The sequence below is a fragment of the Melozone crissalis genome, unplaced genomic scaffold (assembly GCF_028551555.1).
Source record: "Melozone crissalis strain CALT ecotype California unplaced genomic scaffold, PUWL_Pcris_2 ptg000038l_1, whole genome shotgun sequence".
Lineage (NCBI taxonomy): Eukaryota > Metazoa > Chordata > Aves > Passeriformes > Passerellidae > Melozone > Melozone crissalis.
Genome location: NW_026535816.1, coordinates 8,941,252 through 9,085,430, shown reverse-complemented (window position 1 = coordinate 9,085,430; position 144,179 = coordinate 8,941,252). Strand labels below are relative to the sequence as shown.

The window sequence follows — 144,179 nt, the reverse complement described above, 5'->3', positions numbered from 1 at the left end:
TCAGCAATAGAAAGAACAGTAAGGTCATATTTTTGCTTTCCACAGCAGTTGAGACTTCCCACAACACTTTATGAAATATTTTGTGAAAATCCAGCCTCCAACAATGCAATTAAATATCAGCTCTCTTTCTGCTTTTATTAGATGAAAACATACTGATTAAGATTTAAGCAACTGGTGAAATGAACCCTCTGCCGTGTTTAGAAGTTGCCTCCTTAATCCAAAGAAACTTGGAGAAGCTTTTTAAAGCACATACACCAACACAAAAGTTTATAGGCAATATCTACAGGAAGCACACTTCTTCCCTAAAATAGGAATCCAAAGGAAGCCTCTTATATTTGTGGGGTTCCCAGATCAAGGAATGAATGATGAATCTGACTCCATGTTCTCAGAAGGCTAATTTATTATGATATGAGAGTATATTAAAGAATGCTATACTAAAACTATACTAAAGAATACAGGAAGGATACAGACAGAAGGGTAAAAGATAATAGTGAAAACTCGTGACTCTCAACAGAGCCCCAACACAGCTTGGCACTGATTGGCCACTGAGTGAAAACAATTCACATGAAACCAATGAAACAATCACCTGCAGGTAAACAATCTCCAAACACATTCCAAAGGAGCAAAACACAGGAGAAGCAAATGAGATAATTATTGTTTTCCTTTTTTCCTGAGGCTTCTCAGCTTCCCAGGAGAAGAAATCCTGGGCAAGGTGATTTTTCAGACAATGTGACGGTGACAGAAGCCCACAGCAGCACGGGCTGTGTGTACAGTTCAGACCATGCCGAACCAGCTGATGTCTTAGAACTGACTGCACATTAATTGTTGCACCCCTCCCTTACACTGGCCTTGTGACAAAAGGAGAAAAGTCCTTTTATTTCCCTGCCTTCCTGTACCCTGCCTGTGCTAACAAGGCCTACCTGGAAGGGGAGAAACAGGAGATAAAAAAAATATTATTAGGGGGTTCAGAAGAACTCCAGGAGGGAAGAGCTGTATGAGGTGTGCCAAAGATGAAACATTTGCATTCCAAAGCACTTGAGGAGAATGAACTTCCAGCAATAAGAGAACTTAGAGATGTCTCAGGGCCCAAAATTTAACTAAACAGAAAAAAAATCCCATTCATTGCTATTATAATTTTCATCTAAACAGAATAGATTGAAAATGTCTTAAGAGCCAAACTCCTTGCCATTTGCCTAATGCACCAATTAAGTGATATTTTCTTTTAATTACTTGCTTCACAATCTTTTTATTACTTAAATCAAGTTGAACAATTCCATATTGTAAGAAACTAAGGCTAATGGGAACAGCAACATTATTTTCTACTGAGTCAATAACTGGACAAATATCACAGACCTTTAATTGATGCTAGGATTGTTTTTCTTGACAGAATTGTTTTCAGATCCAAAAGTGCCCATCCCTTCTCAAAAGGCAAAATTAGTGCTATGGGGTACAATTATATATTACAAGGAATGTACATTTTAGGTACCTAAATCCAGAGAAGGTTCTCAAATGCAGGGGTGGAGGAACGGGAGGTTTGCCAATTATGATTTCAGAAATATTGAAGAACCCAGTAATGTCACGTCTCCAGCTCTTTTCCAAGACTGAGTGTACCAAGGACCACACCATGTCCACGGTTTTACAGAGCACTAAGACATCTAGTGAGGGAAAAATATACTGCAAGTGGAATTACTGAATGTTATGTAAACTAAGCAGAGTTGGTTCAGCTATGAGATGTAGGCAGTCTGTGGGATCACTGCTGCAGGTCAATTATTGCCTCATGATTTTTCACTGTACATTTCAAGTTTTTACAAGTCTCATGGAAAGAAATGACTGCACCAAAACCCAACTCACTGCAGTGCTCTGGACTTTTATAAAGTTCTTGCTTTATTGTCACAGAGCTCGTGTCACACCAGCTCAGAGAAATTATGTCACTGCTTTTGCCAACATGCAGGTCTGGCAGTGAGTCCCACCCATTAAACACACGCCTGGCACACTTATTATTTATATTGTATTTAAATTGCAATTTAAATTGTATTTAAATTACAATTCAGAAACTGGTATGAATCCCATGGCACAGGACGTCTAAACCATCCTTTCTAAAGGAAACCCAAGCTTTCCATAACTTTGTTGACATGGAGTATAACAAAAACCTGGAATGATTTAATTCCTGATTCAATAAAAAGATCAAACTAACTATTTTCCCTATGGCCCTGGCAAACACAGTTTAAACAAAATTGCCATTGTCAGCTTCAAATACATCAGAACAGCTTCTTGGGGCTCACAAAATAAAGAACATTAGTTCAGAGCAGATCCTTTCATGTTCTGCCAGGAAAACGTGTGTGGAAAATGACATAGAAAAGATGTAACACCAACACATGAATAAGGCTCGAGAAACTAAAGGGTACTCCTGCAAACTGAAGCTGAAATTATCAAATGATCACAACAGAAAAAGTGGAGGGTAAAAAGAAACTTATCAAAGTATTGTAACAGGTTCACTGTAAGTTGCAAGGTTTGGAAATTATAAGAAATGTTCAAACACCTTGAAATTGAAAATTTAGGTCAGATTCCCTGATTTATGTAATTTTCTTTATCAATTTCTCTTTTTTCAACCTAAAATAAACAGTATTCACTTTTGTACACAATAAAAAGCATATACTGTTTATACACCACATCTATATTTCTTTCCCTATCCTTCACCTAGAAAAATAAATTCTTTACAATAGGAGCAATAGTACAAGGATTTATTTTTTCCTTCAATGGCTTCAGGGGAAAAACATATTTTCTCTGTCTGCTGACAGGTAGGCAGACCTTGCATTACCCACTAGCTGGATGTTACACTGGGCCAACATTCTTGGATTAGGACTCTGCTTAGGTTTTAATTACTTATGTTTGACCTGGTATTTTCAGATTTCTTGGTATTTAAACTTTGCTTTTTGCAACGTTGGGAGAAAATTTTGGATTGAAAAGCATAGGAATCCCATAAATCTTGAGTTTAGACTGACTTCAGTTATCTAAGAGAGTTTTCTGCCTCCCATCAATTAGGATTCCATCATTAGTTATTTTCACATACCAAATTACTTTTTTACAAATGTCTTGTATTGCAGTCCAGCCAGAAACTCCTCAGCAAGAATTTCTCAGAAATTTCTAAACATTTCACTCATTGCAAAATGTCTGTATTTAAAAATGTGTTTGCAGAGCTTCTGGAAAGCAGGAGAAAACAGAGTTAGGTGAGCTAGGAGCATGAGTGAGTCACAGGCTAGTGACAGTGAACACAAAATCAAAGTTTATATACTGGATAGTCCACTCTCATGAAAGAACATATTTTAAAGTACATTAATCAGATTTCATTTAGAAGATCCTGTTTTTTTCACATACCACAATCTCCAATGTTGCAATATCATTACTACTCTGCACTCCAAAAATTTATGCATCTCCTCAGCTCCCTACCTCACCATGTCTCAACTGCACAGGCTCCAGAAGTCTCCTACAGGTTTCTTCACCAAAATCATCTTCCAGACAATTTGCAGGGAATTTAATTTAACAAAGTAAAATTTTGGGAGCATCATTTGTTGCTTTTGTTTGTTTCATTGCAGCAGGCAATGATGCAGAGGACTGTCACTGTCATATTTTCTGGAAAAATCCCTTCACCAGGATTTCTTCTCCTGGGAAGCTGAGGAGCCTCAGAGAAAAATGAAAACAATAATTATCTGATTGCTTCTCCTGTGTTTTTCTGCTTTGGAATGTGGTTTGGAGATTGCTTACCCAACATGTGAATTGTTTTAACTTAATGACCAATCACAGCCAGGCTGTGTTAGGACTCTGGAAGAGGTCACAAGTTTTTAATTAGTATCTTGTTAAGCCTTCTGTAAGGATCCTTTCTCTATTCTTTAGTATAGTTTAGTATACCATTCTTTAATATAATATATTAATATATTATATTATAATATGTTATATTTTAATATAATAGATATAATATCCATCACATGATATCCATTATATCATATATAATACCATAAAATAATAAATTAGGCTTCTGAGAACATGGAGTCAGATTCATCATTTCCTTCCGAAAATACCACAGGGGACCAGATGCACCACCCACACTGGCCATTGCTCTATGACCCATTTTGGTCCTGCTCAAGTCACACTGGAAACTCCTCAAGGACTCAGGATACTCTGTCCTACCCAAAACCCACACAGCCACACAGACAAAATTTGTCTTTCTAACTTCTGAGACTGCTTCTCAGTTTTCTCCACCTGACTGAGAGTTAAATTAACACATTTTTATGAGACACTAAAAATGAAATCTGACAGACAGGGACAACTTATGTCTGGGAGGAACTGGAACCCAAACAAATAGAAACTGAATTTTGATTGGCCGGTAGCATCGTTTACCAAAAAACACAACATGCATTAGTTGATTATCAGTAGATTGCTGGAACATTAGCTTACAAATCACAACAATAAACCTCCTTGATTTTCACAGCAGCTTTAGATTTTGTTCTTTGCTTGTTTTTAATCAAAGTGGGATTCAATCCGGGATTGTAAGGGAAGAATGCCACAGGTAAGGCTCAGAACGAAGCTGTGACAGTGACTGGAACAGACACAGCAGGTGCTAGAGGAGCCACGGGTTGCAGAGGCACAGGTTGGACACGTGGCTCTGTGAAGCTGCAGACCCCACAGCAATGCCCCCAGAAGAGCAGTGGCACACCCTGGAAAATCCACACACCTCTGGAATCACCTGCCTTTCTCAAAGAGCACTGCTGCACCCTGAGCACGCCAATCAGGGCTGAAGTTAGGTGAGATGAAAGCCAACCCAAGTAACTTTAATTTTCCCTTTGCCTCCCATTACTTGAGAGAAATTTTAGGAAAGGCTTATCAGATTTACACTGCTGAGCAACTTCTCAAAAATCTACCCACTTAGACACATACCATAACTTATTACCTGAGGAAAAAACAGCTTTTAAAGGCACTCTTGCAAGTACAGAGCACTGGAACCAGTGATGTTACAAATCAAGCTACATTTGAAATCTGTGAGAGGCTCTCATCCCGACCCCTCCTTTTCCAGCAACAGGGAGAACTCGTTTATCCAGAAAACTGGATTACAAACTCTGCCTCAAGCTGCTGTGAGTCAAGCTTTTATATTAGACTGTTGTTTTTTTGTCTTATGGTTTTTGCTTTTGATTCCCCTAAAAAAAACTACAGAGGGAATTTGGTGTGGACTTAAAGTGCAGAAAAGTAATCTACAAGTTATCTTTTGCAACTGGGAATAGAAAGGGAAACTTTAAGTAATAACTTTTCTGTACATAGCATTTATTTGTGTGGTACTGCACACACATAAATTAGTTATAATTTACTTTACTGCCAAGGTTTTTCTGAGGCTGTGTTTTTGAAAGGGCAATCACTTCTGGCTTTTAATATTAGTTCCAGACATTGTTTGAACTTGGTTTATGCTCTACCAGTAAGTCTTTAGTATATTATTTTTAAAAGTTCACATTTCCAATTGGATTTAGTTGCCTAGCAGAGCGTGCCTTTAATCATAACCAACAACAACAGCATGGCAGCAAAGTAAGAAACAAAATTAAACCAAAATCATGGAAAACACATCATGATCTGGTTCCTAGATAATATTTAATTACATTTGCTCAAGACAGTACCTTTCACAGAGATGTGTCACTGGAGCAGTCAAGCACTCCTTCACATGCCAGCCACTACTAAAAAGCCAGATTGCTTTAGACAATTGAAACAGTTGTTTGAAAACAATGGAATTCAATGGAAAACAAAGAAATCTCCCCTCACTTGGCTGCGCAGGGCAACCCAGGCTCCCACACCCTGGAAAAGCACACATGTGCTTTGCACCTGGCAAGCCAAATGGCCATTTATGAAAGCCAGCACCTTTCAGACATGCCGTAACTTTGGCAGAGAGAAGTTACTTAACATGTCCTTGATCTAGCAAAGATTCAGATATATAACTCGTGAAATTTAAATCAAGTTCTTTGATTTCATGACAAGGCAGCATTTTTCACCCATTATATATTGTCTCAATGTTAATTAAAGAGCACACTGTGTAATTTTATTAACTATACACACCTAGACAAGAATTCTTTTTTAAGAACACGATAATTCAATTTACTTTGCTTTTGTGTTAAGAAACTGAAGTAATACTAAAACTTGGCCCAATGTTTTTCATACATTTAAATATACACATATATTAAGACTATGAGTGAAGTATGTATGAAATCTTTATGCAAATAAAAAAGTAATTTCATATATGTTTCTACTCATGAACAAGTCCCAAGATAAAACAGAACAAAAATGCTTCAGAGTATTAAGCAGAAAGGAGAAAACAAAGCAATCCCCAGACAAGCTTTGTAGATCATATCAGCAGCTTCTGAGGTGTGTCTTTTGCTTCCCAGTGATTTGGTCTAGAAAGCCTAGACTGCAAATCCTTTTTGTACACGACGTGCACAAAATTTACAATTGAAAATGTGCAAAACTGAAAGCAAACAGTAGCACAGTGTTGCAATACTTGTGAAGTCAAAATGCCAATTCAATGTTTCTCTTCCCAGCCAGCCTCTCTGTGGAGCACACAGGAAACACAAGCAGTGCAGAAATGAGAGTTACCATCCACACATCCATGTCCTGCCAACCAGCTGTGTGCAGCAAAAGCTTAACTCAGATACCAAGGGACACAGGTGTAAAAGCAATCAGGATTTTAGCATCAGTAGAAGATCATCATTTTCATGAGAAGCATCATTCTCCCACCTCAGGTATTTCCACTGAAATATCACTTCCCTGAAATAACATTCAAACTGCATCCAAACCCAACCTAAAACTTCCCACAGACAGCCAAAGACTAAAATATTGTCCACTCAGTATTTAACACACAATTTAAAAAAAAATCATAAATATGATTCAAAGATTTTTCACAGAACTTCTGGGAAAAAACAAACAAACAAACAAAAAAAAACCAACAGAACAGTATCTCTCAATAGCCGCCTTGCTATTTTCATTCATTTCATCCATGGTACTCAGGTGAGAGAATAAATTACCTTGAGCTGTTTAACCCTTCTGCTGAAAGTACTTTATTTTGCATGTGTAAGTAAAAGTTCTTGGATCAGAGACTGAAACTGACATATCTTATTTTCTAGGCCACTGGCTCTGGAATTACTGTTATCTGTAAGCTATCTCAGAAAAAACCACAACCATTGCAAGAGGAATGTCAAAAGTTTCAAGAGGAGAGATGTTAAATTCTGTAAATCTATTGACAAGGACAGTAAATGAACAACAAATCACTGGTCCAGCTTAACTAGGCATGAAGCAGATGAACATTTTAAGTGACTGTACCAACCATTTAAACTGCTTTACAAGATGATTATGCTTTAAAAGTCGCAAAGGCTTAAAGGTAATAGGCAATGACACTTTTCAATAATTTTAAAAGGCACAAAGTTGAAGCTCATTGTCCTTAATCCTGTTTAAGCATTTTAATCCTGAAATTTTACACCTCTGAAGCAGTCTTAGAAGAACCCTAACAATTTCATGTCAGAGCAACACACCCACACCACCTGAAATAACAAAAAAGGAGATTTTTTTTCAAAGATCTGTTTGTGTTGGAATCTTGTGAAATGTAATCAGCACATCCACTTCACTCAGGAAATTGCATAAAATATTTTCAATTTTTAAAGCTGGAAGCAAAACCAGTTGCCTGGTCAGCATTTAAGCATGGACTGTACAAATAAATCAATAATAACATCAGCCTAAAAAACTCAGTTAAGAAAAAAAAAAAAAAAGAGGAAAAAAAAAGAGAGAAAAATATCAGCAACAGTACCTAAACCCTAGGGTTTCTTCAAATTACATTCTCTGTAACATTTTGTATTAGTAGCTAATTAAACCAGTATGAAAATACATTCCTTGCTAAATTCATTTGGGTTATATTACCCACTTTCTCTCCACCAAGAACGTCGTTAGTTTTACCCTCCCATTTTCCTTCCTGAGAAGGAGAAGAATTTGGATATGAAACAGAACTAAGGTCTGAAAGCCACGTGTGAGTTTGAAGTAGGTACAAGGAAGTTCCACACAGGTCATGTCAGCTGCAATGGGCCAGAACATCACAAACAAGAAGCCGCCAGAAACTTCAGTGTTCATCCCTGGATCAGTGCAGCAGCTTTGGCCCTTTATTAATAAACATCCCTGTCCAGATTCTGCTGCTGAGGGCACCTCAAGCTGCTGCCATGCACATTTGGCTTGAGACACCTGTGACAAACTGTGCACATATAGAGTGGCATAGGAGAAAGTGCTGGATGGGCACAGGAACTCACTTTTCCCAGTGCAAGACTGCACAAACTTCGATATTATGTGAAATAAATAATGCAGCAGAGGCATCATATTGTGCCCAGTCACAGCTGCAGCCTCACCTGCCATCCATCCACCTTTCATGTTTGTTCCCTGCATCCTGGCATGGAAATTGGTTTTGCAATTTTGTTATCAGCACCTTTCTAGCCAGCAAAGCAAGGCACAGCACTTTGAGATTGCTGTGGGGAAATGAACTCCAGCTCAGCCAGACCCCAGACACATCCTATAGATCTGCCCTGCCTCCCTCAGTGCACTGTGAGCTGTACTCAGCCCAGCACAGATATCCCAACAGAGAGAGAAATCCCTTCTGAGCAGAGGAAATCAAACCATTGCTACCAACCCTTTAAGCCAGTTGCTCCAGTGTCATGATTTTATCTTCTAACATCTGAGAAAGAATGGTGTAAGTTATTTACCACAACAGCATAAAATTATAGCCTTCTGTGGCACACAATCTGAAATTATGCTGCAAGGCCAGCCCATTTTATTGTGCAGTTGATATCTCATTGGAAAAAATCCAAACATCATTTCTCTTCTTTAGTAAAATCATTATGTAGATTAAACTTAGGCAAATATGTGCATTCAGCAGCTATCTTGCCTTAACCTTGTGCTGTAATTTAGTTAGGACAGAAATGTCTTTACAATGCTATGAATAAGCTGCAGCAAGGGCCTCATTCTATTTTAGGGTCTCTAAGTCCACTAGTTAATTTTATTTCAGTACAAGCAAATAAATCCAAAAAGAAATACAAAGCCATCAGCATACACTCAGATAATCATGTCAACACACATTCAGAGAACGTGTCAGAGCAGAGAAAACAGTAAAATAGTATATGACTCTTCAACTAAATCAGTCCAAAAAATCTCTGCAAGCTAATCCAAAATTAATCATTTGCATTACAATAAAATACTGTCCCTTTATCTTAAACACTCACAAGCTTTACACAGCTTACCCAATATTGGGGCAAAGACAATGCCACGAGGACACCAAAGGAGGCTTCAAGCACCTGCTGCTCCTTATTGCCCTTCAGCCCAGCCTTTTATGCCCTCCTGTCGATGCCCTGCCCCTGTGTGCCCTCTGCTCCCTGTGTGATTGCTCAGCACCCCTGGGCACTCCATGGCTCCTCACCTTCAATAGCATTCACCTGTCCTGCACAGCTGCAGCCACTGGGGATCAGCCACAGCCCCACTCCAATCACCACAAACTCTGTGCCCACAACACTTCCCCCCCTTTTATTTTCTTTTAAATAAATGCCATATCTGCCATCCTTCTAGAGGGCCCTTGCAGAAGAAACAGCAAATATGGTACAAGTATCCCTTGTGCAGGCTCCACTGACTCTGGATCCTGTCCTGACCTTGGTTCAATCCCCAAACTCACATTTCCTATCACCAAAATCCTCATATCTACACTTCTACAATACTGACAATATCAATAGCAGCACAAATTTATAAAGCAACACACAAGAATTACAGAATTCCATCCACAGCCACACAACTTCATAAATTAACACACAAGAAGACGATAGAATCTGCATGTTCCCATCCTAAGAACTGCAATCCACAAGCACAGTACACAGATTTTACCAGCAAATGAACACGTGGCACTGAACAACAGAGCCACTCTGTCTGTAGCTCCTACTGCTGGTCTAACAACTTCTCTTGCTCCTTTCACAGCTTTTGTTGCATTAGATGGTCTGAAGTTGTCAGGACCCAGGACATCCCTCTGGCTGCCCTGGGTAGTTGGAGACCCTGGCAGGGGGCTCAGAGACCTTGGCACAGAGTCACAAACACCTGTGCCTTTTATTTTAGCCCATGGAAACAATTACCAACTTTGTGTGAAGAGTTGCAAGCCACAAGAGTTTGGATAGAATGATAGTGAATTTGTCACAGGGTAAAAAGTAGAAATTTGGGGATTTAGAATGGGGGTTCAAGAGGCAAGACAGAGGAATCTGGGCATGTCCTGCCTTTCTCCTTCTAGTCCTCCATCTTTTGCTGTGGTGGTGGCACTTTTGGATTGGTTTAGAGTAGAGACAGACTGTCTAACATAGGTGACAGGTATTGGAAAACTATTTTAAATAAAGTACATGTGGTTCTTAGTATCAAAAAATAACACCACCCCAAGGGCAGGGATTGTGCCACAAACCAACCTGCTGGGCAGACCTCAGCGGGTCAGAGAAAGAATGTAACAGATAAGAGCAAATAACCTTGAAAACCAGAGCTGAGGAATCTCAACTTCTTCGGTCACAGGGCTGGAAAAAGACTTCCTAACACCTTGGGGTCATCTTACCCACAGAAACCCGAGATGAAGTTACTTCCCGTGGTGTTCCCAGCAACTCACCTGTGCCCCAGGTGCCAAATCCAGCCTGGTCCATCGGGCAGTGTCCCCCCACTGCTCTCAAGGCTACGCTGCTGCGTCTGCAGCTCACCCTACAGCAAAACCCCAAATCCTGCTGGGGTCACCATGATATGTGAGCCATGGTGGAGCCACCACCAACACCAAAGAGGGCTTTGAGCATCTGCTCACAACCTTTTATCCCCTCCTGTTGATGCCCTGCCCCTGTGTGCCCTCTGCTCCCTGTGTGACTGCTCAGCACCCCATGGCTTCTTACCTTCAATAGCATTCACCTGTCCTGCACAGCTGCAGCCAATTAGGGATCAGCCACAGCCCCACTCCCACAAACTCTGTGCCTACAAGAACAGAATTACAGACAAAGATGGACACAGAGTTCTACATCCTGAAGATAATGTGCAGCCTTCTGTGTGCTGCTACTTACCAGAAACACAGTTTGATGTTCCATGTGTTGTACAGACACCAGACTTCTCCTAAATGCACACAGTAACATTAAGACTTTGTGAAAGTCTAAATGCAAACACAAACCAAATAATCTCTAAGTCCGACTGTAAGGTGTTGCAGTCTTGTTAGCATTTGCCACTATTTAGAAAGAACAGAGACAGGCATATTGTATAAATTGATTCACTCAAAGTCATGGTACAAGTAATGTATTAGGTATAAACTTGATATGAGATAGTTTAATATTTTTTACAACTTGCTCTGAAGAAATTAAAATATATTAAGCCTAGAACTAGAATCAATAGAAATTCCAGAATGTGACTTGGTGTGTTTTCTTACCACATAAATTTTATAATGTGCAATATACTTTTTAATACTCTAACTTTCTAAGGATAACAAGGTATTTCTCATAGTGATACAACTACAATAGGAAAAATAAGTCTTCTTTATTTCTGCTTTTTCCTTTTCACCATTAATAACAGAATTGTTGAGACTGGAATGGACCTCTAGAAATGATCTAGTCCAACTGTGTTGTTCAAAAGAGGGCCAACTGGAGGTGGTTTCTCAGGGCTATGTCAAGCCAAGTTCTGAGTATATCCAAGAATGGAAACTCCACAACATCCCTGGGCAATTTGTTCCAGCGTTCGATGACTCTTCCTCTTAACATTTTTGCCCTCTGTTTAAATGGAATTTCCTGTACTTTGATTTCCACTCCCTGGGCACTAGTGAGGAGGGTCTGCTCTCTCTCTCCAGCCACCAGGTATTTACAGACATTGCTCAGACATTATTGAAGTTTCTCTCCTTCATGCTGAACAGTCACAGCTCTGTCAGCTTCTGAAAGAGATGCATTCTTGTCAGATGCTGCAATCCTTTAATCATCTTTGTGGCCCTTCACTGAGCTTGCTCCAGAACATCAGTGTCACTCTTTTCCTGGCACACTGCTGCCCAGGAATGGGCCCAGCACTCCAGTGTGGTCTCACATAGTTATGGCACAAGGGACAGGCTCTTCGTCTGCAGCCCAGGAGGCTGCTGGCTGCACTCACCACATCCATCATCAGCTGTCCAGGTGACTGATGTGAGGCTGTGCTGGCCTGCAGCTCTGCATCCACACTCCTCCTGAAGGCTGGCCTGACATTCACTTCCTTCTAGCTCTCAGCAACCTCCCCTTATCATCAGACTTCTCAAAGATAATTGAGAGCATCCTTACAGTGACATGTGCCACTTCCTCAGCATTCTCAGGTGCACCTGACCAAATCTCACAGATTGAGGCATGTCATCACTGGCCCCAAACTTCACACCCCTGAGCAGCTCTCCCTGGTTTGTGCATATCAGGGCCAGCAAAGAGCCCATGCTTCCTCAACAGCCTGCAGCCATTCCTTGCAGCACTCCAGCCATCCCACTAGATCTCTGTAATCCCAGTGACATGATAACCCTGTAACTGAGGCAGGCCAATTCCTTCTGCATTAAGCCAAGAACTGTTTTAAAATTTGTTACAAATTAAAACAAAACAATTTGTTACAAATTAAATTTATCTTTAAAATAACCTAGTCAATACTGTTGCCCAAAAGAATAATTACATATACAAAAGAACTCCTTCAACAACAAGAGAGGAAAAGAAGAAACAACCCTGTGCATTTTATTGGCATTGAGGTACAGTCCCATTACAATTAATCTTTTCCTTTTTCTTAAACTAAAATGCAATATAGAAAAAGCATTAAAAGCCTGATTGGTCAACTAGCAGTAAACACAAAACTTGCTCCAAAAAAAGGGAGGGAAAAAAAAGGTGGGGGGGAAGGCAGGCACAAAGCAATCTGCACTGGACATATAACTACACAGAACTTCACATTTATGGCCCCATTTGGTCAAGGTTGTAAGAACATTTTTTCTTCCATCTATAGCTTCTTTCTGCACAGGGATCCACTACAAGGGTTACTCCTGGGCTTAGAAATCACCCCTGGTAAAGCTGCACATGGCTGACAAGATGCAGGTCTCTGACTCCTCTTCCTGCTGAGAACTGTGTCTTCCTTTGGGGGAGACACATGTACTGGCTTCCAAGGAATGGGGTTACAATATGCTGGAGCTGGATACAGATTTCTATCAGCACTCCCTAGAATATTTAGAAAATACACATAATTTAGAAGGAATATTTACACCACAAGCTTGCCAATACAAGCAGTTACAATAATTATACAACACAATAACATCTTCAGAGAAAGCACAGGCACATCACATAATTAAAGTGACTCAAAATGATAACCAGTCCACCTTTTTGCTTTTTAAACAGTAACTGGTATCTTCTTCACTTCTACTTAAATAATAAGCAGGTTGAATGCTCAGTCCTTTGTGTTCTTAAGAACTGTAAATGTCTACAAATTGGCTACTTTGTTTTACCCAACCACGTGATGGAAGGATACACTTCAAAGTTTGTAACACATTACACTGAATCACAGGAGTGAGTAGACAAATATTCTTCAAAAATGATTGAAATAAATGATTGCAGCTGTCAGTCTGTAATGCAGGTCCAACCAAAACAGTAAGGCAAGGTATATCACTATTTAAAAATAAATGTAAGCAGAAGAGTAAAGGCTGTTCAGCTGCTTTATACCCGTCTCTTGAACATTCAAAAATCAGAATTTTGGTCTCAAAACTATTTCTGTTGCAAAGTCAAATAGAAGCAATTATTTCAGTTGCACAGAAAAATAAGATGTTTTCAAACAAAAATGGAACAGGATTACAGAAGCCAAGGAGGTGCAATGCAGGTGAAAAGCAAAATTTTAGCTCAGAACACAGGTTGGTGCCCCTGTCTCCTTTTTCAGACAGGACTTCTGTCAGCTTCTAATAGTTCTTGTGTCTCTAAACCCCACCTCTTTTCTAAGGTGGATTCAGGTGTGCTGACACACACCTTCTGTAACACAAAACTAACTTGACAATGACACAACTAATTTGCTTCACAGGACCCAAGACTTTGCTCTAGTGATTCCTATGCCTGGTAAGAAAAATCAGATAAAATTATCCTTTGGTACACCACATAATTATCTCAAATAATGTCATTTTCCTCCCAAATAAGAAAAAATAAAGGCTAAGAAAAATACACAAAAGGTCTCAATCTGTTTCCCTGACTTATAGCATAGTTAAAGTAACTATTCCTATGTGACAAATATTAGATCAGTGTCTTAATTAGATAGTATTAGATGAGTGTCTTAAACAGCCTTCATTTCACACTAAAATACAAGAAGGAAGGAACCACAAGCCCAAGTCACTTCCTATTTGTGTACTGTACATACAAACCTGTAGACCTCCCATTTGGGAAACCATTTAAAGCAGGTTGTGGTTTATTTCTAGCATTTTGCAGCCATTCCTTAAAGATTTTCTCTGATCTTGTTCTCTTCTCCTGTAGCTCAGCCATCCGTTCTTTTTCTTTTTCCTAGAAATAAAAAAAGAAAAGGTACTACTAGACAAAGCCCTGTACAACATACACAAAATAGTAAATAATATTCTGCAGATTTCCAGACTGCTGAATACAATTCAAGTATTTCTTCAAATACAAGCACCTTCTCCTAACAATGGAAAAGATGCACTTTTTTTGGTTTAAGACTGAGAAAAACCCCAACCCCCAATTTCCATGTTAATCTAGTGTTTCCCTAAGAAAAAAACCAAAGGCTATTAGCAAAAATGCATTAATATGCATCTTACTTTGCTGACCATACCACAGTGTCTTTAATGCACTAACATAGTAACTCTTGAAAGATTTTTCTTCATGTGCAACACTGCCATTTGATGTCCATATATTCAATGTAAGATTTGAATATATCAAATCTGAATCTGCAATAAATTGCAGATTAAGTAACTCCATCCAAATAAATTGTGAATTCATTAACACCTTCTCTTTCTTCTTCTTTTCTGCCTCTTCAGCTCTCTTCTTCTCTAACCATTCTTTATATTTTATGTCAGCCTTTTCTTTTAGCTGCATTTTTTCCAGTTCCCTTGTGGCCTTTTCTGCCATTTCTTTGCTCAGCTTTCGTTTCCTTTCTCTTCTTTCCTATGTGAAACATATCAAAGAAACAGAAGAGACATTTTTTTAGTATATTTCCATGAGTGATTCTTTTGAAGAATATAGTAAATTTTATTACACATTTACAAAGAAAATTATCATAAACATTAAAAAATATGTGATACTGTAAGCTCTTTGAAGTCAGAACCAATCAAATGGTATGACAGACATAGAAACTTGTCAAAAAAATACTATAAAAAATTTACTTTCAGATCTCCTCAGTTTTACTACTCTGTTTTATTTATTCTGAGATTTTTTTTAGACACTTTAGACGCATCTCAATATTTCTGGGAATGAAATACATGTTGCAATTCTCAACAATGCTGTGTTAGCTTTACTTGTCAGTGAATCTAGAGCAAACTGCAGTTCCAAATGCAAGTCAGGTAAACTTCCCCCTTCTATTGAGATATGCAGATTGTTCAGCATACTTCAGCATCAATTAAACAGTAAAAAAAGTTCACATAAAAATACAGTTCATCAGTTCATGTTTTGTGGTATTCTCTTAAGTATTTTATACCCTTTAGTTAATCCACATAGACTACTTCAATAAACCAATCCACACATTCCTCCTGCTCAAATTATGAAAGGGAAAATGAGAAAACACATTCTAGGGTAAGCAAAATGGTAACTTGAGGGTGAAGTGAAATTGCTGCCTGTATGATTTGGAAGACAGAACACACCAGTGGTGTCATTCACTTCTGCATCTTTGCAGTGTGTGTGTATCCAACAACAGTGTTCTGAGGAGCTTTCTCTAAGCAAACAACCACAGACCCACTGGCCTTTGCCTGATCTGGACAGGGAGGTATTTTCACTTAAAGAGTGACAATAGCTCTCATTTCTGTTCCTTGTAACCTTTATGAAGTGTCTGGAATCTACTGATTGATTCTCTTTCTGCTTAACTCAGCTCTGAAGCAACTGCATCCACGTGCAGAAACAAAAATCTACCAGACAAGCTGTGCACATGACTTGGAAGAGAGGCACAAGGCTAAAGACCAGTTTCCTCTTAATAGAAAAGAGCTGTTGTTTTTCTTTTAAGAAATCTACTTTTACACTTCCCTGCACACTCCTCTTGAACGAAGGAGATGGTAACTTAGCAGAAAGTCATCCTGACTCAGAATTATTACAGCTGGCAGTGTGGATATAAATGCCTAGAACTACAGCTGCAAACCATAATAAATAAATGCAATATGGGAAAAAGACATTCACAAGAAAACCAGAAATTCCCATTTTACCATTATATATTACCATTTTTCCCATTAAAAGAACAAAAAGGCAGAAATCTAGAGCTCTCCCTGTCCCTCCCACACCTTTTTCCCAGGTTTCCTGCAGTTATGGAAACTCCAGTTATGCATAATGAAGCAGAAGCCATAATACTGCACTGGGGACCAGCACAACTCCCAGTCTGGCCTGAACAGGATGGTCTAAACTTGCTGGCCCAGTGCTTGTGCCCCCACACCAAAACCACCAGGAACCCAATAAAGCAGCACAGAGAATAAAAACCTCAGCTCATGTTGCTCTGCAGCACACTTACCTGATTTCTGCCAGCTCATAGAATCACTGGAGTTAGTGTGTCCTTTTCTGTTTGCCAGCAGCAGGAGCATCACTACAGCTGTACCATCAGCAGCTGCCCTGGGCACTGTAGGATTTCCCCCCACCCACCTCCTTTTGCAAGCCAGGCTTTAGCAGCTCTATTTACCATCATCTCCAAGGGGGATGCTGTTTCACCTAAAATCATTAGGATATTTTCAGTAGTACTGGCATACTCTTGTTCTGGCATACTCTTGTCAAATACTCTTATGTGACAACAAAGACTTCTCTGTGGACACAATTTCACAGAACAATTGCAATTTGTGTTCTAGCTCTATTTTCCCCTTGATTTTTTGTTGTTTGGTGGGTTTTTTTCCATTCCACTTCTAATACATTCTAGCAATTATCAGCTTAATCTGTTTGGTGGTGTAGGGAAAATGGTCAAATATTAATACATTTCAATTACAATGCATATTCTGGAATGTAAAACTACACAGAATTATAAATCAGTTGGTCCTATTAAAACGACTTCCCAACAGTGAGGCCTGTACATGTGATAAAACAATTTACAACCAAGACTAATGAAAAAATACATTTCATTGTGGGAACTAAAAAAAATTCAGATTCTGACGTGTTTTTATGCTAATGAAGCATGGAAACAAGATCTTTCCTAACATGAAACAAATGTTTCCATATTTTAAAATGCTGAAAAGAAAAAACAACGGATTTTTGGCAAATTATTTAAACACCACCTTCCTGAAAATAAACCAAATAACCAATTGTTTAGGCTTTCCCTCCTTCTTCACCTACAATTCATCTCAATCCCTTTTATTCAGAGCTGCTTCTCTGTCTCTTCATTACTAAATACTCCCTAAATGCAGGAACAATGGTTGTCCAGGACACATAGGAAGCATTAATGTAGATGAGAGATATCTGTGAAATCACTGAGTTAAACTATGGGAGAAGGTGACTTACAAAGATTTTACACGTTTTGTTTTTTGTTGACTTACCTCTGATACACATGAAAGTCACAAAACTAAGAATCATCCAAAACTACAGTCTTTAGCTAAGGGTCCTATTATATAAAAGACATTAAAATTAACATAGGAGAAAACTGATAACAAAAGGGCTACTTCCATACCTAGGGGAATGGTTCCATAATGGAAAACCATTATAAGCAGAAAGAAGACTAAAAATCTTTCTAAATACTATAAAAGAAAGACAGGGAAGTTCTTAACTTATGTGTCTTAAATCATAGTATTTAGATGAGTTTAGCTGCTCTCTAGGCTGACTCAAAGTTCAATTAGGTCCTATGTAAACAATAACATGCCATACACACTAAAGCCACAACTATTGCTGAGTTTTACTTCCACTGAGACATCCCTAAGACGGGGATTCCCTGCAGAATTGCAGACTTGACACTGCCTAGAAATTTTTCTGCAGACAAATCAGAAATGTTTCCTCTTTCTCTCACAATCAGAACAGATTTTCCTTCATAAAGTTACTGTAGATCACATTCCCAGCTTTAGTAACCTGTTCCATGTCAAGCTTGTCACCCTGACTGTCCCCAGCTTTTTTCCCATCCTCACTATAAAAGCCTATCAAAAATCCTGTCCTTGTGCATATTAATGTCCATGTTCTTCACTCCTTTTCCTTTCTTTCCATGTATATGAGAAGGAAGAAATTACTTGTTTATGCTTGGTGTTGTTTAGATTGGGTTTTAAAAATTCTCTTTGATCTTGTGTTCAAAACAGTCACAACCTATTCACTAAACCCCCAGTAAATTTACACACACCACTATATGGTTGTGGGTATGACCTAAATTAAGGTATTGATTGTAAAACATCCAAGAAAGGCTTGTTCTCCTCCACCCTGGCCAAGCACATGACCAAGGAGAAAGGATACAAATCTACCCTGAAGGTTCAGTGCTCTGTGCTGTGATTTCATCAGCTCTCAGAACCCACTGAAGCCTGGCTCAGGTGAGGGCTTGGAAATCCCCCAGCCCACACAAATCACCTGTGCCACAAAGCTGTCATGGTGACTGTCCACAGCTTGTGTCTTACTGAGTCAGTGCTAACTACTAACTTCTCCAGAAAAATCACACCTACATGCATGTGGTGAATGCTCAAAGGATTTTAAAATCTGCAGAAGTGTCCCACTTCCTTCTTGACAGAAGGTAGAAACAGTAAATAATTTTCCATGCAGGGAAAAAACCCCTAATTGCTTTTGAAACAGAGGCACTATATCAAGCTAGAAGAAAACTACTAGAATATGTATTTCTGTATTTTTACATCAGTGAGCAATTGAGAGGCTGGAATGTGTAAAGTGCAGAGGTGCTTTCTGTTCTGCATTTTCTATGTAGACACTGAGTTGAAGTACTTCAAGAAAATAATGATGTGATTGATATTTTTAACATAGTTCTCAAAGCAATCCTTTCCATTTTAGGATCTGCAGAATGTGACATTCTTCTTTTCACAGGTAAGTGTTCTACTTCACAGCTGTTTGCTGACATCTTAGCTAGCATATTCTAGCATCAGTTAATGCTGACTGATGGCAAAATACAGGAAAAGCCCACATGGCCAACATCAGAACATACATCCTAATTTACCTGTTTATCCTCATAGTAATTGTGAACATCAACCACTTCTGGCAGTCTTGGAAATCTGGGTCCTTCAAACAACTGTAATTATCTTTTCAACTTTGCCCCATAACATCATTCAGTGACCAGGCCTAGCCCACACCAATACTTCTTAATCTCTCTAGAATTTCCATGTGAAAACAACAAGAGGCTAGAAAGCAGATCAGCAACAGTCTGAGCTGCAGATGGCTCTTGACAAGCTGGTTTACACCAATTTACTGCTCAAGTTCCCAGAGTCAGGGCAGACCCCACTGCAGTCGGGGAACTGGAGAATTACTGCATCTTTCTCCCAAAATGTGTTCATGTGGGGACTCATGTATGGGACAAGCACAAAGTTTCAGTGTATTTATTCCTGGAACACTCTTGGGATCTTCAGAAGAATGTGGATTCTATGACTGCTGCTGAAATACATGAGCACTCATTCACCTGTCACACTGAATTCCTCTTCTAAAACTCTGTCTAAAACTCATTCTAACACTCACCATGAGAAATTAGTTCATTCTACTTACAGAAATCTAAAGGTAATTAAGATTCAGGTAAAACCTAAAATTATAACCATGGCATTGGTCATGCATGATACCACAGAAAAGTTCTGTGTAAAGATTTTCAGGTCCAGAGAGCAAAAGACCCACAATGTGGGGGGAAAAAAAAATCCTTAAGAAATTAGGCCCAGACTCAGAAAAAAAAATTAGATACATAAAGACAGACTTAGGTATGTAAACAGAAAATTTTCATTCTTAAATGCAGCTGGTTCTCATGACTGGAGAGCATTTCTACTAGAAGCTTCCCTCACAAACACACTTCTTGAAAGGTTTCAGTCTTAAACAAGTGGACATCTTAGCATCTCTTTCAAGTCCAAACTGCCAGCAAAAACCACGTCACATCATCAGGCTCTCCATTAGCAACCAGAGCTTTGACTCAACAACAGTTCAGCTGTAAGAACATGAACCTAGACAGGGAAGATCTGGATTTCATCACATTTCTGCCAGAGGAGATTGCAATTAATGTGTCCCTAAGCTGCAGGCTGGCATGACAGGATTCTACACCCCTTCTGTGGGAGTGCTGTCTTTCCTCACAAAATCATTAACAACCCACTGGATGAAAGAAAGAGAGCATGAGCAAGTCCAGCTTTTGAACTTGAAAGTCATGCTCAAGCTGTGGAACAATGTGTGCTCTGCATTAAGCATGCTGAGATAAAACACACATTAAACAAAAAGCCTTTGGTGTAAGAGTTGGCACCTAGGTGTCTCTTCTGGAGGAACCAGCACACCAAAAAGGGAATTCTACTCCAAGAACACTGTCATTCATTGCTGCACACTGGGTTGGTTCTAGGCTTTCATATACTCCTTAATGCAAATCTTCAATGAAAAAACATTCCAACAGAACTTTTCCATCCTGTACCTAACTTCAATTAAAAATTGTATTTTTCAGTAAGTAAAGGGGACTTATAGAAAAGAATAATAAAAACTGTTGAACATCCAAATTCCATTTTTACTACCTGCTTGGTAATATTTACTTTTATGGAAAAAAACATAAAAAATTGTTGCCTTACTCTCTATTCAACCATGCACGAAGTATTAGAAATGCTACAGTCAATTTTAGATTGGCATTAGAATAATTGGTTTTTCCAATGGAAAATTCTAACTTCACTACTTGTGCTCTTACAACTTTGCTAGTGTCCTAGGTTGACTATATGATGCTTTTATCCTTAATTGTCTTGTTCTGTTTATGCTGAGTAATAAGTTTTGTACCTTTAAAATCCAGCTAGGTATCACATTATTACAGGATAAAGAATTACATGCAAAGACTAAATACAGGGATGTTACCAAAATGAGTTTCAGAATCATTCAGTTATTTTGGAATGTAAGTATTCCTCTTTGGGGATTTCCATCACTGCTGCAAACACATGCACAACACATGTAGGGGGTTTTTGTTTGGATGGAGTTAATTTTCTTCATAGCAGCTCCTGCTGTGCTATGTTTGCATTTGTGAACAAAATAGTGTTTGTGATGACAGGTTATCAGTAAGCAGTGTTTACAAAGCTTCAAGATCTTTTCTGCCTCTCCCCCCATGGCACCAGGGCACAGTCTGGGGGTGCACAGCCAGAACTGACACCCACCAAGCCAAGGGAAACCCCAGACCATCCTGCTCAGCAAGAAAAGCTGGGGCAGCAAGGGGGGTCTCAGCTGCCTCCTGGGGCTAACCCACAACAACAATAATATAAATATTTATATGTATACGTGTATATATTTGAATTGGATACTCCAGATCTTTCTAACTTCATGCTCTATTGACATTGCAAAAATGAAGCAGCTTTGCAGAGCCAGTAAAGGTGGATTAAATATGATTTGAAGATGTTATATTAGATTGCAGAAGATAGAGTGCACTGCATCAGAGTTGTTTTTTTAATATGCAATCAAAAAGCTGCTGTCATCAGGCCTCAGCTTTAATCCTAACATTTTATTCAGCATTAATTCCTAAGAGGTTCTGACTGTGATGACAATGATAAAGAATTAAACTGTCATGGCAGTTTACAGGCTCTCCACACTTTATGCATTCACAATGCATTTCTCAAAAGCTTTTCATACTTTGATTTTCAATCAGCAATTCCACAATAACAGGTACCTTACTAAAGTGTTCAGTCCCACAGCTGATGATAGAAATGAAAGAGATTTCACATCAGAAGTTCACATAAAACAGGAAATGAACACCAAACTTACTTGCTCAGCATTTATAACAATATCCACTTCATTTTTATCAATAAATCTAACAGTAACTCAGAAAAAAACATTTTAGTTACATAAAAAATCATGTTATGTTCATTTTCCTTCTGGAATCAAAAGCATGCTAAGCATTATTTTACAGTTAAAAGATTTCAATTGATACTTGCTAAAAAGTCAACAGACAATTTACTGTCCGCCCACAAATGGCTCAACTTTAAGAGTGAGACAAAGTAAGACTATTTTTGTCCAGGAGGAATCCAGTATCTTGCTGAAAATTGTAAAGGCATTATTAGGTCCAAGATAGTGCCTAAAATTTTGTTTTATAAAGCTTTTAATTCCTAGTGAGCTGAAAAAATTTGCCATGAACAAATATTTGTATAAACATATTTCATGGCTTGGAATGTTCTTTGATGACTCATATTTCAAAATATTACTTCTAGTTCATTTACCACCTTTAAGAGCCACAAAAGCTATTTACACAGAAGAATACTAAATAGCTAGGATTCCTTTACTTTCAAAATAGCTTCTGTAAAATTATTAGAGGCATAAGAAAACCGTAACAGCATATGATTTTTAATCTATATTAAATAATTAAAACACCAGTAGTGGACAAAAACAGTGTTCAAGCTTTGCTTCCTAAGCTCACCCCAAAGGACTGTATTTAACATCACAACTAAAATTGCCATGCAAAGATACTGGGTTGACATACAGAAAACCAGAATTGTTTTATGCAATACAAACATCCCTCACACTTCCAGCACAATGACTGTTCCAGCAGTGTCTCCTGGTGCTAGATGCTCAAGATGAAGGAAGAAGCTTGGTGTGTGCTCACTGTGCTTTCCTTTCTTTATCACTGCTGTACTGAGCAATGGGAAAGGACACAGACTCGAGGGGATTACAGAGCTGAGGTCCCTAAAGCACTGCCTCTTCCAAATAAAGCATTTTCTGCTCTCTGCACACAGGGCCCAGAATCAGTAACTCAGCTTGAAAAACGTCAGTGCTTAATGCAAATTTCAGTGAAAAGTACTGCAAGATTTGCCCCAGGAAGCATCTTTGGATACTTCTATGAGGAAATGAAGTGTTTTCCAAACAGGAGATATGTACACACTCTCCAGGAGAATTATATCAACTGTCAGTGCTCCTGACTCACACCTCAACTACAGCTGAAATCTTGATGCACCTTTAAAAATCTTAGTCACTGAATTGACCTATTTGTTCTTCAGTCTGTATCCAAATCCACAAATAATCTTGCAGAAACTTGAATTGGGAAGTCTACACAGCACAAATGTTCATATCCTATGGACAGCTAAGCTTTTAAATTCAGTTGACCCTTGAGTGTGGTTTATAGGAAAGACTAACCAATGAATCATCTGATTTAAATGAAAATCAGCTTACTGTTTTCTAAACACTTGCTCTAAGGATGACCCTATGCTTCCAAAACATAATTTGATGAAATCCAGACACAAGCATGTTTTTTCTCCTGTCCTCTGGGCTGCTGTGATTACCATAAAAAAGACTTCCTAATCCCATTGAGAACAGAAGACAGTTGTTAACCAGTAAAACCACAAAGTTCCAAGGAAAACCCAAATCAGTAGAAATTTATGGAAACTGAAGGAGGTGGTAGGGGTAGTGAGGAGGAGACAGAAGGAAAACTTGTGGTTCTGAACTTGAACTATTTTAAGAGGCAGACCAACTCTTTCAAGCCAAGAATAGTCACAGACACACAGAATTTAATTTTCATTTAAATTTCATTTTGGAAGAGGAAAATGGAATTGTGTGTGCTGAATAATAAATCTACTTTTTCCTGTGTACTTTAATTAGTAATATAAACCATAAGAAATTAATAGAGCAGGATAGGTTCTGCAGTGGGCTTCTGCCAGTTACCCAACCAGCATTAAGACTAAGATTAATTAGGTTAGATCCAAATATATGTTATTCTAGTGGTTCTAGGCTGAACTTGAAGGAGTTCTAAAATCATGGAAACAAATGTAGGAGGTCTGCCCACCCAACCCAGCTAGTGCTGTTGTGATATTTTGGGTGAATGTTCATCTGCTTTTGCTCAGAAGCAGAAGTCAATGCAGTGAGCAGCTGGAATTGCTGCAGACCATGGGACTATGAACACAGGAACTGCCAGGGCTGGACACACCCTGGGCTCCCAAGGGCTCCCACTGTCACTGGCATATTGTCTGAAAAATCCCCTTGCCCAAAATTCTTCTCCTGGGAATCTGAGAAGCCTCAGAGAAAAAGGAAAACAATAATTATCTTGTTTGCTTCTCCTATGTTTTGCTACTTTGGAATGTGGTTGGAGATTGTTTATCCAACATGTGAATTGTTTTGACTTAATGACCAATCACAGTCCAGCTGGGTCAGGACTCTAGGAGGAGTCACAAGTTTTTCATTATCATTCTTTGTAGCCTTCTGTCTGTATCCTTTCTCTATTCCTCAGTATAGTTTTAGTATAGCATTCTTTAATATAATATAGATCATGAAATGATAATTTTGCCTTCTAGAAACATAGAGTCAGATTCATCATTTCCTTCCTGCCACAGGGAACCCCAAAAACACCACACTCCCTTTGCTGCCACCCAGGGCACGTGCTCACCTGCTGTGACACAGCCCCATGGAGATCACCAATCTGTTTCTGACCCTGGACCCAGGCACTCTTTCAAGAGAACTTAAAGGCCTTTGATCCCACCCAGAAATTAATTACCAACTGAAGGAATTCCCAATTGCTAACTGTGCTCCACTGAGAATTCCCTCCATCTGGCCCCATACCTCAAAATTTCCCCTCCTAAACCATATCCTCTGGTAAATACTCCTTGCCTGCCCCTGCTGATATTTAACTAAATCCTCCTTCTGGCTCTACCTGGTGTACAAAGCATTGCACACAGTCAAGATGTACACTTACCCAAAAACGTTTGGGCACTGAACCTGGGAAATCTGAGTGCACTGAAGACCAAAACCCCAGCTACCATCAGCAGAAGGCTACTGCACAAGATGCACACCCACTGTCAGCTTTGTGACTACTCAGAAAACAAATGCCTTTGTACCCTACAGAAAAGAAAAATCACTCTTGAAAAAAATGTTCAGCTGCTTTGGCATGTTTTTATAATTTTCAATTAAAGCAGCCATTTATTTAGCAAACTGAAAACATGGATGGCCAAACAGACTGAGTAAATTTTACACAGGCTTACTTAAGCATGGCATGCACTAGATTATTTCCAGCCAAAGCAATATTTACCTCTTCTCTCTTTTTTAGGACCCATTCCTTGTGTTTCTCTTCAGCTATCCTTTTTCTTCTTTCCCATTCTTGATTTTGCTTCATTTCCTCAAGCTGTTTATTCACTTCCTAATTAGAAAAAGAGTATATATTTCAAAGCTGTGGTGACCACTTACAGCAATACTGGCAGTAGTGCTGCAGTGAAAACAATGTTAGCATTAGATTTTGGTATATTTTTCTTCATTAAGATTCTGGAAAAGAAGAATGGCAGTCAACACAGAAATACTATGAAATACAATTAATGAAAATCCATAATTTTTAGGGTATTAACTGGAAATACATATTTTAATTAGGCTTTGGAAGCAATTAAATGCATCAAATCATTCCTCAGTTTATTGAAATGCTTTTTTAGTCAGTAGACTCTTAATTTGCAGCAGTACTTTCCTACAATATTCAAAATTTAGCCTGTGTACTGCTCTGCACTGTGGATGGTATGAAAAGCAAAGCAAAATATTATCCACCTGTGATTTTTAGTACCGGAACTACTAGAACTTTAGGGCTTAACCTAAGGCTTACTAAAGCCAAAATTATTGTAGATTCTAGCAAATTTTCAAACAGGAGTTTTAATTTGAGAGAAGAAATTTTCCAAGTATATTTATATGACATACAGTATATATGCAACCATTTGTATCTCTCCAGTGAAATTAATAAAGACAAAACATAACTAAGGAGACAATTGAGATGTCCACCTTCTCCAACAGTAACATTAACACAAAGTATTAATTTTCAATGAAAATTCATACCTTCAAACACAGAGAGATGGAATTATTTCCATGAAATTGATTTTTATGGTGCCTACATTGCAGTCAGAGACAGCCCCCTTTCTTATGACATAGAATTTCAGTTTAGTAGGACATCAACAGAAGCTTACAGAAAACTCAAACACCCACAATAGAGACACAATTTCAAAATACAGTTATTGTTGTATTCAGGCAAAGTTACCCCAAACAACATCTCTTTTGAGTTCCAAGACACCTGTATTGCAGTGATCCTGGTTGCTGTAAAAGCTGATTGCCACTGTCATATTTTCTGAAAAATTCCTTCACCAGGAGTTCTTCTCCTGGGAAGCTGAGAAGCCTCAGAGAAAAAGGAAAATAATATCATCTCATTTGCTTCTCCTGTTTTGCTGCTTTGGAATGTGGTTTGGAGACTGTTTATCCAACATGTGAATTGTTTTTACTTAATGACCAAGTGCTGGGACTTGGGAAGAGTTCACGGGTTTTTCATTAGTATCTTGTTAAACCTTCTGTAAGTATCCTTTCTGTATTCTTCAGTATAGTTTCAGTATAGCATTCTGTCATATATAATACCATAAAATAATAAATTAGCCTTCTAAGAACATGGAGTCACATACTCAATTCTTCCCTCATCCTTGGGACCCTGAAAATACCACAGCTGATGACACTCTGAGCACCTTACAAGACTCAACCTAATTGCACTCCAAATGTTTATCCACCTTTTTGACATGCAGGGCAGACTTAGTACTAATGTCAGCAAAAGATCCGAAACCTCACTGTTGTTTCTCAGGATATCAGTTTAGAATACTTTTATAATGCAAACAGAGCAATATTTTTTGGTATAAACATCACACATTTAATTCTCTTCTGGCATCTTACAAAAATGTTGATTATATCACACTGTCTTGCTGCAGTTTAACATCTAATGTTTTCAAAATCTTACAAATGATATGGCTGTTTTCTACATTGCCTTAAGTAATGCTTGTTCTACGGCTGTTCTTAATACTGAGTTGAGAGACATCTGCTAGCTTACATTTCCATTGCCAATCCAGGATATAAATGGGAAGTCATGAAACGTTTGGTGCATGTGGATTAACAGATCAAAGCATATTCCTCAAGCTTAACAAACTCCTTTGGAGTACTGCTGGCCTGTAAAATTCTGTTCCTGAACCTTCCAGTGGTAGGTGTTCTATAAACAACATGAGGTAGCCAACATAAAACTTTACAGAGAATCCCAGAAAGGCTAGGAAAAAATTCAAGTTCAAATAGTTACTCAGTAACTGAAGTGAGAAATTATCTAATTTTGATGTGATTGTTCTAATTACTACCCAATACTTCCCATTTGATTTTCTACAACGGTATCATTTAATCAACTGCAACTACAAACAGAGTAATCAGGAAAAGACAGGGTACTCTCACTTAGTTGTGTCCCAGCCCTGGTTCTCAAGAACTGTTCATCTACAAGGGGGAAAAAGATAGAATGAGGGAAAAAAATGCAGCAACAGGGATCCCTTTCCTGGGAAAGGACACCAAAGAGTTGTAAAGTTACGTGCTGAGTGGGTAACAACATTGTTCCTCAAAACTAACTGAGTAGCTGGGCATTCTTACAATCAGCACACACCTCATTTTCTTCTACAACCTACATGCAAGCCTATGTACCCATGATGCAAATTAAGGCAGTAATTATATAAATGTTTTAATCTTCTAACATGGAACCATTACCTGACAACTGGATAAACAAAATATTATACAGCACCAGTTCAATGAAGTACAACATGCAGCAAAAGAAAATGCACATGACATGACTCACACCAGCACTGACAAACACAAACACTATGGAGGCCTAAAACACTGCAAAAAACAAAAGGAAAAAAAACAACTACTTGTGTTTCTACAACCAAGGAAAAGAAAATCCTGTGTCTGCTCTCTTCTGCTGGACTCAGACTCAGAAGAGCTGGATGTCATCACCTCTGCAGCCTGAGCCTGCAGGCGGGCACGCAGCTCCTTCTCTTTGCCAATGAACCACTCTTCCCATGGTGAAAGGTTATCTTTCCAAGGTGACACTTTTCTCTCCTCTGCTGTTTCAGAGTGTTCAGCCCTCCTGAATTAAAAACAAGAAACAGAAGAGAGTATTATCTATAATGTATTTGATTGAAAAGTTAAAGTGCTACTGTCTTGAAAAAGTACTTTTCTTTCATGGCATAATGTGACAACAATGACAATTTTTCTACTTGTTTAGTAATCTCCCTAATGGATAAATGGCATTTATAATGCACCTCTGACCACCCTCCTTACAGTCTACATTCCTCCTGCTAAACTCTAAACTGTGGAACAGATTCAAACATTACCTTTTAGGAACTAAACTAAAAGAATACCCGTAACATCAAAGTGTCACTTTGCTTCTCACAGATGGAAGCCAAGGAAAAACAGAGATTTAACATTAAAATCCTGTCTGTGGTCACAAGATGCTCCATGCATCCAGTGGTCTTTAGCAGAAGCAAAGCAAAAGCAGAGAATGTTATTTTCTTTGTTCAACTCTTACACCAGTGAATTTATGGTATCAAGCAACCTCAGCATTTAGAGTCCATTCATTATGAATCCATCTGTTCAATCCAGGAAGTTTTCCACATTAAAACACTTTCACAGGAAATGTGCTTAAGAAATACAGCCAGCATACAACACTTGATGGTATTATACAAGGTTCAATTAGACTTTTAATAGGATACCTTATGCAAGTCACTCATGAATAACACAGCATTCCTAGCCCCAGGTCACAAGTATCTTTTATAAGATTCTATACATGTACTATTTCATAAGTAACACAGTATATTAGGGTCCAAGTCAGCAAAATTTGAAAACAGGTAAAGAAATTTCTTTAAAAGATTGCTTCTACCTGCCACAGTGTGGAAGGGGTTAGCAGCAGGCCTGTTAGCTAAAGGAGCAAGAAGTAAGAAGAAGAAGCTGATAAGGAGCTTTCTCCAAGGCCGTAACCAAGGAGATCGAGAGAAGAAAGATAAGAGCATTCTGCAGCTGGATGAAGCATTTTTAGTAAGTTAGGTGGAGTCATTATAACTTTTCACCAATAGCATGGTATTGATTTATTGTGGCCAATAGTTAAGGTAAAAGAAGGGTAAACAACTGGAAAGTGTATAGAAGATCAGCCATTTTCACTAATAAAGTGTTGCCAACTGAGACTGCTTGCGGTCTCTGCTTTGTGTCGTGACTGCCTCGACTGCGACACCACAGAATTTTTTTCTTGAGAACAAAGCAATGAAACTAGACTTTACTATTTCCTATGGGTGTACAGGCTCTGGAAATACCTACCTACATACATATTCCACTACAGTGAGGAATTCTGTTTGCTGAACCTAAGCTACACAAGAAGCATCCAACAAGCATATTAGGCTAATGCTGCAGAAATAAAATTTGTAAATGTAAGGCATCTGTATTTTATCAATCTAAAAGTACAATATATTGATGACACAGCTGTACTCCAACACTCAACTGCACAACATTTTCTGTCCCACTCATCTTCAGAGTACATTTCTGTGCTAGAAAGCATCTGGGGACAAAGTCAGTGTTACAGAGTGTGTCCTACTGTTCCCTGTTGTTTTACCCATGTATGTTTGCACTAACAGGATTTTGCTGGTCAGCTCAGGGTGACTGATTCACACTGAAACTACCTGGAGCAGATTTATTTCCCCAGACAAACCCACTTTTATGGTGTGAAATGCAAAATAACACTGACAACCCTGTCAGTGCAAGGACAGAAGCAGCACAGACCAAATACTCATCAGCCCCACACACTCTGCTGCACTCCAGGGCTTTTATGCTGCATCATTAATAAAGACCAAAAATTTAACAGAGGCAGCTCTTACACACATACATATAATAAGAGATGCCACTTAAGAATGCCTAATAACGCATTTTGTAAGAAAATAAATCTCTGAAAGTTCATTAAAGAACAAAAGTATTATACATTCACATACAGGAAAAAGCCCCATAACTTTGTACAGACTTGACATTTTGGGCAGGGACATTTCCTCAATACATTCTTTTGCTTTGTGTGATTTGCATTATGGCACCTAGTGGAACACAACTGACAAATTAAACCATCTGTAGAAAAGGTACAAATAGGAGAACAAATAAATTAGGAAAAATAAGATTTATTATGTCTTTTCTTGTATCAGTACTCATGAAATTCAGGCTGTCAACTTCTCAAAAAAAGTTATTCACAGTAACAGATTAAAAACTTACTGCAGACAAGTAAGAAATAACACAAAATGGAACTTAAACAGAGGAAAACACAAGCTCAGTATTAAGACCTGTTAGGAGAAACACTTCTCCAATACTGTGTCTAAAGCTCTCCAATTGCACCAGAACCCAGAACACCTTCCTTGGTGCGCATTGCAGCCACCAGTCACACTCACCTGGCACATCAACTATGCATTTTAAACCTCACACACCTTGAATTTCACAGGACCATTTTCTGAAATTCTAGCAGTTATGAACTTCTTCAAAATAATCAAAGTAATAAACTTCTTAAAATAACCCATGCTCAAGTGCTTACTTACATTTACCTGTAAGTAAGTATCTTAAATCAAACTAGACACATTTGGCATTAGACCTAAGTCTGATTAACAGTGAACAATGATTATCAGTTGCTGTATATTCACTAAGGTGACACATCAAACATAACACTGGATCCACAAACGAAAGCATGAAAATGCCTAACAGCATTAACAAGGCCTTGCTTTTACCCTTTCTTTTTTGCAAATATTGCATTTCCCACATGGAGTAGCTGCTTCCAGCTAATTTTTGTGTTGTTTTTAGAGGAAACAGCAACAACATTCAGAGTGCATGAATACATGGGGAACTGAATAAGAAAGAGTTTTTCATTATTATAATTCTGGTACCTTGGTAGCTACAGACAGAAGCTGCCATATGAACACAAGGTAGGCACTTGGTGCAGCACAGCAGTAGTGTTACCCAGCAGCACAGGGTATATTTAGCCCACTGTTTAGTCATGTGAAAAATGCCTATTTTATGATTGGCTTTTTGCAAATATTAAAATGAATATTATATGTGTTATGTTAGAAAGTTATGCTGTACTAATTTTCTTAACTAGTGTGTAAATACAGTTTTAGGTTACAACATAATGGCAAAATAGAAACTATGCTATGTAAGATACTTTTCTTAAAGAAAGGACTCTCACCAAGCTAGCAGCCACAGGACACCCAAATCTTCTAGAGAAAAAGAATTCATTGCTCCATTATCAGAAGAAATTAACTTCTTCCTGCCTTGCTCAGCCCTGAAGAGCTGTCAGGATTAAGAAAGAGTTGACACTGACCAGACAGAATCATGTATGAGGGGTATGAATATGCAACAGGCTATTGTTTTTAAGGGTTAATCCTCTGTTAACGTGGGTCCTTTTTCGGGCTTATTTTGCCCAGAAAAAGGTACCCAGGCTGTCCGTAACTCTTTGTTCTTATTGTCTTGTATTGTCCTATTCTCAATTGTTCAAGTTTTTATTACTCTAATTATAGTACTATTTTATAACCATTTTATTACTATTAAACTCTTAAAATTTTAAAAACAAGTGATTGGCGTTTTTCACAGTCAGACTGCCAGCTCAGGCCCTACAAGTGGCCGTGTTCAGCTGCACCTCAGTGCTGCCAGACAACACTGCAGCGACAGGCCCGAGTTGGGAGCTGTTCCCAACAGCCCCTGAAGCTGCAAAGACGTGCTACAGCTTGAACAAACTGCAACAAACTCCAAAGGACACGAATAAAATTGCTCATTGGGAATAGTATAGAGAGAGCTAACAGAAAAACTGAAAGAAGGGACCATAAACCAGCTGGTTTCTTCACTCAGAAGCTTCTGGCTACACTTGAACACTCTTTCCCTGGACTTTTACCACCTTTTTCAAGAAATGCTTTTAAGTAAAGTGCAGTGTGGTCCATATTCCTTCACTGCTCTCCATGGAAATTTGAGAACCCTGCTGGAAATCTGCACCCCGTGAAGCTCTGCTGCCCTTCCTTTACTTCACCGGCACTTTTAGCTCAGCTCAGCCTCGCTAGCTACATTCACCCCCAGTTAATGCACAAATCTGTGAAGTTTCTATCATGAAGCTGTTTTCCAGATTAGGATCGGCTCTCCCTGCTCTTCCCCCTTCTATTTTAAAGGAAAGAGGAATTATTCTCCTGTCAAGCCAGCGAGATCCCAAGTAAAAAGAATGCATTTTATGTTTGCATATAATTAAAATGGAGTAAGATTAAGCCGCCGGAGCAGGAGCTGTGCAACGCTTACAATACAAAACTGACCATGGACCCAGCTACAAACACTATGCAAAACAACCCTAGTCTGCAAGCACTTTTAAATTAAGGCAGGAAATACTGTAGCCTATAAAAACACTCATGTGTCCACTGAGAAGACTTTCCAAGACAATAAAAAGGAACAAAGCTCTTAAAGCGCTCATCTCCAAACAAGACTATATTTATGTAAAATAATCTCCTGCCTCCGGCGGAGGGAAGCGAGTACAAGGGCAGAGCCCGGTCCCTGCCGCGGGGGTTACCTATGGCCCGGCGGGCTCCGGGAGGCTCCGGGAGGCTCCGCCCGCTCCGGGGAGCTGCAGCGGGACGGGAGCGAGAGCGGCGAGCCCTCCGAGGGGCTGGGGGAGAGCCGGCCCTCAGCGGGCGAAGGGCTCGGGCCGATGGCCCCGCCGCTCATGGCGGGGGCCACGGCGGGCACCGGCAGGGGCGGGCACCGGCGGGAGCGCTCACCGGTTACCGACAAGGGCGGTTACTGACGCCGGCAGGGCGGGCTCCGGCAGGGGCGGGCTCCGGCCGCGCTCCCGACGATCTCCGCGGCTCTGCCATGGGCGCTCCCTCACGGCCCCGCCGTGTGGTGCGGCCCTGAGGCACGGCGTGGGGAGAGCCAGCGGCTGAGAACGGCGGCCCCTGCCCCGCTGGTGGGCAGCGAGCCGAGGCCCCGCAGCGCTGGGATGTGCCGGAGCTGCCCGCCAGGGCGAGCACTGACACGCCTGTGCTGATCCGTAGCAACTCCTCGCAGCTCTTGTTCCTCAACGTTTCTGCGCACGGACCGGTGCAATAAACAGGGACCGGTAACCTCATCTGCGGATGGCAATCCTGACAGATCACAAGGAGGCATCTTAACATTCAAGCACTCTGTAATTATACTGGCATTCAATTGCAAGATCCCATTTCAATCCTCACAGTTACTATCTTGTTTCTGATTCAAAGTTCTAAAGCTTGGTTTTCATACACCTCTGCTAGGAAAATGGTGTCCTTTGCCTTCTCATCAGTTAATTTTCCACTGAGTCTACAACTATATGTAATAGATAGGTCAGATTATTTATCTATATAGATATTCCTATCCTTGTTTTTCACTACATTCTTTGTCAGCCTTCTATTTGGGTTCCAAACCCCAGGAACACTGTTCCCCTTCATTGCTTATGTTGGGCCACCCTTATCCTCCCCCCGCCTTTCAGCCAAATCTTAAGTAGGATCAGCAACAAAGATTTGCACAACCAAAGCTTTCCATTACCTTCAAATTTCATCAACCACGGATATAACTTGGTTATCTTAGCAGTTAGTAAAATTTCCAGCAGTTGGTAAAATGTTATAAAACTTTGAGTAAATTTGCTGTGGCTGACTAAGCAGAAGCATTACTGATATTCACATGAGATACAGAAGTTTGAAAATTAGTGTAAACTTTGGCTGCTGTATTAATTGTTCTTGTGGGAATTCTTCAGGTGAATTTAACAAGAAATGTATTTTTAATTGGACAGGCAAGTTGAAAAATAGGAAATAGTATTGGAAATGCTTTGTCTTAATCAGGAAAATCAATTGTGATACCTGAGGCAATTGACTTGCCATAACAATTGAATTTCAGGAGCTGAATGATACAAAAAGGTTGTCAAATCTATACACCCATTACCACCACCAAAAATGAATGCTGTGAGGGAGGAGACATCTCAATGCCATCATTAACAGTTCTAAAAGATGCCTAGAATTATCGTATTGGAAAATTTTAAGAGGGGATGTTTGGTTGGGCTGCAGACCGACAGGCACCCAAATCTGTAATTTCCTGCCAAACAGGCTGCATCTCTCCTGTCTCTCAGGAGCACTTCTCCCTCCCTCTTGCTCTTTGGAACCCTTCATTGCCACACAAAACCTTACTAAAATGGTAGTAGAAAAACATTTGGCCAAACAATGTGTGGTCTGAGCAAGATAAAGCTCAAGGTGCATAAGACAACTGCTGAGGCCAAAACCAGGAACACAGGGACCAGGAACACAGCCACAGACTCAGAGGGAGAGGCAGAGGTGGAAGGGATTTGGGATTTCCCCCTTCAGCTGTGGAGCTTCTGCATTTGGCTTACCATTTCACAAGGAACTGCACTTTTAACAGGCTGGAGAAATAACATTATGGGTCCTGTAAGAAAAGAACGCAGTTATTGCATTGCTGATAATCATACAGAACTGTTTTCTAGCAAGCTGAAAAACACAAAAAAAGGCCTGAATACATCTCTGATCTAAGCACCCCCAGAATATTGAATACATCACTATGCACCAAACTGATGTGCATGATGCTTAAATAACTCCATCCAGTTGTGGCAGATTGTTGATTGCTATTTTATGATTATCATCAAATAAAGAATTAAGTATGATTAGCCAAAGTATCTCACAAACTAATTATACCCGTTGAAATAATTTGATGATTCAAGTATTGCAGACAACTAGAATCTAAATTTCATGCCAAGTTACAACAAGAATATTTGAAATTGGTCTGAATTCTTAGGATACAAGTTACACAATCCAATGCCTCAGGTTTGTTCAACACAAACCACCTGTGGTTTTACAGGCACTTTTGTATATGTGCTGCATTCAGCTGAGAAATAAAAGCAGCATAAAAGTTGTCCATTCCATGGCTACCCAAGCACTGTGAGCAAAGCTCCATGTCATGGCAAGCAGGAAAACCTCAGCTATTTCAACAGCCTGCAGACCAAGGTAATTTAAAAACATCTCATGAAGGTCTGAAAACCTTCCCTGACGTTAAAGCCCATCTCACAGTGAAGAGTGGCAACAATCATAAATGAACACGAAAAATGAAAAGCCCGCTGTTGTCTCAGTGAATTGAGGAATTGTGGAACTCACTGCACTGGGCATCTCTCACTTCCAATGGAGACCTACATCACCTGGAATGGCCAGAAACTCTGAAATGGATGTCTCAAGGAGAGGCAGCAGCAATTTTGCCAAAAACAAGCATTTCAGCTTGTCAATTCCCTTCCAATCCTGTTATACAGAATATGAGAATTTCTCGGGATGCCAGAGCAGGTATTTGGGAAAATAGCTTATATTAACATAAAAAACCTTAACATTGGGACAAGCTAGTGGAGTTTATGCACTGAGAGTGCCCACAGGGAGGGTGGCAAAAGCCAGTTCACCCTTTGGGGAATTAAAGCATTGCTGCTGGAATGGCAGAAGCACTCCAGCTTTGAAGAGATGGGAAAGCATAATATTGTTACTATCCCACTTACCATTGTGCCCAGCTTGTCAAGCCAGCTCCACAGCCACTGTGCCCTAGTTAACACAGGAAAGGTATGAGCCCAAACAATGCAATTTGGTTAAAAAGCATTGAAACAACAATCCTGCAGGTTCACTACACAACTTCTATGGCCACAGAAGGACTCACAAGATAAATGGCATGCTGCAAAGATGGCAAATCCCCAATTCTGTGAACTGAATGCCAGAAGCAGCTGCCCTGGCAAGAATTACATGCCAACACTGCTAAAACTCACAGGCAAAATCAAACTGCCACAATGAAGCACGGAAGTTGCCACAAACAACTGAATGAAGTGAATAAATACACACACACACCCCTATGGTTGATACCAGTGTGCAAAATCATCGTAATTTTTCACTAAAGAAACTACAAAAACTACATTCAGTCTTTCACTGCTAGCTCACTGTCACAGACTATAGAATAAGCACTTAGAGCTATCTAGCAACAGTGAGAAAATTCAGAGTAAAAATAGCATGATGTGTTCACAGACCTATACTTTCTGTCTGCATGCTCATGCCAATCAGTGTGTCTGAACAACCAAATGCTTGTGACAGATTTCTCAAAGTATTCCCCAATAGCCACCCAAAGTATTTAAAAAAGCATTTTACACATAAAATATCAAGAAAGCAAATTCATATGTAACAGACATAGAAAAGATTTATATTCTAGACACAAATCAACTACTCTGAATCACTAAGCACTTTCATTTGCCAACTCTTGTTTATGAAATTGTTCCATTTTAGAAATTGGACTGTAATCTGATGAAGTCAGTCTCTGAAAACACTAGAGCCAGCAGAAGGAAACTTCTCAGTTCAACTTGATGAACACTAGCCAGGTTTAATGAAAAGAAGGGGATCAGATTGCTTGTAGATGTCATGTCTAATTCCCCACTAGACATTAAGGAACACAGAAGCATAAAAATAATCAAAAGGGAAAAAAAGCTTGAAGAAAATACTTTCACTTGCAACCTTGAAGAGCAGAAAATTTGAACCAAATATAGTTGAATTTAAATCCCCTTAAGTCTTGAGATTTTCCAGCATAAGGAAAAATACTGTGGCAGGCACAGGAGCAAGGGAGAAAGCTACTTGGCTCACCCTCCATGTCAGAGCTCAAGAACACTGCCTGTACTTGTCTGCTGGCTATTTTTGTGCCTGGATGTGTAGTTCTGCTTGATTAGAGGCTGTGAAACCTGAGAGGTCCTGGATTGCTTCACTTTCCTTCATGGTATGATATATTCTCTTCCTTGCAGTGCACTGCACACATGGCCAGTCCCAGCCCAGGTTCTGCTGCCTGCAGATGTGGAAGGCTCTGCTTTAGAGGGACAGGGCCTCCAGACAGGAATTCCTTTTCTCTGGGGGAATGTGCAAGGGCTCTATGCAACACATTTAGGTTAAAATCACATCTTTGTGAATCACCAGCAGGATTCCCACTCAACCCAGCTGTTTTATGCTAGCTGGAGACCACAGCCCTCCTGCTTTTGAACAGCCTTCACTTCTTTAGCTAGAAAATAGTTCTGCATAAAGTCTTTCTCTCTTTTAAAAAGCATCAGCTACTAACAGATTTTCCTGCTGATTTTTGGGCTGGAATTTTCAGAACACAGGTTATGCTTTTGTTACTGGAAACCAGTGAGGCACTTCATATTTTGTTACCCTCCAATCAAAATTAATTCCCTATAGCAAACACCACAGTATTTCTTATGGAAAACCTTCACTGTTACTTTATACTGGAGTATGAAATATGTCCATTCACCTTCCAAGTTCTTACAGAAAACAGCAATCTGTACAGTGATACATTATCCCATTTCACTTCCTCACTTATGGAATCATCTTCAATTGAACTCAAGTGTTAAATCAGACTCTACAGTACAAGATGTGAAAGGTAATATTGAAAAAAAACTCCTAAAAAATTAACTTGTGCTAACAGTAAAAGATCAAAAGCATTTATGTAATTAAAAATTGAGAACACATATAAAACAAACTGTGCATTGTGCTTTTAATTAAAAATATTGCCCTGTAAATTGAAACTGAAGGCCTAAAAATAGTTATCAAAGTGAAAAGAATTACTGAAGTATCTTTTTGTAAGATTGAAATTTCCGAGTAAATTCATAAATAAACAGGAAATTCTACAGGAAAGAAATTTTAAAAGGCAAAAGGCATCTAGGTCAAAAAGTTGCAAAGCAGATGCATTATTTTTATAAGAGAATGAAAAAGCTCAATCTCAAAACAAAGAGCTCTCACCAGCATATTGCCACAGAGCAAGCTAATGGCCATCTCTAAGAAATTACTCTTAAAGGAGGTAAAATAAGGAATACCTTTGGCAATTTTATTTGTGACAATCTCCCTGCAAAAAGGTGTTTCCTCCCAAGAGCAGAAGGAAGAAAAACAACAACAAAATGCTCTCCTTGCCCTGTGTTTTTCATTTAGTCAAGAGCAAAGCCTTTTTGACTGCTAGTCCCAGCACTGGAGCTCAGTATAGCAGCTGTGGAGAGGTCCAGAGGCAAGATGTGTGCCACTGCTGTAAGAACAGTTTCAGCTAGCTTTAGAAAATTCTAGAAAACCACAGGAGTTATTTTCTGTGGGCACTCCAGAAGGGTGTCACGTGTTTCAGTCTGAAAACTGAAATTAGGAAGCTCTACCTACCTGAAGAGACTGCTGAGGCGACAGCTCAGAAAGCCACTGGTAACAAAAATCCCACAGGCTTCTAACACAGAACAGCTTTAAGGCAAGCTGTCCCCATGTGTTTGACATTGCTTTTGGAGCAGCAGCAAGCTCCCAGTGGATGAGAACACCTGAGCACTGTGCCCTGGGCTGGGAGCAGCTTCCCCAGCAAAGACACAAAGAAAGTTGGTGGTTGTTATCTGGATTCTCCTGTGGCCATTGTCCATGGGTGTCACACACGAGGTCACGCTGAGAGAGGCAGGTCTGCAGCACTGCTCCTGAACAGCCTGGCTCCAGGAGCTGCTCTCATATTCCTTCCCCTCCAGCAGCTGCAAGGCACTGGGCTGACTGCATTAAAGAGGTAATTGTAGGGTAACTGAACTCCAAAAACATCCTGAAATACAGCGAAATACCAGAGCTTCAAATGCATCACATCACCTTTGTATACAGCACGGCAGCAAAGGCTCGCTTGCAGAACAGAAGAAATAAATCCACAGGTAAGAACATGGAAAACACAACAGGCTTCACTGATTAGAAATGGTAGCTGACATTTACAGTCCTTTTTGAGAAACATTCTTATTGCCTCTGACACGTTGGCCAACAGAGGGAACGTGGGACGAGCTGTGTCTCTTATACAGTGATGGCTCAAAAAACCCCCACAGTTTTCAACATTAAACAGTATAAATATGAAAATTATAATCTGTATGATTATTCAAAACATACTAAAAACATTTCCACTCAAACACAATACACAACACCTTTAATCAAGAGATTGCTTCATAAGAGGCCTAATAATTCATTTAAGGTTTTTAACCTTTTGCATGCCAAGAGTCATCATTATTCTGAAATCAGATCCACTTGTAAATTGGCAACTTTCTTGCTTTTCTGGCAGTTCTTTCCTGAAACTTTCACTACATGTAGCCAAGAGCAGATGAGACATTATTTATGCTCGGTAACTCTACATGTACACTGTTTTCAGCTTTAACTTTTGAAAAACAGAGATAAATAACCATAGGTATTCATGTACCCTTTATTTGCTTTAGTGTAACATTCCATGCTAATTGAAGACGTAATATTCATGAGTGTAAATATAAGAATTAACAACTCTTGGATGGTTTTCTTCCCTTTTTACACTTGAATATTTTGGCTTAAAAAATTAACAGCATACAGTAAATATTCCTTCCATACTTTGTACAAACTACATGATTTTGATATACAAGGATCCTGTTTTTATTATAGTGACAATATACAACCACATCTATTTACAATGAAAAAAGTACATAAACCACATTTTAAACATTCTGCTACTGGCAGCCACTGTTGTTTAGGAGGTAGCTTTAATTAACAAAATGAACTGAAGCCACATTTCCCATCATGGGTTCTATCAAATAACTTACAATACAAAGATAAAAATTCATTGTATGAACAGTATGTACAGTTTAATTCTCAAAACAGCAATCTAGCTTTAGATCTTAACAATAATTTCTCCAGAGTAACTGGGATGGCAGTGGATTTACTCTTGATCTAATGTATCGTCCAAAAATCTTACATAATTACTTAATCATGCATTATTAAATTTGTATTGATCATATTTTAAACTAAATATAAAAAATTGATCGCTGGTTGTACTTAAATCACTTGGGTCTCAGAACTTTAATGCTTTAAAAAGATTGCACTGATTTAGGTGTAAATCAGTGACTTTGCACAGTGTGCTTCACTGTCAGTAAAGTATATTGGAAAAATGCTTTTTTTTCAGTGCCAAATTGCGTTGCATTTTCCCTCCATTTCCTGAAATCTCAGCCTGTCATAGGTATTCCTGGAGTGCTGTGACACTGAGCAGGCTGCAGAGCACTGGCAGCCTGATGGCATGATGGCACAGACACGAGCTGTGTGCAGGGGCAGCTCTGCTGTCAGCCCGCACCCCTCCCTGCTGCCAATGCTGCCACTCGACTCCTAATACTGAACAAACCTGTGTGGTTCACCTGAAGTGATGCGCCATCACTGGCAAAATGTGTTTAACCCTACTGTTCCTGACAGCTGTTAATATTCTGATTCCAATAAATCTACAGAATATTGGATTACAAGTACTTTACTGCAACAAACTTTTTTTTTTAATTGAACATTAGCTAAAATACAAAACAAACACAGTATTCTGATATTGCTGTCACAGTTACATATGGGAGAATTAATCCCTTTTTTGGCCCTGCAATAAAATGCATCCTGAGATTCAATGCTGAATATACTATACAAAGCTAGCAATAGATTTTTTTTTGCTTAATTATAGAAAAGTCACATTAAAAAATAATTTCTATAATATTAAACAGCTGTCCTTTATATTGTGCTTTGTCGGGGGGGGGGGGGGGGAAGAACTTACCTCACCACCAGAAGAAGCAAAGTATGACTGCAATATGATGTGGAAACACACTATTAGCATGTAAAAACTGTATAAAAGAAACAACTATTTTGTGAAAAGAGTGAAAATATTGGGTAACAATTTTGGTTTACCAATTATTTACAGTCAGGGCAATCGATTTATTTATTTTTTTAAAAAACGTATGGCTCAAAAAGTTACCGCCCACTTCCCTTCTTTACAAATGACACTAAATAACAATTCCAAAAGTGCTTCCTGCTTGAAAGGTCAAAACAGGCGACAGTCTGCCAAACACGATACCTCTTTTATTGGAACAGCTGAGGGCAGAGAGCCTTGTCAGTCTTTGATCCTGGGGATGTTGTAGGCGTAGCGCACCAGGGGGAAGCCCCTGCTTTGGTAGAAGCAGGCGCGGCCGCAGGCCTGCACTTGGTCCGAGCTGTCCGACACGAAGGAGTCGTCCTCGTCCGCGTAGTCCGAGTGCGCCGACTGCGTGCCACAGTCCGACCAGGAGCCCTCCTGCCTGGGGCACGGCGCCACGGCCAGCGCCGGACAGCTCTGTGACTTCATTAAATGTTTGCAGGGCACGGGCTTGGAGAGCAGGAGTGACTCGCAGCACTCACACAGAGCCACGTTGCCGCCCTGCAGGTGCGAGTAAATGCCGCAGTCGTAGTAGAAGTCCTGCGCCACGTCCCCCTGGGCGCCCGCGGCGATGGCCACTGCCCCGCTCCTCCTGCTCAGCTGGCGCCTCAGCACCTTCCAGTCTTCCTTGAACTTGGGGTTGAAGAACACGTAGAGGACCGGGTTCAGGCAAGCAGGCAGCGGGAAAAATATCAAAGTGACAGACTTCATGATTTCGGGGCTGATAGAAATGGCCGTGATCAGCGGTGCGAAGGAGAAGAAGGCAACAGGACAGAAGAAGATGCAGTTGGTGAAGATTAGCCAAGCCACATGCTTAATGGTGCTGGACTGGGAGTTCTCGGAGAGATCCTCCTTCTCCAAGTTGCAGTAGAGTTTAGTGTAGATAACAGCCATCAGCAAAAACGCTAGGGAATTCAGCAGCACCAGAGTTACTGTGAAACCTAACAAAGGTGTTTCTCCAGTGGGGAAGGGCAAGCAAAGGGGTGATGCTGAGTACTCTGCTTTATAAAAAAGCGGTAAGCAGCCCGCTACCAGAGCGCACAGGAAAGCAAAAAATGCTGCAATTTGAAATTGTTTTTGGCGGTTGCTTTTCCCCTTTTTAATAAACTCCTTTGCAGACAAGCTCCGTTCAACAGCTGCCAACATCAGGAAAAAAATGGCGCTTTCTGACGAAAAAACTGCAAGAAACCCAGCAATTCTGCAACCACTGCCAGTCTCCCACCATATGCCAAATTCAGCAAATCTTCCCCAAGATACAGCATCCAAGAAAGTTAGAATACCAGTGTAGACTCCCATAAATAAGTTAGAGACAGAAATCAGGCTTATGAACAGTTTGGAAGATGGCAATGTAGTACAGGATGCAAATATTGTTAACATGACAAGCAGGTTGAAGAACAAAGCGACCAAAAAAATAAACCAGACAGTAAGGCGAATCATCCAGCTGCCCAATAAATATTCACAAGGCTTAAAAGCACCTAGAAGAAAACAAAAAACAAACAGAAGGACAACCAATTTAGGAAAAGATTCTGCCTTAATAAGCAAGATTTTGAGAAGGTCTTAAAAGTGAACTCCTCATTAATTCATGAATAGAATACACAGCTGAACTGCTAAATAGGTCAGCTGAAAGCAAACTATTCTGCTGGAGTTATTTACTAATTAATTATGCCTGAAATAATAATTACTGCAGTGAATGGTCACTTGAGAACATTTTGTATAAACAAGCCAGCTAAACAAACTTAATTACCAATTCAAAATAGCTTTTATTAGTGTGACCTAAATACTTTTTTATTTTATGTAGATTTCATACTTTATGGAAAAGGATGGCAAAAAATACAAAAGTGAATGTCCACAATCCCCTTGTAAGGGAGAAAAATTTTTGAGAAAGAACATGTTCTCTCAAAAAATTATTCACAGACATGCCTTCAGGAGTAACTTTTGGTGACAAGGAAACATCTGTAGAACAGCAGAAAAATTCAATTTAAGCAGCTTTAATAAGGACAGGAATTTACCACAAGCCCTGTCCCCCAGCCCACCACTGAAGGGCACTGTGAGCTTGAAAAGTTATATGAAAAAATTATTTTTTTCTTCTTTTTTGCCACTTTAAAACAGCTTACATAATAAAAAAGTCCAACAAACAAAATAAAGGAGACAAGACAAAGAACAAAGGTCACTATTACTGCATACCCTTCTAATTCCCCTAATTGCCATTTATTCCATAGGAAAATCCTACTGATTTTAAGTAACAATTAGAAGAATTTAAACTCTCCTATATCCCCATTAGGCACCTCTAATAGTCCTAAGAACAGTAGCTCAGGATCTCTCCCTGCAGCTGAGGAGCACTTGGGGAGCAGATGAAAAATGCCAGCCCGCAAAGGCTAGAGCCTCTGAGCTGGAGTCAGCCTGTGACTGAGGGCTGGCTCTGTGCTGCACTGCCTTTCCTCCAGCCAGGGGAAAGGTAAGGACAACCCATCCCTGGTGTGGGCAGGAACAGAACTGCCAAGAATGATTCAACGGCAATGCAAAAATCTCCCAAGGCCTAAAGCAACTTCCAGAAATTAATGAACTGACAAGCCAAAAAAAAAAAAAATCTTTTTGTTTAAATGGTCAAGCTTCATTTTTGGGCAGAAAATAATGAAGCCCACTGGATTATCAGAAAATCAGGAGTAAAACCCCTTTTTAGCAGGTACTCCCAAGTAAAACATCAATTAACCTTACAATACATTTGTGTGACACAACACTACCTGTTAAGCTGATCTACTTAAAAATAAAAACAACTTCCTGCTTATGAAATTTTAAAATATCAATTCTGTGCTTCCAAAAATCAATTTGAAGCCATTTTTCTAGTAGTTGTACTTGAGACAAATAAAATCCACTACCCTTTCCTGCCTTTCTCCCAAATCCTTTGGGTTAAAAAGTTTTACCCTCCTCTCACGCTGATAATCCCAGCCCGTGCTGGGATGCGGCAAAAATTCACTTTTAGAAGGATGTTTCAGCAAACTTGAGCTCCTTGAGCACCACTGCTCAGCAATCCATTCTTTAGGCAAAGGTGCAAAGTGGATCTCCAGGCTGAGCAGTGATTCAGACATGGTGGGTGGAGTATCCTATGAGCAGATGGCAGCATGGCATAGAAACTTGTCAGTACGAGAGGGACGGGTGAAAAACAAGGCAAACAGTGAACTTGTGGAACAAGCTCTTTCTTTTAGACCTACTACAGCATTTCTGGCATGGACAAAAAGAATGAGCTAAAGACTTCCAAAATTTAACGATGTAACACACCATCTTAATTCTCATTCTGTAAACAGGAGATCAAAAGCAAATAAGCACCTTTAACAAATTAACTTTTAGATTATGTACAATTACATCAATATATTTGACTTTCTGACTACAGGTTTTTTTTGGCTGTGATCAAGAAATCCTTATGGTATTCTGGATACTAAAGGCAGAGCTAGCTCAAAAGATAAACAGATTTTCATAACATAAAATAGTAGTTAGGAGAAGAGAAAGAAGTAAGACTTGGAAAGCTCCTGCTCACCCAGGAGTAACTTCATTGGAAGCATAGTGTATCTGCATGTTCCTGTTTATGCAGACAAAAGGGTACAGGAGGTAGGGAAGGAAACCTCTGGAGAGGCAAAGGCAACAAAAGCAAGAAAGCAAGAGGCACAACAGCAAGTGCTTCAGGAGCTGAGGGGAACCGTGTACAGAAATTGGCAGTCTGAGTAAAAGAAACAGAAGGGCAGAAACAAAGCTGCCTAGAATGAAAATATTCATTGCAAGATCAAAGACTTGCAACACTCCTGGACTGTTCAAGCCTGACTTAGAGTAAATCTGGTATGCCAATAAGACTGTTCACTGAACAAGTGTCTTGAGCAGTTTAAGATGCTGCTGCCTGCTCCAGCCCTCTGCTCACAGTTAATGCACCTACAGCAGGGCTGGGGAACAGATCACATGGCTGCTCCTCATTCTCTCTCCTGGAAAGACATCAAGCTTCCTTAAAACCACCAATGATAGACAGCAGTTTGTGTTAAGCTTTTAAAGCACAGGCTGAACTCTCACTGAAACAGATGAGCATTCACACAGTCTGCTCCAGACAGCTCCTTGGAGAAATAAGGCAGAATTAGGAAGCAGGGCATTAGCAGACTCCAAATATAAGCATTACAGTCTTTGATTATTTTGCTTATGGAAAGAAATTTTGGTATTTTTCCTAGCACAGCTCTCCAATGAAGGGCTATGTGTCTAAAGCTGAGTCAGACCTTTGTGACTGCTCGTCCAAAACAACACTGACATCTAATCACTGAAAGCAGTGGAGAATTTAATCTTCTGTGTACAGAATGACTACCAGGAATCAAAGATCTAATTCACACAACTCTCTGCGTAACACCATGCCTGAAGTTCAGTGTGGCTAAAGCACATGAAGAGATTTACCTGTTGCTGGTGTACAGTGAATAATAGTCTGTCCCAATTCCTCATTTTTCTCATTTCTTAGAATATCTGCATTAGCTGTAAAAGTGAAAAACATGTTAGTTTTAGGAAGAAAACTAAGTGAAATGGCAGTGAAGCTGCCTAGGATGGAAGTAGTTCACTGACACCTGAGCCTTGTAATAAGTGAAGTGGTTCTGGTTTGCCACATAAGGTCAAGATGCTCGGTGCAGAAATTTCTGCTCACAAGGCTTTGTAACCAGGCAAAGAAAGGAAGGATCTGTGGAGTCTGAAGTAGTCAGGGTAAGGACAAATCCTATCTGAATAGAAAGGCTGAAACACTGAGAAAAATAAAACCATGACAGAAGCAATATCTGCAGTTTGACTTTTTTAAAAAATTACTATTTTTTCAGACAGGCAAGTCTTGCAGTGTCCAGCATATCTTTCATGTGTTTGGAAGAAACATGGCACTGTTGATTTGCAAGCAATTGCTAAGCACTTTCAGAGACCTCTTCTGTATCCCTAGAAAGACTTATATTTTTCCTATTCCCTTATTCAAAGGTAACATACACTGTTGTTCTAGTCAGGTACAAAACAATACTGCTGGTTAAGTACATGAAACATTTACCCTTCTCGTGATCCATCAAGGCACCTTGATCTTGGTGACTGGAATCTTCAGCATTGGAGTTCAGATAAGAATCACAACCCCAAAATGCACAGCACTGATAAGCATAAGGTACAGAGAGTGACCTGAAATACAGGCAGGACAAGGAAGACCATTAAACTTTGTAACCAAAGTTAAGACTACCACCTATTAAAAATATTTTAGTAGCACACTTCAGTGCTAAACTCAAATCTTCCTTTTTCTCACAGTGGCTGATAAAAGCTGTTTCAAATTGGTATAAGCATTTCTAATGAACTCTTGCACTGAGATAAAGGACAGGTGATGTATACAAGTGAGAAGTACAAAGATGATGATATTTAGCTCTCTACTATTCTTTCTACTCCATATACAAACCAAATTCTGATCAGGGTTAGTTTGTGGCATTGCTGTAAATATTAAAGTGAATCCTAATTAAGTAAGCTAATTAAAGAGTAACTGTTTTGTAAGAAAGTTAATTCCCAGATGACCACAACCTTGTGTTACATCTTTCCTTCTCACTCTTCATTCTGTGATATCAAAAAAAGATTTCTAATTTTTCTGTGTTTGGCAGAAATGGTACATACTGTTATTCTGGCAGAGAAGAAGTACATCTTCACACAGAGTTCTAAAAAAACCACATAAACAATGAGGGAATAGCAGACCAGAATCTAATTTTTTTCACTCAGGACTACAATATCAATTATCCTGAATTATCTTCTTGAAAATATTTAGGAGGAACATCAGACTGCTTCTTCTAAATGTGCAGAAAGATCTTTGTGAGATGGAAAACAGTTCATCACTGTCTGATCCATCTCCCATAGAAATCAATTACAGGTTTCCATTTGAATGGTTATTTTTATTCTTATCATTTGCCTCCTAGAAAATATATATAAAGCATGGTGATTGTGTGATCAGACACCTGCCTGTCTGCTCCTGTTTTCCTCACTGTGAAACACAGGTGTACTCAGTTCAGTAACAAATGGAAATCTACCCAAAGCACTACTCTCAAACCAGATGACATCTTGCCTGAAAAGTGGTGGAGGATATTAAAAAACCCCAGGAAAATTATCTGTAACTGGCTTGTACACCAGAGCAGTCAAATGCTCTGAGAATCTCTGCTGGTCAGAGTGACCCTGAGATGTTTTAGAAAGTCTCTTTTCCCAGCATGGTGGTCGAAGCAGGAGTCAAAACGCTTCCGTTCTCGTTCTCAAGGTTGTTTATTGTTTCTTGCCTATAAAATTATTTCTCCTGTCCTGCCGAGGTCTGCTCAGCAAGTCAGACAGAGGCACGCTGCCCAGCTCAAAAGGCAGTGTTGTCTTTTTATACTAAAAACTACATGTACACTATTTGCAATAACTTCCCAATACCTATCACCTGTGTTAGACAGTGAGCTTCTACCTTAAACCAACCTCAAAATGCCAAGATCACAGCAGAAGGTGGAGGCCAAGAAGAAGAAAGGAGGAGGACAGGGCACGCCCAAATTCCTCCATCTTGGGACCCTGACCCCCATTCTAAAAACCCAAAAAATCTATTTTTCACCCTGTGATAAATTCACTATCATTCTACTTAAACTCTTTTGACTTGTAATTCTTCATATAAAGGTTGGTAATTGTTTTTTCATGGGTCAAGATCAAAGGCACAGGGGTCTCGGGCTCCCTGCCAGGGCCTCTGAGCCCCTTGACAAGGTCTCTAGCCCTCCAGGGCAGACAGAGGAATTTCCTGGGTTGCCACAAGACGCCCTTTCTGCAGAGCAGCACTGACACCCCGCAGGACTCAGCACAGACCATTTGCCATGGGTGCTGCACACCCTGGCTCCATTCAGCACACCCTGCTGGGCACTGCAAGCACCCTGGGCTGTTCTTCACCAACGTACCGCAGCTTGGCGAAGTTCTTGGCTGCCAAAGCTTCCTTCAGCTCAGAATTGCCTGTGAGTTTCAGCTGGTTCAGGCCACTCAATCCTTCAGCTGGAACTGAACTGAGCTCGTTGAAACTCAGGTCTCTGGAATGTGAGTATTAACACCATGTTACAAAGTAAGTTTGAAGACCCTCTGGCCCACATTTCATTAAAGTAGGGAAGGGCTTTATCACACCAGGCTGTGGTCTGGAAATGCCTGTCAGTGCACAGGGCACTCTAAAGAAGTGTGCCCTGCATGTATTCAGCTAGCAGGAGCCTTCTTGATTCACAGATATTAAACAAATGATGAACACCTCATGTGGTGGTTTGCAGGTCCCCAGCATGAGGGAAGAGATGAGAATCTTGACTCCATGTTTCAGAAGGCTGATTTATTATTTTATGACATTTATTATATAAAAAGAAAATTATATATTAAAACTATACTAAAGAAAGAGAAGAAAGGATTTCATCAGAAGGCTAACAAGCAAAGGAATGGAATGATAATAAAATCTTGTGACTGAGTGACTGACCAGAGAGTCCAAGACAGCTGGACTGTGATTGGCCATTAATTAAAAACAACCACATGAGACCAATCACAGATGCACCTGTTGCATTCCACAGCAGCAGATAACCATTGTTTACATTTCATTTCTGAGGCCTCTCAACTTCTAAGGAGAAAAATCTTAATGAAAGCATTTTTCATAAAATATGTCTGACAGCATCACTTTTAAGCTAAAAAGATTTATTAGCTCAGCAGCAGAATGCTAGAGAGGAGGTGACTGCACAGAACAGCCTACTTACAGGTTAAGAAGAGCTCCAAGAGTGATGAAAGCTCCCTTGTGGATCTGATGGATCCGATTCCTACTGAGGTCCCTGCAATGAATGCCAAAGGAGATTATTTGGCAGTTTCACCAACTGTAACAGCCACTGTACTGAGAAAAAAGCTAAGGTGCCAAATACATCATGGCTGTATCAGAAAAGCAGAACATATCCCCTCTCTTCCCATTCAGCCAGGTGCAATAGCAGCCAAATTCCTTGGTAATGCAGCTGTATCCTGCTCCACTTCATCTCCCATTCCTGCTCCCTCTCCCAAGGCAGACGCTGCCTCTGGCATCACCTATTCCCAGCATGAAGGTGCCAGGATGACCACTTTGGTGACAACTGCATCTATAGCAGGGCATGTTGGCAGAGGTAGGGGAAGACAACAAAAAAACAAGCAGAAGAGCATCTGGTTTGCTGCATTTCAAATCCAGCTCCAGCTTCTGCTGGACCACCATGAGTTATAACATTCTTCTTAAAATACTTGTCTATTTCTGGATTGTTTTTGCTGCTAACTTAATACAGCTTGAGTTGTAAGGGGAGAAGATAATTGTTTACTTATATGCTTCTCCTGAGGAAAATAGATAGCATCTCTCCAACAAATACTACATAATGAACTAATACAATTACAATGCAAAATATTGGATCACTGAAAAAAATCTCATTCTTTTAGACTTAATATTTATAAAAATATTTTCATAGGCTAGAATAATATAATGGAGAATAGAAGGAACAGGGCTGAAACTGGCTGCTGGCCTTTTGCCATCAATCAAACTTGTAACACCAAACCCTGACATCAGTTTACATGGGAATCAAAACCAAGATCTTGTTTTACTCAGCATGCAGCAACATCTGCACTCACAGGACACGAAGGGAGGACAGTCCTTGAAAGGTGTCCTCTGCAATTTCATGGATTTGATTATGCTGTAAGGAACTGCAAAGGGAAGAAGCAGAAACAGAACTTTCTTAGCTGATTTCAAAGGGTAGCTTGGTGTCTGCTAATGGATGGCTTTAGCCTTTACCCATTCCCCCTCCCAGACAGACTGTCAAATGTTTTGCATCAGCTATGTTCATACAACCATGGAGCACTTTTTCCTGGCATCTCTGCCCAATCCCAATTCACAGCTCATTTAATTTAGAAGAAACTTTTAAGTGTGGGCTGAATTACTTACAAGCTAAAAGTAACACTGTGAACCCTAAAGAGTCATACTGAAATTTAAAACAACTCTCCATTCTGCATGGAGTCTTTGGGCATATTCTAACCATTCCATTTATGTGCATAGCAATACTACTATGAAATGCAAGATTAAGCTGCGTCTTTCATTACTTTTGTGTCAGAGCAATAATTAAGCATTAGATAATTAAGAAAGGCACAAGTGGTTGAATTCTCTGTCCAGCAGAGAATTCTCACAAGATCTATCTTTTAATGTCCTTAATTTTTAAAAATTTGGATCAAACATGAAGCAAAAACATCTCTAGAGATGTGGTCTCAGAATACTAAAGAGTTTAGAAAAATAAACAACACTTATTTCTACTTACATTTCTTCCAAGGTGTGGCAGCCCTTAAAACTTGGGAGGTCCTTGATATTGTTATAAGACAAGTCCCTTCAAAACAGAAAATGGGAGAAGAGTGCTTAGTTCAACTCCTTTCTATTTGAAATATCTCATCACTTGTAACTATTAAACAGATTGACAGAAAAATCATCCTGTTGGTACCATTCTGCTGAGAAACTAAGGGTAGTTTAGAGAAAAATCACAGAGGATATCAAAAGTATGAACTCTACATCTCACTACACACATATCCTAAAAACATTCAGGATATGTTCCCTGAATTCTGAGAGTCATAATCTAAAAAATTTATTCATAATGTGCTTTTTTAGAATAAACTAAGTAAATTGCATGTAAAGCATACAAATTCAGTGCCAATTTTGTTTAATGTGCTTAAGCAAAGCTAGGAAAGTTCAGAATATTCTGTGAAAGAATGAAGAAAAAAAAAGACTAGAAACAAGCAAACAACTTTAAAATTTCTATTTGCAAGGTAAATGGCTGGTAGAAAATAAATCCCACCTCATCATTTTTTCTCTCCTGTTTTTCTTCTATCAAACAGAATGTATTTTTTCTCCTCCATTTTTCAGGATTTGTTTTTGTTCCACATTTTCCTGCGTGCATCCTTTGCAAACATGGTTTGTTCCCATTCCCTAATGGTTTCTGTTACCAGTTTGGGGTTTTTTGCATTAATTTTTAACACATCCTCACTGGTTTTTATGTCTAGCCTTTGCATTGCTATGTTCTTCCTAACTCTCATCTCCATTTCTTTGGTTCCTGATGCTCTCTCCTCTGCTCCTGAACACCAGAAGTTGAAGCTCTGTAACTAAACTCTTCTTTAACCTCTGAATGTAGCTGAGTACATTTCTGTTAACAATGAGTGATGGCACAAGAAATTTGAAAAATTGGTCTCTGCAGCACCACCTTACATATCTCTCTAACACATGAAAGAAATGCAATATATCCCTAATAAATGGGACTCTGCTTAAGGAATGTAAGGCATTGCATCAAAAAAAAAAAAACAATCAAGAAACCACATTTCCAACTTTGGAAGAACTACTAGGATGAAAAGTTGAAAGCAACACTTTTATTTTAAATTAGATTTAAGTTTCTTTCAAAACATTCTGCTGCATGAAGAGAGGCACAATATTATACTTACAAAGTTCGAAGCACCTTTTGCTCTTGGCATAAATTAACAGGAATACTGTTTATCTTGGTTCCTGTAAGGGTTCTGGGGGGGGGAAATCAACAAACCCACACATTTAAATGCTTGTTTTATTTATGACAGATGGCATAACAAGGATATATAACAACAGAATGCTATTGGGATGCTAGATTCACCCACCAAATTTTGTTAGGTTGGTTTGGGATATTTTTGCTTTTGTTTTGTGGGAGGTTTTTTGGTGGTGGTGGTGGTTTTGGGTTTTTTGTTTTGGGTTGGTTTTTTTTTTTTTGTTATGAGGTTTGGTGTTTTTTGGTTTGTTTTTTTTTTTTTTTTTTGTTATGGTGGGGTGGTTTTCTTTTGTTTTTTTGAAGAGGACAATTTTTCTGTTTTTCATTTCTGGGAGAGGGGGTTAGTATCAATAACCTTTTTCATAGGCTTTTCTAAGCTTCCCCTACTAAAAAAGAACCCACTAAGTGTCACCCAGGTATCACAGTGAGGAAAACTGTACTGTTACATTTATTGACAGGAAGAGAACATACATGCAGTTGCTCTCCAGATCCACTAATCAGATTTCAATTACTTCCCAAGAGGTAAACCCATGAATTTATTTCTGCAGAAGGCACTTACAAGCTCTCCAGATTTACAGTTCCTGTCAAATTAGGAAACCACTGCACCATGCTGGCACCCCGAATGACCCTGGAAAAAATCCCCATGAAAATCAGGTGTGAAGTACTATGAAATTGAACTGTGACATTCAGTCTTATTATCAGGTAGGTATTTACACCAAGGAGACATTCTAACATTCTTACTGCTTTTAAATTTTATACTTGAATAATGTGTGAAAGGCTGTCTTTTCACTGCTTCTTCTGCTACTCATTTGCTTAATAAATTACTCCTCCATGAATAAAGAATTGCAGTTCATCAAGCTGCAAAGAGTGCTATCAATACACATGAAAAGTGCAGCTTGTAGTTCCAAGTCTCACTCCATTTTGCTTATTCATCAGCCCCAGACGTGGTATCTTTTAAGAGCATACATGCACTAACCTGCAAAACATTCTCACCATGTACATCCCTGCTCAAAAAACATATTGCAGATTGTTTAACTAAGAATCTGAGCATTTGGCCTTGGGTTATGTATTTTATGAAAGGTAATTTAATAAACAAGTTGTGGAGCATATTTAATAGAGCTTCTTAAGAAACTAGATATTGCCAACAATAAGAATATTTATTAGAGCCTACTGAAAAAAACCCTCTTATGTAAGAGGGAGCCAGAAAATTTGAGTCCTTAGCCACAACATTTCATATCTATTTATTGTACAGTATTGTCAAAAAGGTACTTACAAGGAATGCAGATCTGACAGATTCTGAAATGCTGAGTTCCCCACAAAAGACAAAGGATTATCATACAAATGTCTGGGAAATGAAAAACACATTTCAGTGTTTGTTCTTACAGTCACTGTCTGCAAAAGGCTAAAAATAGACGGGTGAAAACTACTTACATCGTTCTCAGAAGGGGGTTTCCTGCAAATGCACCATCAGGAATTATGGAAATGTAGTTACTGTGAAATCCCCTAAAGATAATAGCAAAGGAAAACACTTAAACATTAGCATTTAAAACTATACTGCCAGCAGATTCAACCAGTAGTCATTTTCATCATACCTACTCAATTCCCAATCCTGCCTTAACAAGGACTGCAACAGGACTAAGTCCAGCTGCAGGAATAATTTTAATAATTTCTGTCTTCTGCACAGCAGCTAAGCTGAAAATATTTCATTAGAAAGGAATTATTTTGACCCAACATGATGCTGTACTTTCACTTTTCCCACTCATCTCTTAAGGAGGGCACAAGGAAAACGTGCATCATCGAGCACCTAACCTGGAGGCCAAAACCCTGTCCTGATCCAGACCTATGCTAATGCTTCTCCTGCTTATGTAACTCCAAAATCATTTTCAACAATGCCCTCTGCAGATGATGATTATATTTTCTTTTAATTATAACCTCACTTAGCATAACTTAACCTAATTTAGGCTCCTGCACAATGAGTCAAGCATTCTTAAATCCAGGATTTTTTTCCCCTTTTTATTTATGAAAAGGAGAAAGAAAACCAGTAAAAAGGGAGAGTAAGTAATACTCACAACTCCTTTAGACTTGGAAGTGCTTTTATGGCTTCAGGGAACTCTACCATGTTATTATAATTTAAATCCCTAGAAGAAATAAAGCAAGAACATTATAAAATTTTTAACAGTAGCCATGAATTGTCAAAATAATTTTTGTTTAACACAGTCCAACAAAAGAAAAAAGTTCTCAGAACACCTTTAACTAGACCATAGAATAACTTCAATTTAGATTTAATCTTCTGATGTTTTACATACTTTGTAACCAGCTAATAACTCAGGTAAGATATTTAATATTACCCAGAGGATTATTCATATTAAGTCATATAATATTTCCTTACAGCAAAGCTCCGTATTTTTCAATACCTCATAGATTTTTCTTCAGCAGAATTTACACAGAAATGAACTATGATTTCAAAGATTTTTTTTAAAAAAGTAGATACAAATTACTACTCTTTACTATCATCTGACTAAGAATACCTTTTGTTAAGGCTTTATAAAACAAACAGTAAATAAACCATTATGTAAAAGCAGATCTTGCAGCAAAACCAATTATAAATACTGACTATCAGCACAGAAAAACCTCATGACAGACTGGTGATGAGGATCTATTGAATTCTCAGTTAAGCTGTCACCGTTCCAGCAGTAATGTCAGGACCTCTGCAAAAGGGATTCCTTATAATGGAATAAATATGTATATTTATTCCATTATATATATTTATTCCTTATAATGGAATAAATAATGGCAAAGCCATTTTCAGAGTGCTGTGTCAGCTGTATCTATTTACCCAGCACGTCATTGCTCAATTGAGGGTGAGAGAGATGAGGTAAGCAGCATCTCTGGACTCCTCCCAGATCCTCCTGTTAACAGAGCTTGTCACTGGCTTGCCCTTGCCCTCCCTCATTAGTTTCACTAATTTGGCATTCCCCAAAGCATACCAAAAGGCACTGCTGAGGGAGATATCACTTATCAGCCATCCCCTGAGTGAGCTGCAGGGAAATGAGAAATGTGGCCCAAGCAGCTGAAAGCCAGTCCTTGCCACTGAGGCACTTGGGAGGTTCAGGATGAGGAGCAGTGGAGCAGCAGCCCTCTGAGACTCCCTCAGAAAGCTCCATTGTCACACAACAGCTTTGGCCACGTATCCTAGAGATGGTGATTTTTAACCCTACAGGAAACCTGAGAAACAAATATGCGTCCCTTATCATTTATGGGGCCACTCAAACACCTGGGATCTGTCCACCTGGCTCAGCAGAGTGCTGTGCAAAGGTACAGCAGCTAGAGCAGGGCTGGGAACACTGCAGCCACATCAGCCAGCATGACACCTCACCCAGGCTGGTATTTACCTGCTTCTCAATGTAGTTAATTCCTTTTTGGTGGGGCAGTGCACTGATACCAGCCTTCAGCTCCAAAACTGGGCTGGACACAACTGTCAGTGCACACACGCCTGATTTGCAAAACTTTCATCACACCAGCATGGCAACCTTGATTAAGCTGAGACTGAGACAAACACTAGCCACAAGTTCATTTAGGAAACATACTTACAGGGTTTCAAGGTTGTCTAATCCATCAAAACAGTGTTTTCCTATAGTTTTTATTTTATTATTATGAAGATGTCTGAAAAACAAAACCAAAACACAAGTGAATGACTTCATATAGGTTAACAAATTAGCAGGTATTTTTGTGAAATCAAGAGGTTAAACAGTTTAGGAAAAAAACATTGCATGGGATGCATTACACAGAAAAATATCTTTCACTTCCAGAGAGAATATTTCATCCTCATATGGAAAAAGAATAGATTGCTTGCAGTCAGGACAACCTATTTTAAATCTTAAATCACTATCCAGAAATGTGATAAAAAATAGCAAACACAGAAATCAAATATATTTTTCTTATTATTCCACAGAGATTTTTAATATTACAAAGAGACAGGTTTCAGCTAAAATAATTTTTTCTTCTTTTCGTGTCTCTGAAAGCTGTGACAACCATTCTTTTGAAGTATTCATGATATAATGAGATGTCAGAAATCAAATCTCATTACCCACAACCAATGTGGCTTTTTGTTTAAGAGAAAGTCTTTAGCAAACCTTAAGCAGGTTTTCTACCATACATGGTATCACCTCAGGTTGGCAGTGGCCAATTGAGCTAAAACACAGCAAAATATCCATTTTCAGTGCCACCCTGGATGAACTAAAACTGTCACTGCAGAGAAAAGCCAAGTGCCCTGCGAAACACAAACACTCACAGAACAACCAGGCTGGAAAGGTTGGTGAATGCATAGTCAGGAATGTGAGTTATCCTGTTGAGAGCCAGAGTCAAGGCTTGCAGGGAGGGGAGATTGCTGAGTGGAGAGATGGGAACCTCTATCAAGCTGTTGTCATCCAGCCAGAGGTGCCTCAGCTGCAGCAGCCCCTCAAAGCTGTCCTCTGGGATGGCAGTGATGTGGTTGGCATCTAAACGCCTGCAGGGGAACAAAGAATTTATCAGCAAACTCAAACTGCACAGCAGCAAAGCCCAGCTGAAGTCCTACTATTTATCAACATCTCTGTTCAAGCTTATGTGTGAACTATTTTAAATAATTCAGTACTTCCAAGTTTGAAGTGTTATTAAAAGATCCATGAAAACCTTTTCAAAGGCAAATGAAGAGCCTATAAAATAAAGTTTCATAACGAACTTTTCAGACATTTTTAATAAAACATTTGAACAAATTGATATGCTTATAATGCTAACCAAAATGAATTAATAACTCTATAATATCTCCCACAAAACCCCTAGCTTTAAACACAGCAAAAATTCTTTAAAACAGTAGCTTGACAGCATGGCTAAGACTGCAGAGGCATTGACTCATTTGAATGGATTATCCCTACGTCACCCTTGCTGACAGCATCGTGTACTGTTGTATGCTTTGGTTTGTGGCACTGCTATACAGTAACAAAGCACCTATTTTAGAGAACAAGATTATTAAAAGCTGTTTGTGAACAAAGTTAAGTTACAAATTATCCCAAAAATTAAAACATCTCAACTACAACTGATTGCTGTATTGCCCCTGATCTTTTCTAACATTCTCCAGAACAAAAGGCAAAATAACACATCAGCACTATTACCTACTGTGCACCACTGCATTTGCCATCATATTTTCCCCCTAAATGAATGCAAATTGAAAAATTATCTATAGTAACTGTCCTGGTTCCAGCCATGACAGGGTTAATCATTGCAGTAACTAAGGGTGGACAAGGGGACATATCTAGGACCCAGAGGTTATACAATATGCTGGGAAGAAGCAAAACATTCCTAGTCCGAGGACCTCAGTGGGTCTGAGAAGGCACAGAGCACAGAACACTGAGCAGTATTTGATGGCCCTTCTCCAGGTCACCACACAGCTGCACCAGGGTGACTTCCCTGCAAATACAAGGAAAGAGGATAGAGAACAGAGAGCACAGTTTCAAGCTACATCAGGGAAGGGATAGGTTGGATATTAGGAAGAAACCTCTCACCCAAAGAATAAAAAAGTACTGGAATGCTCTTCCCAGGGAGGTGGTAGAATCACCATCTCTGGATGTGTTTAAAAAAAGACTGGCCATGGCACTGGGTGCTATAGTCTAGGTGAGTTGTTAGGACATAGGTTGGACTCAATGATCTTAGAGGTCTCCTCCAACCTCATTATTCTGTGATTCTGTGACAGCACCTTGCACAGCTGGTGTGAAACAACTGCTGCACCAGCCATGGTGCAGAGACACAGAACACACACCCTCCTCCAGTAACAGCGATGCTCATTAAGATACACATCAGCACAGCTCTGGAATTACTTAGCACTCTCCAGTTTCTAAAGTCATGACCAGATATGCTCTTGAAAGTCTAGCTGGGTTAGTTTCAGAAGTAATTTCCCCCAGCCCTTCATCCTGTCCTTCTCTGGGCAGGCAGTGTGGACCAAGTGACTTCACTGCATTTGTTCCCAGGCATAGTCACAACAGATCCGATCCCAGTATTTAAAGGACATGCAGAATTCAAAGGGAAAATACAACCCTGACTAAGAGTTAATGCAGAAGACAAGCCTGATCACAAATTTAACACACTTCGTCTTTTTCCTTAAAACAGAGGTTTGTTGTCGTGATGCATGCAGTTTGTGTGTTTCAAATTATTATGAAAAAAACCCCACAAGCTGAATTTCCATGCAATAAAAAGTCCAAAAAGGCACCAAATTAAGCAACAAATATGTATTACAAGTGGGAATTTACAAAGTTGTCTGCAGTGGAAGTTCTCTCCTAAGATGAGTGAGGTGTCATTAGCTCTAAAGCCATACATCCAAGAGTGAATTCCTATGGTTCATACACTGGCATCCCCTCATCATTTGCCCATGGTCTGAGAGCTGTGTATGATGTTCTACTTGAACGCTCTTAGGCTGAATGGAGACCAGAACATCTCACAGAAACTCAAGTCTGATGATAATAAAGGAGGAAAACAAAGAGGCTGGGGGAAAGGAAAAAAGCCTGAGGCTCTGCTTCAGAAAAAAAAGCAACTAGAAATTACCTTTCTTCTCTCCTAAATTTACACAGCTCCCTGAAGATCAAAGAATTATTTCCCAATGGAATAAACATATCAGAGTTCTTCTAATTTCTCCCCTCCCTTTTTTTTTTCTGAGGTTTTTTTGGGGTTTTCTTGGGTTTTGTGTTTTGGTGGTCTCGGGTTTTTTCTGTGGGTTTTTTTTTTTTTGGGGGGGGGGGGTTGTTGGAGGGAGGGGTCGGTTTGGGTTTTTTTAAGAGAAGAAGCATACTCAAGAGACAGGCCTCAATCGTTGTCCCTACTCATCTAGTCCATCTGTACTTCCACTGGCACCTTGCTAAATCCCATTTATTCTAGGAGACTTTGGAAAACAAAAGCACACAAGAAAGCCTCCTGTCCTGCCCCTCCTCTCCCAGCCTTAAAGGAGGAAAGGAACAGAGGAATGATGGACACACACAGTGAGGAGCTGAGCTCAGCCAGGAAGAACAGAGACAGTCATGGAGATGATGTCTCACCCTGAGTTTTCAGCTGGCTTTGCCAAGCCCTCTGTCCCCCAGAACAGGAGGACTGAGTACCCAAGTACCCCACTTCAAACTGATGACTCCCCTCAGCCATCCCAGATGTTATATTTATTTTCTACAGCCCACAGCAGCAAAGGTGAGGGGAGAAAGAATACCACCACCCACCAGTGACATTACCAGGGAGGTGTGGAAAGTGAAAGAGGTATTTTTAAGTTATTTGGCCTCATCCACAATTTTTTTGTGTTCCTTCATTTCTCCTAAGAACCTAATATGCCATGATTTTCCTTTCTCTTCCAACAGTCAAAGCTTATCCACATGATACTGAATGCACAAAACACAGCAGAAACACTCCTATTTTGTGTGAAACGCACATAACAAAGCACTTAGTGAAACAACTGAAAAGCAAACCTAAAATATTTGATAACCTTCACAAAACATTAATAATTAAGGACCACAACTTTTCTTTAAGGGGCATATTCTCTAGCTCCAATAATTAACAAAGAATAAGCAATATTCTTTGCTTGGACTGGACTTTGTGCAAAGACTGTCTTTTTCCATTATATTGTTAAAGATACAAGTATATTCTTCAAATTTGACCTTAATCTTTCTGAAGCTACTTCAATTCCAGCTTTCTTATAGACACTGGCTTGTGAGAGACCTTTACATTATAGTCTATAAATTAAGAGTTCAGCTGTGGAGCTGTCATCTTCACTTTCATTCCGCTCATGTTCCCTCCTCACACAAGCCCCAACTCCAGAAGAAGAAAAGAGCAGAAGGATGATAGAAACCTAAACATTCAGCAGCTCTTCCATCAGTATTTGATGTATTGTTAAAACAGGACAAAGCAGGCTCTTCAAACAACTGACTCTGCTTTAAGGAAACCAGAATTAGTAAGAATGCCTACCCCAATTCAAACGAATAGGAGTTCCAAATGTAACACACACATATAAGTGAAATTTTACACACAAATGTACACACACTGCTTAGGGTAACTGCCCTACAGCCTGCATCCCCCATAGGTAACACCTGGGAGGCCTCCAGGACCAGCCTCACCAGCTCTCATCCCTGACCACAGGCTCTTTCAGGCTTCAGCGACTAGGAAGCTTTAACAGCCTTGTACTAATAGCCTAATTAACAGCCTTGTACAGCAGGAGTTCACTACTGCTGATGTTAATAAAAGGCAAATCACTCCCAGCTCTTGTGTTAAACCTCTTCTGCTCAATAGCAATCACTAAAGAACATAGCTCTTTAAGGAGCTCCTTCAAAAACCACAAAGAAATCACTCCAATAGCAGTGGAGGAGGTTTTTAGTCGGGAAGCAGAGTGCCGATAAGGCTGGTACCTGGGAAATCCTGCTGCAGGGGGAGGCAGTGACCCATGCTAGCAGAGGCACTTCAGAACACAGAGTTTGCTCACTGCAGCAAGCAGTGGCTCTCTGGGCCACTGGGTGTTGAGAACATCAACACAAGGATTTGCTTGATCCAAAGACAAATTGACAGCAGCCCTCAGAAACTAGTGATACATGCTGAAGCTGTTTCCATCACTGGTACTGATGGGCCAGCACATCTGTTTCTCCACATCTGTTCACATGGTACCAGTCAAAGGCCACAGTTTGCTGTAAAGTCCCCACAGAGGATTCAGCTAATTTTGCCTCCATGCCACTTAATTTTCACCATCGCATTTAAATTTCTGATCATTCAATTTCTAAATAATTCCCTGGTTTGATTTAAACTTAGCAATTCCTTAAGCAAGCCCAGACAGTTAAAAAAAAAAAACTAGAATAATGCCAGAAATTCCTGAAGTTCACAAAAAAACGCACCCCACTTTCAAGAAAACCAGAACACCTTCTAAAGATAAAGATGGCATGGAAAAATAAGTGAAGTGTACAAAGCAGTATATTTAAAGATTTTTCAGCACAATCAGATAATGCTCAGAAGAGATCTTATACATTCTTAACTCTAAATATTCAAGGAATAAAAACATACACAGTGTATTTAAGTCTGTATTGGTTTTGCAGGTTAAAGAGAAAATGTGTCAATTTCTTCCATTCCCGTTCTGATTAATCCCATATTTTAACACAGACTAAATCTGAGGGCCAGTGCCCTTTAACCCCTCAGTAACAGCAAAGCAGGGAACTAGAAAACCTCTGAAGACAAAGCATTAAAAGGTGCTTAGCTGAAAAGACACCTGCCATAGTAACAGATATTAACTTGATCTGTATATGGAACCATTCCTAAAATACAAAAAAGCTAGAAATTCAAGCCTGCAGCTGATTTGTGCTATAACATATATTTTAAATATGTCTGAATTTATTTATAATGTTTTAAATTTATATTAACTTAAAGTCAGAGATACTGAAAATTACTTTGTAATCAGAAATATTTCAGTCAACTTTCTATTTTTAAATATGACTGAAATATGCCTCCATTCTCTGTCCCCATGCTTTAGCCATACATTTTACCTGGCAAAACATGATTCTGCTGTCATTTCTTTCAGTTCTACATTAGGAGTCCAGTGTTTCCCACCTGGGCTGAGATGATTCCCACTCCCAGAAAACATTATCCCATTCCAGTTCAGCACATTCATGCCTCCTGCCTTATCCTGCCTCAAGACTGCTCCAGTCTCCTAAGACAGGGAAGCAGACTGAAGAACTGGTTATGGTCCTGCTGAACAGATCAGGCTGTTGAGGGAGTCAGCAGTGCCAGCAGGGAGTGCAGAAATGCCTGATGACCACAGGCATGGAGACACTCACCGTGCAGCTCAGGTGAGCACCCACCCAGCAGGAGGGGCAGGAGCTATCACAGCTCAGTATCACTCTGGCAGGATCCCAAATCCCACAGTTTGCTTTAATCTGGCAGAACTGCTAAGCTGCAGTGCTTTGAACTGCTCCAGTATTCCCTGCATGTGGACAAGTGTGCACATGTGCTGGGACTACAATTACAGTAAATCATACCTAATACATCAGCAAATATTGACAGGCTTGCAGAAGACTCCTGGGTTTGATGGCAAATGCACGGTGGCAATTAGGTTTGTGGGTTTTTTATACAAGTGGAATAAAGCTTTCCTTTGTAAAGCATCTGAAAGTCTTTGTTTAAATAGTGTCATTCCAATATTTGTCACACACTGGGGACTGCACCAGAATATTCCTACTAGTCCTGTGTAGCTGGGTTTCTGCGGTCAGTCAGAGCAGCCCTAAAGATTGCTGCAGCTCACATTCCCATTTTACAAATCCCCAGATTCTGGGTCAAAGTTCAGAATAACTACAAAATAAATCATCACAGTCAAATATGCCAAGGCACTTAGAGAAGAGACTTTCCTCGATGGCTTCCTGGTGGTTCCCAGGAAGCAGCTCCACCACTGTGCTGCTGCACCTCCTGCTCTTTGTGTGACCCTGGGAGTGCCCACAAACCTCCCCAACACCACCTCCAGACCTAAAACACAAAGTACTGCATGGCCTCACAGTAACAACAACATGCTGTTGATGCTTTGCAGTAACCAAAATGCACCAAGACTGTTGTTTACATTTGTGAAGCTCTTTGTCAGGTTGTTGTGCTACTGAGAGAGGCACAAGCTGGACAAACAATGGCTTCTCCCTCGAGCTGTCCCACAGCCACACCTACCACAGCGCCCTGCAGTGTGAGCACACATCCTGCCAGATAAACTTTTCTGGGGTGCTACACAGCAAGCTGCCACTCAGTACAACTCCTTATTTTTGCTAAATTTCACCTTTATATAAAGAACCCTACTCAGTACTTCTTAATTTTGCTAAATTTCACCTCCATATAAAGAGCCCTATTCTAACTCTCTTTTGGAGGCCAGAGCTGGGAAAAAAATATTCAATGCAAACAGAAAATAAAGAGTTGCCATTCAGTATTCTGAACCAGGCTGGCTACTCACCAGCTGTAATATAAACACTACAGACCATTAAGCCCCTATAACCATCTTCTTTATTTCCACCCAGGTATGTTTACTGAGTCTGTTAATACACACCACCATTGTGGCAACTGCCTTCCTATGAAGCTAAAAAATGGAGCACATGAAGACAGAAAACACTTGTAAAGTTGTTTAAAATGAAATTATTATCAATATACTTTAAAGTTTTGAGGAAGTAATTTGTGCCTTCACCAAGGAAAAAAATACCCCTGAACCATACTTCAGAGCAAACTGGGAAACTGCCAAAAGAGGGACAGTTCAGTGATGTTTAAACTTGCAGGTTTGGGATGCAGATCATATAGAAGAGTAGAAGCAGGTTTTTCTAACATATTCTGCAATTAATTATTTGTTTTAAAAGAAGCTTGCAGCAACTTGGGAGTTTTGAATTAACAAAAATTCCTTAGGGAGGGGAATAAATCACTTTTTTCCTTTTTCTTTATACAATAAAGCAGGATGCTGACACTTATGTTTCCATGTTCAGACACAAAATTCAGAGGATCACTCTTATATTCCTTTGCCAGAAGGTGCTATCTGCATTACTAGGGGATATGCATAATCAGTGTAATTATGCATGAATAATGCTAACAAAGTTTTCCTGAAATTGATTAAAATCACAGAAATGCATTCTGGTGAAGTAAACAAATTGCATAGAAAAAATAATTTTGATCTCTGACTACACTTGTCTCAAAACTCAATTTATTCTCAAATTCCTGCCCATTTCTAACAAATTACAAACAAAAGGCTAAGTCACATCAGTAGATGGAAAAAAAAAAGCCAAGATAAAATCCCCCTGAGCTTCAGATGAGCTTGGTTGGTTAGAGCATGGTGCTGATAGCACCAAGGTCATGGCTCCAACCCCTGTGTAACTCATTTATTCCTTAATTCAATTCCCTGAGAGCTGGATGCAGTGATCCTTCCAGCTCACAACTTGTCTGAGACTCTGACACCAGTGACTTCCAGGCTGGACTTGCCCACCTTATTTCCAACTAGTTATCTGGAAATCTCAATTTGCTTTTCCTCAGAAAGAGAAGTAACGAGCAGCTTGTTACTACTTATTAACCTAATTTCCTCCTTTTTCACCATCCGAAAAATGATATCTTTTATAATTTGCTCTTGAACAATGAAGCTCCTAGAAAGGGAAATTTCTCCACATTTTAAACTGTTACTCTTGTATCTTAATTGTAAGGATGTTTGGTCAAGTGATTATAATGATTACATTATACAAGCCTACATAATCATCATTTTTTTCAAAACTAAAACGTTTGCCTTTTTAAAAATAACTCTAACATAGTCATCTTGTCAAAAATATTAAAAAACCTATGATTTAAAAAAAATATATAATGACTTAATTTGTACATTCATTCTTTTTTCTCTTAAATTTTGTTCCTTCCCTTTTGCACATAAAAATATCATCTCCAGCAACTGGAGATTTAAAATTTTAAACTTTAATTAGAGAACAAACATTACTGTAAATGTGTATAGAAAAAAAAATGTTTGCTGAAAATGAAATGGATGATTTGTAGACAAACATTTTTACTAAAGCAGTTTCTCTTTTTGGCATCAAAGAAATGCTGGAAGCCAAGAAGTTGTTTTTGTTTTGTTTTAAATTATTATTAAAGGTTTATTCTCATCATGCAATTTGAAGGGCTTTTATTACAATGCATAGTGTTTGCACCAAGACCAAGGTACTTTCTCTTCCATGCACACACTAAAACAAGAGTGAAATGTGGACACTGAATTCCCTCCTTACTGGAATATCCAAGCAGCTGCAACAAGCAGGGCCAAGATCCAAGACTAGGGAATGCAAAAATGCACCTTTGCTGAAGTTGTGCAATAGTTTGCATATCTATTTTGAAAAACTAATTTTTTTTTTTTTTTCAAAAATGCATCATCTGAAAGAAACAGGGTCTTGGGCCAGAAACCTGAACTTTGGCACAGAGAGAATAGATAACTTACACTCTCTCTCCCCCTCCCTCTCTCTCTGGAGGTAAGTGGGAAGAAGGAAATATTTTGCAGCCCCTCCCACCTCCTCGTCCTCCTCCTCACAGTGATAGGTATCTACCACCTAGAGAGCTCTAACTAACTATTAAGGTCTGATTAAGATGCTTTATAAAACATAATAAGCCATGAGATAGGATAAGCACGTATGAAATACCTCATGTGCAACTGGCAATCAGGGCTGAGGTATTCATAACTGTCTGTGAGATTTCAACACCTTTCTGTAAAACCAATACTCTGCATGTCTCAAGTCATACTTCTTCCCAGAAATCCCTTTTCTTGCTCTGGATACAACAGGCTTGGGCATCATTCATTTTTGCCCAACATTTAAGAATTGCTCAAATAGCTTGGGATGTGCAAGAGGGTTTAGAGTTTAACTACACCACTGCTGCATTCACACAGCAATCTTGTACCTGGTGTTGGAGTTTTGAAAGAGTTTTGCATTTGGGTCACTCCACCAAAGATGACAAATAAAATTCCTCATGAATTTTAATTGTGAAACTTTGTTCCAGCTGCAATTGCACTTTCAGAAACCCCATCTACATTATGACACATACATTATTATAGTTCATAACTCTACAGAATGAAGCAAAGGTGACAAGAGTGACTGAAAGTGGAACTTGGAGAGCAAGCCCAAACCAAAAGCAAAGTAAGGCAACTTACAAGGACTGCAAGCCACTCAATCCTCTGATGGCCTCGTTAGGTACCGTCTTCAGCTGATTGTTCTGGAGGGTTCTGTAAAAATCCACTGTGTTAATAAAGTAGAACTGGACAATCACTTTTATCAAAGCTATAGGTAACAGGAAAGGCCATATTCCTGCTATGGTTTCCCAGATTTCTCGTGTATGTCAATGCATGCAGAATTCTCAAGACCAGATGCCCAAAGGCAACAATGAAACAATGTTCTATTTCAGTTTTATTTACAACTCATTCAACTAACTGCATTAATTTGCAGAGAACAAGCTGACACAATATGCTGAAATTCCCTTGGAAACTCACTGAAGAGGTTAAACAACAACACTAGGACAAATTTGCTACAAGAGATTATATGTTATTGTTTTCTTGTGGAATTATCTTCCACATGCTAGAAAACACACAAACCTGTAATTTTTCCTGAAGTTGCATCAATACACAATGTATCAACAAACTAATTTATGAAGTGTGGTCACAACAGAGCATCCCTGGGCCAAGGTGAATTAAGCTATACTGTTGTGGGTTTCTTCAAAATTCTCTTACAGGACAATGTATGTCATGTGAGATCTTTTATAGAGAGAATCTAAATGACCTTATAAAATCTTACTCAGTTTTGGTGCATACTGGGGTAAAAATTCAAGTCACAGGTTTTAATTAAGACACATGTCCCACGTTTTTCCAAGAACTGCCACAATTTCAGGCACCTCCAGTGTTAATATTGCAATGGGTATGTCTTCAAGAGTTTTGACACTTTGCATTCAATTTACAGCATATTGTATTAAATAGTATTGCAAATGGGCAGCTCCCTAATCTGTAGTCTAGAAATAGTGTCTATGGTTTTCTTCTTTAAAACCTCAAGGTCTGCTAATTTTTTTAAATTTCTTTAATTAACTACCTATTACCCTGCCAGCACCTGGAAGTATTTACATAATCAGAAATGCTGTAGTTTTCAAATTGAGTTTTTTAAAACCTTAAACAACAGAAAGCTTTTTTTTTTTATCCTTAGCTATGGAAAAACAACTGCCATAAAAATTCTTATTTCTGAAGGAAAAATAAAAGTTTTTTTTAATAGAAAGCCATTTTCACCTAGAGAAGCATCAAGCTATGGCAATTTTTTCTATTGCCAGTAGGAAATAATCAGTGTATTAAACCTCTAAATATAGTACCACCTGATAATGTCAGGTACCTGACAGAATATGCTGAAGGTGTGGAGAACAACAAAAGCTTACATGCCCTTTTCAGGATTTTTCCTCTGATTCTTCTGCTACAAGGTATACTTCAGAAACAAATAAGTGTTCTAATAAAATACAGTAATTCTAATTTAGTCAAGTTCATCACTGTCATCTTGACCACATGCAGCAAGCCTTGTAAAGAAAAAAGTAGAAAGTAGGAGAGCTCTACTTTAGGAGGACAGAGGGCAAAAAAATTTCCTCCAGCCCACCAGTAAACAGTCTGGCTATGCACTAAGAAAGCATAGAGCAAGCTATGAAGCTCTAAAACCCAATTACTTACAGAACTTTGAGTTCTTTCAACCCAGACAAGGCCTTTGGATGGATAAAAGTAAGGTCATTGCCAGCCAGTCGCCTGGAAAAAAATTGCAATAATAATTTCAGTCACAAAATCCAGTACTTCTACAACCATCTAACAAGGAAAATCACTGCAATATCAAATCTTGAAAGCAATTATGCATTTTGCATTCAGTTATACTACATTCACAATCCTCCAAATTTGTAACAATTCTTTTACTTGCAGCACGTTTTTAAAAATGAGGATGCATTACTCAGCCTTGTGGATATTCTTTTGCAAAGGTGCTAGAAAAAGCACACCTTGGAATGATGAAGAACCTTCTTATGGTGCTAGGTTTGAAAGTGCATTTTCCAACACAATCCTCTGGCTTTCAACATTGCTCCACTGAAACAGGCTCTGGTTCCCATGTATTTTTAATCTATACAGCAGTTTCTAAAGACAGTATGAACTTCAGTAAAAACAGATGCTAGATGCTACAGTAAAGCAGCACAAGCCTCTATGAAAATCCCAAATATGAAAACAATATTCACAAGCAAGTGGTATGTTCACCCAGTGCTGACAATTGACAGGACACCTGTTGATATACCAAGACATAATATTGGCAATATTTCATCTTTTTGGTCAGCTATTTGGAGCAACTTTTGAAGAAAGGAAACTCTTTTTGGGCAGGGAGAAATGGAATAGGATTCTCTCTCAAAATGTGGCTGGTTTCAAATTTGGACTGCTAGACATTAACACAGAGTAAATTATGAAGATCAATGTAATATTAAAAGCAATCAAGATGGGAGATGCTGCAGAATACAAAGCAGGAAAGCAGAAGCAGCAGCCAAAACAGCTGCTCCCAAACAGCTCTTTCCCCCTTCCCCCACTCCTTTTCTTTCTCCAACCTTTTACCTCTCCCTTGCCCAGCAGATCCAGCCTTGGCTGAGCTGCAAATAGCAGTATCTCATCAAGGTAAAGAAAATAATGCAAAATACCTGGTGATCCATAACTGACAAAAGATGCATAAGTTTCAGCCAAAGTATTTGGTTTTAGACTTGGGTTTCATATCCCAGTTAAGCAAAACCAACGTTGCACAAGGTTGTGCAATGAAATCACCCATGCAAATACTATGTACAATCCAATAAGTGTTAATAATTAAAAAACAATCAACGTGCTTTTACAAAGGTTACAGAATATCAAAACCCATCCCTGCTGTTACAAGGCACTGTGAAGCAAGCCAGACACAGCAAAGGGAAAATATTATTTCAAAGAGGCAAACAAAGGAAGTAACAAGAGCAACATCTAAAGGATCAGCCTGCCAGAACATAGCAATGTTATTACATTTTTATCTCTTTCTTTAACTACATAAAAGAGATTACCAAAGCACTTAATGCTTACATAAATCTGCTTGCAACAGAATTAGTGACTAAATAATATGCTGCCTGATAGAGAGGATGCTAGTTATCTTTATTAAATCCATTTCTCAAATGCAGATGGTTATATTTATAAACCAAGGGAGAAGAGGACAAGAACACCTTCATGAACAAGAAGGTGACAGCAGAAGATCCTACTTATTCTTAGAAAACTGTTACTCTTGCTTGTTAAGGTGGATTTTGGGTTCTAGTCTTGATATTTTCACACACTCCCCAACTGTTGCTGTTCTGACATAACTACAAGTATGTTTAAAAAACCCCCACATCTGCTGACTGCTGAGAAATGTCTGCCTGCATGCTTGAGTATAATCAAACAGCTCTGAAACTAGAAGGAAAATAAGAAGAACCTATGTATGCTTATTCTTGAAATCTCCTGTCTGCAAGCAACCTCAGAATTTCAGAGCTGGGACATGATTTTTCAAATACTTCGAATTTTTAACATTAATGGAAGTTTCCAGATGGCAACTAAACAGTCCCCTAAAATTCATTTTATTGTCAGTAGCTGTCCAAATCCACTTGATTAACTTTATCTGGGGGGATGTGGAGGGAAGTTTGCAATATTTCATGTCTTTCCTTCTAATAATTGATTTACAAGTTCACCGTAAACAGAAAGAAGTACTGATGAAACATGTTGGGTCTCTACAGCAGAGCCAGTAATCTGCAAAACACGTTTCTGTTAAAATGTGTTTGAAACAGCATAACGCAAACCCTTAAATCAAACAAAATTCAACTGAGGCTGTTGCACCTCATCATTTTGCATGCAAACACTACTATGATTACACATTACACAACTCAAGGAGTGGCCACCCTGGTAAATGTGTCAGGCAGCTCTGGCTGCAGCTCTGCCAAGGCTCCCCATTAATCTGCACTGTGTGAGGCTTCTCAGGCATCTGCTCCCTCTCCCAGAGAGACTGGGGCTTGTTACTTTAGCTTTAAAAAAGCTGAACTAAATGCAGCTGAACAGTCTCCCTGAACCTGAATGGCACCAACAACAACCTAGAGAGCACTGGAAACAAATGACAGCTGAGCCAGAGCGAGACTGGTGTGACTTCAAATAGCAGGACACCGCTTTCCTCAAGGCAGCTCCTGCTTCTTCAGCCTTTTTCCAACCAACCAACAGAAAAACCCCAACCTTTGTGATCAATTACATTTCCATTTCTCCACTATCTGGCAGTGTTCCAGGCTTTACTCATCAGTTTGCCAAACACACATTTATCATTCACATCCTAGCCTTAGGGAGCTGCTCATGAGGAGGTTTCAAGTGCAGCTCCCAAGCAGGCAAAGATCAGTATATCACACATTGCTCTCAACACATTTTCCCTGCAGTTGCTGGAAGGATGGAAATGTTTTTCTTTACACAACCAGGTTCATTTTAAAGAGAGAACTGAAAAATAAATAGCATACAGTATAGCACACGTACAGCATTATAAATTATCATTGAAATCATCCAGTCAGGTTTTCCATGTTACCTTCTTTCAGCAAGTCTTAAAAATATTTATTATTAAATAATTTAAAAGCATCTCTGTTTCTCTCTCTCACACACACATCTCTAAACGGGCTAAGGGAAATCACAGTTTTACCAAGGCCAGAACTCTAGCACAACAGAAAAGACATAACTTTCATCTCCTTGCAGCAAGGCTCACTAGAGCCCTGGAAGTTGCTGCTCTATGGTGGGACAATTTCAATTGTCACAAAGCAGCACCTTAAGGCAGCCCCACATTTACACTATCATGGGCTGAGTTTCTATCCTTCCCCTCATTCTGAGTGGAAATGGTTACAGATATCTAGTCTGAAATCCACCTGTTGCCACTGAACCACACTATATCACCATTAATTAGAGCTCTTTCTCCAAAAGGCAGCGGGCTGCAAAACAGATTCACCCACAAAGACAGTAAAAAATTGAATTAAACAGACAAGTGTAAAGTGCCCTGCCATGCTATAAGGCCACAAAAACCTTTGCTATCTCTTACTTCTCAAGGGACAGAGCAGCAGGCATCATCTGAAGTATAAATGTGTATCACACTGACCATGAGTTTCTCTACTAACTCTATCCTGGCTCCCCTTGTTTGGAGATTCTGCCAAGGACTGCTGTTATTATCGTCATCATCATTACTATTATTATTACTATATTATTATTATTATTATTACTACTACTACTATTATTTCTAGCTGGAATTAGTGTATCTGAGTTAAAACTTGGAGGTTTCTCCAGTGGAGTCCCAGACATAATGCACGGCCACAGTAGGGATCTTTCTCGTAACTGCTTAGCATTGAATGTTGTAGTCCTCTATTTTTACTTTAAAAATAAAAATTGAGTGTTTTAATGGTAAGTTCAAACTTACAGATTCAATTTCAGCATAGTAAGATAACAGAATTGGACACACAGAGAACAAAGCCTGTCATACAGAGGCGAGCAATATCCTTTAATCATTATTTTAGTGACCCAGTAAATCATCTCCAGATGTGGAGATCACCTTATTATTACAGATATCAGGGTGATGCAGTGTAGCTGAAGACTAGACTTCCATGGTGTCTCATTCCCAGAGTACACACCAAGCCTAGGTCCTTGCACTGAGCTGCAGCTAATACGGTTTTCTCTCCTTTGGGAAATTAAAATTTTTGCAATTATGAGTCTGGCAACCCAGCTGCATGTTAACCAAGCCAAGTTAATCACTGGTGTGGCTCCAAAAGTCAGGGAGGGTGTTCCAAAGATACATTTTTGCCTGTAACAATTAAAAGCATCACTCTTGTTATGACAGGACACAATAAAACCTCTTGGAAACCTCTGTCCTTGTCCTGCATCCCAGATGGTAGTGAACCCCAGGATACTTGAGCAAAGAGTTTCATCTCCTTCCATCCCTCTGAAGGTCTTATGCTCATACAGTAAATGTTTTTGCTGTGGATTTTGGGTTGGTTTTTCTTTTCCTCTTGGTAGTATGCTCCTAACCTTTTGTCTCTTTTGGCTCTGAGAAAAATATAATGGTTACACAGAACAAATTCAAAGAGTGTCACAGACTGCAGCCTTGACATGTCATAATAAAACACCTGATTTATTATTTTTACTTCTACATTAGCTGATTTGTGGTAAGAGCCAAGACTCCTAGTTCAAGGTTTAGTCAAGCCTGAGCCTCCCATACCCATCACTGTTCCTCTGTCTGGCCAACATTCAGTTTTAGCAATCCAACTTTTACCTTCCTATTTTCATCCCATTGGAAAACACCGCACTGCTTCTCCACCCGTACTTTCACGAACTCTACTTTTTGTGCTGTCTTACATTGAACTATTCTGTTATCTTTACATGCCTTCCACTTTTTCTGGGTTCTCTGTGTTTTCCAAATACAAACTTGAATTTTAGCTTAAGTTCTCCCTCGACAGAAGTCATCTTTGGAGATGCCTCATAGATAACTTAATCCAGGATACCCAGCAAGTGTTTCCTCAAATCTGAAAGAGCTTCAGTTTCCATCTGTGCCAAAATAGCAGCCAGTTTAGAACAGAATTTTGTTTTTCTCAACAGATGATGCCTATTTATATGCTATAATTTATTAATCAAGGTTGAAAGCTCTACAGGAGAGGGACAGTCTCTCTGTATTTGCAGGAAAATACAGGATTTTGCTGCATGCCTTGTGCAGGGCTGGGTGCCCTGCCTGGTGAGGGCACATGCCTCTGCAGACAGCTCCTAGCCCAGATGGGCAGCTGCAGAAAGGAGGAGCTGGGAAATGGAATCTGAGTCTCCAGACTAAACCTGGCTTTGCTTATCTGGGAGTAGCAAACAGCCCCTTGGGGACTTGCTGCATTGCTGGGAAGCCAATCTATTGCCTCCAGGTTACCCCAAATTCCTCCACACCAATTTAACAAAACTGAATGGATACTTTAATTCCCTGCTACTAATAGAAAATGCATTTGTCTCCTCCTTTTCTTGCAGCAGTTTTAGTATTACACAACCTCCACCATTATTTATAAAATTGTGAGTACTTCACCAAGACACATCATGACTGAAGAAAGAGAACTGTAACTACAACAGCACTGAAACTGCACCAACTCCACTTCTTGTTATGATCTCTCCCTTTCCAGCATTTACAGCTTTCTCAAAGTTCTACTACTGAGCTTTAAGATAATTACTTGTTTTCAAAATGCATTTTGGTCTAAAAAGCTAAAATATCTAAGTAAACGAAATGGACTGATTAAAAAGTCTAAAGCTTGTTCATAACTTCTATGGCTAAACTGTCAGCAAGAATCACCAGTATCTACCAGAATACAAAATATGCTCTATGGTAATGCTTTTCATGCACTATCAAAAATAGAAAAATAAATGGCAATGGATTTTCAGGAAAGCAAGCATTTATAACCATGCAAAATATGCTCTATCCTTTCATTTTCAAGCAGTATCTGTATTTGGGCAAGACCTCGAAGTAGAACCCACAGACTGCAACACATGCACCAAAAGAAATAATATAACACAAAACAATTCTTATACACTACAAGTTGTTGAAACCAGTGGTCTTTGTATTCTCAATTAGTATTCTGCAGCAAAAATCCTCAGAAGTTTGCATAAATTTTTTAACATGGACATATTTGTTGTAAACATAAGCAACAATACCATGGTATCTAGAAAACTGGTTAACACCTAGTGTGCAGCAGAAATGCTGAGTTGTTGCAGAAAGCAATTTTGTTACCTCTCACCTCCAAAGCAAAATGCAGAAAAAATTTTATAAAATGCATTCTCCTCTCCCTATTTGTCTTTGCACATCTTGTACTATGTTGTGGTAACTTTGCTTTTCTTTACCATAGGCCAGATAGACTTTTCTGTTGATAGCCATCTCAACACTCAGGTAATAATGCATTTCACTTATCTAGTCTGCACAGCAGAGACAGAGATGGAAGCCACCAAGTTCGGGTTTGATCAACTGAGATGCAACAACTCCACTAACTACAGATTTGTGATTTTAGCAGATAGTGCTATCCAGATGCTCAGAAGGTTTCCAAGATCATCAATATGTTAATAGTCAGACAAGAGAGGGTGAAAAAATTGCTGCTGATACAGCAAATCCTCAAAGTTGCTTTGGTCTCTTCATACAGCCTTGTCTCCTATCCAGGCATGAAATCTTTGAATGACCATGCATATAGCAAGTGACACTGCAACATCGCAAAGTAGTTTAAGTCTACATGTATTTGGCAATTAAACTTTTGTTACTGGTTTTCCAATCACTTCAGCTGCATATTGGACAAATGCAAAACACAGGTTATGCAGTCACCTTCACAATTAATGACCTTAGAGAAATTGAGGTAATTTTCAGTATGATTCTTTGATTCAGCTTAGGTTGACTGTTAGCTTTTTTCCAGCTAAAATAAAATAAAATATTTTAACAGAATCATCTAGAAATTTACTTTTCTATAAGAAGGGTAGGAAAAATAACTTCATAGGAATCTGGTTACTATTTCTGTGCCAGAACATCTGCCAAAGCTAATTAGCCAGGAATACCTCTGTACTAACAAAAAAATACAAGAACACAAACATCCAAGCAGAGGGGAGGAAAGGAGCTAAAAGATTGGCATCACCACATCTCATGGTAACACACAGCATCCTACTGTGATGAAACTGTGATGACTGCAAATACCCACTTACTTTCTCAGAGGATAAGGCATTCACCTTCAACACACAGGATTTATTTTTTTCTACTTTTTTGTCTAAAGTTTTCAGAGCCCATGTGATGAGTCTTGAGACCCTGGCCTCAAACTGCCTACTTGATATCACACACACACACACTCCCCTTTTATTCCACACTCCAGTTTCTGAAACTGAAAGGAGAAGCAGGGAGGACTGCATGGCATGAGCACCATTTGGAGAACTGTAGTTGGAGAGACAGAGCTTAAGAGCTTCTCAAGTTACTGCTCAGCCTCCAGAAGTTTCTTATCTGGTTTATACCTTCAGACAGGCCCAGCCTGGCAACTCAGGCAGCATAATAAATAAGGCTTGTAAGACTGGTCTTGAAGTGTAACACGGCAAAGTTTAGCCTTCAGGCCATTCAGTTAAGCCAGCTGCTGTGTGTGTGAGCAGAACACTGAAACTCAAAAAAACCAACTATAGCCAAAGAAAAGGTTTTGCTGTCCTCTAAAAGTACTTGCAGCAGAATAACCAGTCTTGGGATCCTTATATACAACCATGTCAACTTTGGAAATTAACACGTAGAAACAGAAACTGGAAAGAAAGAACTTCCTCATCTTCCAAAAAACAATGGAATTTACTCAACCTACTAGCATCTATCCCCACAAACAGGAAAAAACATGCAGCTGTCAAGCAGAGCAAGAATCTTCTAAGCTACAGAAATATTCTTGTATCAGCAGGACTAAAACTCATCCAGAACCAAACTGATTTAGGACTCCCAGAGATAAGAAAACACTAATTAAACACAGGTTGGCCAACATGTTTTGAAACATCATTTAACATTTAATGCAGACCAAGTAAGTGATGTTTAAAAATATCTTAGCTGACTGTGGTTAACTCTACTTGGGAGTCTTTGCCTAAAGGTTTGTCTTGACTAGAATTTGAAGGCGCAAGTTACAACACGCTGCTGGCTTTGTAAAGCAGGGCACACAAGGCAGCGAGCGTTCCTAATGTGAGCAGGCTGGTCAAGTTACGCTTTTAACTTGCTACCACACGAGAAACCTACCCCTTACATTTTTTTCATTAACACTTTCTCTCTTGGAATTCAGGCTGGATCAACTGAGGAAATCATCTCCTGCAGCTGTCCAAATACTCAGAGCTGGTTGAAGAGCACTCACTGGCTTCCAACCTGAGTCATGTGGCTCTTTTTGAGGAACCAACAACTGGTATCTACACTGGCTGCCTTAGTAAAAAAGCAGCTGGAGAAAGATCTCTGCCTGTTCTTCAGACTCTGCTGGTGGGGCTGAATGGACAGAGATGGGGTGTGGGGTTCCAGTTGTGGGTTTCTCTGGGTCAGGATTGAAGGCACTTGAGACATAGTTCATGTTCAGACTCAGGTGTTTATTATTCCTTATCAGTAAAACAGTCTCACTACTCTGAGTTCTGCAGCTTTCCATTAGAAGGCACAAAATGGCCAACAATCTCTTGGTACAAGGTCTTTTAAGACTAAACTATCCAATTAAGAACTGACACCTGGATTATTTTCCCTTTTAACCCAATAACTGATCCCAAAGAGCCCCCAATGTAGACTTTTCTGCCCAATTACCAAATGCCACCCAAACCCATAAAGAAGGAGGAAGAAGAAGCATGAAGAAGAAACCCAGGACAACACCCTGTGCCCTCCATCTTGCTTCCATCCACAACATACTACAAATCCCAAAACCTGTATTTCTTAGCAAGTGATACACCTACGCTGCTCTCTGTAATCTATTTCACACTTTTGTGGATTCCAGTCTATCTTCAAGTCTGGGAAACTTTCTCCATGAATGAGGGTCAAAGTCAGCGCTGCCCTGGGGGTCAAGGCACCCCAGAGCAGACAGAGAAATATTCCCAGTGCCCTGGGTTTCCACAATGGGGCAGTAATGCCTCCAATTGTGCCAGTCCATTTTATAAGAGGATGTTTAACCACAGTTTTTGTTATCACATGTGAGCTAACACAAGCCATCAGGACAACGTGAACATTCATTCTTACCTTTTCTACTCAAAGCAAGTCCTTCACTTCCAGTTTCTAACTATAAACCTTGGGATTTCTCACATACATGAAAGAGAAAAGAATGGCACCATCTCATCAACATTCACACACTACCTTGAAAATACTGCTCTTGAAAGACCTAGCACTGAAGGACAAGGCAAGCTTTTCCACCAACTGTTCCACAGCTAGGTGAGAAAAAGACACAGCCGCTTGAACTAACAGCCCAGCCTTGGCATAGCTCCAAGACATGTCCTACTCTTAAATCCAGGTAATAAAAAGACACAATACTCACTCTCCCTGTCCAGCAATGATACCACTTGGTGCTGACTGAGAAATTAGGAGGAAGGGTACCATCTAAATCACACACTGAAACAGATACTACAAAAATAAGCAGCTGCGGCATTTCGGCCAGGTGGTCATCTTCAGCTGCAGTCAAGAGGGAAAATAACTCTAGACATCTCCCTTCCAGATACTTCCTGATTACAACCTTATGGCAAAAACCCACCTCATTTTCACTGCTAGTATACATTTTAATTATTCCTTATGTTCCTAAAATATACTTTGTCAACTAAAAGCCATGAGCAGAGACTCTGGAGATGTTTAAGCAAGACCTCTTAAGACTTGTAATCAATATGGATATAATTAAATAGTCAAGCAAACACTCAGTCACGCTATTTTCTTGCAAAAATTAGTTGCACGTGTGTGGTCTCTTGTTCACTGTTTATTCATTTCTCAAAAAGCAGATTAGCATTGTGTTTCAGAAAATAGAAGACTTTTACTGACCTAACTCTTCCTTTTATTAGTTATTTCCCCAGCTATTTTCAACCAGCCATTAAATAAGAAAGTTTTGCCCTTGCCTGATAAAACAAACAGTATCTGAAGGTAGCATCACAGGAGAGAGACTATTGCATATCATGTATGAGCAAAAAACAAAACCACAACAGATCTTGGTATCTGTACACATCTGGAAGTTGACTGAGCCCTGGTGTCTGTTGGTGCTTTCAGGAAGGATTCCTCTCCTTGCAGCATTACTGGCTGTGATATGGTTTTTAAACCCAACAGCCCAAGAGTGGAGAGCACCCTCCTCCCTGACCCCTGCAGGAGAAGCTCAGGGCTGACTGGCTGGGAAATTACCTGTGTTCCCTTTGGACAATCACATCTTTCTGTCACAAGTAACCCACAGACAGACAAGGAACAGATTGTAGTCCTCTGCTGCTCATATGGACCAGCAGACACACAGCTCAAAGCTGATCATCTAAATCTTGCCCATGAGTGCAGGGCAAACAAGATCACAACATTCTAAAGGGTTAAGAGTGGAAATCAAAACAAGCTTAAAAGGTCATTAAGTCAAAGATACTTTTGCATTATTGGAGTGGTTCAAGTTTCTGAAGACAGACTAGAAAACTGGCCAAGAATAAAAATCATTTTAATTTTGCCTTCCTCAGTAAGAGACTGACTTTTTAATTAAATCTAGTAGATAATTCACAAATAAAGTGTAAAATTCTTCAAACTACTTTAGATAACTTTACATATTGGAAGGGACTGCCACCTTTTAAAAAGGCCATCAAAACATAACACAACCTGAATATTCTAGTTAAAAATTCACACCGGAAAATGGTTTCTACTTTCTAAAAACACTGCATTATCTAGTTATATTTTCCTCTTCTAGCTTTCTATAAATACTTCAGGTGTGGTTAGAAAACCACGGCCAAGTTTTTCAAGAATTTTTAGTTTCCATATCATGTTTAAGGCTCCAGCATGTTTATGTTAGCATTTTCTGAAGAATACACATCATTAACTGCTAAGGCAAAACCCTTGGTGGTCTGCTTCTCCCTGACTCTGACCATTGCCATTCCAATAGTTTGCAAATGACTTCCAGATGGGTATCAGTTACACAGACAGGGAGAATTTGTGTAACATTTATAAACAGTGCTCATGCCTGCTGCCATCTGGTGAGCGTGCTGCGGGGACACGCGTGATGAGCCTGTGAACAGGGCTGTGAATGGAGCACTCAACCCAACGGGCACATCCTGTCCCTGCACAAGGTAAAACCCCTTGGCTTGTACCCGTGATGGGAGCAATGCTGCCATAGCACATCACCTCAAAGTTACAAAATCCCAGATTGCTCCTGCAAATTTGGTCTTTGCTGGGGAGTCAGTTGCCCTAACATGGCCATTTAGTGCTGCTCCAGATGTCCTCTTCCACCTGGCCCCAAAACTGCCATTCACAGCACCCACTGTGTCACACCTGTCAGTCTGGTGCAGGTGTCTTGGATAATCCAGAACATCTGAAACCAGCCTGGGATGCATAATTGAAGCACCCAATTATCTTTGATGATGCAGAAGGTACTTCTGAATTGAGCAGCCAGCTTTTCCATGTCTGGTGCTCTGCTTCTTCCAGTAGTGTTCTTTTCAGGATTTGGAAAATGATCCTCTGAAGCCTCTGCAGACTACCAAATAATTTCATTGAAGAAATGACAACCCCCATTTCAAATGGCTCCTACTGAACATTTTAATCTCAGCCTCTCCATACATGTAACTCAGTTGCCTAAATACATTCTAATTGTCTCCTATTTCCATTCCATTAAATTCTATGATACCATTTTGCAACATTAATTAGCCGACTCTGCCAAGGGCTAACCGAACACAGCATTTGACAGTGGCAGGGCTATGGCATGGTATGAAGATAAAGGTGTCTGGGGCCGTCTCCTTGATGGAGACCCACTAGACTGCATGCTGGTGTGGGTACTTACTGCATTCCCATTAGTTTGTGGGATTTTAATTTTCTTTAGTGTAATTCTTGGGAGAATTTCTCAATGAAAAGTCACTTTTAGCACACATTCCAACACCACTTTAAGTCTTTTCTTTAAATCACTTTTCTTTGGCATGGACACTAACTCCCAGGTTAGTGTGCTGAAAAAGCAAAAAAAGCAAAAATTTGCTGGGGCCTGGCAGTCAGAATTTGGACCTGTTCAGCTACAACTAAAAGTCAGGAAAAAACTGTGACAATCATACAAAGGAAAAACTGTGGTTGTACAGAAGGAAGTATGAGAGTTCAGTTGCTCCTGCTCACAACCAGCAAAATTAAAGAATGAAACATTTTTGTACCCTTTCCCATAGAGAAAAGGGAACAGGGAGAACAAAACAGAAACCTGTCATATCTGCTTCTGGACATTTCTATTAAGGAGGAAAGCTGTTTCATTTGAATTTACTTCATTATATTCCCATTTAAGAATAACTTGAACTGAAACAAGGGAATTTGGAATTGTGTTTTTGTTTTGGGTTTTTTTTTTTTTCCCAGAACTTGCTTTAACACATCAAGTAAGCATGCTAAGAATGATTTAAAGCTTCTTGGTGTTCACACATAATTCTGAGCTTAATGCTAGCCTATTTTTTTTAAACTGAACACCTGGAATTTAGGGGGACAATGAGGTACAGGTAGCAAATGGCCACTCAGGCAATAAGCACAACAGATGATGGCTGAAGGCTCTGCCCTTCCTATTTATCTCCTGACCCACCCCAAGGTTTATGAAGTTACACAATAACACCCACCCATTAGGTTTTATTGCTTAATTACTTATTGGGGAAAGAAAATGAAGTCTCCCACAGTCATCTAAGTTGGAAAAACAGACTTGTTTGGGCTTTTCAACTTCTTGTGTGAAACATGCTTACAAGGAATTAAAATTTAAAAAGTGGGCTACAGATCTAGTCTAACAAAACACACAGACATACAGAATCACATATTATAAAGCACATATGGAATGTTTGCTAGTATATATTCTGAAGCCAACCAAGCCTTCCTAGGCCACTCTTTTTTTTTCCAGCTGACTACTCATGCCATAGAGCCTTTCTTAAATTCTGTCAGTTACACAAAAGCACCATCTGAAAATCTATTTTTCTACATAAAGCGTTCTTGCCTATGTCACAGATACAAGCAATACTTTAAATCAGAGGGAATAAACCAGAACCTGTTAAACATGAAATGAGATATATCACACAAAATTTCTCTGGCATAAATCAACTCAACTGCACTTCACAGTTGTACTGACCTGAGTCAAAACTATTTAAGAACCAGGTAAAATGGAATTATTTAAGTGCATTAGTAATTAGTGCTACGTTATCAGGGTGTAAGAGAGACCAAAATTCTAAGGAGAGGTGGAACACCTTATTAGAGTAACTAGTGAGGGAGAAGTGCAAAGAAGCAACCTTCAGGAACCCAAATCTTTCTTCAGAAGCAAGCAATCCATCTCTTATCAATTTCTCAGTATCTTTGTTCCAGTGAGGTGCAGTGGTTGTACTGGTTATAACAGATAACCAGAGTCAAAGGGTTCAGGGCTTTATCTGCAGTTTTGCTACAGGGTTCATTTAGTCTTTTGCCCTCTACAAATGGTTTTCATTCTTTACTTGTTTCCTTCTTTGTGAAGTCAGAAGAACACTTGCCTAGCTCATAAGGGTAGTGCCTTTAGAAAAACTGTTCTTTCCCTAAGGTGATTTACTGAAAAACCTCTAAACGCAGCAGCATTCACAGTCCTATCTTGCCAAAGTCACAAATAGAGACAGCTTTAATTTATACTTTAAATGCTCTTTAATAAAAGAAATCCTAGTTTGTCACTGAAAATATAGGAGAGGCAAACCAAATTGCAGGGGCTTTGTCTTATCTATTGCTTAGTACTGGAAGTTCTCAAAGCTCTCTTGCACAGGTTGAACCATTACCCTCACCCTCTCTTCACAGATAAGGAAACTCTAAGGCACACAGAAAGCACGTATCACCCAACAGTACTTAAAGCAGTAAGGGAATGTCAAACCTGTGTACTGACTCTGAAACCCAACCTAATTAAGGACAATGCTGTTGAAAGCATGCTTCAGCTTTGCCAAGGCATCTTCGCTAAGACTTCAGCAAAATACTGAGCACATGAGGTCAAGGATTCAGAAATCCAAGTAGCAGACAAGTAAAACATAAAAAAGAAAGCTAAAATGAGAATAGGACAAAAGGAAGGTGGGAAGTGGGAAAAAATTTCTGCCAGAGAAATTAAAAAAAAAGAAGCAACAATTATTCCAACAGCCCTGTACCACAGAACTTTTGATATAGGTCAGGATGGGCTTGTGAGCATTGCATCTGCAGCCTACAAGGACAATGGAAGCCAGCAGCTCAGTAAATGAAGCAACACCTATTTAATGGAACTTATGCAACAGCTATACTGTAGCTCCTTCAGAAACAATGGTAATTACACAACTCTTGTGTTATCTTTGGATAACACTGTAATTAGTATGTGTCATCACTCTAGCCATGATTAAAATAATCACTATAAAAAGTCCCTTGTAAGTAGCATTTACTGTCCTGGTTTCCAAACACGTACAAGATTATATTTTTAAAGTATAATTGCTTTTTCTGTTCACAGCTCAACTTAACAGTGTTTCTCCACCCACCTTCCACTTTATACAGCCATATGATGTTGCAGCAAAACTTTAACATGTGTAGAATACTTACAGCTCTTCCAAGTAGGGAAAGTTCTTGAAGGCATCTTCTGGTAGTCTCGTGATGTTATTCATGCTGATATCTCTGGAAAAGAACAAATACAGATGCATTAATAACCAGGAAAGGATTTTTACATCCTATGAGAAGGGTACAAAAAAGAAAGTCTCATCAGATAGTACAGTAACAGACAAAAAAATACTGTAGTACCACAGAGTAAATATCTCTTTCCATAAATTTGCATGCTGAACTTTCAAGTCACTGTAATTTGAGAATCGGGTTGCAGCAAAGGCCTATAAAATGGGAAGTTGACAAAATAAAATTTTCCAACACCTCTAAACAAAAATAATTACTGTGAAACTACAGGGAAGGCATGCATGGAAGAGGCTCTACAGTACTGTTATCTACAGTACTAATTTTTACCAACTTACACTTAGATACAGCTTTAACTCAGATGATTAAGAATACTCTAAAACCACAAGCATATGAAAAAAAAATATTGTGACCACCCACCACGCAAATTTTCATCCCACACTGCCTTTAAAAAAAATAATACATGCATTAGGACTTAATAAATAGCTTCTGGCAAACAGCACTTCTGGAACAACTGGCAAGAATAGCAGAAACATGTCCTAGCTCTACCACAGTCTTTTTTGGTTTTCTTTTGTTTTCCTTCTACAAAACTTATAAAGTCCTCGAGGTAATAGTTTTAAGCAGATTTCATTCTCAGTCCATAAGCAGAGGGAAGCTGGCAGCAAGTGCTTACATGATTGGTATGTGGACCTGCTCAGCTCTTTTCTTTACAAAGCAGTACTAAGCCCCACTACTTGGTGCCATCACCTCACTTCACAACTACACAACGATCACAGATAATCCACTCCTAAAGCAAGTTATTGCTCAATGTGAATAAAAGCAGCATGAAAACAATTTGGTTTGATAATTAAACTAGCTGCGTAACAATTCATGACATAATCCAAGTTCTTACTTTCCACTCGGTCGCTGGTTTGGGTTTTTTCAGGATGTAGTTAATAAGCAATTCAGTAACACTTGTCAGTAGGGCCTTCCCTGCTTGCTGCCTTCCCCGTTCTATAGTGCCTACACGTCACCTCTCCACAATTCAAATAAAAACAAACAAACCCAAACTCTCCTTTTATCTCAATAATGACCAACAAGTACCACTGAAGCTCCTCCCTGACATTAACAAGTGACAGGCAGCTGATCTGCTACACCACCTGTGCAGCAGAGACCCTCAGGTGCTGCCAGTGTGAAAACTGCCCTCTTACACTAAACCCAGAGACAGCACAGCCATTCCTGTAAAAATGTCCTTACACTAAATCCAGAGACAGGCATTCCTCTAAAACTGCCCTCTTACACTAAATCCAGTGACAGCCATTTCTCTAAAATAAATGTTATAGTAGTCCAAAACCTTCATTTCTCACTTCTCAGCATAAACTAAGAGATTGCTCCTCAGCAGCTGCTAATAGTATACTACCCTAACTCAAGAGCATCAAAATAAGGTTCAGCACGTACAAAACAAACCCAACTGTGATAAGAGCCAAAACAAATCCACTATGGTACAAAAGCCTCCTTTCACCAAGCTCCAGAAGGAGCTGAACTGCAGATGTTTCATCCCCAGACTCGACAGCCCACACACTTTAAGCAGTGTTTTGTGCCTTGGCAGCAGCCTGGTCACAGTAAAATGTTGCTGTTGAGGATGTTTTTCTTCTAGTGCAGGAAAGTAAATAAATGTATCAGGTACATGACCTGTCATCTGTCTGCTCCATGGGAGACTGCAACATCTATTCTCCTCATTTTCCAAATTCTCATAAATACACACATTTCATACATCCAGGCTTGTCCTCTCCTTTTTAGAGAGCTGCAAATCCATTTTTGCTATCAGCTGGGAAGCATTTATGAATAGGGCAGAAGAGTAAGAAGAGAGTGCAGACCCTAATCTTAAAAACCAGTAACCTGTGTAAGAAAATCCCATCTCTGAAAAAACACTCCAGGTGATATAAAACTCTACTGTCACATGCACCACAATAAATAGTGGGAGTAGAAATAAGCCAACAGCACATAGCATCAGAAAGCACTGTGTGAATGCTTATGCATCACTTGGGCAAAGACTGTGGCTGCACACACATTTGTTGCTCTTTGACAGCTGAAAGCAATGGTCTTGAAATTTCCAGAGCTATAAATGCCCAGTTTCAGAAGTGCCCTATGCAATCCTAAACAAAATCAATGGAAACCATGCAGACACACAGAATGGTTGACATCCCAATTCAAAGCAATTTTGGCTTTCTCTGGAATCTGACATTAACTAAAAATGGTTTTTCCCTGGAGCTTCAAGAATTAGGCTCTACAGTTTTAATTTGGGAAGTAGATTCTTTGGATGTAAGCATGAAACAGATTGCTTTAATAATGAGAACCATCATCAACATTCTCAAATTCTACAGAAGTCTATTTTCAGTGAAGCTGAATTTGTAAAAAATCCAGACAGAAATATCAACTGCGACTGTCTTTATCACACAAATCTTCAGGGACTGCTTATCATGATGCCTTGCTAAAAAGCTGAAATTTTTACAAAGTTACTGCATTTGCCTTCATTACATGTGGTAGTAATTCTTACTAAATAAATAAGTCAGTCATTGTAGCACTGATTTGCAAGCTTTGGGCAATATCCAAGCACCAGCTCTGAAAGTCTCCTAATGATCATCATACAAGTCTTAAAACAATTCTTGTTTAATGAAGAACACTATGTAAAAGCAGCTTTGCTGATATATATAATTTTTTTTCTTTTCATTTCACTCTACAGAATCTCCTCAAAGAATGAGTTCACAAGCACTATACACTGGCAATAAAATATTAAGTAGTTCATGACCAAGAATTTTCAAACAATATTAGGAACACCCATGACACTAAAATTAGATTACTTAATAACTAGTCTCTATAAAGTTTACCTAGTTAATTTGGGAAGATACTCTTAATAACACATAATTAATAGAAGAATTGCAACAAAAATGGCAGAGCACAATATACTATAACAAAATAATGACAAATAATCCCCAAAACCACAGTCCAAAACAAAAATAGTCCTTGCTAAGTTTCTACTGTTTGCATTTTAGAAATAGTCATTTTACTACTCCTAAACTTTAAAAGAAAAAAAAAAGGGATCAGTCTATGCAAGAAGGCTGTCTATTTCATAAAGATAAATATTAGTATGTCCCTTGACATGTCAAAGAAATCTCCACTGAGAAGCTGTCACACACCACCTGTTTCTCTCCCAAGAATCCCTTGGGAATATAAACCCAGAAATCATTTAGGATGCTAATATATTTTAAGAAGTTCCTTAGAATGAATAAAAGAACATTAACAGTACTATCCCAAGCCCTAGCAGTTTTCATGGGAGTGATGCTATCACACAACAGAAGGATCATGCCAGCAGCTGCCTAAAGCTCCTTTTCAGCAGGACTAGGTTAGAAGACCTCCTATGGATTGGGCTCCTACATCCAGATCTAAGTGCCCTAAAAGCAGCACAACACCTGCAAACCTTTGAAACGCCACCAAACACACAGAACTCCCAACAAATAAAACACCAAAACCCCCATATGTCTGCCCTAAATTTTATTGGTTAACTCTAGTTCAGACTCTGTATCTAAAAGGCTTGTCACAGTGTTCTTGTTCCTCCAACAAGTCCCCAGTATGGTCTGTCAGCCCAGCAAACTACACCTTTGCCTTAATTTTAAGCTCAGACCCACATTTATGCTTGGGACAGACAGAAATATCAACTGTGATTGTCTGTATCACATGAATCTTCAAGGACTGCTTATCACGATACCTTGCTGAAAAGCTGAAATTTTTACGAAGTTCCTTTTCCCCAGGAAGTGCAAAACAGACACAACAGCTCAAAGAGAGTTAAGAGAGAGTTATGATGGTAATACCACGGTTTACACTGCAGATTCATCAGGAAAAAGGAGAACCATGGGTAGACCTGTACCTTTCACCAGGCAGCCATTAACTGGGTTTATCTGTCCTAAAGAGCCAGGCTAACTTCACTCTTCACTCATTGACAACATTACCAAGGCAGAGGTGGCAGATGCCCCATTCCTGGAAACACTGAAGGGCATGATGGGGCAAAGAAGCTGGAACTGAAACTAAAAGGATGGCCAAGAGGCTGGCATTGACACTAAAATATGAGCTGCCAAAGGTGGTAACCTCTTTAGCAAGAGGCTGCATCTCAGGGGATAACACGAATCACAGCCTTATATTTACAGTTAATGTCCATTTCAGGGAAGAGAGATGTAACACAGAAAATAAACAGTTGCACCCCCTCCTATAGTGCCATGGCTGCAGTTCTGAATGATACATAAGGCACCTTACACTCCAACAGAAGCTCAGTCCTTCTTCCAAGAAGGTACTACAGAAAAGAATAAAACTAACTAAAACAGTAGCTTGTAGCTGTGAATGTTCTTTCACCATCCCAGGTACTGCAGAGATTAATTTTTACAGGCAAAAGGTGAAAAGTCAAGCCAAGGCACTCCAGCACTCATTTGTTGTCTCCAGCCTGCTCAGATAGATCCTTCCAGTTTATTCTGACAACTACTTGAATATTCACTTCCAGCTGAGTTTAGCAGAGTTTCCTGCTTTCACCTAACACAGAAACACTTTAAAGTCATTAAAAATACTTATACTAACTGGCAATCATAGTAAAAGCAATGAAACCCTCCCTCTGCTGAAAACAGGCATCAAATGAGGTTTCTGTGTTCTTATGAACATGAAACTGTTGGGTTTTCCCCATTTAAAGCTGTTGTGTCCATTTTCCTTGGAAGAGGAAAAGCAGCTTTGCTGGACATAGTAAAAGACAATCTCATCTTGCATAATGCCAAATATTGAATCACTTTTAGATCAACCAGCAGTGGAGACTTCAGAACTGAACTAGAAAACATAAGGCACTTAAACTTTTGATTAAACTCCTTCTGCAAGAATTCCAGCTCCTGATGTGAGGTTTTAGTTACTTGGATTTATTTTTTTTTCCCAAGGATTATTGATTTTACCACTAACCAAAGTCAAACATCCCCAGGCTTCAGAATGAGCAGCAATACTTTGTCTATTGGATGGCAACTTACCGATTCTCTCATATTTTACAAAGAGAAACTCTCATCTTTAAATAGCGGCTTCAATCACAGCTTTCATAAGTGGCATCAGACAAAAGAGCATTAGATGCAAAGCACAGCATGTCCCAGTGTCTCCTGCAGGCACAGCTAGCCTTCTCTGTCATTTTAGCACTGCCTCTGCCATAAAGGAGCCTGAGCCCTGCTAGATTTCCCTCTTACACCAACTGCTGAGCATGACTGGCTGGAAAGAACAGATGACTAGAGGTGATGGACAGGGAGGAGTGGGACGATAATTCTGGCATGAGAAGAAAAGTTGCAAGAACAAAAAGGGACAACAAAATGGGAAGTATAGACTTCCTATAGGACAGAAAGGACAATAAAATGATAGGTAACTAGCCCAAGATATAAGCACAGAGACTGGCATTGTTTTCCTTTTCAATACCCAAAATAACTCATGGGTATTGAAAAGGAAAACAACACCAGTCTCTGTGAACTGAGGGACATTCAGCTGCAAGAGTCTGCTTTTTTTGTAAAGACAATACGTACCATTTCTAACTGCATCTCCTCCAAATATGAGCACATCTTAGGCAAAGAAACTTTCTGCACAGCTCTGTTGTGTTGGCATGTCTCCTAAAACCCACAGGAGATGCTAGTGTTACACTTTCTGTCCTAGCTCACACTCTCCTCCCTCAACACTTGGCTCTGCACTGAACTGGGGGCACAGACACCTTCCCACCACATCCATGCACTGCATGCTAATAGCCTAAAACACTCTGCTTTGTAAAAAAGGCCTTAAGCCAAACCATGAAATACCCAGCTACAGAAAAGCAAAATTAAATGTCAACAAAACCAAATTGAGATCAGCGGTTTAAAACAAATAAGATCAAAATGCATCCCTGTGCTTCCCAGCACTTTATTAATAGCTATCTACATTTTGGCTTTTTGCTTCCGTCAAGTTTGGAAAAGAAGAGAGAAAGGGAAGGAGACAGAAAAAGAGAGGGGAGCGTTGGTTGAAGGAAAGATGATCATGTTTCAACAAGGCACCTTTAAATTCCTATAAAATGCTGCCTCTGAGCAAGCTTAACCTGTTTGTTGATAGATAATAGCATGTAATACTGTAGGCTCCATTCAGTCTTTTCCAATGTCTGGGCCGTCTGCCACTGAGTTATTTAATTATAACATGCAGAAAATTACTTAGGCAGAGCTATCTATATTTGAATAAAGCCCTCCTACCTACTTGTACAAAACCATTAGGTAATAGGTCTTCATCTTATATAAAATTCCCCAGGTAGTTTCATGATCCAGTTTCAGCAGTAGGAAAAGCTGAGGCTGTTCATATTTTTAGCAAGTACATTAAATAAGCCAGGATATTGCAAATGCACCTCAACATGATGCTGGGAAGTACCCAGAAGCAACCAGCCATCCTTTCCCATTTGGACCATTGATAACATGGATCATGACCTGATTACAGTAACACTGGTGAGGATAAAGACAAAGTGACACAGATTTTTTTTTTTCTTAGCATACAAGACCAACGGCTTTTCACCAGTTATCAGAAACAAATAAAAAACAAAACAACAAAATCGCACAAAGAAACAAACAAAAAGGACCCATTATACAGATGCATGGCAATGGTCAGTACTTCAAGTCTTGTCCAGGTGTTAACCTGTGTCTGTGTTAACCAAGAGAACTCCCTGGTGTTGTGGCAGTGGGAGAGGCAGAGACACTGGAGCCAAGGCGAGTGGGCAGGGGGAGAAAAGAAATCAGACAAACTCAAGCTGAGACTAATATTCAGTTGTATTGCAATGCTACAGTCTTGAAGAAATACATTCAGTGCCCAGCTCCTTGTAGGAACATGTTCACATGATGAAAACCAATGTGATTTCCATCCAAATCACACCCCTCAGCAGCCAGTCTCATGGGAGAGAAGGAACTGAATTATATCTCTGGTTTAGATCTTCTTTCCCATTTAGCCAGTTCCTTCAGGATGGTGATAAAACTACTGAAGGGACAGAATAAATGAAGTCACATTAATACTGCCCCATGTCTTAATTGTATTCAGTATGTAATGAAAGTATGGAAAGCCTAGAGGACCAGCATGAAATTTTCAATTCAATTAAAAAGAAACAAATTTGGTAGTAGAGTGTTGTTTTATTCTATCTTCCTGATGACAAGAAGCCAACAATTCTCGTGGAAGCAGCACCACATCACAACTACTGCTTGGAATGGTAACTGCCTGCGCTAGGAATCCAAAGAGTGCAGCTAAAATCCAGGGATACACATTACACACAGACATGCCAGCCCCAAAAGTGAGAAATCATCAACAGCAAGAAAGGAAATACCAGGCAAAGATGATGTTTACAGAGTAAACTACACATGGAAAATGTTTGAGTTTGCAATGAAGTTTGAGTTCAAAATAAAGTTTAAATAACATGCTGAGAAATGAATTTCTTACCTTTTATCTACTACCTACATCGCTTACTGCAAGGCAGTAGTTTGATAGTGTAATATCCATATTATTACCTAACATTTCTATGGTGAGAGGACCCCAGTGTCAGACCAGCATTGCATTTAAAGTTTGCACTCTCTCAGTTTCTGACAGTCACAACTACCTGTGCCCATCTTCCAGTGGGAAGGATCCCCTGGGTATTCCACCAGCCAGAACTCTACAGTATTAACCATCCCTTATCTCCAATCCTTACTGCCTGTCCCAACACATTTTCTCCTTTTGATACTTATCTACTGTTGCTTTTAATGTGAACAAAGCTGTTAATGGCAAAAGGGAAGACTTTAATTATTATAGATTTTCTTCTTATTTTTTCATCTCTCCCCAGCAATCTTCAGCATGTTTCTACTGCCTCTGACAAGAACACAGAGACCTCCAAAACTTAAAGGCACACAAGCCTGGTTCTGTACTCACAGGCCATTCTGGAGTAACAGAAAGCCTATGAGATGTGACATCATTTACAAGCATGCTTCATTTTCCTATTCTTCCAGAAAAACACTCTTACAAGAAATAAAATATCCAAATATTTAAAGCTTCAGTCAGTACCTGCAGTGAGTGGCTAAGCAAGACACAGGTTGCATTCCCACTCAGCAAATCCACTTGCCATTTCCTAAGTACCCGTGCTATCTCACTAATGAGCACCAGCTCTTATCACCTGTTGTTTGCATTGCCGGAGAAGCTGAGGGCCCTGCTCAACACGTCAGTGGACTGGTGCTGTGCAAACACACAGCTGGAGACACTCCTCACCTACAGGGGTTTGCTGCCTAAATGCACTGAACAAACAGCAGGGCAAGGAATGCAAGTGTGCAGAGCTACATGAAGTAAGCTAAAAAAAAAGTCACCTACAGAGCCTGAAGCCCCCACCAGCTGACCACGGCTGCTCCCATGTTCTGTGCCCAGCTACCACCTATCATGACCTTTCCAAAACCAAGTAATTACCCTTCTTCCCCTGCCCCTTTTGTTTGTCTAACAGGAAAACAGGACAGGAGATTGTTCTGACAATTTCTTGTTGGCTAGATATGTAACTTCTCTCCATTTGGTAGCAGTAGAAAGAAATTATGCTCTGACTTATAAGCAACGTTTCCATTCACTTTTCTGTGGCTCTAACTGGAAACTAAGTGACAGCACTTGATCTGACTTTCCATAATACTCGAACTTCAGAAATAATAAAAACTTTTTATATGAATCAAACTTCAGAAATAATCAAACTTCAGATCATCCACCGCCCCTGGTTATTAAAGAAGATTTTGATTATCATTAATTTTAGTAAATAGTGGTACACAGAACCCTTTTTAAAAAAATGTAAAAAAAAAAGCAACATTTACATCCTGTAGCTTTCAGTAAGCTTTTAGCATTTTGCTGAAGCAGGACCTACAACTTTTTCACTGGCAGCAACTGAAAACCTGCAAAACTTCAGGCAGGCCTGTTCCTGCAAGCGGAGCAACATGTCGCTCTTTCTCCCTCCGTATCTCTGTTATTTCTCCTGCCTCCTTCCCGTGTCACATCAACCTGTTGTTGGTTTTTTCCTTCCACCATGGTGTTTTAGCTTTCTTTCAGACACAGTAACTAGCTCTAATGTCCCCCTATTCATGTGCCAGTCAAGCCATCATCAAGATCTTGGCGAGAACAATACCTGCACGCAAAGCCCTGTTCTGAACTGGTATTTGAGTCACTGCGGGCCAGCCATTAAGCAATCACACATACAGTTAATGGCTCTTGTTGACACATGGTAGGGAATTAACCTAGAAAAAAATTCCACTGCATTATTATGAAAGTGATCCCGTCCCGGAATAGGAATATAGTGCAAGTTAGCATGATCATCAGTTAATTTTTAAGAGACACACTTTGAGAGCAGATTACAGCCTAAAGGAAGGGCTTATTCTAAATTGGTGGAGGGAAGAAAATGTCTTTCAGTGCAGGAGTATTCCTTTTATACAGAGATTTACAGTTAGAGATGATTTACAGCAGAGAGTAAAATTATGTATTGTTCACAGTTTCATAATTATTTACTCTAAGGAATACAGTAATGACAGGGAATTGAGTACAAAAAAAAAAAAAATCAAACCATGTGACAGGCACACTAATCCAGCAATCTGAGAGCAAATCTGCACCAAGATACTCCTCTTGTAGCTACGAGCATGCATCACAAAATGTGAATAACCAGTGAGACCACAAAAAGGTCCAGGGACAAAAGCAGGTGGGAACTCACATCATGCACATCCCTCATCTGGAACAAATTTGCACGTCCTGCTATCAGCCAAACTCCTGACAGAAAAGCTTTCAGCATGGTTACATCACAGCTACCCTCTGACTTGAGACCTTTTAAAAATAATTTATACAAGGTAAGGTCATCTTAGCTCAAAAAATATGCATCTAAAAACGATAAAATACAATTTTTGGCAAGACTTGACATTATTTGTAATTGCCAGCAAAGGAAAGCAGAAATATTTCTATTTCTTTTAACCTGTAAGTCTCCACACATAGAGAAGAGGGGAATCCAGCAACAGGTTACACATTTAAGAATTCAACCAACTATACCTGGCTGTAATTTTTTTTTTTCTGTAATCAGATGGTGTTAGCTGCCTTTTATGGAGCAGCTGACTCCTATGGTAGTAGGAGAGGAAAGTACTGAAGAAGACACTAGGAAAAAAATGTCACATGTAGCTCGTTCATGCCTGTAATAAAATCAACAACAGAAAACCTAAAGGAGCTTTATGGAAGGGTATTTGTTATGTTTCAAGTAAATAAACTTTAACACTACACCAGCAACTAAGTTAAAATAGGGTAGCCTTGCCAGTTGCATCAACTGTCCTTACCACAATGGAATCACCAGTCACTAAGGTTAACTATGCCATTTTTCAACAATGCTAACTGGTTTGTCTTTATTGAGTTCTCAGTTTCAGGTTTAATCCATATCTGTGTTTGAAGTTAAAACATATTGCAAAATTCGACAGCAACACTTCCCACAAGACCAAGCCACAGTTGCGTTCATTAGCGCTGAGGAAGTTCTGGAGCCCTTTTCCCTTATCAGGAACACGAGGGCAGTATGTAACCAAACCAGTTCCAGGAGATCTGGGTCCGTCTGTCTGTGCCGCCTCCAGTCTCAGGTTTCTGCTGCACAACCCCCAGCACCCACCAGGCACGTTTCAGTGCAGGATCAGCTCCAAGGGCAATGCCATAAACCCCAACCTGCCCTAGCAGGAGCGTGGGGAGTCACACTCACCCTTTGGACTCCAAGGACACCACATCCCTCTCCACCTAGCAACACAAAACAACAAATGCCTCACACCATAAATCCCAGCCAGCTCCAGCGCCTTGCCTTGCTCCAGCACAGAGAGATCTCCTGGGTTTACACGGGTTGCTTTCCTTCCCAAGTCTTGGGTCCAAAGGAGAACACTTTTGCATCTCTGTGAGGTAGGAGGAGGCTAAAGCTACCCATGTTCCTGAGCTGTGATATCAATTCACACATATATATTCATATAAAAACCTCCTGTTGCAGCTTCACTCTGTGTGTTTTTGCTGTACTGCTAAAAGAGAACATAAACAGCTATAAATCCAATTCCATAAAAACGCCAACTTTAGTAGCTATAAGGACTTTGAATTTTATTCATTTTTTTCTGGTTTATTTTGGTGTTCTAGTCTGTCCCGCCCAATGTTTTGAAAGCAACCAGAGTCTCAAAAGTCTGGGCAAGATCTACATTTTTAGAAGGCTAAAACCAAAAAAATAGCAAAATAAAACTGGTGTATGAACACAGTCACTGATACAATGACGCCACACGACAAAATTTAAGTGTTAGTCCAAGCCTATATACAACAGCTTTAGCATTTAAGCATTTTTTTCAATCACATATAACACGTAACTTGGATGTAACTAAAAACTATTTCTGGCAAAAAGCACTCAAAATATCTATACTGTGGGAAAACTAAAAGCACATAGTACAACTTCCTAGTGCCAAAATAGACTTCATGGCAGCACCTGGAAGGACCTTTTTAGAACCAAACATGCTTATATGTAGTAATTTTCAAGGTATCTTAAATAAAATTATGAAAAACAATTTTGCTAAGATGTAAAACTTAAGTTTTGAACATTTTTGGTCATCAATTACTGCATAGCATTTTAACATAAGAGTAATTTCTACTTTATGACATCTAAAGGATTGAAGTCTGCCTAAAGTTTCCCATGTGGCTGAGTTCATGGGTGCTAGCACACAACCTGTGTTTCTCTCAGGAAACTGTGCCTTCAACAAATGGCAAAGCTGCTGCCTGTTGACAAGGAGTGTAGCTCAATACAAGAACCCAAACAGCCTCATCAGCCTTCCTGCTCTGTAGAGTTATGATGGTTTCAGCTACATTTCTCTTCTTGATTTGAGATCCATGTCCAAGTTCCTTATAGATACATATGAAGACATGGGTTAAGCATCCACCTTAGCTTCCTAAGACATGAATTAAAATGAAAGCTGCCCAAAGCATCTGCCAGGACACACTCAGAGAAGAGCCACGGGTTCATCTTCTATTTCAATAGTATAGGACTGAACAAGGGACATCAAGGGAGTCTTCAAACCCCATTTTATTTCTTTTCACACAGAGTCCTAGGAATTATTTTGTTATTATCCAATTTCTCACACAGCTATTTATTTCGTTTCAAGAAGCCAAATCCACGTATGCTTTTTGCCTCATGAAAAAACATACAACTCTTGTTGGTTCCTTCCCTGAGAGCCAGGCTGCCTGCCCATTCCCTCGGCCCCAGCAGAGTCACCTCAGCAGTGCTGGCACACATCTCCTTTTCAGGAGTCTGCAGCCCCACAACTGAAAACACCCACAATGCCAAGTGCCTCCAAGTCACATCCTCTGAGTATTCTCTGAGCCTCAGACAAAGCTGCCTGCACCAGGCTAAGCTTATGGGGGCACAACTCACTTCAGAACTTCAGTCCATGTCGGTGAGCAGCACAGCAGGATGTGGCAGCAGCAGTCCCATCTGTGAGTAACAGACCATGCCACACACACACAAAAAAAATCTATAAAGGAAAAAATTCGGTCTGGCTAAAGAGAAACCAAAGGAAAGCATCAAAATTCCATTCAACAGGAGATGAAGGAGGAATGTACTCAGCCTTTCCACTTCCAAAGGTCTGAGGAGAAAAGGCAGACTCTCCTCTCACCTGCAGCAGAAAATCACAAAATCACATTGAGGAGCATCACCTTTGTCCCCATGTTTAATATTGTTACTGTTGATAAAAACGAAAACAAGCTCCCGATACTAAAGTGATTTCAGCATTTAATGTAAGAAAAAGAAAGGCCCAAAGCAGGGGGGCCCGGGGCGAGCAGGAGCGTTCCCATTGAGGATGGAGCAGCGCCGGCGCTGGGGCTGCTCAGCAGCGATGGCCCCGATGGAGCAGCACGACCTCAGTGGGTCAGAAGCCCCTTTTTATCCTGTATGTTGTCCCTCTGGATTGGTTTCTTTTTGGATTCTTTTCTTTTTTGGATCCTTCATTTGCATGAAGGTTTAAGGCACTCGATTGGGCCATTACAGTTCTGTGCAGGCTGGCTGGTTTCCCTTGGGGGTTGGTGCACTTTACTGAGGTGTGTTATGGTACCTTGAGTACCCTATTTCTTATAACTACCCATTTAACCCCTTTTACAATATAATAACCAAACTAACAGTACATGCTTAACGATCTATCAACTATTTTACAACAGTTTGTAACCTATTTTTAACAATTGTGAACTATGTCTAAATGCAAAGAGGCTTCCAAAGCAGCCCAGCTCAAGCAGTGACAGGCCAAGGAGCAGCCAACACGACAAGAAGTCTGCTGTGTAACCAAAGCACATCAACTCTGACTGAGACATTGGCCCCTACTCTAAAATTGCCCCTAACTGGAGGGGACTTCTCCAGAATCCCAACATTCAGAGAACCTGGTTCTTAGTTCACTGAGCCTCATTACACATTTAAACTACAACCACTGAAACAAAGGAAATTCGCAGGGAAAAGGAGACATTTTTAATTATAAAAGAAAGAGTTGGGGAAAACATTTTTACAATGTACTGGACCAAGCAATAGAGATGTGAGAGAAGGGATGACAAGTTTCAGGCACAGACACCTTCTGGGTCCTTAATGGTGTGTTTTGCTGTTGTAGGGCTGCCCACTAACCTGCAGCAGTGTCTCTGTCATTACTGCATACAGAGGAGCCAGCAGAGCCTGAGCTGGCAAGCCATAAGAGAGCTAAATGCACACTATACACCAGTTAGAAAAACTCTACAGTTCAAATCAACTGCAATTTCAAGGTAAAAAAAGAAACTAAGAGGAGAAAAGTAAATTAAAAAACCCTCACTCATTCATACACTCACAGAAAAAGCTGAGTACACTGTTAGCATGGGGAATCCAGTCCCTCATACGTTCCCATTCTCTGCCAGCATATTCACAGTAGTTTTCAATAAACATCTACACAAGTCACTGGAAGGCAAAAAAAAGATCTGTTTTCTTTCGTACAATTACACAAAAATAACTGTCATCACAACCATCCTTGTGGTAGAAGAGTCCATATTTGCCTGCAGTGAAATCCGTCTGCAGCTGCCCTGTGGAAAAGACAGCCAATAATTGGCTTCTTTCACCTCTGTTAACCATGAACAAAAGTGTCATTCAGCTCGCAAAAGGATAGAAGGCACCAATGGATGGTCAGCTCTCTGAGCCAATGGGCTGGAATAACAATAACCCTGTAGCATTTTCTTTTTCCTTTTGTTTAGTCTTTCAAAGCCCTTAATTAAGCCCCTCACAAAGCACTCCTACAGGCTTCTTTCAATGAGGCATTACACGCCTGTTTTCTTGTACTGAAAGAAGAAAAGTAACAGGGATTTCTGAAACACATTAAGCAGTACACACAATTTCCACGTATTCACAACTGAAATACTGTTACATGTGAGCTTTTAAATATTATCATCAATAAGAAGAAGTTCAAGCTTACTCTACTCACTCTTTGCTGTCCATCCCCTGCTTATACAGGTAGTCAGAAACCCAGCCTATCTGCAACAGCTCGCTCAAAGCCATCACGAGACAGCAGCCCCCGAAATGAAAGCATGTGGAAAAGGCATGCTGATGAAACATCCCTGGGCGTCCCGAGGCACACAGCTGAGAAAGGACCGGGAACTGCTGACACTGCACATGACACATCAGCATGCTCTGAAAATACAGCTGCTCAAGGCTTAAGTGTAAACCCTGCTATCTAACTGGCCTCTCATACAATTAAATATCTGCTTGCATTTAAAATAATGAAGGTAATCTGTACTCCCTATTTAGGACCAAACCGATGTAATACTGATGGTTGTGTATTAAACAGGTCATTTGAGGATTTTCAGCAGCACAGGCAGATTCTGTTTGACAGAAATGCTATAGAAACTTGTAATATTTGAGCCACAAACACAAAACAAAACAGTTTTAAGAAAACACCATTGAACTATCATCCTCACAGGTGCAGGCTGGTTGGAGGAGACCGAGTCATCTAATCCCTTCCCACTCCAAACCAGCCAAAGCAGCAGACTAAGGTGGTCACTGTTTTTTGGGAGGCAGCAAGAGCGTGTGGTGAAGGGCTCAGGGGTGGGTAAGGAGTGCCAGGTACAAGCACCACTTGAAGCCATCACTTGCCCAGCCATGGTCCAAGCCCTCCAGCTGCTGCTGCCTCACTCCATTATCCTGTAAATGCCCTTGTCCTGTGAATACAAGCAGCTTCCCTGTGGGAGACTGGCCCAGCCAGTCCAGCTAAAAGCTACCAGAATCATTACCAGAGGATATTTTTCACATTAAAGAACCACAGGCTGAGGCTCTGGTGATCCCTAAAACACCTTCTCCCTGAGAGAAAACTGGAATAGCCTTTCTGTGATTGACATGAAGAACAGAAAAAGCCATACACCAATCTGAGCGACTGCAAAAAGCAATGATTTAAAATCCTCTCTACACCACCTACGTATCAAGGCAGGCACTATTTAACAAGCACCACATGCTATAAACAAAAATGTGTCCAGGCAAAACCTGGGATTGTTCAGCTTGGAAAAGAGAAGGCTCTGGGGTGACCTAACTGCAGCCTCCAGTACCTGAAGGGAGCCTAGAAAAGCAAGGGATAAAGACTATTCACAAGAGCATGGAGTGGCAGAAGCAGGGTGAATGGGATCAGGGTGAAAGCAGCAGGCTCACATTAGATACCAGGAAGACTTTCATTACTGTGGGAGTGGTGAGACTCTGAACCAGCTGCCCACAGAAGCCTTGGAACATTCCTTGCTCAGGCCAGGTTGGATGGGACTCTGACGTGGTCTGGTGGAAGGTGTGCCTGCCCATGGCAGGGGGGCTGGAACTAGGTGATCTTTGGTCCCTTCCAACCCAAACCATTCTATGATTATATGAAAATGCAACTGGGTACAAATCAACATGGACCTTTCTATTATTTTTAAAATAATAAAAACCCTTTTTGTGGTTTTTTTTAAATACATCAGAGAGTCAGCTGCAGGTAACTCTGTTCATGTAATCAAAGAAGCAACTTTCCTTTCAGCAATGGTCATCTAATGGTTCTCTGTGATTTTGCTTTTCAAAGATAAGAAGGCCTACTTAGGTATTACACACTAAAATCTCTTTCTAGGCTTACCTTAGACCACTGAATTAAGGCCACAAAAAATAATACATGATGAACACCTGTCCTAAATGGTGTTCCTGTTTCCTCCTCCTACAAGAAAATATGAAGTAACTATACAAAAAAAAAAGGAGGAAAAACCCACAGCAATGTCTGCATGGCTTGGTTTGAAGGCCTAAGTCCAAGCATATATTTTTGGAAAGCCTATTCACAAACCTTTATCAGAATGTCTCGTATCCCTGACCTCAGCAGAGTTTAACATTGATAAAGGACTAACTGCACTCAAATTCAGTTACACTATTGACAATTCCTGTGATTATTTACTGATTTCTGTGATTATTTACTTCTGCCACAGCAGTTCAGGAGGAACTCTTCCCTAGTAGCAAAGAGCAAGAGCAGTAATTTACATTCTAAAACCAAGCATGAAAGCTCATCCTAAGTGCATCCAATGCATCAGCGACAATCAAATTGCATCAAGCTGATAAAAACACTGCAAGAATATCTGATAAAGCTGCACTATAGTGTGAGAATATACCAATGCAATATAATATAGAAAAGCATAACAAGACCCTGTCCATCCTGTGCAACCCAAGGCCCACACTTTGCCTATCACTAGCTGCATGGCTCAGAGTCTGTAGCTATGATATTTTCTGAAAAATCCTTTCTTTAGGATTTTTTTCTCCTGAGAAGCTGAGAGGCCTCAGAAACAAAATGTAAACAATGATTATCTGCTGCTGTGGAATGCAACAGGTGGATCTGTGATTGGTCTCATGTGGCTGTTTCTAATTAATGGCCAATCACAGTCAGCTGGCTCGGACTCTTTGTCCAAGACACAAGCCTTTGTTATTCCATTCCTTTTCTATTCTTAGCTAGCCCTCTGATAAAATCCTTTCTTCTATTATTTTAGTATAGTTTTAATGTAATATATATCATAAAATAATAAATCAGCCTTCTGAAACATGGAGTCAAATCCTTGTGTCTTCCCTCTTCCTCGGACCCCTGTGAACACAGTAACAAGTGTCTAATCTGCTGTTGCCAAAAAACAAACACCTCCCCCAACCAAACAACAACAAAAACCCTCAAACAAACTAAAACAAAACCAACCACCCAAATCAATCAAACATGGCCATAAACTAAAACACAAAGTCCCACTGAGGTAGCAACATGAGCAAGTCCTTCTCTACAATGAGGGCAGCTGGGGTCTCCCTCTGGGTACATCCAAACCCCACCTGAGCACAGACCTGTGCCACCTGCTCCAGGTGACTCTGCCTTGGCCAGGGGGGTTAGCCTGGATCATCTTCAGAGATCCCTCCAGCCCTAACAATTCTGTGGAAAAAAATGAAACCAAACAAACGCCCCCAAACTACTCAGACATCAGAGGCACTCACAAACATGACTATTGGTTAGGAATTGCACCCCAAACTGGACAGTTGTGCTAACCAAACTTAGTAAAACACACAGCTCTGGACTTCTGGATTCTGCCCTAACATGAATAAAATCAGTAATATTTACTATTGCTGACACAACAATATAAGCCAATAAAAACTTAGTGTATTTTCTAATTTTTAAGGAAAATGTATACAAACATGAAATGGTCCACAGAAACCCTCTACCAAAAAGAACACATAGCCCTCACTTGTAACTATAAAAAAGAGGTCAAAGAAGCTCTCATTACTAGTTAATTCCTTGAAAAGGTTATCTCTTCAGTTTAACTTTGCTCTCAGTATTTAAATGACTACACTTCTTTAAAACCAATCAGATTTTAATCACTAAACTGACAAGAAAAAAATAGCTTACTTAATGCAAATAGAACATTTCATGTATTCACATGAAAAACAAACACCTACCACATGGACTACCTGGTCCACACTCCTTGCAACAGAGATTAAGGCTTGTCAACTTTGATCATGTACATAGAATCAATTTTTACACAAACACACCTAATTCATGTGTGAGTGAAAAGAAGCAACCCACAGAAGGCAAAACCTGCATGTATTTCCAGCTTGCTTATAGACAGAAACAGTATGTGCATTTCCCCAGCAATATGCATTTTACAGATGAACTCCAACAAACAAAATTGGCTTATGAACATTTGTCCCCCTTGGTTATCTCCACAGGACGAGCACGGGCACATTTTCACATCATCACAGCTATTCTACAGCCAAGGAAATACACCCCTGCTCTTACCTAAAGACCACTGACCAACATAAATTCACATGGAAACAACTAAAATCGATACAAGGTGGGCAAAACGTATCCTTGCTAAGCTCCCTTAATAACATGATCTGGTTTCTCTTGCTCTTGCTTATTTTGAAGAAGTTTGGTTCCTCCTACTTTGAGAGACTGAATTTTTCTGGCTCAGTAAACCAAGGGCAGTAAAACTTGCCACACAGCCTGAAACCTGCTCCTAACACCGACACCTTTAAGCTATTGGCACCCTGTTTCCTCATTACCAATTTAATAATTTGCTTCCATTAACACACCCATTTTTCCAATTTATCAGCAAAACTATGAAGATAACATAAAAAAAAAAGAAATTAACACCCTGAAAGTTCACAGAGTGAAAAGGGTTCCATTGAAACTGGCAAGCTATTTTTAATGCAACAAATGAAATTATGCTCTGCAAATACAGTGTCAGATGACACAATAAATAACAATCTATCTTATATTCACTACCCAATCTAAAAAGTGTAAAGCAGATGCAGTGATTTATATTAAATTTTAGTTGAGGGACAGGTGATCAGAGATTTAAGACAGTACCTTAGGGAAAAAGGTGAGGAAATGGGCAAAACATGATTTTTGAGCAAACACAAGGAATGAAGAAGGCAATTTTATTTTAAAAGATCTATAGCTTTGTCAAGTTAAAACAGTTTCTTTTTTCCACATACAAAAAGATAGTACACTTCACAAATATTTACTGCCATTAACAGTAGAGTTAAGTGATTATTCCATCTTAATAAGAACACTAAATATTCAAAGGTTCAAGACAAATGGAACCTTTTCCTGCTCTTCATTATATTTACCACAAATTAGTTAGATATAAGGACTATTTATAGTAACCATAGTAGAGTGAAGCAACCATCCCTTCCATATCAGACTGTATCTTGTACAGCATATAGATTAATTAATGAAACAGCTTCCAGAAGTAATTCTGTACCACTCAGCTCAAGAAATTCTCTAATTACGATTGAATTAAAATAAAAATGGTTTTGACAAAGAATGTATGCACTTTGTCCCTGCTGGTGTTTACTATCTATATTTTCTTTTCTTTCATCCATACTATGTATTAAGAAGTTCATCATGGAAAGCAAACAGAAGGCTATAATCCTGAGAAATTTCCACAAGATTAAATATGTATTTCTTTGCTGCCACAGGAGGAATCTGTCTGGCAGCACTGCATCACATTCATCTCATAAATACATTTGAATACTGTATGGCTAAGCAGCTGCCAGTAGAAAGCAATGGTTGAATGAATGGATGTTATTAGGTAACCTGCATGTCTTTGTACCTGCAAATAGAGTATTGAAGGGCAGAGTGAACTGGTGCTTTCCTGATGAACTCACAGGGCCTACAGCTCAGGGAGAAATCTTTAGAACTTGCTTATTCAGTACATCTAGTCGTTTACTTTCTGCACATGAAGCTTAACATGCTATTTAAAAGGTATAATTTATGTTTCCAAGACAGCTCCAGGCACTGCCTTGTTTGGAGCTGCTTACCAAGCAACTATGTTTCTCCAAACAAACTTATGTGCAGAAGGGTAAAGGGCAGTAAAGGTAATTATTGGAAGGAAATCTCTCCCTAGGCCAGAAAAGAATAACTAAACTTGTGTGTGTTAAATCACATGGAGAACTGGACACTGAAATAGTTGAGTGTAAGTGATAGCAAGACTGATCTACAATCTTCTTGAAAAGAAATTAAGGCAGGGATAATATAAAGTGGGATTGTATAGGCAACACAAAGGCAATATTCCCAAACTTCATTCACAGGTCTTTGCATAAACATTCACATTTTCCCTTACACACACACACACTCCCCACAGCAGAGAAAACCTACAGTAACCCAATAATTAAATGAGTGTGCTGAAACCTAAAGCAGTTAAACTGCATTCTGCAATCCTGGATTCAACACAGTTTACTTACTGCTTATTAATTTCTCCACAGATGTCATCTTTGTAACAGCTAAAAAAACTTAAAATACAACCAAGATTTTCAGTGTTTAAGATGCCTCTTGTGCTTCATTCACCACCTTGTCTAAATGCATGCAACCTATGGCAATAAGTGTGCTGAGTTTCCAGCCCAGTCCTTCCCCAAGAGCCTTGGCCTACTCTGTGAAAACTGAATGAAAGGTATTTGCAGTGAAAAGCTGCTAAAGAAAAGCTGTAACAGAATCTCCTCCTTCCAAGGAGGTTGTACACCTGGAGAAAAGAGCCTTTCCAAGGCTGCTGCTGAGAGGATGGCAGCACAACAGGGCCTGTTTGCACTTTTCCCTGCACATGCAGTGAGGCTCTGCTGAGGCTTCTTGGGTGATCTGCACATGTTCTCTGAAATTATCCCACCTGCTTTTACCTGCTTTAAAAATACAAAGCAAATAGGGAGCAATATCCTGTATTTCTAGCACACTGTGCACTTCAGAGACACCTAAACCAAAGGCTGACTATTTCAGAGAGACAGGTTAAGAAGTAATCCCAGTTAAGGCTGTGCTTGTCTGTTTGAGCTCCCAAAGGAGTTAAGCAACATCTATAACATGGACAGACCTTAAGGCTTTCCCAACAGTTCTGCAGATATGAATTGTTAAGATATCTGCTGTCAGCCTCAAGAGAAGCATCTGCTAGCACTGCTCTGCTGCAGGAACCTGCCTCCTTTACCAAACTTTAAAATTTTCTAAGTCACTCACTCTAAACTCTTGTAGCAAAGCCCTTAGATTAGGTGGCCAAACCAGATATCCACGTGCTCCTGCAGATCTCCAGTGATGTACAGCAGAGCTAAACAGAACTCACCACTACCACACATCAGGCTTCCATTTCAACACAAACACAGCAGGGCTCAAATCCCAGGGGAGGGTGCTACTACTCAATGGCTTTTCTTTCTTTAAATTAGAGATGCAAGAAACTTGTAAGGCTGAAAATGGTCATATGCAAAACTACCTCTACAATTTGCCTGTTGATTCACACTGAGATTCATAAGTTCTCTTAAGAAACTACTTTTCAATTTGATAGTTCAAGGAAGGCACCAACAATTAAAACTTATTCAGTACATGGGACAACAGTAGGCACTGTGCAATTCTTGTTCTCTTTCTCAGTAACAGCACAATGCAACCAATGTATCCTCTTTGGAAAGAACTGGATTTTTTTGAAAGAGGTACATATATCATAAACACTGTAGAATCCTCAGCTGCTCCAGTACCTCTAAAGTATATCTACTGATGGGCACTTGCAGGCCAGAGATGAAACACAAGCTGCCTATTCCCACCGAAGATGCCAAAGGACAAACTGGTGGGAAAGTCAATTTGAACAGTGAAGTGGCCAGCAGTATCAATCCTGACCTTTTTATAAAAAAATAAATCAGACTGGGCACCAAATTCACTGAGGCAACTTCAATGACAAATGGCACGAGGGACAATTTTTTTAATTTTTACATTATTATTCTGCTATTCTCTTTTCTTGATGGCACTGAACCAACCCAGACCAGGTGATGCACCTTGCCTGAAGGACATAGGGAATATATTTGGTGAGGCAAATACCAAGGGTATTTGAATATTTATCTGATGTTTGTTACAGAATTTCTCACATTGATGCTTTTAGACAAAAAAAACCCCTATTTTGTGTAAGTGAAGATACAATCACAGTGCAAGCAGTCCTACTCTTAAATGGGATTTCAGGTATATTTTGTTTTCATGCTAGCCTCTTTTGAATACACAGACTTGTTTTACTGGCGTGATTACTCAGGAGAGTTGAAGAGTTTTAAGGAGGAAAAACCGGTCTTGCTGCAATACTGCAAAGTATTCTGCTGAAGAAGTAAACAACTGCCACTTATTATACCAAAAACAAATTAAATCCTTGCTTAATCCTCTTGAACATTCGAGATATTGTTCATTTTTGGTCTGAAAACTAGAGACCTGCCTTTGCAGTAAGCAGGTAACAGAGAAAGAACGTGTAAACAAACTAGTTGAAATTTCTGAGAAAAATGTCAAGCAAGAGCAAGTAAATTCTAAATAAATGACTGACCTGATATTGAAGAGATATAATGCCTCCAGTAAACACTTAGCCATAGTAACACAGAGCCAGATTTGCCCTTGCAAAAGACATGGATTTTCTACACCCAGCAAGACTCACACTAGGTTCTGTAAAATATTAACAGTTTGGTCAATATTAGCCCACCCACTTCCATTATGTTGTTTTTTTTTTTAAATTCAAATGTTAAAGCCAATAGCAGTAAAAAATTTGCAAAAGGCAGAAGCCTGTGCAGGCCCAAATCATCAGTAACTACATTCTCAGAGTAGGACTCTTTACAATGAGCCATTTCCCTTCTCTCTCCCCAGCTAATTCCAGGAAGGCCACCAAGACCCCAAGAGAACACCCAGCACAGTGAACATTTCATGTCTCAATGAAGCAGCTACTTGAGTGAAACTGTAAATAAAGGAGATGAACAAGAAATATGATTATGTATTATATAAATAAATGATTATGTAGGTTGCTGCTGACAATGGCTTTGCAAAATTCCCCTAAAGAACGTGTAAGCAACCATCTTCCAAACGGTGCAGGGCTCCTGGCAGTAGGTTAAAGGACTCCTAATTTGTAGGAGCAGCTCACAGTACTGCTGAGAGCACTACTACAGGCATGTCCCCCAGTCTGGGAAAGGTTTCCCCTAGCCTAGTTAAAAAAATCAACATATTTCTAGGGCTTCCAACCATGGCACCCGAAAAAGATGGCAACCTCTTCACAGCTTTTACACACAGGAGTGGAGTGGAGTGAAGGTCAGACGCACCAGTTCTGCCATAGGGAGAGCACCATGCATGTTTCCAGACACAATGTCCCACTGCACCAGAGAGGGTCCGCACTCCAAAGTCACAGGTTTCAGTCTCTTCACTTTTCCAGATGAACAAACTATATCCGCTGCTAATCTGGATCAGCATTTAGAAAACAGCAAGGAAACTCCTCCAGTAAGAGTTATTTTTAAAATAACATGAGACTAAGTTTTAAAAAGGACAGCCAGGATATCCTATGTATCAAACTCTAATAACAAAGAAAGGACTGAGGCTATACAGCACCGACTCCTTCTGACAGGCAAGGGGCAGCCAGCTTCCCCAAACATCCTTTCCTGCCCTGCACCATCTCCTCCTCCAGCAACAGGAGCTACTGTCCTGCTTTCCTGCCACAACCCCAAAGCCCTGATTGCAGGAAAAACAAATTCTCCCTTTACAAGCTAACACAGTGCCACGTCCTGTTTGGACAGAGGGAACATCGTTTGCATTTTGTGCTCTGAAAGGGGAAGCCATGGGCACAGGAGACACCAACCCCAGGTACATCCCAGCAGGACCCACGTCTGCACTCATGTCTTCTGCATCTGCTGAACACCAAACACAACCCCCACAGTGCCCAAATGGTTCACAAAGAAGCACTGCACAGTATCACACCCAAAAGAATGAAACACAGCCACAGTGAGCCGCGCTGCACGGTCTCTGCAATATGCTGCATTACTGCAATGCCAAACCAGCATTGTTCCACATCTGGGCTTTCCTGTGCCACCACTGAGCAGTGCCAGGCAAAGCACAAGAGCTTCAGCAAGAGCTGAACTGCTCCCAGCAAATTTAGCAATGAGCCCCCGGCTGTCCAGCCCCAGCCAGGGCTCTCTCTCCAGGATGGGATGAAGCAGCCCATCTGTTCTCACTGGCAGGGACATGGCTATGAAAGCACAGCCATGCTGCTCTCCCCACGGGGCACTGGGGCAGGCTATCCATCTGGAACCCTGCACGTGTCAGCAAGGTAACAGCAAAACCCAACAGTTAAAATACATTTTCAGAGAGCAACCTTACCAAATATAAAACTGCATCTGCAGCATTAAGCTAAATTAAACAGGTTTAGGCTTTCCCTGAGTACCTCTGAAACTGCACATTCATTTATGATGTGCAATTTCAGAGGTACACAGGGAAGGCCTAAACCTGTAACTGTTTAAAAGTCCAGACACATGTGATTAAAAGCTTTAGGGTGAAAAATGTCCTTGCAAGACCTAGCATTTTACCACAACTGGTTGGAGAGAGAAAAGGATGAGGCACATCACTTTAAAAGAAAAAAAAAAAAGCCTTCATATTTTAGTAAGAAAATGTTTAAGTGATATTCTTATTTCCCAAAATCAAACATATCTCTGACAGATGTCAGACCACAGTCGACCAGGGAATACCAACATCACCTGGTCAAAAATAGCTATCTGTATTTTTAAAAACATGTTACCATATCGGCTGACATTATGCATAATGCCATAAGTTGGCTATTATCCATTCACACCAACTTTAAACTGTTATTTTTGAGATCACTACAGTCCCCTCTGTGGTTTTGTAAGACATGTATATCATCATTGTGCCTTCAAATTCTTGGTGAAGCTGAAATACACATTTCCCTTACTCTCTCAGCAACAGGAGTACATTTTTGGGAAGTGGAAAGTGCAGACCTTGTCACAATCCTGTAACAGTTAAATCATTCAAGAGTAAAATAAAATGGATCCTGCTATGTCAAGTATGTATTTTAAAACAAAAGACACACAATTTGAAAATATTGGAAACTTTCAGCTCCAGTGAACTTAGCACTTTAAAGAAAAAGGCAAAAAGGTCAACTGTTTTGCAGGTATACCACAGGCCATTTTTTCATTGTTTAATTATACTTCCCAGGTACCCTTATATCTACTGCTGCATGTTTGTCCAATTTGGACATACCAGCTTTATTTGGAACAAAAGTGCATGAATCTGGGCGTGATTCTGAAGAAAAGCTCTCAGACATATTTATAGTGAGGAAAGTATTTACACAGTAACACCAAGATCTTCCTGTTCTCCATGTGAGCTCCTGTGACAACCATCCCTGCACACAATTCCCCACCAACACCACCAGCTGGCCACCTCTCAGCAAAGGAAATACCAATAGCTACCTCCACTTCTTCAGCAGGGCTGTGCAGGGCAAGCTAGAGGTGGCAGTGCACTGAGAACCAACATCACATGACTGGAAAGCTCTTTTCAGACAAAAGCTTGAGAACATCTTACCCCAAACTGCAACAGTACCTGAAAGGCAGAGATGAAAAACTACAGAAGTGTATTTCACTGTAGCAAAATCCTAGGTCACTGATGAAGCAGATGGTGAATCTACCAGGTGGAGAGGATGGCAAGGGCCTCTAATCCATGACACAAGATTGAGACCTCTGTAAACAAAGGGCTTGTAGCATTTAAAACTCTGCTGCTTCAATTTACAAGTTTCTTCAAATAGGAATGGCTGCTTCTGCTCTTTCTACCTTAGTCTCCTATTTCTAGGATCATACAAATCTCTCTGACTCTTCCTTAAGCTATTTTTAACATTCTGCTTCTTCCATGGAGAGACCCAAAACCACAGTTTGGCAGCACAGAGCGGCTGCCTGAAACACCCTCACCCTGAGCAGAGCAACTGCTGCCATGCAGTTCCAGCAGCCCTGCTGAAATGAGCCAGTCCCATCCACCTCACTCCCCTGCTGGTTTGTAAAACAAGGGCCAGGCAAACCCGGGCTGTGGGCAATACCCTACAAAATAAACACAACACCAGCTCCTACCCACTCCCAAAAGAGGCTCATCTTTAGGAAAGGCCCAGGGGTGGCTGAGAGGAAGATCTCTGACATCCTGAGTTAGTCCCAGAGCCCTGCAGCCACCATGCTCTCTAAAATGTGATATGGGTGCTCAGCCCTTCGGAAATCTAGGCCAGTAATTTTCTCTGGGTAAATAAGAGCTTGTGTTCTGCAAAAATTGCTGGCTTAGATGTAGAGTACAAAACAAACAAAGATCCTTGCAGAGGAGGTTTTTTTAGTTTTGTTTTGTTTTTTAGTCCTTATATTACAGCTTCCATATTTTCCCTCTCAAGTAGATAGCTACTAGCAAATTCCTCTCAAGAACTGAAATGGTAATTATTTACCTCCTTACTAGCATAAGCTTGATTCTATGCTGCAGACTTATCTTAGTATTTATTCCCCAAAATCACACTTACAAGCCCCTGCCAGTACACATCAAACAAGAAATTACATATGATACAAATGAGCTCAGTGTACAAAATAAATGCCAAATACCTGAGAATTACATGCTATGGTAGAGTGTTGGGGTTTTTGGAGGGGGATAAACACTGAAGAGGAAAACACCAAATTTGATACCAACAAAAACATTAAAAAGGCAAAAATATTTAACACTGAAACACCAACAGCTTCACCTTGTGTACACTACCTAAAAGCATCTACTTTTTTACAAGACTGACAGATAAATTGGCCAGCTTAAAATGAAGATAAAGACTCCAACCCTTGGGTGATATACGCTGGAAAGACTTGGTGGAATCACTGAATGTTCACCAAACTGAAATACTCCTCCTGTCTGTGGGATTGCATGAGCCTGTACAAATGTAACAATATTTCTGCTGACTTACAGGAATATTCAAATTGAAATGACATAACCATGTCTTTCTAAAAGAAGCATGGAATTACGACTTGCCATCACATCACCAGTAGGTAGCACAGGCAAATGAAAAACTAAATGGTCTACCTGCAAAACCTTCACACCTGTAATTAGATAAGGCTTTTCTACCTCAGAAGAATTGCAATCATGCTACATTTCCAGACTCAAGGTCACATCTGGACATCTTCACTTTTCACCATAACAACTCTACCAGACAGCATTAACAAAACTCAGCCAGGTCCTTCTACACTTAGACATCTGACCAGAGTAGTACACTAAATATCTCTATCTTTGCACCAGATGTATCAGAAGACACCTCACACCTCCCTACTACATTTTATCGCCATTGTACAAAAAAATAACAGTGACAGATAAAAAGACAAAAAAAAGAAAAAAAGGCAAGCTCTGCTCACTCCCAAACAGAAGCACATCATTTTGCCATTTATACACAGAGCAAGGGATCTCACTCAATGGTGAGAGCATGGAGGTATCTCCAGAGCATGTATTCCAAAATACAGATTAACAACTCTCTGTGATTGCTGAAGCAACCTCTAGTGAAGAACAAGTGAAAAAAGGATCTCAACTGCCACATCACAATCTCATAAAGCTAATGCACAACAGCACACAGAAATACAGCACTCTTAGGTTAAATGGGCAATAAAACCCAAAAGATCAAGATGACAATTTCATCCTGAAGGTTTATCCCCTAGTCTAGGGCAGCCAGACCTCCCAAGCCCCCCGGCCTTTCACACTCAAAGAAAGCAAAATTAAAGCAAGGGATCCTACCCTTCCTTCTTGTGTGAAAATACACACATGAATCATTAGAATGAAAACTATCTGTATTGTTTTCTTATTTGAAGTGCCTAAAATATAATAGCAGACACTGACAAGGGGCTGTATTCCTCATGGTTGTCAGGCAAGACCTAAGTCAGCCAGGCCCATAGAAGATCTCTCCAAAAGTAATTATCTAGAATTCCTTGCTTTAATCTCCTGCACAAGACTCATACAAGTATCAAACCTTCCAAACTGGAATGTGGATTCTCAAACTGACATCCATGAGGAGCACAAGCACATGTGTATGCCTCACCACAATTTCCTCTCACTAGCATGAGATTTTCTGGAACACGGCATGTGGAACATCACAGCAAAACTTAGGAGCATGCAGCATTGAAAAAAACCCAAACAAAACCCATTTTCATATGCTTTATATGGTGCACAGGCACCACTTACTCATATCAGAAGGATGGTGGAACCACAACTGACACCAAAGGAGGCTTCAAACATCTGCTCCTTATTGCTCTTCAGCCCAACCTTTTATAACCTTCACCTTGAATGCCCTGCCCCTGTGTGCCCTCTGCTCCCTGTGTGATTGCTCAGCACCCCTGGGCACTCCATGGCTCCTCACCTTCAATAGCATTCACCTGTCCTGCACAGCTGCAGCCACTGGGGATCAGCCACAGCCCCACTCCCAGTCACCACAAACTCTGTGCCTACAATGTGCACACACTACAGTTATTTTGCAACCAAGCAAACTGAACCTTCATAAACAGAAGAACTAGCAGATGGCAATTAAGGGTTACATAAACACCTACCTAAATTATAGAAATGGTTGCCTACAGTAAAAGTATCAAGCATTTATCCTTGCTCATGTCATCCCAACTCCCTGTGAGCTCGTCCCCATCCATGTCATCCCCTCAGAAAGGTCTGACCTGGTGCTGTTATCCGTCTTTCCTGAGCACTTGTACATCTCCCAGTAATCTCTTCACTGAGCTGACTGCAGCTGGGACAGCTTTATTCAAATTCCACCTCCCAAAGTTCACCAAGGACTCAAAAGCAGTGACCAGATACTCCATCTTTTTGAGCTGCTCAGTCTGAGAGAATTGCCCTCAAGAGATCTCACCATTCTCTGGCAATCACATAATCCCCCACTATCACACCAGCCCCTCTCTCCCTGCTTTCAAACCACCACAGTATGCAAAAGGCAGCAGGGGATCAGTCTAGAGCTGAATAAACAGAAACAAGGAATGGGAAGGATATTCTGTAAGGATAGTCTTTAAGGATCTACAGAAATCCCTGTCTGACCATTCATGGCAGCACCTGGGAAGTTAGGCTAAATGGTTAGACTTAACACAAGAAATTAAGACTTCAGGAAAACAGAACTAGTAAAAATTAAATACTGGGTTCCTTCCATAATTCTCAACTGCCTTGGAACTCATTCACTGCCAACTTCAATCGTGAGCAGCTTTTTTTCTCTCATGGTCAAAGCAAAAATCTGGGCCTACCTTTGCTTTAGTATCACAGAACATCACCTGTAACACTCTTTCAGCCACCTCTGTGCTACAGGCTCTCTGCTGACATGGCTATAATCAAAAACTAGCCCAGCAGCAATGCTGAGGGGCTCTCCTGACATCATTAAGGTGCCTGACATAGAGCACAGAAAAGTTCTCTTCTCTTCACATAGCTAAGGTGCTTTGCCATGAGACAAACATGTCACATAGGAATGTGATTTTATTTTTGAGTCTTCTTCCACACTAACTAACTGAGCATCTCTGGCAAAACTATACATTGTCCAGTCCAAGCAGGTCAGGAGTTCCTCATTGTCTCCAAAACTGTCTTCTACATACCCTAAATTCTAGTGCCCTCACTACAAGAGAGACTGGCTAAGCTCAGAAGCACCAAGAAGCCATCAATTATTTTCCTTCTGTAAACAAGGAAGCAGGAACTGAACGCAAACAGGGATCAGAGTATCCTCCACTGCCACAGCACCAGGTTCTTCTCAAGTTCAAGAAAGATTCTTCTCAAGTTTAAAGAGCATGAAATCAAAATCTACAAAAATTCATTCCAAAGCCCATTTCAGTGTGTGCAGGCCTCCTCTCACTTTAGCCATAAGTGTCACATGCCTGTGTGAAATTTCCCTGCACAGTAAAGAGGAACTTACAATTCGCTGTGTGAAATTTACCTGCACAGCAAAGAGGAACTCGCAACTGGCTGTGAGAAATGTACCTGCAGAGCAAGGAGAAACTTACAAAATTAAACTCTCCAGCAGTTTTCTCTCTAACGGGTGTTGGCTATGGCAACTTGTGCCCATCAGACAGCTTATGTCATGTTGCAGACACTCAGGGATGTACCAGTCTATTTTATTAGACAGCCAGACAATCTAGGAACCATAAAATCTTATGCTTAAATGCAGCTTTTGCCAGAGAGACTTCAAGCACCTTATTAATTTGGGCAACTTCCCTGTTTTATCTGTGAAGAGAAGACTGTTTAGCAGCAATGCCAAGGGTTCATGATGGCAGCGTCTAACTCCCTACCCCAAACACTCAGAAACCACCATTTCTGCCACAGAAAAAACACCACAAAGCGAGGTCCCACTTAACACCTTATAAGCACAAAAAAGGAACAAAATATTGAAGCACAGATAACAACTGAGACCAGATGCAACTTCTACCATTCATCAACTACTACACAAGAAAAAAGGCCCAGTAATCTTTCTCCACCCAGCCTGAACAACTAAAAGTAACAATCCAAATATGTAGGAGAAATTGGAAACCTTCTCAGTAAACTAAACACCCAGTGTTAGTATGAATTAGTATGAATCAGACTGCCTCCGCATATTAAGCATGGGCAAACAAAGAAAGAAAAGAATGCAATTTTCCAAGGCATACACCTCTGCTATGTTCTGACAAAACAGCAATTCAGTACCGAAGTGAAACGTCGCACTATCGTTTGCCGTAGTGTGCTGTATGACATGCTGTAAACACGGCAAAGCTTTAGTAATACCAGACTTGACCACTGGCCCATACCAGACCTTGCTCCACCCTGAGAAATCTGCGCTGAGAAGTGGGGCAAGACTGACAGGTTTTATTGTGAAACTTAACAGGTTTGTGGATTAGCAAAGCTACCGTATTGAAAGCTGCAAATCCTTCGCCGGTCATGTCTCTACAGAACCGTGCTCATTCCTCAATTAAAATTTTATTATTAAAGTTACCAAAACGCCACACAAGACCTACCAGTTTCTGCCTGTTCTACAACATTATCGTAGTACATGGGATAAAATGTTTTGGTTTTCTTTCAGAGTTTGCTTTTCGTCATTCACGAGCAAAACTCGACAACCCCCCGATGTTGGGCTATGCTGTTTTTTTTCCAAGGTTCCCCTGTGTTTTACCATCGTGAAGATTTCGTAAAAGCGAAGGCACGGTATTTAACCAGACTTACGCCGTTCTTCGGGCTGAAAATGCCTTTAACTTTTGAGAGCGAACTGACCAGCAATGGCAACCGGTTTCTAGAGAAGATCGAGGAGAAAGGCGACCCGGGGCGCGGACGCACGCGGAGGCAGGCACACACATACACACACATACACGCGAGCGAGGGCAGCAGCTCCCCCCCGCCTCAGGACGGCACCAGCATCGACCCGGGCCCCACCGAACCCCCGAGCCTCGCCTTCCACCGCCGCAGCTCTGAGCGGCTTCCTCCCAGCCTTTCCACCGCTCCCTTCGCGCTCGGCCGGCTCCCCTCGGCCGCCCGGAGCCGCCCCGGGCCCTGCCGAGCTCACCTGCCCCGGCAGCGCCGGGCCTTGCCCGGAGGCCGCACCGCGGCTCGGCCGGGGAGCGCGGCGGCACCGGAGCCGGCCGCGTTATTAGACCCGCACCGCAGCAACCCCCGCACACCGCAATGGCCGGGGGTACCGCCGCCGGTGGTGCCTCCCCCCGCCCGGCTACCTGCCCGCCCGGCCCGGCCCCGACTCACAGTGCGTGCGTGAAAGCGCTGAGTCCCGCGGGCACGGCCGCAAGCCCCCGCCCGGAGCAGTCCACGCCGCGGTCGCCGTCGCAGCTGCACGGGGCCGGGCAGGGCGGGGGGGACGCTCCGCCGCTGTGTCCGGCCCAGCTCCCCAGGCCCCAGGCGAGGAGGCCAAGCAGAGCGAGGCACCGCATCGCCGACCCCGCCGGCCGCCCAGCCCCCTCGGCCCGGCTCGGCCTGCGGCTCTGCGCTGGCGCCCTCCGCCTACCGAGCTCGGCCGGCCGCCGGGAAAACGTATAAAAACCCACCAAAAACAACAACGACCAAGAAAATCAAAATAAAGGGGCTCCTCCGTCCGGCGCGGCTCCGGGGCTGCCTCAGCGGGAAGTCAGCCCTCCGCCGCCCGCCTGCCCCGTGCACAGCCCGCAGCGCTGCTCGCCACCGCTCATCTCAGCCACGCAGGCAGCGCTCGGGGGAGGTCGTGCCGGTGGCGGTGCCGGGCCGGCCCCGGTGGCTCCGCTGGCGCTCCCGCCCCTCCCGGAGCTCGGTCCTGCGGCCGCGGCGGCTCCGCGCCCAGGGCAGAGGTGCGTATGCTAATGAGACGGCCGCACCCGCGCTCCCATTGGAACGAAGCCGGCGCGGGGTGGGGAATATGCAAAATACGGCCGGGCCACAACCAACGGGCGCGAGGGGCGGGGCCGGCGCGGGCAGCCCCGCCCTCCATCCCGGCGGCCGCCGCCCCCCGGGGCCGCTCCCTCACGGCGCCGGGACCCCCGGGAGCCCCGGGCCCAGGGAACCCGAGCGAACGGGGCACAGCCGCGGCCGGGCCGGCCTGCGAGCCGGGGCAGCGCCGGGCCCCGGCACCTCAGGACACCATTTCCAGCCCTGGCGTTGCCGCAGCAGTAGCGGGCGGGCGCCTGGGCCCGCGTCCCTCCGCAGCCGGCAGGCGCTGGCCCCGGCCGGGCTCAGACAATGCACTGCAGGAGATAAAGCCGCCCCGATCGGGGCCCAGGAGCAGAGGATTCCAGCCGGCATGGCCCACCCATGCCCTGGGAGGGAGCACGGGGGCCGTGCCGTCCTGCTGCCCCAGGGACACAAAAGCACTTCTCACTGCTGTTCCCAAAGCTGCAGTGACTGAGCACAAGCTCTGCTCAGAACCGGCGTGCTGTGAAAGAGCTGTTCCCTTCCCACACAAAGCACCGCCGTGGTACCTGGCTGCTGTACAGCTCACACATCGCTACCAAACCTGTGCCCGTCTGCCTCCTTTTCTCCTAACTACCTTAAAAACAGCACTAAACAAAACGGAAACCCTATCTATCTAACCTTGTCGTTAGTGCCCTCCATCACCTGACTTTTTTTTAAATGCTTTCTTTCGGACCCTTCTATCCTGCAGCCACCACCAGAAATGAGCCTGTTGCATTAGCTTAGCTCACTCACACCATGCCCCGCACACAATCACTACAATCACTGCTTTTCTCCCAGATTTACCCCAAACCAGGACCGGGTGTCACAGGAGCCCTTGGGTAACCTCTCAGTGCCACCCGCTCTGAGCCAGCAGATCTGGCTGGAGAAAGCCCAGCAGGGGCACAGGCTCATGCTCTGGTGCACAGCCACAGCGCCTGCTTCACATGTTGGGGCTGGATGCTAAGCCCAGCCCAAAAAGCCCAGCCCAGAAAGCCCCCAGACCCCAGCAGCTAGGCAGGAACTCTGAGGAGAGAAGACAAAGGACACTGCAGATTCAATGTGAATGAAGCAAAAGCTGTTTGTTGTGCTTCTAAATGTTATTTACTTCTTACCTTGGGTCTACAGAGTCACACGTTGTTTGATTTGTTGCTCCATTTTGTCCACTCATCTCCTGGTTGGCAGCTCTGTTTTGTCCACCAGGCAGCACATATCCTTTTCTTACTCTAATTGGTAGGAGCTGCAAGTGTCATTTCACTTGGGTTGACACCCCTTTGTCTGTCAGCAACTCTTCTTCTTACATCATCAGCTTTTTTTATCCCCAAAGATGACCTCATTCTTTAGTTGTAGAAGGTCAGGCTGGTTCATGCAGTACATGTCCACTTTCCTGTGGATATGATTCCACAGGGTCAGGCTGGTTCTGCAGGTAAATAGATGACAGAAGCACAGGCAGGGCTCGGTAGCTGACAACCTGCCCCTGCCACAGCAGAAATGGGCTGAACCCCAGCACCCTGCACACACAGAGCTCTGCCAGCTCCCCTAAAGCCAGGAGCAGATCTGAAGTAGCAACTGAACCTTAGTCCAAAGTCAAAGCACCTGTCCAAGGGTGTCACACGGCCTGGTGGCACTCACTTCAACTTCCTGCAGTTGCATATGAAAAATCCTGAATACCTGCAAATAGGTGGTAAGGCAGAGAGGCCAGGGATGAGGCAGGCCCCATCACACAGTGCAGAGCCAGTGTCCACAGCACCCCTGGCCTGGCACTGCTGCTCAGCCAGGAGTTGAGGAGCTCATCCCTCACACTTCACCTTCCAAGGGCTACCTGTGACAACACTGATGTCCCAGAGGACACCCTGTGCAGGGCTGAGGTCTGTGCTAATCACACCTTTCTTGAGCTGACTGAGGTAAAGGGAAAAAAAGGCAAAAAGTCTTTGCTTAAAAAATGGTCACTTGGTGAAAATTAAAAATCAGACATGTCAATGGTGGGGACCTGAAGATCTGTGCCCAAGAAAGTACAGTGCACGGTGAGGACTCTAGGAATACAGACCCTCCAGCCACCACCACCCCATCCCCTAAATTTCTCATCATTTTTCAACTTTTCTAAAGTGTTTCAACCCTTCTATAAGTGTTATGATTAATTTATCTAGTTGCAAAAATGGTTATTTTCTTGCATTTAGGAATCCTGTTCCTGCTGCACTGATTTTACATGAACATCATCACTTACCTGTGAAAAAGTGAGGTCCCTTTAATAACAGGCTGTGTGCTTGTCCCATACCTTGTGAGAAATATGAAGTTCTCGAAGTGGAAGGTACCCCTGTGTGCTATAAAAGTACCAATGTTTGCTGTAAGTACAGATACTGGGTTATCTTTTGTCCTCCCTGGCTGCTCTTGGCAGAGAAATGCTGCTGTCAAAGCCATGTTGTTCTAAGAAATGTCAGGGCCAAAGCCACCATGCATTCATGTCACTTTCTGTGTCTGTGCTCAGGGATAGCAGAGGAGGAGCAGCAGCCAGAGCAGAAGGGGAGAAAACTCAAAGGAGTTCTCTCAACTTCCTGCAACAAAACAGATCCAAACCAATCCCCACAAGAAAAAGTGACCTTTTTCTTCTACTACTGGCAAAGAAAAATAGCAAAACACTTACACTCACTCTGCAAATAGTCTCACTTCACTAAGCAAAGATAATGGGAGCAGAAATGGCCCTCCGTGCCTGCCTGGATTTTGGAAGACAAACAGTAGCATGGAGTTACTCTGTACAGCAGCAGTGGTACCCTACAATGCCCCCAGAAGTTCTCTGGACAAAAGGGCCCTAGTAAAAGCAGAATAGCAGAGCTTTTTTATTCATTTTTTTTTTCTGCACGCTTTGAAGCACTGGAATAGTCTAGCTTTTCCTCCCCATCCTTGCCTGATTTCAATTTTTCTCTTTCTTTTAGCAGCACCACTTCAGATTTCTTTCCTTAGTGCAGCTCTTTGAAGTGGCCACATTTGACACTTCTGTCTAGGAACAATCCACTTCCCCTTTTTATCCAGCCAATACTGCTTCCAGTTAGTCTGGAACTCACACTGCCAATTAATACTTTCGTTAGTTTTTCAACCTCTACCTTGCTGGTACTGAGGGATCACTGCTCCATCAACAACTCCCATTTTTCTCACTTTCTGCTTAGGCAGACACCTGCTTGCAGGCATTTATTGATTTTATTTTCCTTTATAAATAAAACCCTAGCATTTTCTGTGAAGCTGGCTTATTTTTATAGGAAAGATCTACATGCTAAGACATTTTTAAGCTGAAAAAATATGGCCATATTTTACTAAATGGCCTATTTAACAAAAAAATATACTGTGGATTTTGAAATTACCATAATTTAAAAATCTAGTCTGAAGCAATTCTTAATATCACAAATCCCAAGAAGCATCCCCCAAAATACAGCATAAGGCAGCAATTAGCTTATTAAATTAAAAAAAAAAAAAAAAACAAAAAAAAAACCTGCAAAAGAGAGAAAAATCCTGAGGTGTGCTTTAAACAAGGTGAAGAAGATGAGGGTCAAACTATCAAGTCAATAAAAAAATTAGATAAAACTAGCTCATTTTGGTTGAGCTGTGGAGAAACTATTTGGTGGAGAAACTATTCTCTGTTCCTCTTCAGGGAAAATGGGAAGCACCATAAACTGATTTATTACTGCGAAACATCTCCAGGATTTGATGCCTGATGTACAGGCACAGGGCTTTGAAACTTGTGTCAGACATTTGGTAAAAAGGCATCAGGAAAGTTTGAGAGACATAGGGGGAAAACACCAACATGGCTTTTTTTCCTTCTATTGCCACAGAACTGTCCAGCAACGTACCTGTTTCTGACAAAATCCCACTTCAGAGACACAAATTCATTTGGATTGAATGGGAGTCTGAAGTGGAAGAGCATGCAGATTAAAACCTGAAACACAGACACAAAAATAAATACAAAGTGATGGCAGACTGGAGCATCAGAACTCCTGCTGCTAGAGCTGTGCCATGAGGAGATGGTAGGGGAATGGGAACGTGAAGATCATAGTCGTGATAAAAAACTTTGTTTTCCTGTAAGAATTTCTTAGACTTTACAGAAAAAACAGAGATTTGCATGGAGGTTTTAATTTCTAAATTGGGATAAAACCAGAGTCAGTGTGTTAGTCCTGCAAGGTGAGCTGTTCCACACAAACCAATTATCCTCCATCAGAAATGCTGATGGGGCAGGATGTGCCCCAAGGGCTGTTCCCCTCCCTAAGGATGGCCCAGACCCGGTTTAGTATGCAGATGTAGACACAGAAATGAATCCAGTTTAGAGCAGCTTTAAATTTTATCTGTCTAGTGATGAAAATAAGCTCCTATGGGCTGGAAATGGAGCTGAAGGACTCATGCAAACTGTGAAAGAGGCATCACAGCAAAAGCTCTGCTGCTGTTACTGAGCCCCACACTGCTGGGAAATTCAATTAGCACTTGGATTCTGCCTCTACAGTGCGCTGGCTTTGGCTGGGGTTAAACCATGGCACCAGGAAATTTAAGTTATGCTGGAAAACATGACACAGAGCTGCTGTGTGTGGAGAAAGAACACTCTGGAATACATGCACTGACAAAGTAAGCTCTCTTTAAAATGGAAGTGCATTTCTTGACACAAAAAAGGCTGAAACTTTCACTCAGATGAAGTAGAACTGAAAATCACTTCAGGAAACAAGTGACAAAAGAAAGGCTCAGTCAAGTTCAAAGCTTTGTTAAGAAAATTAAGGTAAAAAACCTAACCTTGGTATAGCACAAATAGAGAAACAATTTAAAGCTTCAGAAAATTTATTGGAAAAAAAATTATTTTGGTAGAGTCAAAAATTTGCCCAGAAAATTTGTTTCCCAATATCTACTTCATGCCTCTGTAAAACAAGAAAAACTAATGAGGACAAGCAAGACCACTAAAACTCACAGTTTAGAAACAGCACACGTAGAGTGAAGGAAAAAACAGACAAGTTAAATAGAAACCCGAGAGAAAAAAATTTTAAAATTGCTTATGAATAAATATCACACTTTTCTATGCAAACATTGCTTAACTTCCAATGGTAGAGTGTCTCTAGCACCTGTCCCTGTGCATGCATTACCTCGGTGAGCCACAGCAGAAAGCGTTTTGCAGGTTGGCCTGCTGATTGTATCCTTGCTCCATTATTCCTTAAGATGCCTCTGAAATGCAGCAAGCTGGGCTGCCAGTAGAAATGAGATGTTGTACCACAGCTAAAAGAGAATGATTGCAGGCAGCTTATTCCAACCTTCTGTCAATTGGATAGAGCAAAGCCAAAAGAGAGGACAGCTGAAAAAATTTGTGTGGAGGGTTGTTATTTTTATTATTTTGTTCTTTTTTCGTTGTTGGAGTTTTGCAAACCTAGATGTGCCAAGCCTTCTGCTGTCTAGAGTTCACTCTGGAGTTTCTCATGTGTTCCCCTTGAAAAAAGAGGGACACAGTAATAGCATCATAACAAATTAATTTCGTCTTGTCACTCTAAGCCATCAGCTGAAATTAGGTAGCTATACAGGAATTAAAAAGCAACTTAGGACAAAACTACTGGAAATTAAATTCAGGGTTTAGTCCAATATTCATTGTCTGTATTCTAGCTACAAAGTTTTTGTAATAAAAGAACAGGCTTTAATCTCACCCAGTGCCACCCCCTGCCGCAGGCAGGGACAGGGACACCTGCCACCACTGCCCTGGTGGCACTTCTCTTACCTGAGGGACAGAGGCATCTGCACAGCTGCGCTGGGGATGGGATTTTTTTGAGGAGTGGGAAAGAAATTGTCAGCATGCACCCGCGCAGACTTATTTTAAACCTTTGGCTACAAATAAAATGCCCAATTTACTCACCCCTGCCCCCAAAAATCCCAACGAACCACACAATTAAAGCCAACAAAGGTGAGGAGTACAGAACTTGTTTTACTTTTCATTATTTTATCACTTGATACCTGACGTGTCTCTAAAGCAATAGGAAACAGTAATGCATCAAAGCCTCAAATTATTTCTAACCTAATTTTAAAGGGCAGCTTTATAGGTTTTTTAAATGATTAGAACTAGCAATCTATTTTATCCTAAGGCCCACTGCTGAGTCTCAGACTCACAGCACACATCACACAGAACACCATCACACACAACATGTCACCAAGCTCCAACCCACACACAGTAACACCACACCAATTCAGGAGGCTGCAAGAGTAACACCTGAGTAAGACTTACTCTACAGAGTAAGACCTCACCTCTTCAGAGGGCTGCAAGGGTCAGTCCATGCAGAGCAGCACCTCACCTCTTCAGGAGGCTGCAAGCTCTGCCCTTCCTGTCCCTCAGCCCAGCCTTTTATGCCCTCCTGTTGATGCCCTGCCCCTGTGTGCCCTCTGCTCCCTGTGTGATTGCTCAGCACCCCTGGGCACTCCATGGCTCCTCACCTTCAATAGCATTCACCTGTCCTGCACAGCTGCAGCCAGTTAGGGATGAGGCTGGGCCCCACTCCCAACCAACACAAACTCTGTGCCTGCAAGACTCTCCAGACTTTGGACAATTCCTCTGTAAAAGTGAATGCTGCAGCCCAGATTTACCTCCGAAACCAGCTTCTCACCAGGATTTTAGAAGACAATCACAGAAACTCCAACTGCACCTTATCCACCATTTCCCTGGAATCCCAGTGCTTACCTACCATCTTTTCCTTGTACCAATTCAATTCCAGCTTTGCTTTTTGACTTACTTCACTGTCATAAGTCAGGGCACTGTGACTATTTGGTTTTTAAATAAAACTGAAAATGTGTTATTTCCTATCATCTACATCAAATGTTTACATAAAATTTCTCCATGTACTTTCAGTCCAGCCTACTTAAATTTGAAAAAAAAAATCAACAAAACCCCAACTTATTTTACAATCAAAACTGAAGCATTTTCTCTGTTAATCTCAGTTCCTAACTCTTGACATATTTTACTAACAACCTTACAAACTTTGAAGGACTTACAGAAATTAAGTTTTACAGAAATTACAGTCCTTCGAAGGACTTACAGAAATTCAGTATCTCTTTAAAGATACTTGATTCAAACAATTAAAATATCTGCCTCAGAATGAGATACTTGATTCAACAACTAAAAGGTAATATTTGACTCAATAATATGCATCTTGGAGTTTATGTAGCTGACTTCTCAAAAATGCAAAAGGTTCTATTACAGATGCTTTATAGCACTCTTTCCCCAGCAAATCACCAAACACTGGTTAGAAAAGGTACAATTCAAAAGCCACCAGGAGACAAAAGAAGCAGAGATTTAAACTTTCTCTTTGGATAGCCACACACCCCCAGGCGTTTATGTTATGCCCTAGAGACTATGAACAGCCAATTGAAGCAGTCTGCAACCTGGACTTGAAATGGAAATCAGAACAAAAACACACAAACACGATGGTGTGAGACTGAATTTTTATTTTTCTGTTGATAAACGCAAAGATCCTTCACAGCAGCAACAGATGCAGAAGTCACTTGCAGAAATTACAGCTCTTGTTAATATGTTGGTATGTATACCCATGTGTGAGAAGTGTGTAGGGACTGCAGATTATCACAGTACAGGCACTGCTCAGTAGTAACAGAGATCAAGTTTCTTGGAGTATTTTAATCAACCCTTTCCTTATTAATAAAGGGTTCTTGTAGCATCAAAGATGATTATTAATTAGCTGGCTGTTATTTTTTTTTTTACTGCAATTTAAAAACATTTTATCAAACTCTATTTATATGCCCAGGTACACCTCTCTACATTTTGTAGTGGTTGCCAAACCAGAACCAAATGCTACAATTCAGAATGAAAATGCTACTGCATTTAGCAGCTCTAGCTGCAGTGAAGTAAATATTTCATCAGAGTAACAAAACACACCCTGTTCAGTGATACAAGGGACATGGTTTGTAAAATGAACATTCCTATCTTGTATCCATACCTTTCTGTAATATATATATTTATATATGGCTCTAAAACATATCTCTACTAATTAACAATTAAATTAAAACACATCCACAATTGGTCTAACTAGTGATTTTGGTCTCAATACTTTAAACATTAGTTGTTCCATAAAAATATACAATTCAGCAACATGGTTGTATCAGCAACATGAGGCCTTTTGAAAGAGGCCTATGACATAAAACCAACCATGCAATTCAGTGCTCAATGTCATCTAACTGATAAATATTTATACTGCATTTTCAAATTACCAGTATCTCCCAAAGGTCTCTTTGCAGGCTTACCATGCTTACAGACATGCAGAAAGCAACCACATTTCTCACCTGCCCATAGCAACCACATTTTCTGTTCAAATAGATCAACTGACAAAGCACAAGCTTCAAGCTGTCATTTTTAGATTACTAACCTTTTCCTTTCTTTCACATATTGCTTCATGTGAAATAAGACTAGGGATTAGCCACACAGCAAGAACTGCACTTCTCAGTTTAAGCCTCTAAAAATCAAATTACTAACAGTCAATTAGGATGTACTCATAGCTGCCATACAAGTGAACTGATACCCAGTAGACAATGAAGTTAACTCTTCAAAAGGTGTAGCTTAAAAACCCAAACCCAGAACCTGAACTACACAAGTACAGCATCAAACCTGGTAGGTGCCTAAAAGTGGATCTCTGTCAGAAATTGTCCAAATGATACACAAAACCCATGGCCCCATCAAGAATCCATGAGCTAAGACAGGAGTTGTCCACAGATGGAGATGTCCTTGTTCAGCAGTTGTGATGCAGTACTTGTGCAGGACAAACAAGAAGCCCCCAAGTCAGAAGCAGTCAGTACTCAAACCCCAGACAGGCTCACATGTCACAGTAACCTGGCATATAAGACTCAATAACAATCAGTAATTTAGGTACTAATTCCAGAAGCAATACATTCAATATGGAAATAAGACTACAATAAAAGAGAATAGAAAGACAAGAATGGTATGACAATTAAGATGAGTAATTCTTTTACAGAGCAGAAAGTTAGGGGAATATCTGGACTTCTTTTGCACTGCATTTACATATCTTCTGTTTCTCAATATAAAAATACATCTAGAGAGTCAATCCAGAACTGCAAACAGCAATCATGTTTTCCCCCATAACTGCTTTAAAATTAGTACAAAATAATGTAAAGTACAGGAATGATTGTTGCAAATCTGTAAATGTTGGCCATTACAACATCATTATATAAGAACACCAACTGTAAATTATTTACAGGAGAGGTAATATAATTTCCAGAGTAGTGAATTATAATTTAGCAGAAGTGTAAAAACAAGATACTTAGCAAAACCATTACAAAATCTGGTATTGTTATCAGCTACACAGTAGATTGTGATTACATTTTGTAGTTGAGATACAACATATCCCTAAGAAAAGTGCCAAAATACTGCTACATAAGAATCTTCTTTTTTTAAAAAGTCAGTTAGCAAAACCCCCAGCCGATTCTAAGCTAAGCAATGTCAAAAGAAAGCAGGAAAAAAGAATGCTGATTGTACAACTATGTCTTATTAAATGCCTTTGAAAAATCTGTAAATTCACTCTGTCACTTAAAAGTCTGACACAAGACTTACTGAAAAAGCCAAGAGAAATATCACCATATATGCTTCCCCAGGGCATTTCAGGCCATTCTAAACCTACACATAACTCTAACCCACGGGGCACAGGGAGACTGCAGACATTCTGAGACTGGCTGAGCTGCTGAGGGTTGCTGCGCTCAGGGGCCAAGCGTCCTGCCGGGTGCCAGCCAGCAGCAGCGCAGCCAGGGCCCTGCTGGGGCTCACACTCTGCAGGTTTTTAACATCAGCCCAGGGGCTGGCACACATCACCCTCAGCAAACCCTTCAGAGGGACTCAGCAGGCTGGAGAAACGGGCAAACAAGAGTCACAAAGGTCAGCAAAGAAAAGTGCAAAGTCCTACACAAGGGGAACAGCCCTGTCCAGCAGCACAGACTGGGGACTGAGCAGCTGCACACAGCCTTGCAGAGAACAGCAGCGAGCCATGAGCCACCCCAGGCTCCTGCAGCAAAGAAACCCCACAGCGCCCTGCTCTGCACTGAAGGAGCATGCCAGCAGGCTGGGGCAGGGCACTCTTCACTCTGCTCACTCCTCCTGAGACACAGCTCGAGCGCTGGGTCCAGCTTGGGGCTCCCCAGCCCAACACAGAAATGGGCACACGACAGTGAATCCAGTTAAGGGCCACAAAGGTGGTGAAGTGACTGGAGTATCTTACAGACAAGGAGAACTTGGGAGAGCTGGGATTGTCTCTCTCACCTGGAGAAGAGAGGGCTCAGGTGATCTCACCAGCCTGTGTCAATGCCTGAGAGGAGGAGTGAAGGATGAGCCTAACTCTTCCAGTAAATCTAGGGATGGACAAGAGGAATGGAGCACAAGTGGAAACAACAGAAGCTCTACTTAAACACAGAAATGGATCTTCATAGTGTAAGGGAGAGCAAAACACTAGAACAGACTGCCTCTTCTGGAGTCTCCATCCTTAGAGATATTGAATAACTCAGCTTGTCACATTCCTGGGCAACCTGCTCCAGCTGGCGCCCCTCTCAGCTGGGCAATGGGGCACGGACTAGATCCAGTCCCTCCAACCTCAACTGTTCCACGATGCTATGAAAAGGACAGGGTTTTAGGACAGGCATTGGATCAACTGAGTCACAAAGAAACTACAAAATGCAAAAGGAATATATATTTTCTCTTTAAGTTATTGCACACAGTGTTAATTTTGCTGCCTTCGTTTTGCTGATCTCATCTTTTCAAACCTCGACTCCATTTCTTCCAGGACTTTTGGTGTGTATCGCACAACCAACTTCACCTTGCCTTGAGCTGCCTTCAGCAGTTCCACTGCCTTCTCATGGTGCTCCCCTTCCACGCTCTGTGAAGCACAAACCAGCTGGTGTTAGTAAAGACACACACTGAAAATTGATTCTTACATTCTTTGTACAATTCTATATAAGTATAAGCCAATATATTTATTTATATGTACTCTATTCTCAAGACTGCATAAGGACAATGTAAGACAATTTCAGGAGTTACCTTTGAACAAACCAAGTGAGGGGATGATAAAAATGCTAATTAGTGCTAGCAAAAGAATAGTGCAAAAATCTTTAATTTATGCTGAACAATTCTGCAATGATTCATGCTGAACAATTTTGAAAATTCTGCAATGATATCCTTAGTAAATTATGAAATTACACTTCAGGAGAATACTTACATCAAATTTAATATTATTTTTCTTCTTTTGTACGCATTTTAAATTTAGCAGTCACCCTCAATTTGCTTAATAAATTGGCACAGCCAGCTGCAAGGTAACTGCCTTCTTGTGCTACCTGGCATCACGACAAGGCAGAACAGTGCATGCTGGCTGCTTGCAATGGAGCAACTACCATGCAGTGTGTTGCTCCACGTGGCTCTCAGCAAACCCACACCATTCCAGTTCACTTCCTCTCAACTCATCAATAGCCTAACCCAACTCAGAAGACCTATACCAACCAATGCTTTCCTATACCAACTCTCAGAATTTCTTAGAATTATATTAGATTATTATCTAGATTCATCTCATTACAATTTTTAAGCAGCACTTCTCAAAAATGGCATCCAGTACATTCCTGCACAGCATGTATTTTATCAGCAACATTTCTTCCTCCCAAACCTATGAAACACAATGCCAGGACCACTCCAAGCCCACCTCCCACTGGTGCTATTAGAAGGCAGGTGATGTACTTATTGATTGGAGGGTTTCCCTGTTACTATAAAGTTACTTACAGAAAGAAAAACAACAGTTAAAAAACCCAAGATATTTCTCTTCTACCAGACCACATACATCTGAATGTTTTCATTTTTGTTATTCAAGTGGATGCTTGTAGGCTGCTCTGTTTAAAACTGGTCATAAAAGGTTTGTAGAGCTCTGTTTAATTCTATGAAAACACCTAAACTCTGGAGTACACTAAAGATCTCCCACCTGAAAAAAATGAACTTGTTTTTCAGTCATATTCCCTGCAGTCCTGGCAGTGGCATTTTCTATTATTATTACTGAAGTATAAATTACAATCACAAGAAAATGCCTGTCATGCATTATGATGTTTCCACCTGTAAATGTCAGATGACAAGGATTTTCTGAATACAGCAGCATTCTTAACAGCATTTATGCACTTGCACTTGCTGTATTCTTACAAGGGCTATATATATATATATTTATACATGTGCATGCATGCAGAGAGCCACTGTTAGCTGTCCCAGCTGCCTGATGATCAGGCTCAGTTTTGGGTGGGGTGGTGGTTTTGCTGTCCTTAACAGAGTCTGTGGGTGAGGAAGGCCCCATCTGAGGACAGTCTGGCACCAGTGCCAAGAGGTTCCCCAGTAACAGAAGGCAAAAGCAAGCACAGCTTCATCAGTACAGCTGATTTCTCTGATGCCTCTTGAGGAGGAAGCTGGAGTCCCAGGTAACAGTCAGGACCCAGGTATGTCAGAGATTTGTGCCAGCCAGGAGCTCCTGGAGTACAGACACCCAGATCTGTACCCAGCCACTATTCCTTTCAAGAGTCAAAACCCCTCAGAATCTAGTTTGACCCTCAGTCTTAAAATAAAACTTGGTTTACAGATGTAATAAGAATATTAATTTTAAGCCTGCATAGAGCCTCTCTGTAAATAAAAGCAAGTGTTTGGGAGATATTCACATGCATGTGACTGAAAGATGTCTCAAGTCAAAACCTTTCCTTTCCAGCCTCCCATTGTTTCACTTTTTATATTGTTGATTCTTCAGAAGAGAACGCTTACTAAAATAATTCACAACAGCACTTTAGACACACAATTCTCAAAATACAGTAAAAAGCTTGCTTCTGAAGGTCAGTAAAGGTAAGTGGAAGGATAAAAAATACCATACAAGGTAACACCACCTTGTAGTCCCATCTCATTACAGCTTCCATCATGCAGTAGCATGAAAAAATAAGAACCCGGTTAGCCAAAAGGAACATAGCATAATTTACTACCTACCTTAGAAGGTGCAGAAAACTCCATTAGTAGAAATCTGCATCATGAAACTCCAATTAAAAAGGAAGGCAGTTTGTATTTTACAAAACTCTCTGACTACATTTATATAACCCCTCAGAATCTGAAATACTGATATAGATAGCACAGTTCCTTTTTGAGACAGATAACCAAAGCATAATCCCAAAATTCACAATGCACACAACTCTACAGAAACCTAAGCAAATTTGTTTTGGGAGGATAAAAAGAAAGCGCTTTGCCAAGATCAGGAGAACAAGGAGCTTGAGCCATGTGTTCTCTGTGCCCCCTCAAGTGGAAACAAGCAGCCACTGCTACACAAAGAGAGGAAAGCAGCTCCTACCACTCCGTTGACAGAGAGCAGCTGGTCTCCACGCTTCAGGCCTCCATGTCTGTCAGCTATGCCTCCAGGGATAATGCGAGAGATATAAATTGGAGAGTTTTGTTCTTTGCCTCCCATAATGTTGAAGCCAAGGCCTTCTTCTGTTTTGGGTAGTTCAACCACTCTGGGATGGGAATGACCTTCACTAGCAGCAAATGCAGCTACTGTGGCCTGCGAGAAACGAGATTGTCTCATTTACAGGAAACAGAACACAGTTCCTTTAGCTAGGCACAGTGAGCAGGCTGAAAATGTATTTCATCTCAAAGTACTGATGTGTTAAGACAAATGAGACAATTAATTCCATACCTACCAACACTAGCATGAAAAATTCAGAACTCCAAGAATAAAATTATAATGAAAGAAACGTAAAAACCACAAGTCTTGTTATACCTTTTAATAACTTGTTCAGCTGATCCATTTTATCAGACATCTAGATAATAGCCTTCTGCATTTTAAATAATCTTCTGCTTTTGAAGTAATGAACTACTGTATTTTTTGCAAGTTATGGTTTGGCTTTTACCTTTGCTGTTGCATTAGCTCTGACTTCGGGGCTACTGCTGATATCCACAGTTTCATACACATGTTCATACACCTTTGGAGACAAAAGAGCTTCAGTAGGAGTAAAACAGGTATTTTCCTGCTTAGGTAATATAACAAAATATCAGGGGCAACTCAGAAGTGTGTACATTAAAAGCACACATCCCTAATGTTGCTCCCTGACTCACAACAAGAACAGGCCATCCAACACTCTCTGAAGAAACAACTCTGTCAGTATTTTTGCTGCTCAGTCTCAGCCTAAGGCTCCCCTCCTTGCACAGGACCCAGATCCCATCAGGACTTGGGGAATGCTCATGGCTGGGCTGCCACACATCACTCCAGGTATTTTCTCTTGCTGGATTCAAACTAGAATTGTTCAACATGGATACACACAAAACCACTTCAGGGCAGTGTCACAGACATCTTTTATGAAAAATCCTTTCCTTAGGATTTTTCCTCCTGAGAAGCTGAGAGGCCTCAGGAACAAAATGTAAACAATGATTATCTGCTGCTGTGGGATGCAACAGGTGCATCTGTGATTGGTCCATGTTGGATGTTTGTCATTAAGGGCCAATCACAGTCAGCTGGCTAGGACACTCTGTCCAAGACAGAGCCTTTGTTATCATTCCTTCTTATTCTCTTCTTAGCTAGCCTTCTGATGAAACCCTTTCTTCTATTCTTTTGGTATAGTTTTAATGAAATAAATATCATAAAATAACAAATCAGCCTTCTGAAACACGGAGTCAGATCCTCATCTCTTCCCTCAACCTGAGACCCCTGTGAACACTGTCACAGGGCAGCTCTTCAAGGCTTTGCTGACAACCCATCCCTCCCCAAAAGCTCCCAAATTTTCCTTCAACTTTAGCAACTAACTGAGCATCTCAGGGAAAAACAAGGACTGAAAACACGAAGACAATAAGGATACTAATGCTAAGGAGGTGCTTCCACTGCAGGCTAACCCACATCTCATCTGCCTCCCAACCATTTGTACTTGCTAAGCAACAAGTACAGTGTCCTCAATGGCACCAAAACATCAAGATGACACCTGTGTCTACAAACAGGTTTTTTAAAAATCATTCCAGCTGTTATCATCAGTATTAACATAAGCAACAGCAATAGCAAGGCACATCCAATCACCTAAAAGTCTCTAAAACAATACTTGGGATGAAGATGAAGTGGCACAAGACTCCACCTAAAGATGGTGTGGATTTGGCTTAAAAATAACATTTGGTACTTGGTCTTACACAGGCAATTGGTACTTTGTCTATTCTTACATACCAACTGGAAAACATCCTGCTAGCTGCCAGTAAGGACAGACTCTCCAAATAACCTTTAAGAAGTAATTTGCTACCAAGCCATTATTTTATACACCTATGGTGTCCCAAATTATTTTATTTTGAAATTACTTAAAAATAAGGCTTGTTCTGTTAAGCTCTGTAAATTAAATGCTGCTTTATCAAGTTCCAAATCAGCTTACTGCAGTGAACACAAAAAGCAAAATGCAAATCATACTGGTCTTTGACTGAAGGTAACTGTTCCATCAAGTTAACTTACCTCTCTTACAGCATTACAGAATTCACTCTGCAGAACCCTTTGCAATGCCTGTAGCTTTTGTGGTGGCACTTCTCCACTTCTCTGTAACTTTTCCAGCAATTCAATTGCTCTGCAGATGTCTATGAAAAAAATAAAGCACTAGTAATGAGGAATGCCTGAGGAATCTCAAAGTATCTTTATTTTTTAAATTAAGGGAGCAGTCTGTGTGTGCACTTGCATACACTTTAAAACCGTGCTTTAAATTTTGTTATCCATAAAACCATGTCTTTACAAAAGGCTACAATAAAACACTACTCCAGCCTGTTCAGCCACAAAAACAACCTGGACAGATCTGGACAACCTGGACAACACTGACAAGCAAATTGCAAAGACAATCCAGTTTGTCGTCAAAGGACTGAAATATTGGTATGTGTATTAAAGTATTGGAAATGTACTCTTCATAATACTCTATGGATGGCATTTTGTTAATACTAGCTTAATAAGATCAAATATGCTCATTATGAAATATTATAATATTTTAATATTATCAAATATGCTAATGTTCCTTTTATAGTCAAAAATTAGTTCAATAAGGTATACTCAATACTGCCCAAAGAAGAGGGCTGAAAACTATCTGGCCTATTTCTTTCCCCTCCTCAAGCGTTTATAAAATCAGCAGAACTCCTTTTCATATTCTCAGCTGAGAGACAACATCTCCATAGTCTAGAATCCTGAACCCCAAACCTCTTTCAGTTCCTTGAAATTTGTTCCTAAGAGTTGGCACTGTCCATTTTCTCATAAATGCTGCTCTGTGTAATGAACTCCATGAGGGATTTGACTCCAGAATGACTCAAGACAGGCACCAAATGCAATGTGACATTCTCTTGGCAGCACCAGAAGAGCAGAACACATTCACATCCCTCACTTGTACTTGCAAACTGTTACATGAGTGATTATTCTGAAACACAGAAGTCCTTGAACAGAACTAGAACAGTCTCTTGGAAAAGCACATTGAAAGGTTAATTTTCATTATTACAAAGACAAAAGAGCAGTGATTAATCTACTATATAAGTAGATCACAGATCATTTTAGAACAGGATGAAGTCTGGAACACTGCTAGTCCCAAAGGCATTACTTCCTTTTTTCTGTAATTAACCTCTAGTTACTCATTTTTCATGTGAATGCACACCTACTCAGTGGTACCACGGCAGCACAGAGGAGCTGTGAACCTCTGAAACAGGAGTGTAAAAAGAGAGCAGTTCTGTAACAGGATGAGAAGGTAGCAGGGTGCATGCTCTGAAATCAGGACACAGCCCACAGCAGTGCTCTGTCCATGGCATGAATTATCAGACACACCCAGGCTGTGCAGTAGAGTGAACAAGGCAAACCTGAAGCACACAGCCTGGTCATCCATGCACTGGAAACAAATCCTTCATGGGAAAACACTCAAGCACCACAGCCACAAGACTCAAATTATTTCTGATGATAGTTAACATTCCATATATTTCCATGTGCCATGAGAAGTTGGTGCTTTCTGGCAAGCATTTCCAAGCTTTATAAGCATCAGCTATCTAGAGCAATGCAATATCAAAACCTAAATGAGCTACTAATAATCCCATGTTCTACAGAGAACACATTTTTCACAGTTACTATCTGTATAACTGCAAAATAAAAAAAACCCCCATATTTAAAACTTATTTCCCAATATATATTTTGTAATTCATTCAAAACCCAAAACAGTTGGTGAAATTAAAGGCATACAAAATCACCAACATTCTTAGTAACCCCTGTGCTCAGCACCAGCAGTACTGATTAACATAGCACTAATTGATTCATCAGGCAGCCCATCGATCAGCTTCAAGAGCTATGATCAAATGGAGACATCAGCACTTCCACCCTGACACACTCCATGGGTTAATGACAAATGTCAATTATCTATCAACTACAGCACCACTATCATTTCAGTACCTGCAGATGTTTGCAGACAAATTATTATTACATGCACATAAGGGCTACAGCCCCCTGTAGCCATTCCTGAGCCCATGGTCTGTGAACCACATTAAGATGTAAGGTGTACTAACTTGCTATCAGTTTGACTGGCATTCTGCAAGAAACTTTAAATGGTGACAACAATGTACTGATACAAGGAGTAGCTGCAGAAAGGAAGACACCAGAATTCCAAGCCATAATTTATCTTTTTTCCACCTTCATGTTTTGTCATTAAGTTAGATATGCTTCCTACCTGTATCTCTTAACAGACTAAACATTAATGACACAGCACTTTTTACCCTAAGGTAAAATCGCTTTCTTTGGGAATCAGCTCTGTCTTTCATTAACTACAGACTAAACACAGAATCAGCTTTTCAAAAAGTGATTAGAATAGAATGAACTGGATTCATTTTAGATGAAACTAAAGTAGAGGACACAAATAAAAAAGTGTTTTCAGATCAAGGACCAAACTATTGGTATAAAGTAAAAATTCAGAGCAGCCTCACACAGCATGAGAGTCAGATCCTCAGTTCTCAATAAACCATCTATGCCACCACAGTTCTTGCTCAGGCAGGTAGAGAACACATCCCATCAGCAGGACACTGCTCCCAGCAGCTGCTCTGCTGTGTGTTATTGACAGGATCCCACTATACCAGTGTGGGAGTGCAACAGCTTTCTTCCACTGAGCTGCACTAGGCACCACCAGTGAGAAGCTGAATATCCAATCTGTCCCAGCAACACTGCCTTAGGAAAAAGTTTTGCTGGGAATATGGGGCAAAACATACCTTCCTTCATTTTTCAAGAGAAGCTGGCTGACTACTGTGTTGAGGTAATCTGCTTCCTCCTGAATGACTAGCTGGAATATGATCAGCTGAAAGCTGTGCTCTTCCCAATACAGACACCAGAGCCCGACCAACTGCTCAGCACCAAAGTGAACAGTACCCAAGTGGTCCAGTGATGGATTTCAACAAGGATCGACACAGATGTAGCTCCAGAGGTGGATAACTAAAAAAACCCAAACCATAAAACTAACTGTAAAAAAGAACCCATACATAATGGAAAATTTGCTTTTCTTTTCACCTCTTCTTCCTTGTTATACCACACTGCCTGCTCTTCACAAATCGTTTTTTGGCGTCACTAGATTGAAATCCCAAAAAAAAGAAAACATTTAAACTAAAAGAATGTTGTGGGGGAAAAGCCAGCAAGATGGTATGTGTGACCAAAACACAGAAAGAGAAAAAACACAGCATCCTCACAGATACTCCTGATTATTCACCTGCACTGCTTAGGTGCAAGCATTCTAGATTCCCGAGCTGTGTGCAGAGTTAGCACATCACCACTAAACTGTAAGAAGGACTGAAATGTTAACTGTGGTTTCATTCCTGCCCTCTGGTGACTTGGGGAGGTGGTGTACAAGAACTTCCAGTGGCCCTCGTGGTAAGCATAAAGTACTGATTTCAAATCAGCTCATTTCTACACTATTCTCTCCTGTCTTCTGCTGTATGCCAACAACATGAGTGACTTTCACTTTCCAGCTAATTATGACTCATCATCAGGTTAAGTGCAACCGACCCCACACAATTAACAGTTACCTATTTCTGTAAATAAAGCTCTTGCTTTGATAAAGGGCTCCCTTTTTCTCCTTTACTTAAAAAGACCAATATGCCTGAAGAGCAAACAGCTCCTCTGCTTCACTGATCCCGAAGCAACTCTGCAGATTTGTTTGTTTTCAGGCACAGAGCACAGTGGCAGGGTAATGAGCTGTAGGATGGGACCTGAGCCTTAAATCTGCAGACCTCCCAAGCACAACTAATCCAGTGCAGCAGCAGCTGCCCTAATTAACAAGCTCTGAGTAGGGAGAGTAGATGAGCTGTGTGAAGCACAGACTTTACATAACTCACTGTTTACAGGCCAACTCACACAGTACAAGGGGTTCCTGGCGGAATGGGAAGCAGGGCTGGCAAAACCAGAAAAACTGAGCTCCTCAGCAGGTAACACAACAGCAGCAAAAAAAGGAAGTGGGTATGTACAGTGTGATACACACCTACAGAAATACATCTAGCAGCAAGAGCAGAAGTGGTGCTGCTAGTGGGAATGGTAAGGGGAAAAGTCAGAGCAATCAATCACCTCTACTTCACCTGTTTTCCTTTTCAAAAACATGATTTCTAATTATCAATAATCATTTCCCATGTACACCTCATTTTCCAGTCCCTACTATCCTAAATCCACAGCAACAAACCAATCGTCTATATTGTTATAAAAGCATCTGTGGACATTACACTGTACCAGATCCTCACATTGAAGGAAATTTATAATTGTTTCCTAAAAGCTGGGGACAAATCTCACAAACATACTACACAAAAGTACCCAACTAGGTTCTATGCTTGATCTGTTTTGCTCTTAACTTCAGTTACACAGCACATGTATTAACAACACAAATTAAGACTACATGCCAGAAAAAATGGGATGAAAACAAGTATGAGAGGGTAACAGAACACAATCATGAACAGGATCCCTGCATGCGTCAGCCGTCCTCTATAAAAGAGGTAAATGATTATTCCTAACACAGCCAACCGACTGAACTCAGAACTCTAACACTTCTGCTGTGTTCAGATGAAGTTTTACCACGAGAGAAGCAGAAACCGAAAGACAGCAGGCTGAGTAAGAGCAGGCTGAAGCGTTCACAGCAGCCCAGGCAGAGCAGACACTGCTACAGAAGGCCCCAAGCGAGTGCCCCTATGGAAACTGGGCCGCAAACCGAAACGGAGAAAAACCTCCGGGGGCTGCACAAAGCCAAGCCCAACAGGTCGGCCCCACCGAAACGCTCCCAAGAGCCAGGAGCGGCGACACCCCGCTCAAATCCCATCAGCTGTCCGAACGAGCCGCGGCTGCGCCCGGCGGAAAGCAGCGGCGGGGCTCCTGCGGCCGGCCGGGAGCGCGGCACGGCCAGTGCTGCTGCCAGCCCGCGGCCCCGGGCCGGGCCGGGAGCTGCACGGCCGCCTCCGCCCGGCCGAGCGGAGAGCGGAGGGGCGCCCGTGCGGGCCGCGGCCGCGCTCACCTCGCTCCAGCCGCACCGGCTCGCCCAGCGCCGCCATCTCCTGCTGCCCGCCCCGGCGGAAGTGACGCGGCAAGGCCGGAAGGGCGAGGCGGCCCGGCCGAGGGCAGAGCCCCGTGAGGGGCGGGGGAGCCGCCGGGGCTGCACGGCCGCGATCGCCGCCGCGGGGCCGTGCGGGCCGGCGGGGCCCGGCCGCTCCAGCGTACCTGGCCATGATTCCTCTGGACCGTGCGATGCCCAAATCCTGATGGGAATTTCCGTGGAAAATGTTCTCTCCGTTTTGTTCCCCATGCTTTAGCGTGACTGAGGACTATTGACACACCACACTGCGGGGGCAGATCCTTCTGTGCGCCCGGAGTGCCCCTGGAGATGGGATATGTACATATTCTAAATATATAAACAGTGTTAAATACACGTACATATACAGACTCAGAGAGAGAGAAATGTTGTCCACCTGGACTTCAGCACGGTTTTTGACACAAAAGAGACAGAAGAGTTCTGCAACTTCTTCAAACAGTGAACTCTATAGGCCCACTATACAGTATTGTATTATATAACAAATATTACAAATGATATATTTAAATATATATAAATATTATATATAAATATATATAATATAGAAATATATATAATATATAATATAAATATATATACATATATTATTTATTTTAAATATTATTAATATATCTATACATGTAATATATAAGCACATTTTAATATATTTAATATATAAATATATTTTATATATTTAATATATAATATTTAAATGTATTATAATTTCTATATTTATATATAAAATATAAATAATTGTATATTATATATTATATATAATTTTCTATTATATAATTTATATATATTATATAAATTTTTATAAATTAATATATTTATATAAATTACTTATATGTAAATAAATAAATTATAAATATATTTATATAGATATATATATATAAATAATAAAAAATATATAATATATAGCAAACAGTATATATATTACACATAATAGCCATTTTTCTATTTACAGATATATACACACAGAAATACGGTTCTGCCTGTGTGAAATGCGAGACGTGCTTTATATTTCCTGTTTGGCACCCGTTTCATCTCTTTGTGGGGCTAATGCATTGAATTTACCATCTGCCTTAAATCACTGCAAGTACAAGCATGACATACTGTGTGAGTTTCTTCTGGAAAATAGTAGGGGACTGCTTCAGAACATGTATTTATATGCTCCTAATTTATTCTGAGGGTAGAACTCTCCCCATTTGGCTTTGATTTCATCCACATTTTGTGTGTTTTGCTTTGAAAGAGAATCGTTCTCAACAGGTCTCAAAGTGTCCGCCAGAGTGGCAGTGATGTACTCGCTTCTCTCTGTGATTTATTTCCATGTCAGTTCCTCTCAGTCTGAGGGCTCTGCATGTGCATTTCAGTGGGAAGGTCACACAAATGGAATTCTGCAGGTGAGCAGAATTAAACCTTCACAGACTCATTTCCGGCAAGAAGTGTTTTAGCAGCCGGAATTGTGAAATGCTTCTGGAACAAAATCCAGATGTTTCTATCAGTGGTGCAGGAGCCACCATTCTGTTAGAAGTGGTTGAAATTTTAAATAACCTGCCCAGACTTTGGACAGATTAGCCTATGGAGAAAAATGAGTGTTCAGCAATGCTTCATCAATCCTAAGCCTTTCTCAGGGACATATGTGAGAGTACATGTTTAAACATTTAAAGTGCCATTCTTCTGACTTCTGTAAGGACTCAAGATTCAGAGGCTAAAGTGGCTGCTTTAAATTTCCTGTAGACCCAGTGACCTGGACAAGGACATTACAAGCATAAGAAAATCTGAAAAGCAAATTTTAACTAGTGCTGTCACTGTCTACTTGATAGCACTCTCCAGCTTAAACCCCATCACTCCAGCAATTCGCACTGATTTATATCTGCAGGAAAAAAAACCAGCAAAACAAACAAAAAAAACCAAACCAGAACAAAGTTTGGGTTTCTAGGTTGTGATCTGTGAAGAGGAATATTGATAATGTAATAGTTAGCAGGAGACAGGGTTCAAATTCCAGCTGAAGAAGTGGAATGCCAGTGCAGAACAATGGAGGGAAGAAAAGCAGGGCTACAAGTTGTACAGAAGAAGAAAAAGCCAGGCACACCCACTTGCTTTTTCCTTTCTGAGGTAACATCCTAACACTCTGCTGCATTTTTACAGCACTGCCTGATTTTTGCAGCAGTGTCTTAAGTTGCAAAGGTGGGCAGAAGTATTTCAGTGTGGTTTTTATCTTCAAACAAAAAAAATGTACTTAAAGAAATAGGCCCTGTGTAAGTCCCAAGTCTGTGCTGATGCACTGGAAGAGAGTGAACTGCTGAGTCTAGAGCATGCTGTGTTTTTCTCAAGAAAAATTAAATCCATAAATGGATGCTGACACATTAAGTGTTGACATGACAAACTCTTCGTGCCATTTTAGTCAGGAAAACCAGATCCCAAACCTGGCACTCCAGCCAGAGCCTGGTGTGTTTAGAAGTGAATACAAAGGACCAGACTTGGTTGGAAAAATTGATATATATTTAAATTAAAAAAAAAAAAAAAAGCGCAGTACTTACTTTCACTAGCATCAAGATGAAACCAGGATTAAAAATTTTAATGACAAACTACAATGAGAGAAAGACTGCAGAATATCTAGGAATTTTGTGGCTAGAAAGCTCTTGAGGAGATGTGATAGAAAGCACGGAGTTAAACCCAAAGATGTCATGTCTGAGCTCAGCTCACTAGTCACAAGGCTACTGTATTTTCTAACACTTTTTTATCAGCTATTGGTTTTTACATTTTCCCCTACCCCTTTAAATGCTTGCTTTTGTTTCAGTCCAGATCAAAACCAACTACAACAACCACAGGTTCATGTTTTCATTGTAACAGCAAAACCAGTAATTTGCAGTCTTTGCACAAATGTACATTGACATGTGAATGGAAAATTTAAAAGTTCCACTTAAAGAAAGAGGCAAGTGTATAATCAGACACAGAAACCATAAAACTACCTGTACTTACCACTTACTTCTAGTTCCAAATTAATATCCTAGGCTACCTCTTTCAAGGTGAATAAAGTAATCATGAGGACATGGCCTATTCTGGAAGTGCTCCAGCATTACCCATCTCCCTCACACCTCTTATTTTAACTTAATATTCTTGCTAAAGCCCAGCAACTTAGTAGTAAATGTATCTCTAAGAAGCCCACTCCAAATTTGGTCAATAGCACTTTTTCTCTTCATTCATTCCTTTTCATTCTTTCTCTAGTGGATTTGTGCAACTTCACAGGAAGTTCCCGTAGCACAACTCAATTACTGCACACCTTTAGCCTTTAATGTTTTCTGATGAGGACATCTGAGGCCACACTCTGCTCATGCTGGAATATGTTAGCATTTCTGGAAGTGAATATAAAAAAAATACCCAGCTGGAGAGGTGCTCATGATTTTCTTTAAATACAGCAACTAAGTATCCATTAACAGGTTTAGAAAATACAAATAAAAATTTCCACATTGGTGGGCACCAGACCGTATTAATTTTGCTAAATAAACAACATACAGCTTTATTTTAAAAATACCAGCTAAAAAATATTAAAAATCAGGATTTGTTGTAATAAGCAGCTGCACTTCTAGTTCAGCTTTAAGACCAAGTTTTCTAGTCCTTTCCTGTTGCCTGCCCCAGGTGAGTAACACGACCCTGGTGAGATAATGGAGGAGGTTCTCCCGTCCCTGCCTTGGGCCAGAGCGTGGCTGCGGTGACAGATGCCTGTGCCTGCGTGTGTCAGGCAAAGGCTACTGCTGGCTTCCAAATGGTTCCTTGATATGGCATCCCCAAAGAGCCTGTAATCCTTGGCTGCTTTGTTCTGCATTGCTTAATATCCAGTGACTCAGCAGCATTCCCTGCCACCCACTGGCACATCTGCCCTGTTATTTTATGCATTGTGAAACAGCCACTGATTTCATTTCACGGGTGAGGAATGAGCCTGCCACACGTAATTCCTCAGCACTTATGTGGGATCTTATCAGGGAACTTCACAGCCCCAGGAAAAGTTCAGCTGGCATCTCAGTAAAGGCTCTGCTTTGTGGAAAGCCAGTTTTAAAGTGTTTATCCCAGTGATCGTCCAGGGCCCAGGAAGCCAAGGAAATGGCAGGGCAAGCACCAAGGGACACTTCCTGCAGGAGTGATGAGCAGATGCTCCAGGAGAGGCACTGAACCAGCTGTGGAGCAGCACTGCCACAGCCCAGGAGCTTCTCCAGGAACTGCAGCTGCAGTTCCCCTGCTCCGTGGGACAAAGAGAGCCAGCTGACCCAGCTTCAGCATTGAAGGGACTTCAAAAGGCTCATAATGCTCTGCTCTCTCTGCTCCATGGGATTTTGAAGACTAGGTTGGTGTATTCAGCTGTGCAACTCTCTCCTGTTCTTTCGAAACAAATTAAAACCTTTGAAGAACTCTCTCTCACCAACACTTCTGAATGGATGTAGCTCTCTGCTCTGGCCATTAGGATTTTCCCCTGGGAGGAGCTAGCCTTGATAGCTTGCTAGTTTGAGTTAAATGACTTAAAAGATAAGTGGCATTTTGTTCTCATTACACTAGGAAAAGCCAATCAATATAAAGCCCATCAATGCATTAATATACAAGCGGAAACCAAAGAAAACTGATATTAAATGGAAATTCAGGATCCATTAGATTGAACACTACAACTCAGTTTCCTGAACTAGAGTTGACAAACCAGCAGTAAGTGTCCAGCAGGGAGTAGTTCTGCTTGATTATACTGACTGGATGATTTAATAGGTCTTTTTCCTCTCTAATACCTATGAGCATATGGAAATCGATGGCAGCACACTTAGTGGAAGTACCCTCCCTCCCTTGCTCCAGAGGCATGGTTGGAGCTGCCTGTGCAGAGCAGAGATCAGGCTGGGAGTCACCTCCTCACACAGAACCTCTAGGCCAGAACCCAAAGGATTTCATCTGAACTCTGAAAAACACCACCTCCTTTCCTTTGTAGGACTTCAGGCAGAACCTTGCCCCAGGAGAGGACAGAGTGCCTGTGGGAACCCAGGAAATTCCTCTGGCTGCCCTGGAGGGCTCCAGACCCTGCCAAGGGGCTCAGAGACCTTGGCACAGAGCCCAAGGCCCCTGTGCCTTTGATCTTGACCCATATAAAGCAATTACCAACCTTTAGATGAAGAATTACAAGTCAAAAGAGTTTAAGCAAAATGATAGTGAATTTATCACAGGGTAAAAAAATGGAATTTTTGGGGGTTTTTGGAATGGGGGTTCAGGAGGCAAGATGGAGGAATTTGGGCATGTCCAGCATCTCCTTCTTCTTCTTGGCCTCCACCTTCTGCTGTGATGGTGGCACTTTTGGACTGGCTTAGAGTAGAAGCTCACTGTCTAACACAGGTGATAGGTATTGGGAACTTATCGTAAATATTGTACTTGTAGTTTTTAGTATAAAAATGTAACAGCACCCCAAGGGCAGGCAGTGTGCCTCTGTCTGACCTGCTGAATGGACCTCAGCAGGCCAGAGAAATAATTTTATAAATAAGAAACAATAAACAAGCTTGAGAGTAAGAATAGAAGAGCTCTGACTCCTTTAACTGCTGGGCTGGGAAAAGAGACTTTCTAACACATCTGGGGTCACTGAGCAGCAGAGATTCTGAGAAGTGCCAGCTGTCTCTGGAAGGGCAAAGTGGGCAGCAGCTGGCAGCACAGCGAGCTCTCTGCCCTGCACCTGCGCCCTTGCGGGACACAGGGGAGGGGACAGAACCGTGCAGCCGGGAGCACACACGGAGGTGTCCCCCTGCAGGCGTCCCCCCCTTTCACAGCCCTGGGAACACCCACCGGAGCGATGTGCCGAACAGCCCAGCCAGGAGCACTCACCCAGAGCGAACTCTCCTGTCCCACAGGCCGTGGAGATGCCGGGTCTGAGGAGTGGAAGCAGCTGCCTCTGGGTATTGCCGAGGTTTCACTGTGCGTTTCGTTTCTGAGCTGTCACTCCATCCCATTCCCAGCAGATACCACTCTGCTCTAGATCTTGCTAACCAGGAACTGCTCCTTACCCAAATGCCAGACCTTGACAGAAACATTTCTTCGTGTATTTTCAGAATGCAGTCTCAATCTACCAAAAACTGATCAACAGTATGACACATCTAATTAACAATCAAAAAGGAAGGAGCAGGGCCGTGCCTATTCGGAGAAGACCATGGTGATAAGCCAGTGCAGAACTAAGCTCAATAAATTAAAAATATTTTAGTGAACAGTGGCAGGACTATGGGAGATCACTTTATACATCAGCAGTGCTAGTAAATAGCACAGGTGTAGGAGAAACAATAAAATATTGGAATTTGGTAGTGAAATAAGGGAAAAGGGAATAAAACATCCCTTCTGAAACAATCTTTATGAATTAAAACAACAAATATGACACAAATCTCCCCGGCTCCAAATCCCTTTTTTTCTCACCTGAACGCCAGATAATACCAGCAGAAACCCCAGCGGAGGCAAGCCTTGCAAACAGGATGCTGCTGCCTTGCACAGGAGATAATCCTTCTGGAACATTCTGTGTGAGGGCTGAGAGCCGCCGTCAGGAGAAGGACGAGCAAAAAAGCGCCTCAGGAAGCGAAGAGGGCACAGGGATACGGGGGTGCCGGAGGGCACGGCCGCGGTGCGAATCACCATCACACGGCTCTGCCATCGGCAGACGCTCGTCACGGTGCCCCCGTACCCCACGGCGGCCCTCGCCGATAGCCACGGGGGCCGCATGCGTATGGGAGCCTCGTGAGGGGAGCGAGCTAAGCACGAAGCGTCCCGGGCAAGGCCGTGAGGGATTGAGCACGCCCCCCACCCCGCCCCGCCTTTCATAGAGCACGTGAGCGACCCTCGCTGCGCTCTCACTGGTCAGATCTCCACACCCACTCCGGAATCTGGACCAATGAAATGCCAGCAGCCTTGGGAGAGATCTGATTGGCTAAGGCAGCTGTCAATCAAACCCGGGGTTGTTAATTGACAAAGTAGCGACACCTGTGGAATTAATTACAAACATTTGTGATAATTCACAAAAATGTGCCATAATTCACAAAAATGTGCCATAATTCACACAAATCTGTGATCTGTGAAATGTGAAATTCACACAGATCTGTGATAATTCACAAAAAGTGCAATAATTCACACAGATCTGTTAAAATTCACACAAATCGCTGATATGTGAAATATGAAATTCACAAAAATCTGCGATAATTCACAAAAATCTGGGAAATTCACACAAATTTGTGACAAATCACACAAATCTGTGATTTGTGAAAGGTGAAATTCAGACAAATCTGTGATAAACCACACAAATCTGTGATAAACCACACAAATCTGTGATACACAAAACGTGAAATTCAAATAAATCTGTGATAATTCACAAAAATCTGCCATAATTCACACAAATATGTGATCTGTGAAATGTGAAATTCACACAAATATGTGATAATTCACACAAATCCGTGATAATTCAAACAGACCTGTGATACATGAAATGTGAAATTCAGACAAATCTCTGAAATTCAGACAAATCTGTGATAATTCACAGAAATCTGTGATCTGTGAAATGTGAAATTCACATAGATCTGTGACAATTCAAACAAATCTGTGATAATTCAAACAGATCTGTGATAATTCACACAAATCTGTGATCTGTGAAACGTGAAATTCACAGAAATCTGTGGTAATTCAAGCAAAACTGTGATGTGTGAAATGTGGAATTCAGAGAAATCTGTGATCTGTGAAATGTGAAATTGAAACAAATCTGTGATAATTCACACAAATCTGTGAAGTGTGAAATGTGAAATTCACACACATCAGTGAAAATTCACACAAATCCGTGACGATTAACACAAATCTGTGACAATTCACACCAATCTGCAGTAAATCACACAAATCTGTGATCTGTGGCATTCACACAGTGCTGTGTTATGCTGATCAGGAATTGATATGTGAGATGCGACAAGTGAATTGATGATGTGCCATGTGAATTGATAGTGTGCCATGTGATTGATATGTGCTGTGTGATTGATATGTGCTGTGTGACTGACACGTGCCATGTGATTGATATGTGCTGTGTGATTGATATATGCTGTATGACTGACACGTGCTATATGATTGACACGTGCCATATGAGTGACATATGGCACATGGCAGCACAGAGGGGCACACACGAGGGAACGGACCCTCGAGGCACACCATGAACATCAGAACATCGGGGTCACCCTGCCCAGCTGAGCTGCACCCAGAGCTGCCAGAGCTGCCAAGCAGGGCAGGGACAGTGCAGGTGCCAGCCCAGGGCACAGGGCACAGGGACAGTGCAGGTGCCAGCCCAGGGCACAGGGGCAGTGTCAATGCCCAGTGCAGGAGCCAGCCCAGGCACAGGGCACAGTGCCAGTGCAGGTGCCAGCCCGGGGCACAGGGCACAGGGACAATGCCCAGTGCAGGAGCCAGCCCAGGCACAGGGCACAGTGCCAGTGCAGGTGCCAGCCCAGGGCACAGGGCACAGGGACAGTGCCCATCCAGGCACTGGATGGGCAGAGAGGAGAGAGCTCTCTGGGCTCTCTCCTTTCCCTCCCAAGGAAAGGTGCCAGGCCAGCCTGCTGAAGGAAGGGACAGGGCGACTGTGGCCCTGCACTGCTGTGGGATCTCAGTGGATTCCCTCAGCTCAGGCAGCCACAGGGCACCTGCAGGAGTGCTCTGCACCCTCAGATTCTGCAGGGTGAGCTGCTCTAGCAGCACTGTGATTCATGGGTGGTTTCTCCTGCAGATCACATTTTTAGCAGGGTAAGGTGGAGATGATTTCCCTTCCATGCAAAAGGGAACCCAGACAATATGCAAACACATCTGCCTCCATCAAAGCAGAATTTCCAGCTTGGCCCATCCCTGCTCAGGCACAAACGCTGGCAGCAATTAGGGAGAAAATCAAATCAGAAATCAAACACGGAAAGGAAGATGAGAGGCACACAACTGCATGTTTAAATGAGATTCAGTTGGTAAAGGAAAGGAATCTTTCCCAAAAGGTCACCTAATCCACTAGGACAAAAAAAGAAGTACTTGTTATTATTTATTCCATTCTCATGAAATAGATACTTATTCTTCCACCTTCTCTGGTGTCTATGTGAGTCATTAATTCTCAGGTAATGAATGATAAACTGAATGAGACTTTTCCAGAAAAAGGGAAGAGATGGGCCTGATGCCTCACTTATGCTATAATTAAACCAGCAATTACATCCTGCACTACCCAAACCCCACAGGCCTGGGTTCTTTGCTTTGCAGCTGGATGCAGCATAAACAACATCCCCTGAATGTCTCTGACAGTGGATTTAATTGATCATGGCATTGATCATCTGCTTGCAGAGGCTGGGGCTTTCCTCTGAGAAGTTTCTGGTGCCTCATGGTGGTGCTGATGAAAGCACAAGAGCTGGTGGCTGACGTGACTCACATTTCAGCTTTAGTTTCTCCACTCCACCCCGGTGGTTTCTCACCCCCTTTCCATCCCCACGGCTGAGCTGTGATGCTGAGCTCTGGCCAGTTTGGAGCAGAGGGAAGGGACTCTCAGCAGCTCTGGTGCTGTCACCTTGCCAAACCAGCACCTGGCACCTGGGGAGCCCAGATCCGAGCTTGCTGCAGCAGCAGCAGCGTTGGAACATTGGGGGCATAAGGGAGATTATGGGCTTTGTACCTGGTTAACATAAGAGATTTGATAACAGGATGCCTTGGCAAAAGCAAATGGAACGTTGAAAATTAGACCTGGATTGCAGGATTGTAAGAACCCCTTAAATCAAAGAGGTTTACCGGAAAAAGAAAATCCCCTTAAACTCTGCAAGCAAGAGATGTTGTTATATGCATAAGTTTGTGTATGTGATTTTAACCTAATCACTGCAGTACACATCACTAGTCTCCCTGAAATAGTGTATAAGCATTTGTATCCCACAAAAAAATTGGATTCTGGTCACCAAGTCAGTCTCCTCGTCTCTCTCCATCACCAGCACAGCAGGATTATTTTTATTTTTAAGCTCCTTTCTGTCCATATGTGGGGCTGTCAGGAGCAGCACGAAGCAGATGCTCTTGCACGAGTGTGTGCTGGAGCCTGGAGCGTGGGTGGGGCTGCACATCTCCAGCAGATGTCCCAGGAGCCACAGGGAGGAACATCTGCTCCTCTGCAGGGCTGGAATATCTGCTCCT

At 40.9% G+C, this 144,179-nt stretch overlaps 3 protein-coding genes across 5 annotated transcripts; all 3 read right to left on the bottom strand.

The window, feature by feature from the left end:
- Window positions 1–12,928: 12,928 nt before the first annotated feature.
- On the bottom strand, window positions 12,929–32,835 carry CCDC34 (coiled-coil domain containing 34). 3 transcript variants are annotated; one of them, XM_054283703.1, is made up of 6 exons: window positions 32,668–32,835; window positions 28,062–28,194; window positions 25,318–25,425; window positions 15,018–15,176; window positions 14,426–14,561; window positions 12,929–13,244 (listed from the first exon to the last, which is right to left on the bottom strand). In XM_054283703.1, exons 1-6 carry the CDS (start codon window positions 32,820–32,822, stop codon window positions 13,030–13,032), a joined length of 906 nt encoding a protein of 301 aa, XP_054139678.1. In that variant the 5' UTR covers window positions 32,823–32,835; the 3' UTR covers window positions 12,929–13,029. The 3 variants fall into 3 exon arrangements, with proteins under 3 accessions (XP_054139678.1, XP_054139679.1, XP_054139680.1); XM_054283704.1 differs by lacking the exon at window positions 32,668–32,835 and adding an exon at window positions 31,309–31,358; XM_054283705.1 differs by lacking the exon at window positions 15,018–15,176.
- A 6,243-nt stretch (window positions 32,836–39,078) lies between these two features.
- Window positions 39,079–113,239, bottom strand: LGR4 (leucine rich repeat containing G protein-coupled receptor 4). Its single transcript, XM_054283709.1, has 18 exons — window positions 112,773–113,239; window positions 81,148–81,219; window positions 66,597–66,668; window positions 65,055–65,126; window positions 55,686–55,901; window positions 54,986–55,057; window positions 53,464–53,532; window positions 52,826–52,897; window positions 52,668–52,739; window positions 51,954–52,022; window positions 51,321–51,392; window positions 50,156–50,221; window positions 49,479–49,550; window positions 48,599–48,670; window positions 47,777–47,902; window positions 45,889–46,010; window positions 45,267–45,341; window positions 39,079–42,319 (listed from the first exon to the last, which is right to left on the bottom strand). Exons 1-18 carry the CDS (start codon window positions 112,955–112,957, stop codon window positions 41,043–41,045), a joined length of 2,853 nt encoding a protein of 950 aa, XP_054139684.1. The 5' UTR covers window positions 112,958–113,239; the 3' UTR covers window positions 39,079–41,042.
- A 7,628-nt stretch (window positions 113,240–120,867) lies between these two features.
- On the bottom strand, window positions 120,868–134,015 carry LIN7C (lin-7 homolog C, crumbs cell polarity complex component). The gene is made up of 5 exons (XM_054283664.1): window positions 133,956–134,015; window positions 128,930–129,048; window positions 127,359–127,430; window positions 126,800–127,009; window positions 120,868–124,327 (listed from the first exon to the last, which is right to left on the bottom strand). The coding sequence occupies exons 1-5, from the start codon at window positions 133,990–133,992 to the stop codon at window positions 124,172–124,174; spliced, it is 594 nt and encodes a 197-aa protein (XP_054139639.1). The 5' UTR covers window positions 133,993–134,015; the 3' UTR covers window positions 120,868–124,171.
- Between the last annotated feature and the right edge of the window lie 10,164 nt (window positions 134,016–144,179).

Excerpts from the sequence above, each read along its gene's own strand:
- CCDC34 (XM_054283703.1), bottom strand. The coding sequence starts at position 32,822 with ATGAGCGGCGGGGCCATCGGCCCGAGCCCTTCGCCCGCTGAGGGCCGG. Across the intron at positions 15,177-25,317 it reads TCCTAAAAAAGAGAGAAGAG|GAAAGAAGAGAAAGGAAACG; the intron begins GTAAATATTGCT and ends TGTTTCACATAG. Across the intron at positions 13,245-14,425 it reads CCCAAATGGGAGGTCTACAG|GGAGTGCTGATAGAAATCTG; the intron begins GTTTGTATGTAC and ends TAAATATTCTAG.
- LGR4 (XM_054283709.1), bottom strand. The coding sequence starts at position 112,957 with ATGCGGTGCCTCGCTCTGCTTGGCCTCCTCGCCTGGGGCCTGGGGAGC. Across the intron at positions 65,127-66,596 it reads TTGAAAGAACTCAAAGTTCT|AACCCTCCAGAACAATCAGC; the intron begins GTAAGTAATTGG and ends GGATTTTTACAG. Across the intron at positions 46,011-47,776 it reads AAGAACTTCGCCAAGCTGCG|GTCACTCTCTGTACCTTATG; the intron begins GTACGTTGGTGA and ends CCTGTATTTCAG.
- LIN7C (XM_054283664.1), bottom strand. The coding sequence starts at position 133,992 with ATGGCGGCGCTGGGCGAGCCGGTGCGGCTGGAGCGAG. Across the intron at positions 127,431-128,929 it reads TCTGTAATGCTGTAAGAGAG|GTGTATGAACATGTGTATGA; the intron begins GTAAGTTAACTT and ends TTGTCTCCAAAG. Across the intron at positions 124,328-126,799 it reads TGCTCTCTGTCAACGGAGTG|AGCGTGGAAGGGGAGCACCA; the intron begins GTAGGAGCTGCT and ends TGTGCTTCACAG.